Below are 121,055 nucleotides of genomic sequence, written 5' to 3'. Positions count from 1 at the left end.
TTTTTCCAGACTGGACTTGTAGAGGAAGCTGAAGTGACAGTAGAAACATAATCCTGCAAATAAGTGCATTTAGCTTCATGGATGACACGGCGGGCAACCGCTCTTATCTGCTTAAAATCAACAAGTCACTCTGTGGTCCAACTGTGATGACATCTGCTCAATGCAGCATGATTCAAATGTACCATGCAAGCACAAACAGAAGACCGCCGAGGCATGCATCTCTGAGGCCACCTGCCCAAGGTCTAGGGTATAGAATGTGAAGCCATGGTTAAACCTGAGCTCAAAAGTAGGTGTGACAACTCGTCAAAAGAGGATGAAGAAGGGTCCTCACTCAAAGCAGTCTGACTTGAGTACAGGTCCAAATTCACTTGGTCAAATTGCCAATGTGGGCTTCAAGGGGGTGAAGAATACAAATAGGAAGTGAGGACAATAGGAAAATGATCGTTGTCATGTAAATCTGACAGACCAGGTAAAGTCCACTGCAACTGATTAAGAGCAATCTGAGAGATCGATGCGAGAGACTGAGTGCAAGGGTTAAAATGGGTGGAGGTACCCATATTTAAAACATGGAGGGGAAGAGAAGTAAGGAGAGCCTCTAACAGTTAGAGGCTAGAGCATTCAGTTAGAGTCTAACTGAATGCTGCAAGTCACAGTGAGACTCCCCATAGGAAATGGCAAGCATTAAAATCACCTAATAACAGAAGTCGACCTGGAGGGTATTCCAGGGATCAACACCCCTGTGGCCCGGTCCATGACCAGGCCTCCCAGTGGATCAGGGCCTGATCAACAAGGCTGTTATTGCTGGCCACATGTAGTCCAATATATGAGCCACAGCCCAGCTGATCTGGTACTGGTAGTGGTAATGAAACCAGAAATTCAACATGCCCAAGAAGGAGAGAGATACAAAGAACAGAACTGATGGTATGGTATACCAGTGTGTGCAAGAAGTGCACTTTCATTAAAATCTCCATCAGGAAAAGGAGCTGATGAATATAATAAAACAGCCCAAGATGGGATGGATAAAAGTGGAGTGTAATTTGGGTTCTTGTAAACAAACACAAACAGGAGAAAACTGGGAAAGCAATACCTAAAGCTCACCTCGATTACCTCTGAGGACTTGGATATTCGACTGTAAATAAGCTGTGATTTGCAAAGAGGATACCGGAAATATGAAGCAATAGGTATCTACAGACTAATAGGGTTAGTAAAGTCTACATGTGGAGGCAGCAGAAAATGAGTAAGCAGCGAAGGACTGCAACGCTGCAAAGAAAAGATTTGCGTAGATGGAGTAGAAGAGTGAAGAGGAGCAACAGGAGGTGGATCAGTGTCCATCAATGGTTCAGTTTCCTCAATATACTTAGAGATAGCTTTAAGTGTTTCAGAGGATGAGGAAGTTGTACGTGGGATGACATCGGAGATAGATGGGGGAGGGTGAGTAAAGATCGGGGCGACTATGAAAGTTAGCAAAGAAAGGGGGGCGAGAGGTTAGAGTTAACCTGGGGAGAAGCCTGGGAGGGGATAGGAGAGGAAGAAACCTGGGAGGGGACAAGAGAGGAAGAAACCTGGGAGGGGACAGGAGAGGAGAGGACTGTACAAGGGGAAGGATGAACCTCTACACTCATTACAGAGCTAGTAAGAGGTAATAAACTAGGTACAGAGACTGAAAAGGAAAAACGACTGGGAAGCATAAGTGAAGAAGAGGTTAATGGAAATTTACACTTTCGGATTTTCTGGACTTTGGAGAAGTAGAGGGGCGAAGAGAAGCAGGTTCATGGATTTGGGACTCCATGGTTAGGTCTCTCTTTTCTTATTGTTTTCTAGGAGAAAAAAGAAAAAAAGAAAAAAGGAGAACATGGAGAGATAGCTACTAGAAGGAATGAAAAGGCTGTAAATAACCCTCTGTGCCCAAGAGGACCTCAGCGCAGTCAGTACTGCAGATGCAGCATGGAACCCATGCCATACCCTACCCTTTATGCCAGTAAACCAGCAATCTGGGATAGCAACCTCACATCTCCTGAGCCAACTCGGCGGACAAAAGAGAGGGTAGGCAGATACCTGCCATAAAGCAAACCACCTTCGGCGACCACCTCCTGGAATCCGACAAGCAGCCTCCCAAGATACACCTGTCATCTGAAAGACACCCGAAGCCTTACCCCAGTAGACCGGAGAGGGATCGGGATATCTAGATGATCCAGATTCCACGGCAAACTACACTACCACCTTGGATCTGAATAGAATGGGATGGACCATGGTACCCTTCCTGCCAACCCAGGAACTAGAATGCCTGAGGGACTAACCCCAAAGGCTGAAAACAGGAAAGGGAAAGGGAAGAAGAGATTATTATTATTATAATCAAAAAGAAGCGCTAAGCCACAAGGGCTATACAGCGCTGCAGGGCAGGAAGGAAGCGAGGGCATCAGGTGGCAAAAGGGAGATGGATGAGTAATAGGTTACAGATAACAGCAGGGCAGTGGAGGGTGAAAGGGTAAAGGGGAGCAAGAGACTGAACTAGAAAGGGCTGAGGGGAGTGCGAAAGGTATCATCATCAGAGTTTGTGGAGTAAATCAGTCGTTGTCAAGAAGTCAATGAGAGAGTCAGGATTAAAGGAGGGTCCATCAGCAAGAAGGGAAGGTAAAGAGAGAGTAGCAGAACGAAGACGACATTGGAGGTAAATTCTCCGTGCTCGTTGATAGAGAGGGCAGTCTAACAGAATGTGGCTAATCGATACTGGAACTTGACACTGCTCACAGAGAGGAACAGGGTGCCTCTCCATGAGATACCCATGAGTAAGACGAGTGTGGCCAATGCGAAGGCGGGAGAGAGTGGTCTCCCAACCTCGGCACTGATGACGAGAAGACGGCCAGTAACCTATGCTCGGTTTAATAGAATGAAGTTTGTTACCGAGCAGAGTTGACCAACGTTGTTGCCAACGGGTGTGAAGGTGGGTAGCTATTGCAGCAAAATAGTCCAGAAATGGAACACCTCTATAGGAAATTGGTAGGTCATGTACTGCTGACCGCGCAGCAGTGTCTGCCTGTTCATTGCCCTGTACATCGACATGACCAGGGACCCAACAAAATACAATATCTTTATGCTTGGTAGAGATACGGCGTAGCCAAAGTTGGATACGGAGAACTAGGGGTGAGATGTATCAAATTTTCGTACAGCCTGTAGAGCACTAAGGGAGTCTGAGACTACCACAAATGATGACACAGGCATAGATGAGATACGAATAAGTGCAGCAAGAATGGCATACAATTCAGCAGTAAAAATGCTAGCCGAAGATAGTAAATGCCCTCGCATGATGCTGCCCGGAAACACTGCCACGAATCCGACACCGTCTGAAGACTTAGAGCCATCTGTGTACACAGCGATGGCATGAGAATGAGAGTGGAAGTGATCAAGAAAAAGAGAGCGGGAAGCCACCGTAGGCAGTTGGGCTTTCGAGCAAGGGGAGAAGAGAAGGTATGGGAAAGGAGGGATCGGGAAGATGGGACAGAAAAGGGGAGAATTGGGGGATAATTAGGTTCGGTTAGAGAAAGAAGACCAATTCCTCAGATGAATAGCCTCTTTGCTGCAGCAAGGAGCCCCCCTTGAAGAGGCATAGCAGTTAAAAAATATTAAATTGTCATTGTTAAAGAGCTTTCCTAAAACTCCTGAGGACCCTACAGGTATCATAATATTTATAAAAGTGACAGGAAAAATGAAAAGGCTGAAGTTGTGGGCAAACATTTAAAATGTAGTTCATAGTTCCATGCCAAAAGTTACACAGTGAGGGATAAGAGTACCTGCAAGCAGGAAGCTATGGATCAACCCCATACTGGGTCCCTGGTATGGCTGGAAAACATTAGAACGTGTTTCAATATGACACCTGCTGTCAATGTTCACTCATCAGTAAAATGGGTACTTGGGTGTCAGTCGACTGATGTGGGTAACATCCTGGGACAAAACTGACCTAATTTGCTGGAAATGCTCTGCATAACAAGTGGCTTTCTATATAGTAGTACAGTAGGGGCCCCGCTTTACGCCATTCCGCTAATGCGGTCATTTCAAATTATGACCAAAACTCGCTATACAGCTCCCCCCACCTGACTTTCTAATACGGTCACCGCGCCCCACCCAGTTTGTTTACATTCTCTGTGGGATCCGTAAGCACTAAGTCTCTACATTATGTCCGGAAACTCCAAAATTTCAAGTGTTTTTAAAAGCTATTTCATATTTTATATAGACACTGATAATTATACTTATGTATACCTGTACCTAAATAAACTTACATACTGTGCTGGCATGCAGGTACACATTAAAATCACTAAGAGTGTCTTACGTCTTGAGACGCCATATTAGTAATGATAATAATAATAATAATAATCATCACCGAGTCTCATTAAATGTCATATATTACATTAATATACATATTTTCATTAATTCATCTATGATATTTTTTCAAAATTATATAATAAACACAATGCATAACATATAAAGATGATAAATACACGCCACAATAGAATAAATAAACATAAATATGAGATGTGGTAGCAGACGACTTGCACAAGTGACGCCATATTAGAAATTATAATAATAATAATAATAATAATAATAATAATAATAATAATAATTAATAATAATAATAATAATAATCACCGAGTCTCATTAAATGTCGTATATTACGTTAATATACACATTTTCATTAACCCATCCATGATATTTTTTTCAAAATTATATAATAAACATGATACATAACATATAGATGATAAATACACCCCACAATAGAATAAATAAACATAAATGAGATGTGGTAGCCAGATAACTTGTACAAGCGAGGGCAAGAATAACATTTTCTCTAGTCTAACATAAGAGAAAATGTGTTACTTGGGGTAACTGCAGAAAATTATTCCTTTCGTACATACGTAAGTTTATTCAGGTATACACAAATACAGTTACATAGAATATCATACATAACAGCATATGTGTAGAGAACCTAGGATAACCTAAAAAGTCAGACAGAGTGACTTATTTCCATTGCCTTCACTCAGAGCGTCATTTCTTCTAAAAATGGTGTTACAAGAGAATGGGAGTGTTCTTCTTTATTTATTCTACCGTATCAATGTAGAGACAACTTGTATACAATGTAACTTGTACACAAACCAGATGTGTACACTTTGTTTGTTTACAAAACTTACGTTCGCCTGGTTTGTTTACATAACTCTGCACCTGTCCTCCCTCATGTACTCACTCTCTCTCTCTCTCTCTCTCATTTATTTGTTTTATCTCGTTTACTCACTCCTGACCCTACATTAAGACTACAAATATTTTAAGGTAAGTAATGAGTGAACTGTATATGCATTTTATCGCTCTGGGATGCTTAAATATCATAGAATATATGTGTGGGTGGAATGGCCTGGTATGGTAGCCCGGCTGACTATCATACATACCACACTTGATTTCTTACAATAAATACAACGTGTCTCACCCTAGATTAAGACTATAAATATTTTAAGGTAAATAATGAGTGCACTATGTGTGTATTGTACTTTCTATTGTTTTTTGATGCCTAGTTCTATTGCTAACTTAATATATTTTAGTGTAAACTTGTTATCTAGTATTTTTATGCATTTATAAGGGGAAAAATGGGTGTTCCACTTTACGGCGGTAGCCTGGAACCTAACCTGCCATATAAGTGAGGCCCTACTGTATGTCACTGATGTCAGCTAGGCCTGTATACCTCGTACATGTACTTGTAGAAATAGATATTATTTTTATTATTAATGTAGGGGGTTGGGGTGAAGAATGTTTTTAGTAGTGAGTACTTCAACATCCAGCATGACTGTGTGACAATATCAGTTCAAAGGTGAAAGCAAGTGGTTTTTGGTATTTAATATGCTGATGGAGTGAGAGCAAGCTAACATTTATATTGACATTTAGGAAAAACTGCAAAGCCTGAATTGGATTCTGGAGGTGAGAAGTCCACACTATTGATAAGACAGGTATTGAACAAAGAACTATGAATCTTATTTTCTCCTTTGTGATATACAAAAATTATGGTGTTTTTCCACTATTCATTGCTAGATGTATCTTAAGAATGCCCCTTTACTAAGATTTTTAAATTTCAACATGCACAAACAGTCAAACAGAGTTAAACTTTTTAATAAAATTTGGCAGTATAATCCATTTATTTTGTGAACTAATTTTTATTCCATCACAAAATCTGATCTCTGTTTAACACTATAACAATGAATAAGTATAATTACTGTAACTAAACTTAATACATGCATCATAGTATTGTACCATATAATGTTCTGTATAGTCTCAGCTTATAACATGTCAAGGTTTTCTGCTAGACCAACAAAATTCCTTTATAACTGGCATTAGATTTGCTTCTGTCTAGGATTACCATCTCTGCAGCTGAAAATACATACAATACACAGTGAACAATGAACCAACCATTCTATATAAACCACAGAGACATAGTTCCTTGCATGAATATTCATATGCACTGCTGAGATTTGTGTGAATGTTTTTTCCACACATGGAATACTGAAACAACTTTAAAACACCTTACTAAATTAGACAATGTAATATCTTCTAATCACCTGGAACAATTGTGGCTGAAAACTGACATGACTTCTTCCCTGTTATTATTTCTGACCAGTATGAAATCTTGAGTGTTTTAATAAAACAGATTTGCTTGAAAAGTTCTTTAGACACTCTGAACACTGATATGGTTTCTCTCCTGTATGAATTTTTATGTGTTTTCTTAAATCAGATTTATTTGAAAAGTCTTTTAGACACTCTGAACACTGATATGGTTTTTCTCCAGTATGAATTCTTATATGTTTCAATAAATCAGATTTGTTTGAAAAATGTTTTAGACACTCAGAGCACTGATATGGTTTCTTCCCAGTATGGCTTCTCATGTGAATTGTCAAAGCAGATTTCCATGAAAAACCTTTTAGACACTCTGAACATTGATATGGTTTCTCTCCAGTATGATTTCTTATGTGTAATATTAAAGTAGATTTTCTTGAAAAACTTTTTAGACACATTGAACACTGATGCGGTTTCTCTCCAGTATGAATTCTCTTGTGTGATACTAAATGAGATTTTTGATTAAAGTTTTTGAGACACTCTGAACAGTGATATGGTTTCTCTCCAGTATGAATTCTCTTGTGTGATACTAAATGGGATTTTTGTGAAAAGTCTTTTATACACTCTGAACACTGATATGGTTTCTGTTGTGGGTGAGACATAATTTGTGCTGCTAGAACTGATGTATGTTAATTTTAGATATGCTGAGCACTAACTTAGAAGGCTTCTATAAAAAAGCTCCAATATTTAACAAAAGTAGATTTTTTAAGACCGAACAGTATTTTTAAAAGACAACATAATTTTAAAAGCTTGCACCTAGATTTTTTACAAGTTTTGAAATAATGTACATTGATACAAATTTAATTTTGTATAAACTCTTGTATCAAGATCTTATGCCCTCTCTACTGCACTAGCTACCTTTTTTACACTGTAATTAATTTAAGTATTGTTCCAGTCACTTTAATGTATATTTTGGTTCTTTCTTTAAAGTGAGTTTTTTTTTCAGATCATTTAAGGTCAAATTTTCTTTGACAGTGATCACTGAATGTAACCATGAATTAGGTTCTCATCAACAATATTAAGTTTTTCAAGAATTATAAAAAAATTTCAGATTAATAGTTTAACGAATTGCTTGATAAATTTAATAATCCTTTTAAAAATGGAGTTTTTAAAGAATGAAACACAGTATACAGGAATATTATGGAAAGAAAATTAAATAACTCCAAATTATTTTATTAAGGAAGAGTAAATTCTTGTGAAACATTGAGATACAACACGGAAGAAATAAGTGAGGTGAGGATATAAGACGGATGGAAATTATTTGATGTGGGGAGTTAATTTTACTGATGCTGCATAATGGTCAGGGAAATAGTACTGTCCAAAAAATACCAGTAATTCATTTAACACTTAGAATACTAATACACACTACATAATTATATAACATTAAAAATTTAATGGATTGCCTATTTTCTCAGAAGAGATTAACCTAAGAACTTTCATCATTCATTTTCGTGTATAATATAGTCATGATAAAGTTTCTATTACAAAAGGAAAAAATCCTCTGAACAAAATCTGAATGGGGAGAATGAATACATCAAGAAATTGTTAAGGAAGAGAACATAACAGCATTTATACCATTTATTTGAGTTTTATATGTCTAGTGTTGGCATTGTACATGAGTTTTATGACAGACTTGGTGCTGCAAATATAGTAACACTGTGGCTATTTTGTCCTGTTGCTATATATATAAATATGTAATTTCAGTATTTCTGCCACTTGAACTGTGACACTGAGTACTGGCACTGCAAATATAATTTCTTTGCTGCAAGGATGAGCTGCAAAAAAAAAAAAAAAAAAAAAGAGAATTGATATATTAAAATTATTTTACATAATTTTACTTACATTTTTACATTTACATTTTTATTTCAACTTTAAATATGGTAGAAAATGACACAAATGCAGTGTAATGAGATTCTTTATTTACAAAGTTTTGCCCATACAGTGAGCATTTACATGTCAAAAATAGAGAAACTTGGGTAACACCACATACGGTAGGGCCCCACTTTACGGCGATTTCAAATTATGACCAAAACTTTCTATACAGCGAGCGGTCTTTCAAATACGGCGCACGCCACCCAGTTTGTTTACATTCTCTGTGAGCACATCTATTATGTCTGGAAACTTTCCAAAATTTCCAGTTTTTTAAAGTTATTGCATATTTTGTGTGTGTTCTGATAATTATACTTATGTGTACCAGTACCTAGATATACTTACACACTGTCCTGGTGTGCAGGTACACATTAAAATCGCTAAGTCTCTCTCTACTCATGACTCCAGTACGTACTAATCATCACTCTTGGGCACATTAAATGTCTTATTTTACATTAATATAGACATTTTCATTAATCCATCTATGATATTTTCCTCAAAATTATATAAGAAACACGTTACATAGCATATAAACATGATGCATACGCTCACAGAATAAAAATTGACGTAAATATGAGATTTGTTTACAAAGCGGCTGTGTAGGTAGAGTCGGAAGAATTACGTTTTCTCTAGCCAAACATTGAAGGATAACTGTAGAAAAATATTCCTTTCATATGCCTTCACTCTATATATAGCAATTAACAAACCTTGTGGGTTTAGTGCTTTTTTATTATGATGATGATGATAATATCATCATCTTCATTCACTCTAAAAATGGTGTGTTGCATGAGAGTGGGAGTGCTGCTGTTTGTTTATTTATTTATTTATTATTAATTTGTACATGATACATAGAAGTACAGTAGGGCCCCACTTATACGGCGGGTTAGGTTCCAGGCTGTCGCTGGAAAGCAGACATCGCCGGAAGGCAGAACGCCATGACTCACGAAATCGTAATGACACGATTGCAAACAAACCATACCACGGCATTTGTGGTCACAGTGGTGCCTATGCTAACCTTCCTATGGTGTAGAAATATACCTAGTTGGACGAATCTTATTGTGGCTAGCTGGTCCAGTGGCTAACACGACAGTCTGGAGTTTTGAGACTCTCTGACCGCAGGTTCAATCCCGCCCGTGGTATGGTTTGCAGAACGCCATTTTTTTCAATTTATAAATGCATATAAATGCCAGACAACAAGTTTACACTAAATTATATTAAGTTAGTAATAGAACTAGGCATTAAAAACACACAAAGTAAAATACATTCACAGTAAATTCATTACATATCTTAAAGTATTTGTAATCTTAATTTAGGGAGAGAGGCGAGTAGTACTTATTTGTAGGAAGTCAGGTGCAGGTAGCCCAGGTGTAGGTAGCCCTGGCTCCCCATCTCATACTTAATATACGATATTTAAAACATCTCAGAGAGGTGATAAATTAGACACATGTGCAACTCTTGGGTATCTTTATTGATGAAACGTTTCGCCACACAGTGGCTTCATCAGTCCATACGTAGGAGAAACTTGAAGAACAGGAGAAGAATGAGGTAATCAGTCCCTCAACCTTGAGTCGATGTGTTCAGTCCATCAATCTTGAATAGAATACGGCATATCAGCGGAGAAGCAGCTTATAAACCATATGGCAGGAGAGGTGCAGCAGTCATAGGTCGTGTCACATTTGTTCAATGTGGAAATAGGTCGTGCCCAAGAATTAGGCAAGCGAAGAATTCCTGAGTATTAAGATCCCAAGAAGTTGCAGTGTCTGACAGATTTGTAGATGAATGGTTCAGAGAACCGACATGTTGATAAATTAGACACATGTGCAACTCTTGGGTATCTTTATTGAGGAAACGTTTCGCCACACAGTGGCTTCATCAGTCCATACGTAGGAGAAACTTGAAGAACAGGAGAAGAATGAGGTAATCAGTCCCTCAACCTTGAGTCGATGTGTTCAGTCCATCAATCTTGAATAGAATACGGCATATCAGCGGAGAAGCAGCTTATAAACCGTATGGCAGGAGAGGTGCAGCAGTCATAGGTCGTGTCACATTTGTTCAATCTTTCGTTAACTAGTTGGCTCTCACTGACGATGGCGTCTAAGCTTAGCTGTGATAAAAAGAGGAGTCGTAAGCCTCTTGCTTTAAGTGCCAAGTTAGAGGATGATGGTGTGCCATTCTGATTTTATTCAATAAACACCCTGCCACTTACCTCTCACATATTAATATTAATATTTTAAGGTAAGTAATAAGTGTACTCTGTGTGTATCTTACCTTTTATTGTGTTTTTAATGTCTATTTTTAATGTCTATTGCTATTGCATATTTTATATGTGCTCTGATAATAATGCTTGTGGACCTGTGTAGTAGCCGGGCGGAGGGACAACATTACGTTTTCTCTGGTCAGGCACCAGAGAATGTGCATGAATCTGCATCTGGCCCAGCCACTCCCCCACTCTGCTTTTGTTTACAATTTTTGGCATGAATTATTCATTATTTCTCCCTTCGTTTATGATGGCATCTAAAGGTAGTTGTTAGAAACGATTAAATTCAGTGAACAAGGGATGTCGATGCTAATAATATGGCTCTGGGCCACAGTGTAGGTAGCTGGTAGGTGTAGCCCAGGCAGGCTACACCTACCAGCTACCTACACTGACTTCCTACAAATAAATACTACTAACCTCTTTTCGTACATTAAGACTACACATATTTTAAGGTAAATAGTGAGTGTACTGTATGTGTATTTTAACTCTCCGGGATGTTTTAAATATCGTATATTATGTATTAGACCAGGAGCCAGGGCTACCTACACCTGACTTCATACAAATAAGTACTACTCACTTCTCGCCCTACATTAAGATTACAAATAGAGTGGACCACCGGTTAACGATATTTTTTCACTCCAGAAGTATGTTCAGGTGCCAGTACTGACCGAATCTGTTCCCATAAGGAATATTGTGAAGTAGATTAGTCCATTTCAGACCCCCAAACATACACGTACAAACGCACTTACATAAATACACTTACATAATTGGTCGCATTCGGAAGTGATCGTTATGCGGGGGTCCACTGTACATCAACTGGTGAGTCTAATATTCTTTCACAAGTGCACTGATATTATTTATAACATTTATACACCATTTCTACACTAATGCAGTAGTCTGCATAACAGTAAATCTTCTATTTTTTTGTGATAATAAAAATTCAAAGTGGAAAGCAAAAGAAATGTAAGAGGGGCCTGGAAACGTGACTAATGAACAGAGAAAAATGTTATTTTAGTGCCAGGAATGTCTGTCTTGTTTATTCTGGACCCTATTTGGGAATCACATAGACAACATCAACTTCATTATGTTTATTAGTGACTATACTCTATATGACCAAAGTGCTTTAGTTATATACTTGTCGAAACTTCCCACTACTACAGATATCAGTACTAGAGCTCAACACACAATTCAGGATATAAATAACCACAATTTAAACCTAGAAGATGAATGATCACGTGGACCCTGATCTAAACCTCCATAATCTAACACCCAATCAAAACCTACTGGGAAGTAACTGCCTTTATTACACAGCATCAAAAGCCAGCACTATCCTAAACAGTGCTAAAAGTTTATCAGTTCTTAACTACAACATCAGGTCCTTAAGCAAACACTATGATGACCTCCTGGCACTTCTTGAGTTGCTAAAGACACCCTTCTGCATTATTCTTACTGAGGCCTGGCTTAACCCTTTGAGGGTCGACAGGCCCTCTCCGAAACTCGTTCTCAGGGTCGGCCAAATTTAAAAAAAAAAAAAAATTATTTTCTCTTATGAAAAGATAGAGAATCTTTTACCTATCATAAAGACACCAAAAGTTTGAAATTTGATAGAAAACTTACGAAATTATGCTCTCGCAAAGTTAGCGGTCTCGGCGATGTTTACGCATCGGCGATTTTGCCCACTTTGAGCCCCATTTTCGGCCAATTTCGCTGTACTAGTCGACAAAAAACATGAATATTTCGCTAGAACTCCATTTTTTCTATCGAATGGGTGCAAGAAACCACCCATTTATGAAATTCAACTATCCAGTACAGTGGTCAGAATTTAGCAATTTTGCCAATTTCACACAAATTTCAAAAGATGCCAATTTCCGAATAGGGTCCAGAATAAACAAGAAAGACATTCCTGGCACTAAAATGACATTTCTTCTAGTCATTAGTCACGTCTCAAGGCCCCTCTTATATTCTTTTGCTTTCCATTTTGAATTTTTATTCTCACAAAAAATAAAAGATTTACTGTTATGCAGACTACTGCATTAGTGTAAAAAATGGTATAAATATTATTGGTGCACTTGTGAAAGAATATTAGACTCACCAGTTGACGTGTATTGCACGCTTGGCACGATTTGTTTACTTTTGAAGTTTGGTAAAAATCGAACATTTCTGCTACTTTGAGCTCAATTTCAAGGCACCTTTCATTGTAAAACCAGCCAAAATCATCTCAATTTCTGTAACATGTCTTCCATTCTATAAAATGAGACCAAGAAAACTAGAATACAACAATAAATACCATACGAAAATACACTGCAAAGTCGCTGATTTATTCCAAAAAAATGGTCAAAGTTTTTTTTTTCTCATTATGCACTGTGTGCTGCAGGATTTTTTTTAGACTGTGCACACTGACCACATAGACCCATTCTTTCATATGAAGGCCTACCATCTTTCTCCCACTAGATTTGAGGCCGCTAGAATTTATGCGTACTAGTACGTCAAAAACCCCTACGCGTAAGACTTACTAGTACGACGAAAACCCTCAAAGGGTTAAGCAGGACACAATAGATATCTACCCTCTACCAGGATACACAGCAATCCACAACTGCAGACCATACCAAGTTGGCGGTGGTATTGCAATCTATTACTCTAACCAACTATCTTGCATTAGCCCCACTTGCTTTAGCGATGAATATGGGGAATAAATTTTTGCTAATTTTACTGTAAAAAACCTTAAGATGCCTATAACAATCGGTGCCATTTACCGGATACCCTACACAAACATCCCAAATTTCAGTGAGAAATTAAAGGCACTAATAACAAACAGACAAATGAACAAGCACCACCTTCTCTTAGCTGGAGACTTCAACATCAACCTTGGCCTACTAGATGATCAGCCTGTAACTGATTTCATCAACAATATGAACAACGCACTTCTCATACCAACAATAACTAAACCAACCAGGCTGACTGAGACAAGTGCAACCATAATAGACCACATATGGACCCATATACTAGCCCCCTTAAATCAGGGATAATCACAGACAGCACTACAGACCACTACCCTACCTTCCTCTTAACAAACATTAGTAAACCACCACTGGAATTCATCAAAGTTTCATTTAGACTCCATGATGAGGCCTCAATAAGAAAGTTCACAGCAGACCTAGAGACTGTTGACTGGCCTACAGAATTCTCCAAGGCCAATGGTATTGATGATTGGGCAGACATTTTTCTTAACAAATTACTTAGACTATACAACAAACATTGTCCTATAAAAAACGAAACAGATCATGAATAAACGGCTTGGTTGCCCATGGCTAACCAGCAGCATTTTGAAATCCATTGATAAGAAACACCAATATGAAAAGCAATATAGACAGGGCTTAATACACAAAGATATTCTTAAGCACTATTCATCAGCTCTCACCAAAGTAATAAAAAAAGCCAAACAACTGTACTACTCCAGCAGATTCACTGACACAAGAGGAGATATAAAAAAGACCTGGAAAACACTCTCCCAGATTCTGGGCACCAACAAACTGAAAAAAAAAAAAGAATATTGTCCTAACTAAACCTAATGAAACACCACTGCATCCCACTGATACAGCTAACAAAATAAACAACTTCTTCTCAACCATAGGATCTAATCTTGCCAGTAAAATCCCACATACCAACGCCCATGCCGGGGACTACCTACATGAGAATTTCCAAAATTCCTTCTATCTTGTACCAAATGAGCCCACCGAAGTCACCGAGATTATAAAGTCACTTAAAAATAACTCAGGGAATCTGTCTCATGTCCCACCATTATTGTACAAGCTAGCGGCCCATGTCCTTTCGCATGCTATTTCATTACTTTTTAACAAGTCACTAGAAACTAGCACCTTCCTGAAACTACTCAAGACAGCAAGGATTACACCAATACATAAAGGTGGTGACCCTACAGATGTAAACAACTATAGGCCAATATCAAACTTACCACTGCTATCCAAAATCTTCGAGAAACTCATGCACAGGAGACTATATTCATTTATAACGGCACAAAACATACTCAACCCCTGCCAATTTGTATTCAGGAAAAATAAAAGCACTAATGATGCAATCATAAAAATGCTAAATCTGCTTTACACAGCACTGGAAAATAAGGAATATCCGCTAGGATTTTTTATTGACCTTAGAAAAACTTTTGACACAGTAGACCCCGGCATCCTACTCCACAAACTTGACCATTATGGTATAAGAGGCCATGTGCTTGGATATTTCAAATCCTACCTTACTAATAGGTATCAGTATGTCACCATTAAAGACACAGCATCACCAACACAGCAACTTGATACTGGAGTTCCGCAAGGAAGTGTCCTTGGACCCCTGCTCTTCCTCATTTACATCAATGATCTTCCAAACGTATCCCAACACTTGAAACCCATTCTCTTTGCTGACGACACGACTTATGTCATCTCTCACGATAATCTTGCCACCCTCAACACCATTGTTAACAAGGAGCTGCTCAAAATATTGACTTGGATGACAGCCAATAAACTTACACTTAACACTGACAAAACCTACTATATTATGTTTGGTAGCAGAGCAGGTGTTGCACAACTTAACATTAAGATCAACAACACTCTAATTGCCAGACATAATGAGGGCAAATTCCTAGGCCTATACCTCGACAACAACCTGAATTTCAGCACCCATATCCAACACATAGAAAAAGTATCCAAAACAGTTGGGATCCTCTCCAAGATACAATACTATGTGCCGCAAAATGCCCTTCTCACACTATACCATTCACTCATTTATCCATACCTCACCTATGCTATTTGTGATTGGGGATCAACTGCAGCAACACACCTAAAGCCAATAATAACCCAACAAAAAGCCACAGTAAGAATAATCACTAAATCCCATCCATGGCAACACCCCCCTCCCCACTCTTCATAGATCTAAACTTACTCCATGTTCAGAGCATCCACATTTACTACTGTGCAATCTACATCTACAGGACCTTAAATTCCAATATTAACCTTGACCTAAAACACTTTCTTGATAGTTGTGACAGGACCCACAGGCGTAACACCAGACACAAACATCTCTACGACATTCCTTGTATCCGATTAAACCTTTACAAAAATTCAATGTATGTCAAAGGCCCTAAAATCTGGAACACCCTACCTGAAAACTCTAGAACTGCAGACACATTTATCACCTTCAAAACTACCTTTAGAAAACATCTTATCTCCCTGATACACCACGTCAAGTAACTACATAAAAACCACCTGGTGGTTCACACTTACACTCACTCACTCACCCATTTGACTGTAAGCACAGAAATACGAATCTTAATCTTAAAATAATGATTCCTAACTAGTCATAAGTTTGCCTGTGATACTCCAATATAGAAACTATGCATTGTGCCAAAACAAAAGCATTCACATTGCTAAACTCGCAAACTAGTATTTAGTCACTTAGTATTTAGTCAACTTACTCCATAATTTGTAATAATTTAGGGTTAAGAATTAATCTAAGTTTGCCTGAAATGCCTAGCCATGCTAGGTGCCCTAGTGGCCCCCTCTGTAATTTAGTATTTTACTACATGTAAACCACACAATAACCAAAATCTGTAAATCCCGCATTGTAATCCTTATAGAGAATAAACTTGATTGATTGATTGATTGAATATGGAGTCACTCGTACAAGTTGTCTGGCTACCACATCTCATGTTTATGTTCATTTATTCTACTGTGGGGTGTATTTATCATCTTTATATGTTATGTATAGTGTTTATATAATTTTGAAAAAAATATCATAGATGGATTAATGAAAATGTGTATATTAACATAATATACAGTATCACTTTGTGATTATCATCACTATTATTATCATTATTAATATGGCATCTCGAGATATGACACTCTTACTGATTTTAATGTGTATCTGCACACCAGAACAGTGTGTAAGTTTATTTAGGTACAGGTATACATAAGTATAATTATCAGAGTACTGTATAAATAAAATATGAAATAACTTAAAAGCACTTGAAATTTTGGAGTTTCCAGACATAATGGAGAGACGTGGTGCTTACTGAGCTCACAGAGAATGTAAACAAGTCGGGTGGGATGTGGTGACCATATTAGAAAGCCAGGTGGGGGGAGCCATATAGCAAGTTTTGGTCACAATTTGAAATGTCTGTATTAGAGGAATGCCCTAAAGTGAAAAGTTGTAAAGCATGGCCCTACTGTATAATGTAATCTCTATAAAATGTATTTTTTTTTGTGAATAATTTTGGGTTTCTGGAACGGATTAATATTTCCATTATTTCTTATGGGAAATATTGGTTCGACTTCAAACATTTAGACTTTGGAACTAGCTCCTGGAAGAGATTAAGTTTGAAACTCAAGGATCCACTGTACCCAGATGTTGCACAGAATTCACCATGATTATTAAGTCGCTTAAAAATAAATCAGGAAATCCAGCTCAAATCCCACCATTATTGTGCAAGTGAGTGGCTCATGTTCTTTTGCCCACTATTTCATTATTTTTTTTATTATTAACACACTGGCTGATTCCCACCAAGGCAGAGTGGCCCGAAAAAGAAAAACCTTCACCATCATTCACTCCATCACTGTCTTGCCAGAAGGGTGTTTTACACTACAGTTTCTAACCCTTTGACTGTCGCGGCCGTATATATACGTCTTACGAGGTACCGTGTTTGACGTATATATACTCATAAATTCTAGCAGCTTTAAATCAAGCAGGAGAAAGCTGGTAGGCCCACATGTGAGAGAATGGGTCTGTGTGGTCAGTGTGCACCATATAAAAAAAATCCTGCAGCACACAGTGCATAATAAGAAAAAAAAAACTCCGACCGTTTTTTTTAATTAAAATGCCGAATTTGTGGTCTATTTTCGTATAATATTTATGGTTGTATTCTCGTTTTCTTGGTCTCATTTGATAGAATGGAAAATGTATTATAGAAATAGAGGTGATTTTGATTGATTTTACTATAAAAAGAACCTAGAAATGGAGCTCAAAGTAGGGGAAATGTTTGATTTTTGCCAATGTTCAAAAGTAAACAAATGATGCCATTGTCCAATAAATGTCCAACTAGCCATTCTAATATGCAGTCATGAATGGGTTGATGTTATTTATACAATTATTACAGTATTGCAGTAGTCTGCATAATAGTAAGTCTTCTATTTTTTGTTTGAATAAAAATTCAAAATAGAAAGCAAGAGTAATATCAGAGGGGCCTGGAGACATGACTGATGAGCAAAGAAAATGTTATTTTAGAGCCAGGAATGTCTGCATCGTTCATTCTGGACCTTATTTTGAAATTGTCATATTTTTTAGTTTTCGTGAAATTGGCCAAATTGCAAATTTCTGACCACATTATTAGGTAGTAGAAATCGGTAAATGGACAGTTTCTTGTACTCAATCGATCGAAAAAATGGAGTTCTAAAGAAATAGCTATGAGTTTGGGCGAATGGAACAATGAAATTAGCCGAAAATAGGGCTCAAAGTGAGCAAAATCGCCGATTTGTAAACAGCGCCGAGGTCGCACTTCGCGAGAGCATAATTCCGTCAGTTTTCCATCAAATTTCGTTTTTTTGGTGTCATTACAATCGGGAAAAGATTCTCTATGATTTCATAAGAAAAAATAATTTTTTTTTTTTAAATTTTGCGACACCAGGAGACACCTCAGGATTGGGGGTTGCGACAGTCAAAGGGTTAAACTGCAACATAAACACCCCTCCTTCAGAGTGCAGGCACTGCACCTCCCATCTCCAGGACTCAAGTCCGGCCTTCCGGTTTCCCTGAACCCCTTCATAAATGTTACTTTGCTCACACTCCAACTATTTCATTACTCTTTAACAAATCACTAGAAACCAGCACTTTCCCAGCACTACTCAAGTTAGCAAGGGTTGCAACAATACACAAAGTTGGTGACCCCACAGATATAAATAATTACAGGCCAATATCAAACTTACCATTGCTATCCAAAATCTTCGAGAAACTCATGCACAAGAGATTATAATCCTTTATAACAGCACAAAACATCTTCAATCCCTGTCAACTTGGCTTCAGAAAAAACAAAAGCACAAACAATGCCATTCTAAAAATGCTAGGCCTGCTTTACACAGCACTTGGAAAAAAAATGAATATCCTCTAGGACTCTTTATAGACCTAAGGAAACCTTTTGATACAGAAGACCACAGCATCCTACTCCACAAACTTGACCATTATGGTATAAGAGGCCATGCACTTACATATATCAAATCCTACATTACTATTATCATTATAATAAAAAAAGAAGTACTAAACCTACAAGTAAATAACAAAAAGGCACAATACCGTGACTGGAACGATACACAAATAACCCGCACATAAAAGACAGAAGCTTACGACGACGTTTCGGTCCGACTTGGACCATTGACAAAGTCACACTGTGACTTTGTCAATGGTCCAAGTCGGACCGAAACGTCGTCGTAAGCTTCTGTCTTTTATGTGCGGGTTATTTGTGTAAACCTACAAGGGTCGTACAGCACCACCGGGCTGGGAAGGATGCAGGAGTAATGGATAGCAAGAGGAAGAGGGACGATTGTTAGGACATGGAGTGCAGCAGAGCAGTGGATAGTGCAGGGGTAGAGGGCAGCAAGATATTGAGGTAAAAAGGGCCATAAGGAGTACTAGAAGCATCATCATTAGAGTTTGTGCAGTAAATCAGTTGCTGTCAAAAAGTCAGTGAGAGAGTCTGGGTTAAAAGAGGGTCCAGCTAGAAGGGAAGGTAAAGTAAGGGCAGTAGAGCGGTGACAATGTTGGAGGTAAATTTTGTGTGCTCGTTGATAGAGTGGGCAGTCCAACAGAATGTGGCTAGCAGAAACTGGAACCTGACAATTCTCACAGAGTGGAACAGGGCACCTCTCCATGAGACACCTATGAGTAAGACGAGTGTGGCCAATGCGAAGACGGGAGAGAGTAGTCTCCCAGCCTCAACACTGACGATACAAAGACGGCCAGAAACCTATACAGTGGACCCACGGTTAACGATATTTTTTCACTCCAGAAGTATGCTCAGGTGCCAGTACTGACCGAATTTGTTCCCATAAGGAATATTGTGAAGTAGATTAGTCCATTTCAGACCCCCAAACATACACGTACAAACGCACTTACATAAATACACTTACATAATTGGTCGCATTCGGAGGTGATCGTTATGCGGGGGTCCACTGTACAGTGGAACCTCTACTTGCAAGCGCATCCACATGCGAGTTTTTCCAAATACGAGCAGTCGATGGGTTGATTTTTTGCTTCCATACGTGAGCAAAATTTCCATAAGCGAGCAGACCTCAAGGGAGGTTCCTTGACGCTGGTGAGGGGCTCTTGCTCTTGATCTAGGGAACTGTATCTCACTTGTTTGTTGGACTATCTTATTGAAATTTGGGCAATGTATGATGGAATGATGCTTCTTAACGTACACCAAAAATGAAAGAAATCGGAGCATAACTAATGGAGTTCACTTCTCAGCAATCAGCCACCCTGTAGCGGTATTTTTGTATGGTTTTTATGGTTGTATTCTCGTTTTTTTTGGTCTAATTTGATAGAATGGAAGGTATATTACAGAAATAGATATGATTTTGATTGCTTTCACGATGTAAAGTACAGTGCTCCCTCGTTTATCGTCGTTAATCCATTCCTGGAAGTGCGACGATTATCAAAATAGACGATTTTTTAATCAATTTTCCCCATAAGAAATAATGTAAATACAATTAATCTGTTCCTGACACCCAGAAGTATTAAAACAAAAAAATTTTTTTACATGAAATATAGATGTAGTACATAAACAATACAATGGGACATGATGAATGAAACATTAACAGCATAACATTTACCTTTATTGGCAATTCTTCTTAGTGTATGGAAGACTGGAGGAGGAGAGAGACTGGATTAGTTACTGTTTGGAAGGGGAATCCCCTTCCATCAACACCTCAGGTACCAAGTCCTTTTCTGGGGTTACTTCTCTTCTCTGTTTCTTAATGCCACTAGGACCAGCTTGAGAGTCACTGGAGTCCTGTCTCACAAAAAAAGTGTCCAGAGAGCTCTGTTTCTGGCATCTCTTTAAAACTTCCCTAAAATGGGCCAAGACTCTGTCACTGTACAAGTTGCCGATATGGCTTGCAACATCCTTCTCAGGGTGATGTTTCTCCATAAATCTTTCCATCCTACCCCACATTTCAAAAATCTCCTTAATTTCTGAAGAAGGCACCTTCTTCCATCTCTCTTTCTCCTCCTCTGCAGCAAGATTCTGAGCTGCAATCTGTTCCTGTTGAAGCTCTTGCAGCTCCTCAGTGATTAGCTCTTTCTTGTGGCCCCCCACCAACTTTTCCACATCCTCCAAACTCACATCCAACCCCATAGAACTCCCCAATGCCACAGTAGAGTTCACAACTGACATAGGCTCATCAGGGTCAGCCCCAAACCCTTCAAAATCCCTCTTGTGAAAACAATCTGGCCACAATCCTGGTAGTCACTCCCTCCCAAGCCTTACCTATAAGGCTTATGCAATGGAGGATACTGAAGAGTTCTTTCCAAAAATCTCTTAGGGCCAAGTGAGTGTCTGAGGTCACATTAAGGCACCTTTGAAACATTGATTTAGTGTAGAGTTTTTTAAAGTTTGCAATGACCTGCTGGTCCATGGGCTGGAGGAGAGGAGTGGTATTCAGGGGCAAGAACTTTACTGTGATGAACCCAAACTCCTGCAGAATTAGGTCATCCAAGTTTGGAGGATGAGCAGGTGCACTGTCCATTACTAGGAGGCACTTAAGATCCAATTTCTCCTCCAGGAGGTAATTCTTCACATTAGGGCCAAACACTTCATTGAACCACTGACAAAAATTTCCCTCGTGACCCATGCCTTATTATTAGATCTCCAAAAACACACACAATTTACTCTTCATGCCATTGTTTTTCCTGAACACTCTGGGATTTTCAGAATGGTACACTAGTAACGGCTTCACTTTGAAATCCCCAATAGCATTACCACAGAACGTGAGTGTCAGCCTGTCTTTCATAGGCTTGTGTCCTGGCAGTCCCTTTTCCTCCTGAGTAATGCAGGTCCTCTTTGGCATTTTCTTCCAAAAGAGGCCTGTTTCGTCACAATTGAACACTTGTTCAGGTTTCAGTCCTTCAGCCTCTATGTACTCCTTGAATTCACTTACGAATTTTGTAGCTGCAATTTTGTCCAAACTGGCAGTCTCACCATGCCTTATTACACTGTGTATGCCACTACGCTTCTTAAACCTCTCAAACAACCTTTGCTGGCCTTAAATTCACAATTATCAGTACTCGCTGCAGGCAATTTCTTTACCAGATCGTCATGCAACTGCCTACCCTTTTCACAAATAATCGACATCATGAGAGTATCTCCTGCTAATTGTTTCTCGTTTACCCACACCAATAATAACTTCTCAACATTTTCGAGTACTGGTGATCTCATTGTCAGCATATTTACCCCCTTTGCAACAACAGCTTCCTTGATTTCCTTTTTCTTGGCCACGATGGAAGATATGGTTGTACGGGATTTGTTATACATCCTAGCCAGTTCGGCCACACGTACGCCACTTTCATATTGTTCAATGATGTTTTTCTTAAATTCAATCGTATTTCTCACCTTCTTTACAAAAGGCTTGGCACTAGGAGCTTTCTTTGTAGCCATGGTAGCTTATTTAGCACTTGCAAGCACTAAAATGAATGGAAAAATATGAAATATTTCGTATGAACAAGTGAGGGGACCATCGCTCACTGGTAAACAATGGCACACTGGCTGGGAAGGGAGGCTGAGGCAGCTCAGAGCGTGAGTACGCGTCCCGGACGAAGGGCGATTAGCTAGTCAACCGACCATTTGCGAGCCAATGTTTGGACGAAAATAACGCAACGATTTCCGAAAAGGACGACTATCGAGCCGGACGATTATCGAGGGACCACTGTACTACTTTGAAACTGAGCTCAACAAGGGAGAAATGCTCGTTTGCTTGACTATGTTCAAGAGTAAACAAATGACATCACTGTCCATTCCAATATGCAGTCGTGAATGGGTTGACATTATTTATACAATTATTGCAGTAAGGCATAACAGTAAATAAAAATGTGTGAATAAAAATTACAAATTATTTATATTGTAATAATAATAATAGTAATAACAATAATAATATTAATAATAATAATAATAATAATAATAATAATATGTATAATAATAATAGTATAATAATATAAAATAATAATAATAATAATAATACATATAATAATAATACATATATAATAATAATGTCCTACATAATAATAATTATAATAATAGACGGCTTCAAAAGGCCATCACTAGATGGCAGTGTTTACCACAACAAAGAGGGAGCGGTTGTGGCCACCTCCACCTGTTACATAATGACATATTTTATTCATTCTAGAGTATATATCAGGGTTCTATGTTATTTATATTGTTTGTTATGTCATATTAGATGAACTGTGATAGATAAATAAGCTGTAGAGTTGATGATAGCGAAATATTCAAGGAGTATTTTGTCCTGTCTCCAAACACTCATCGGCTGCTGCCACCGCCATATATATATAATGACATAACTTATTCATTCCAGAGTATATATCAGGTTTCTATGTTATTTATATTGTTTGTTATATCATATTAGATGAACTGTGATAGATAAATAAGCCGTATTAGCGAAATAATTCAAGAAGCATTTTGTCCTGTCTCCAGACAAACTGTCGTACACCACCAACACTGCCCATACCACTACAGGAATTACATATTTTATTCATTTTAGAGTATATATCAGGTTTCTATGTTATTTATATTATTTATTATGTCATATTAGATCAAATGAGATAGATAAATAAGCCGTAAAGTTGATATTAGCAAAATTATTGAAGTACAGAATTCCACTGGAACGGATTACGTGCATTTCAATTAATTTAAATGAGAACGGATTAAATTCGCAAGTAGAGGTTCCACTGTACTCGGTTTAAAAGAATGAAGCTTATTATAGAGCAGATCAGACCAATGTCGTTGCCAATGGGTGCGAAGGTGGGTAGCAATTACAGCATAATAGTTTGTGAATGGAACACAGCATAATAGTCTGTGAATGGACAGCATAATAGTATGTGAATGGAACAGGCAGACACTGCTGACCGCGCAGCAGTGTCTGCCTGTTCATTGCCCTGTACGTCAACATGACCGGGGACCCAACAAAAAAAATATCTTTGAGCTTGCTAGAGATACAGCATAGCCAAAGTTGGATATGAAGAACTAGGGGATGAGGTGCATCAAATTTTCGTATAGCCTGTAAAGCACTAAGGGAGTCTGAAACGACCACAAATGGTGACATAGGCATAGATGCAATACAGATAAGTGCTATGGGAATGGCATACAATTCAGCCGTAAAAAATGCTAGCCGGGGATAATAAATGACCTTGCACAACACTGTTCGGAAATACTGCTGTGAATCCGACACCATCAAAAGACTTGGAACTATTGGTGTACACTGCGATGCCATGAGAATGAGGTCAGAAATGGTTTAGAAAAAGAGAGCGAGAAGCCACCGTAGGCAGTTGGGCTTTCGCGCATGGCTGTGGTAAAGAACAGATACAAACCATCAGAACTTCCCAAGGAAGTAGGGAAAAATGAGATGCTACAGGAGCATAGAAAGGTGGTAACTGAAGAGAAGACAAGAGCATATGTAGGTGAAGAGAAAAGGGATGAAGTAAACAGGGGCAACGAACAAATAAAGAACGTCTACTAACATCAGGAAGGATTGCAGAGATCATGAGATCAAACATAATAGCAAAGGCAGTGAGCATCACAGCAATTGGACAAGGATGGAATATTCGCCTCTGCATAGAGGCTCTCAACTGGCAAAGAGTGAAAAGCACTGAAGCATAAACATAATCCCAGGTAATGGATGGGATTAAGGCTAGAATGAGTTGCAGGAGAGGCAGCCGAATATATCTGGTCACCATAATCGAGTTTTGATAAAATTAGGGCTGAATGTAGTTGAAGGAGAGTTCTACAATCAGCTCCCCGTGAAAGATGAGCAAGGGTTTTCAGGAGGTTCAGCTGGCTATGACAACTTGCCTTCAGAGAGGTAATGTGAGGTTTCCAGGATTACTATGGTCAAACACAAGGCCAACAAACCTGACTATCACATTCTGGGATCTGCAAGCCATATAGGTACAATGGATGATCAGAGACAACATAGCATTTAGTGAAAGTAATTTGGTGAGTTTTAGTACTAGAAAGTTTAAACCCATGAGTGGTGGCCCAATTGGAAACACAGTTGACCGCATGCTGGAGAGAAACCTGCACAAGCTATAGCAAAGTCATCAACATAGAGCGATGACCAAATATTGGACGGAAGAACAGAGGTCAGATCATTTATAGCAAGGAGAAAAAGTGTTTTGCTCAGAACACACCCCTGGGGGACACCTTCAGCTTGGACAAAGTCTTGGGAAAGCACATTAACCCGAACACAGAAATGTCTTTCAGTTACGAGGTTCTTAAGGAAAAATGATAGACTGCCTCAGAGGCCTAAGGAGTGGGACTGGGCCAAGATATTATACCTCCAAGTTGTGTCATACGCCTTCTCAAGGTCAAAAAAGATGAACATCAAAATGGTATACAATACCGACAGGTTGTTAGGTAAGACACATATGCAACAGTTAGACAACTTTATTCCGAAACATTTCGCCTACTGTGTAGGCGAAACGTTTCGGAATAAAGTTGTCTAACTGTTGCATATGTGTCTTACCTAACAACCTGTCGGTATTGTATACCATTTTGATGTTCATCTTGTCAGACACTGCAACACGTGACATCTTGGTACAGAAAACACCTTGGACAAGCTTTTCAAGTGAGAAGTGTTGGATCTGAGAGGGACATGACCTCTCAGTGGCCTCTCACTACTACTACTACTACTACTACTACTACCCCTACCCTGCACCTCTCCTTCCGACAGTATTTAAGTCTCCGCACTGTCGCTTGATCTTCAGATAGTTCCTGACTATGGAACTGAACTTCTCCAGGCCGAGGGACTGACAACCTCAAATTCTACGACTTTAAGGGTGATGGACTGATTACATCGTCTTCACATCTCTACTGTTCCTGCCTACTTTCTGTATTCGACTGAAGAAGCCTACTGTGTAGGCGAAACGTTTCGGAATAAAGTTGTCTAACTGTTGCATATGTGTCTTACCGTCAAAAAAGATGGCGATAGGTGAGAAGTTATTGGTAAAGACATTATGGACATACGCATCTAAGAGTAGTAAGGGATCAATGGAGAGACAGTTGTCTCTCTCTAAATACCACATCAAACATCTATTTACCAGACATTCCATCACCTTGCAAACTGCGCTGGTAAGAGCAATGGGATGATAGTGGGAGGCATCATGTCCCGCAGTACCAGTTTGCAGGAAGGGAGAACAATGGCAGATTTCCACAGCTGGGGAAGAACTAATTGTGACCAAATAAGATTAAAGAGTCATAAGTGGACTGCAAGGGCTGATTGATGTAAATGCTGTAGCATACGAATATGAATGCCGTCAGGCCCAGCTGCTGATGATCGGCAAGCTGAGAGTGTTGCCTCTAGTTCCATAATTGTAAAAGGCACATTATAGGATTCTTCTCTGATAGAAGAAAAGTTTAGGGGCTCTAACTCTCTGGTAGACTTAGAGGAACGAAACAAGGGGCATAGATGAAGCCCCTGAGAGATATGGACAAGATGATTACCAATTTCAATGGCAACGTCAAGAGGGTTTGCGATATCAACACCGCCAACCCAAAGAACAGGAGCTGGGTTGGGAGAGTATTTACTACTCAGTTTCCGTACCTTTTTCCAGACTGCACTCATAGAGGATGCAGAAGTGATGGTAGAAACATAATCCCACCAGCAAGTGCATTTAGCATCATGGATGACACATGACTGCTCTCTTCTGCTTAAAATCAAGGAGTCTCTCTGTGATTCTACTGAACTGGTACCTGCCCCATGCAGTGCACTTCAAATGAGCACAAGGAGGAGACCACCAAGGCAAGCACTTCTGAGAATGCCTGCCTGAGATATAGAATGTGAAGCTGAGGTTAAAACCGAGGTCGAAAAGATGTGTAAAAGCTCATCATTGGAGGACGAAGAAGGAACCTCACTAAAAGCTGTTAGATGCGAGTAAAGGTCCCAATTTGCTCGGTCAAATTGCCAGTGTGGGCTACAGGGTTAATATGAAGGAGAAGTAAGGATGACTGGAAAATTATCACTGTTGTGCAAGTCTAAGAGGACAGACCAGGTGAAGTCTAGTACAGTTGAGGAAGAGCAGACTGAGAGATCAATGCAAGAGAATGAGTACAAGGATCAAAATAGGTGGGAGTACTCGTATTTAAAATATGGAGGGGGGACAGAAGCGAGGAAAGCCTCCAACTGAATGCCACGGGAGTCACAGTGAGACCCTTCCAGAGGAAATGGTGAGCATTAAAATTGCCAAGTAACAGAAGTGGTGGTGGTAAGGAAGAAACCAGAAATGCAACATTTGGGATAGATAATGCCCGAGAAGGAGATACAAAGAACAGATTGTATACCACTTATTCAAGTGAATACGGGCTGCAGTGTAATACAGCGAAGTATGAACAAAGAGCTGACAGTATAAAGATCCATTGGGAAAACGATTGGATGAATATAATAAATCACAGCCCAAGATGGGATGGATAACAGCAGAGCATAATCTGGGTTCTTATAAACAAACACAAACAGGGGAAAACTGGAAGAGCAACACCTGAAGCTCACCCCAGTTACCTCTGAGGCCACGGATATTCCACTGTAAATAAGCCATGAATTTTGAAGAGAAAGATACAAGAAATCTGAAGGTAGGGGCATCTATGGAGTAGTAGGGTTAGAAAAGTCTACATGTGGAGGTAGCAGAAAATTTTTAAGCAGCAAAGGATTGGGATGCTGCGAAGAAAGGAAATGTGCAGACGGAGAAGAGTGAAGAGGAGGAACAGGTGGAGGATTGGTGTCCATCAATGGTCTAGTATCCTCAATATATTCTGAGATAACTTCAAGTGTTTCAGAGGACAAGGACATTGTATGTAGTACAATACTGGAGATAGAGGAGGGTGAGTAAAGATCAGGGTGACGATGGACTGTACCAAAGTAGAGGACGAAAAGGTAGAGGGAACTAGAGAAGCTTGGCAGGAGACAGGAGAGGAAGTGACCTGGGAGGGGGCAGAAGAGGAAGAAACTTGGAAGGGGACAGGAGAAGAAGGTACTGTGTGAGGAGGAGGATAAACCTCCACACGCATAACAGAGCCAGTTAGAGGTGAAGAACCAGGTACAGAGACTGGGAAGGAAAAATGTGCAGGTTGCAGAAGGGAAGGAGGTGTTAAAAGAGATTTTAACAATGGGGATGTTGTGGACTTCAGAGAAGGAGAAGGGTGATGGGGAGTAGGTGTTGTATGAGGTTTTGTAGACACAAACTTGTGAATGAGAGGAGGAAGAGGTGAGAACAGAATGAGGTGCTTAGGGAGGGACCTTTGAATCCAGGACAGCAAAAGAATTAGAGGCAGGTGTGACTGCGGAAGGGATGACCACAGAGGAGGCTGCAGGAGTTGGGACCCCAGAAAACGGGGGACGTTTAGTAACTCAAGAATAAGAAATACGGGGAAGTCTCCCTTGGAGGTGTAGATGAGAGACTGCCATAGCATATTGGAGGCCTTCTGCCTCTTTGAGGCAATGGATTTCATGCTCATTTAAGTAGACTAGGCAATGGTGAGAGTAAGATGGACGAGCCTCATGACAATTAAGGCAAGAGGGAGGTAGATTACAAGACGTATTGGTATGGTCGTCGGCACCAGACTGGGCATTCAGCCATGGACCTGTAATATTTTGCTGGATGACCAAAACATCAGCAATTTCTACACTGTTGAGGTGTAGGGATCACCTTTCGAATCTTTCGAATCTGTAAATGGTGTCCCGCAATATATACAGAAGATGGAAGCTCATGGCAGTCAAAAGTTAAATGAGCTACATTGCAAGGATATCGTCTCTGCCTGCGAGCAGGGAGAATAGTGTCTATTTTGAGGATTGGGAGGTCTTGGAGTTCAAGCCGCTCCAGAATGTCATCAGCACATGTCTGGAAATTCTGGACAATGGTATGGGGCAGAATGACAGCACCACTACAAGAATTAAGGGAATGATGTTTTTCAATACTTACAGGAATAGTATCAATAGTTGTAAGGAGAGAAATATTGCGAGCTTGGTTAGCATTCTGGACAGTGATGATGCATGTACCGCTCTTGAGAGCATGAAAGGATATAGCTCTACCAACATGGCATAGGAGCGCCTTGCCAATATTATGGTCAGAAAGATAGGCAGTAGAGGAAATTGGTCGTAGAGTAAAAAACTTAGTCCACCATGTATTTTGAAACACAGAGTGTGAAGGGAGTGTGTGATGTGCCAGTCTTTTCTGAGTAGAATGAGAAGGAAGTGAAGAAGTATCATCAGGTAATGGTCTTGGGCGTTTAGGTGTGGGACAGGAGTTGGTCCAATGTGGAACGGGCAGGCGATTTTGCAAATTGCTGCACCGTAGAGGAAGAAGCCAGAAGAATAGTCAAAGAAGAGCAGAGGTGAGATGTATCAAAGGAGTCAGTTGGAACCCCGGTACCTGAAGTGAGTGACGAAACGGCACCAGCAAGAGGTACAGGGTCATTAGAAATGTCCAAAGAGTGGTCAAATAGTGAGGCAGGGTCAGAACAGGATGCGGTATCAGTAAGGGGCCCGGGGGGAGCAGATTCATGGATTTGGGACTCCATAGTTATGTCCCTTCTTTCTTTTGTTTTGTAGAAAAAAAAGAGAAAAAAAAGGGGGGTGGGAACATGGAGGAATAGCTCCTAGGAGGCAAAAAAACAGGCCGTAAAACCCCCTCCACACCCAAGAGGACCCTAGAACCGCAAGTAGTGGAGATGTAGAATGGAACTCGTGCCATACCATACCTTCATGCCAGTAAACCAGCAATCCAGGAGGGCAATCTCACATCCACCGAGCCACCTCGGTAGACAAAAGAGAGGGCAGCCGGGTACCTGCCACAAAGCATACCACCTTCGGCCACCACCCCCTGGAATCCAACAGGCAGCCTCCGGGAGACTAGAGAGGGATTGGCACACCTCCAGGTGATCCAGAATCCATGGCAAACTACACCACCACCATGGAGCTCAATGGAATAGGATGGACCCTGGTACCCTTCCCCATACCTAGGAACTAGTGCCTGAGGGAAGAATCCCAAAGGCTGAAAATAGAAAGGGAATAGAAGGAGAAGGAGGAAAGGGAAAAAGGGGGATGAGGAGGATTGGATAGGGAAGGGGGATGAGGAAGATTGGATAGGGAAGGGGGATGAAGAGGATTGGATAGGGAAGGGGGATTGGGGGGTAATTAGGTTCAGTCTGATGAAGGAGACCAAAAGGTATAATTCCTCAGACCAAAAGCCTCTTCACTGCACCAAGAAGCCCCCCTTGAAGAGGCCTACATTTCTAGCAGACATCAATATGTCTCTATTAACCCTTTGACTGTTTCGGCCATATATATATGTCTTACGAGCCAGTGTTTTTGACGTATTAACCCTTAAACTGATCTACATTTGGAGCGCGCTTGCGTAGCGCTCCGAACGCAGATCTGTTTTTATCTCATGCTTTCTTATGGAGAAAATCAAGGTCGGAGTGCTACACACGAAAACATAGATCTATGTTTGGACTGTTTAAGGGTTAAATTGCCAAAATTCTAACAGCTTCAAATCAAGCGGGAGAAAGCTGGTAGGGCCACGTGTGAGAGAATGGGTCTGTGTGGTCAGTGTGCACAGTATAAACAAAATCCTGCAGCAAGTAGTGTTTTTGGATTAAAACGCCAAATTTGAGGTGTATTTTCGTATAGTATTTATGGTTGTATTCTCGTTTCTTGGTCTCATTTGATAGAATGGATGACTTATTACATAAATAGAGATGATTTTGATCGGTTTCACGATGAAAAGGACCTTGAAATTGAGCTCAAAGTAGCGGAAATGTTTGATTTTTGCCAATGTTCAAGAGTAAACAAATGATATCATTGTCCAATAAGTCTCCAATTAGCCATTCTAATACAGAGTCACGAATGGGCTGACATTATTTATACAAATATTACAATAATGCAGTCGTCTGCATAACAGTAAATCTTCTATTTTTTGTGTGAATAAAAATTCAAAATAGAATCAAGAGTAATAAAAGTGTTATTTTAGTGCCAGGAATGCCTGCATTGTCCATTCTGGGCCCTATTTTGAAATTGGCATCTTTTTTAATTTGCATGAAAGTGGCCAAATTGCCAATTTCTGGCCACTTTATTTGGTAGTTGAAATCGGTAAATGGATGGTTTATTTTGTACTCAATCAATAGAACAAATGAAGTTTTAAAGAAACAGCTATGAGTTTGGTCGACTGGAACAATGGAATTGGCTGAAAATAGGGCTCAATGTGGGTGAAATCGCCAATGCATAAATATCGCCAAGATCGTTAACTTCGCGAGAGCTTAATTCCATAAGTTTTCCATCAAATTTCGTACTCTTGGTGTCATTACCCTCTGGAAAAAAATCTCTATTATTTCTTAAGAAAAATAATTTTTTTTTTAAAAGTTTTGTGACACAGAGAGACACTTTAGGATTTGGGGTTGTGACAGTCAAAGGGTTAAGGACACAACCTCAACAGCAAGACCACTGGATACTGGAATACCACAGGGATGTGTCCTTGGTCCCCTGCTCTTCCTCTTATACATCAAAGATCTTCCAAATGTAAATAACTAAAAGGCACAATACCATGACTGGAACGATACACAAATAACCCGCACATAAAAGAGAGAAGCTTACGACGACGTTTCGGTCCGACTTGGACCACTGATGTCTTTCTTGATCTGATCCGCCTCTGTGTGGGCTCTAACTCCTTTTCCTTCCAAGGGAAATATTATTCTCAAACCTTCGGTGTCACTATGGGCTCTCCTCTCTCTCCTGTCCTTGCTAATCTTTACATGGAGTACTTCGAGACTGTTCTTCTTCCTACCCTCGATGTCCAACCTTCACTTTGGCTCCGCTATGTGGATGACATCTTTGCTCTGTGGCCTCATGACTCCAGTCTCTTCCAACCTTTTCTTGAAGCTCTTAATAATCTTGCCCCTTCCATTAAGTTTAAAGCTGAATGGGAATCTAATTCCTTGCTTCCTTACCTTGATGTCCATGTCCACCGCTCAGATACAGGTTATTCCTTTTCCGTTTACCGTAAACCTATGCACAGTGGCATGTACATTCACTACTTTTCCTATCATGCTTCCCCTGTCAAGAAAAGTGTTCTTATCTCCCTCTTTCTCTGTGCCCTCCGCATCTGTGATCCTCAGTTCCTTCCAGCAGAAATTTCCACTCTTCATAATTCGTTCTCCCGTCTTGGCTACCCTTCCCATTTCATAGACTCTGCCCTCTCACGTGCTAAACGCAATTTCTTCTCTCCCAAACTCTCTACTCATGGGAACTCTTCTATCCTCTGCCTTCCCTGCATTTCCGGTCTTTCTAATCTCAACAATTCTCTCTGTCCCTTAGACAACAAGCTTACCTTCCGCCAGACTAACACTCTTCGCACTAATCTCGTTCATACCTCTCCTCCCTCTACAGATGTTCCTGGTGTCTACTCTATTTCTTGCTCCTCCTGTCCTCTTCAATACTTCGGAGAAACTGGTCAATCTCTTTCTGACAGACTTAGGGAGCTCAAAAATAGTGTTAGGCTTGCCGACACTAACAATGCTCTTTTCTGTCACATCAGAGATCATAGCCATCCTACTGACTGGTCTTCTGCTAAAACTGTCTTCCCTATTTCCAACTCGAACAGTCGCCGTCTAGTTGAATCCTCTCTAATACACAACTTTCCTTGTATGAACCTTAGCCCTGGCTTCGTCTCTGTAGATGCCTTCCTCTCCCACTACATTGTAAAATGCTCCAAACTTCAGAACACCCGTGACTTAACCTGAATCCTCATTTTTTCTTTTTCTTTTTCTTCTTCCTCTTCCCCTTTTCTCTTTCCTTTTCTCCTCTGGGTTGTCTTTCTCTCTCCTGTCTCGTGTTTCTGTTCCTTCTTCATTTATTTCACCACTTCCCCTTTCACGCACCTCTGTGCGCTTGCTCTCCCTCTGTGGGCATCTAGCTCGCTTGCAGTGCTCCCCTTCCTTGTATTTGACTCGTCATCCTTATTTCCCACTTCTACCACTACCACTACTACTACCTCTTCTTCTACTACTACTACCTCTTCTTCTACTACTGCTACTACTACTACTACTGATGAAATTAAGACATGTGCGGCGTCTGGTTGTCTTTGTTGTGAACGTTTCGCCATCCAGTGGTTGGCTGGATGGCGAAACGTCTACGATGGGGATGCCCGGGTGTTGTGCATGTGTCTTGATTTCATCTTGTCGGTATTATATACAATTCTTGTACTACTACTACTACTACTACTACAACTACTACTACCACCACCTCTTCCTGCCTATATATAGCCGTCCTGCTCCACCTCTGGTTATTGTGACTTTGTCAATGGTCCAAGTCGGACCGAAACGTCGTCGTAAGCTTCTCTCTTTTATGTGCGAGTTATCTGTGTATCTTCCAAATGTATCACAACCATTGAGACCTATTCACTTTGCTGATGACTTAACTTATGTCATCTCTCACCTTAATCTTGCCTTACACAGCGTTATTATTAATGAAGAGCTAGTAAAAATATCGACCTGGATGACTGCGAATAAACTTACACTTAATATTGACAAAATCTTCCACATTATGTTTGGGAGCAGAACTGGTGATGCCCAACTGAACACTGTTTCACAACAATTATTGCTAAACATAATGAGGGCAAATTTCTGGGTCTGCACCTTGACAGCAACTTGAAATTCAACACCCATATCCAACACATGGTTTGGACATGAAGAGAGAATGGAGCAAAACAGAATGACTTCAAGAGTGTATCAGTCTGTAGTGGAAGGAAGGCGGGGTAGGGGTCGGCCTAGGAAAGGTTGGAGGGAGGGGGTAAAGGAGGTTTTGTGTGCGAGGGGCTTGGACTTCCAGCGAGCATGCGTGAGCGTGTTTGATAGGAGTGAATGGAGACAAATGGTTTTTAATACTTGACGTGCTGTTGGAGTGTGAGCAAAGTAACATTTATGAAGGGATTCAGGGAAACCGGCAGGCCGGACTTGAGTCCTGGAGATGGGAAGTACCGTGCCTGCACTCTGAAGGAGGGGTGTTAATGTTGCAGTTCAAAACTGTAGTGTAAAGCACTCTTCTGGCAAGACAGTGATGGAGTGAATGATGGTGAAAGTTTTTCTTTTTCGGGCCACCCTGCCTTGGTGGGAATCGGCCAGTGTGTTAATAAAAAAACAAAAAAAAACAAGTATCCAAAACAGTTGGGATCCTCTCAAAGATACATTATGTACCACAATCAGCCCTACTCACACTATACTATTCACTTGTTTATCCCTACCTCACCTATGCTATTTGTGCCTGGGGATCAACAGAAGCAACCCACCTAAAGCCAATAATAACTCAACAAAAAGCTGCAGTAAGAATAATCACACAATCCAATGCTAGATAACACCCCCCCCCTCTTCAAAGACCTAAACCTACTCTGCACAAAACATTCACACCTACTACTGTGCAACCTACATTTACAGAACCATAAATTCTAATATTAATCCTGAACTAAAACACTTTCTTCAACTTGCTGGTTTCCAAAACTATTTATCACTTCTTGCTAGTTGCAACAGGATCCAAAGACACAATACCAGACATAAAAATCTCTATGACATTCCTCATGTCAGGCTAAAGCTCTTCAAAAACTCAATGTACATAAAAGGGCCTAAAATCTGGAACTCCCAGCCCGAAATTTCTAGAACCACAGACTCAACCAGCATTTTCAAAACCACCATTGAAAAACATCATATCTCTGTAACACAACTCGTCATCAGCTATGTGAAAACCGCACATGCTATTTTCTGTATCATGAACACATCAAAAAAACAAACTAGATGTACAGTGGACCCTCAACCAACGATATTAATCCGTTCCTGAGAGCTCATCGTTAGTCGAGTTAATTTTCCCCATAAGAAATAATGGAAATCAAAATAATCCGTTCCCGACACACCAAAATATTGAAAAAAAAATTTTTTACCACATGAAATATTAATTTTAATACACACAAACTGAAGAAGACATGTACAATTACATGACACTTACCTTTACTGAAGATCTGGTGATGACTGATGGGATGGGAAGAGGGGAGTGTGTGGATGGTGTTAGTGTTTAGAAGGGGAATCCCCTTCCATTAGGACTTGAGGTGTCAAGTCCTTTTCTGGGGTTACTTCCCTCCTTCTTTTAATGCCACTAGGACCAGCTTGAGAGCCACTGGACCTCTGTTGCACAACATATCTGTCCGTAGAGCTCTGTACCTCCCGTTCCTTTAAGATTTGTCTAAAATGGGCCATAACATTGTCATTGTAATAGTTACCAGCAGGGCTTGCAATAGCTGTGTTAGGGTGATTTTCATCCATAAAAGTTTGCAGTTCAACCCACTCTGCACACATTTCCTTAATCTTTGAAGTAGGCACAATGGATTCCACAACTGGCATAGGCATCTCAGGGTTAGCCCCAAACCATTCAAAATCTTTCTTAATTTCCATACTAATTCTCACCCTTTTTATCACAAGGCTGGCACTAGAAGCTTTCTTGGGGCCCATGGTGACTTATTTTGCAGGTGCAATCACTAAAAACGCTGTGATAATATGAAATGTTCCGATTGTCTGTTTGTATGTTTGGATGCAACTGCGGTGGCTGGCTTCTAAACACTGGCACCCACGGGACAAGTGAGGCGTGCTCAGGCCACACGTGGACGCGTCTCGAACGGAACGAATCGCGTTGGTCGAGTTTTTTTAGCGCTAATCGAGGAAAAATTTTTGCGTTAAAATGTATCGCTAGTCGGATTTAACATTATACGATGCCATCGTTGGTCGAGGGTCCACTGTACTCTCATTATCTGTAATTCTCCCTATTTTACACTTACATTCACCCACAGTAAACTTAAAATTCCTAATAGTTATTGGCTAATTTATCTAAAGTTAGTCCTAAGTTTGTCTCAAGTACTCTGCCAATATAGGAACTCTTATGGAAACAGTGTATCATGCTAAGATAAAACCATTCCCATTACTAAATTTACTAATGGTAATACTGTTAAATATTTTGAACTACCTCACTATTAACACTCCTATTAATTATAAACTTTTTAACTACCTAACTGTTATATCAATATGCATTAATAAACATTAACCCTTTCAGGGCCCAGAGGCCAAATTTCAAAGTGCGCACCAGTGTCCAAGAATTTTAAAAAATAATTTTGTTAGTTTTTCTTATAAAATGGTAGAGAATCTTTTTCTGAAGGTAATAAAACAAAAAGTATGAAATTTGATGGAAAATTGACAAAATTATGCTCTCGCGAATTTTGATGTGCCAGCAATATTTACGCATAGGTGATTTTGCCGACTTTGACTCCCATTTTAGGCCAATTACATTACTCCAGTCGACCAAATTCTTAGCTATTTCACTAGTATTACTTCTATTCTATCAACTGAGCACAAGAAACTGCCAACTTGACTGTTTCAACTACAAAATAAAGTGACTGGAAATTGGTAATTTGGCCAATTTATTGCAAAGTTCAAAACATTCCAATTTCAAAATAGGGTCCAGAATAAACAATGCAGGCATTCCTGGCACTAAACTAACATTTCCTCTGTTCATTAGTTATGCTTTCAGGCTTTACAAATGAATTCCATTTTGATTTTTAATTCATATAATGAATTTTTATTCAAACCAAAAAATAGAAGATTTACTGTCATGCAATATTGTAATAATTGTATAAATAATATCAGCACATTTGTGAATGTATATTAGACCCACCATCTGGCGTGTATTAGACATGTGAGGTCATTTGCTTACTCTTGAACATCAGCAAAAATTTAACATTTCCACTACTTTGAGCTCAGTTTCAATCCATTTTCAGTGCTAAAACCAATCAAAATCATCTCTATTTCTGTAATATATCTTCCATTCTATCAAATGAGACCAAGAAATCGCAAATACAACTATAAAAAACATACAAGAAAACACTGCAAAGTTGCCGTTTTAATCGAAAATTATGGTCTCAATTTTTTTTTCTCTCATTATGCTCTGTGTGCTGCAGGATTTGTTTTATGTGGTGCACACATACCACATAGATGTATTCTCTCATATCTAGGCCCAAATTTACCGCTCACAGCTTACCAGAGTGAGCTGAGCTCATGTCGTAGATCTACGGTTTGGACCCTCAATGTAAAGCCGGAGATCAACGGCACAGACCCTGAAAGGGTTAAAATGAACTGTTCCATAACCTGTGTCAATACAGAGTAGTTAGTAAAAATTAGGATTAGTCCGGAGTTTACCTGGAGAGAGTTCCGGGGGTCAACGGCCCCGTGGCCCGGTCTGTGACCAGGTGGATCAGAGCCTGATCAACCAGGCTGTTACTGCTGGCTGCACGCAATCCAACGTACGAGCCACAGCCTGAAATGCCTAGGCATGCTAGTGGTTTTCTTTGCAATTAATATTTGTAATATGTAAACCATACATTGTAACCTTCACAAGGAAATAAACATTTTCATTTACACGTGTCTAATTTTCAACACTAGCCATGATACCAGCAGCAAATATTATACAGTAGGGCTCCACTTTATGGCGTTTTGCCTTACAGCATTCCGCTAATATGGAAATTTCAAATTATGACCAAAATTTGCTATACAGCGAGCAGTCTTTCAAATATGGCATGCCCCACCTGGTTTGTTTACATCCTCCATGAGCACACCTCTCTATTATGTCTGGAAATTTTCCAAAATTTTTTGTTTTAAAGTTACTGCGTATTTTATATATACAGTGGAACCTCCACTTGCGAGCGCATCCACGTGCAAGTTTTTCCAAATACGAGCAGTCGCTCAGTCAATTTTTTGCTTCCATACACGAGCGAAATTTCCATAAGTGAACGAGCCTCAAGGGAGGTTCCTTGACGCTCGTGAGGGGATTGGATCTCGTTTGTTTGTTGGAATATTTTATTGAAACTTAGGCAATGACAGAAAATGAAAGAAATCGGACCATAAATAATGGCGTTCACTTTACAGCCTTAGCCACCCCTTAGCAGTATTTTCCTAAGTTTTTTATGGTTTGTATTCTCATTTTTTTTGGTCTCATTTGTTAGAATGAAAGATGTATTACAGAAATAGATATGATTTTGATTGGTTTTATGATGAAAAGTACCTTGAAATTGAGCTCAAATTAGCAGAAATGTTCAATTCTTTGGCGATGTTCAAGAGTAAACAAATGACATCACTGTCCATTCCAATATGCAGCCATGAATGGGTTGACATTTTTTTTTTTTCAACAAGTCGGCCATCTCCCACTGAGGCAGGGTGACCCAAAAAGAAAGAAAATCCCCAAAAAGAAAAAAAATTCATCATCATTCAACACTTTCACCTCACTCACACAATCACTGTTTTTGCAGAGATGCCCAGAATACAACAGTTTAGAAGTATTTTTTTTTTAACACACTGGCTGATTCCCACCAAGGCAGGGTGGCCCGAAAAAGAAAAACTTTCACCATCATTCACTCCATCATTGTCTTGCTAGAAGGGTGTTTTACACTACAGTTTTTAAACTGCAACATTAACACTCCTCCTTCAGAGTGCAGGCACTGTACTTCCCATCTCCAGGACTCAAGTCCAGACTGCCGGTTTCCCTGAATCCCTTCATAAATGTTACTTTGCTCACACTACAACAGCACGTCAAGTATTAAAAACCATTTGGCTCCATTCACTCCTATGAAATATGCTCATGCACGCTTGCTGGGAAGTTCAAGCCCATTGCACACAAAACCTCCTTTACCTCCTCCCTCCAACCCTTCCTAATCCAACCCTTACCCTGCCTTCCCTCCACTACAGATTTATACACTCTCGAAGTCATTCTGTTTTGTTCCATTCTCTCTACATGTCTGACCCACCTCAACAACCCCTCCTCAGCCCTCTGGATAATAGTTTTGGTAATCCCACACTTCCTAATTTCCAAACTATGAATTCTCTGCATTATATTCACACCACACATTGCCCTCAGACATGACATCTCCACTGCCTCCAGCCTTCCCCTCGCTGCAACATTCATCAACAATGCTTCACACCCATACAAGAGTGTTGGTACAACTATACTCTCATACCTTCCCCTCTGCTTCCACTGACAAAGTTCTTTGTCTCCACAGACTCCTAAGTGCACCACTCACCCTTTCTCCCTCATCAATTCTGTGATTCACCTCACCCTTCATAGACCCTTCTGCTGACATGTCCACTCCTAAATATCTGAATACATTCACCTCCTCCACACTCTCTCCCTCCAATCTGATATCCAATCTTTCATCACCAAATCTTTTTATCCTCATAACCTTACTCTTTCCTATATTAACTTTTAATTTTCTTCTTTTACATACCCTACCAAATTCATCCACCAACCTCTGCAACTTCTCTTCAGAATCTCCCAAAAGCTCCATGTCATCAGCAAAGAGCACTGTGACAACTCCCACTTTGTGTTTGCTTCTTTATCTTTTAATTCCACACCTCTTGCCAAGACCCTAGCATTCACTTATCTTACAACCCTATCTATAAATATATTGAACAATGATGGTGACATCACACATCCTTGTCTAAGGCCTACTTTTACTGAGAAATAATCTCCCTCTCTCCTACATATGTACTCTAACCTGAGCCTCACTATCCTTGTAAAAACTCTTCACTGCTTTTAGTAACCAACTTTCTATACCATACACCTGCAACATCTGCCGCACTGCCCCCCTATCCACCCTGTCATACGCCTTTTCCAAATCCATAAATGCCACAAAAACCTCTTTACCCTTATCTAAATACTGTTCACCTATATGTTTCACTGTAAACACTTGGTCTACACACCCCCTACCTTTCCTAAAGCCTCCTTGTTCATCTGCTATCCTACTCTCTGTCTTACTCTTAATTCTTTCAATAATAACTTTACCATACACTTTATCAGGTATACTCAACAGACTTATTCCTCTATAATTTTTGCACTCTCTTTTATCCCCTTTGTCTTTATACAAAGGAACTATGCAAGCTCTCTGCCAATCCCTAGGTACCTTACCCTCTTCCATACATATATTAAATAATAGCACCAACCACTCCAAAACTATATCCCCTCCTGCTTTTAACATTTCTATCTTTATCCCATCAATCCCAGCTGCCTTAACCCCTTCCATTCTACCCACTGCCTCACGAACTTCCCCTATACTCACAACTGGTTCTTCCTTACTTCTACAAGATGTTATTCCTCCTTGCCCTATACACGAAATCACAGCTTCCCTATCTTCATCAACATTGAACAATTCCTCAAAATATTCCCTCCATCTTCCCGATACCTTTGATATACCTTTGAAGAATTTCGAGAGTATATCTACTCTCTGAGCCCGGCCATGGGCCAGGCTCGTCTGGTGCTCGCCTGGTCAACGAGGCTGTTGCTGCTGGAGGCCCGCTGCCCCACATATCCATCACAGCCTGGTTGATCTGGCACCTGGCGAAGATACTTGTCTAGTTTCCTCTTGAAGGCTTCAACACTTGTTCCAGCAGTGTTTCTGATATCTTCTGGCAAGATGTTGAAAAGTCTGTGACCCCGGATGTTGATACAGTGTTCCCTTATTGTCCCCACCGCACCCTTGCTCCTCACTGGGTTTATTTTACATTTCCTTCCATATCTCTCACTCCAGTATGTTGTTATGGCAGTGTGAAGATTTGGGACTAAGCCCTCGAGTACCTTCCAGGTATATATTATCATGTACCTCTCTCTCCTCCGCTCCAATGAGTACATGTTCAAGACTTGCAGGCGTTCCCAGTAGTTTAGGTGCTTTACTGGCTCAATGTAAGCCGTAAACGATCTCTGTATTTGTTCCAGCTCTGATATTTCTCCTGCCCTGAAAGGGGCCGTCAGCACTGAGCAATATTCTAAGTGAGAGAGCACTAGCGATTTGAAGAGTGTCACCATCGGCATTGTTTCCCTTGTTATGAAAGTTCTCAATACCCATCCCGTCATCTTCCTGGCTGTCGTGATCTTTGTCTTGTTATGGTCTTTAAAAGAAAGGTCCGCTGACATAATTATTCCTAGCTCTTTTACGTGGTCCTTACGTTCTATTTGGTGACCCTCTTGAGTTTTGTATATAGTGCTCCTTTTGAGTTCTTCATTCTTTCCATACCTAAGCAGCTGGAACTTATCACCATTGAACGTCATGTTGTTTTCCACTGCCCACTGGAAAACCCTGTTTATGTCTTCCTGTACTTTTTCAGTGTCCTCTACCGTACTGACTTTCATGCTTATTTTAGTGTCATCTGCAAATGATGATACAAAAGTGTGCTGGGTGTTTTTGTCTATGTCTGCTATGAGGATGAGGAACAGCAGAGGTGCCAGGACAGTGCCTTGGGGCACTGAGCTTTTGACCTCACTGATACTGGATCTTGCCCTGTTCACTACTACTTTTTGTGTTGTGTGTGTTAGGAAACTGAAAATCCATCTGCTTACCTTCCCCGTAATGCCCTTGGCCTTCATTTTGTGCGCTATCACTCCATGATCGCATTTGTCAAACGTCTTTGCAAAATCTGTGTAAATCACATCTGCGTTTTTGTCGTCTTCCAGTGCCTCAGTAATTCTGTCATAATGGTTCAGCAGCTGTGACAGACATGATCGTCCTGCTCTAAAACCATGCTGGTTCGGGTTATGTTGGTTGTGCTGGTCCATGAAATTTGTAACCTGCCGTCTCATCACTCTTTCGAAGATTTTTATGAAGTCTGTAATTTTTAGCTAGTGCTCTACTACCTCCCTTATGCAAAGGAGCTATGTCTGCACTCTTTAAGGCCTCCGGTATTTCACCTAGATCTAAGCTCTTTCTCCAAAGAATACTGACAGCTCGTGCTAGTGGTACTTTGCACTTCTTTGTAAATAGAGCATTCCATGAATCTGGCCCAGGTGCTGAGTGACTGGGCATGTTTTCCATTTCTTTTTCGAAATCTATGGGATTTGTACTAATGTCAGTTAGTTGGTCTGTGCGGCCTTCTTGTGGAGTGAAAAATATTTCTGCATTTTCTACCTTGCTGTCATTTAGTGGGTTCCTGAATATCGACTCATATTGTTCTTTTAGGATTTCACTCATTTCTTGTTCATCGTCAGTATACGAGTCTCCTCTCAGTAGTGGTCCAATTCTACAGGTAGTTCTTAGCTTGGATTTTGTGTAGCAATAGAAATATTTTGGGTTTCTTGCAATATCCTGTATGGCCTTTTGTTCCCTTTGTACTTCTTCTGTGAGGTATGACATCCTAATTCTCTAATTCTCCATTTAATAAATCTCCTCTCCTATTTTTAACTGTCAAATCCATTTGTTCCCTAGACTTCCTTAACTTGTTAATCTCATTCCAAAACTTTTTTTTATTTTCAACAAAATTTGTTGATAACATCTCACGCACTCTCTCATTTGCTCTCTTTTTACATTGCTTTACCACTCTCTTAACTTCTCTTTTTCTCTCCATATACTCTTCCCTCCTTGCATCACTTCTACTTTGTAAAAACCTCTCATACGCTAACTCTTTCTCCCTTACTACTCTCTGTACATCATCATTCCACCAATCGCTCTTCTTCCCTCCCGCACCCACTTTCCTGTAACCACAAAATAATACTATATAATAATAATAATAATACAATGTAATAAATATAATAATATAATACCTGGAGTTTACCTGGAGAGAGTTCCGGGAGTCAACGTCCCCACGGCCCGGTCTGTGACCAGGCCTCATGGTGGATCAGAGCCTGATCAACCAGGCTGTTACTGCTGGCTGCACGCAAACCAACGTACGAGCCACAGCCCGGCTGATCAGGTACCGACTTTAGGTGCTTGTCCAGTGCCATTTTGAAGACTGCCAGGGGTCTGTTGGTAATCCCCCTTATGTATGCTGGGAGGCAGTTGAACAGTCTCGGGCCCCTGACACTTATTGTATGGTCTCTTAACGTGCTAGTGACACCCCTACTTTTCATTGGGGGGATGTTGCATCGTCTGCCATGTCTTTTGCTTTCGTAGTGAGTGATTTTTGTGTGCAAGTTCGGTACTAGTCCCTCTAGGATTTTCCAGGTGTATGTAATCATGTATCTCTCCCGCCTGCGTTCCAGGGAATACAGTTTTAGGAACCTCAAGCGCTCCCAGTAATTGAGGTGTTTTATCTCCGTTGGACGAATCACATTATATTTTTTACATCGTAACATACGTGTAAATCACACAGGATATGCCGACAAATAAAAAAACGGTCAAAGATCGAGAGCAACATACCGTTCGGCAGTCTGGCGCTCAGCAGACAGAGGATCGAGCCTCCACAAAACCTTGTGTTAAGTGACCCATGTGGGTTTTGCCCCTAACAATAATAATTATAATAAAAAAGAAGTGCTAAACCTACTAACAATAATAAAATATTATTTTTATTATCACACTGGCCGATTCCCACCAAGGCAGGGTGGCCCGAAAAACAAAAACTTTCACCATCATTCACTCCATCACTGTCTTGCCAGAAGGGTGCTTTACACTACAGTTTTTAAACTGCAACATTAACACCCCTCCTTCAGAGTGCAGGCACTGTACTTCCCATCTCCAGGACTCAAGTCCGGCCTGCCGGTTTCCCTGAATCCCTTCATAAATGTTACTTTGCTCACACTCCAACAGCACGTCAAGTATTAAAAACCATTTGTCTCCATTCACTCCTATCAAACACGCTCACGCATGCCTGCTGGAAGTCCAAGCCCCTCGCACACAAAACCTCCTTTACCCCCTCCCTCCAACCCTTCCTAGGCCGACCCCTACCCCGCCTTCCTTCCACTACAGACTGATACACTCTTGAAGTTATTCTGTTTCGCTCCATTCTTTCTACATGTCCGAACCACCTCAACAACCCTTCCTCAGCCCTCTGGACAACAGTTTTGGTAATCCCGCACCTCCTCCTAACTTCCAAACTACGAATTCTCTGCATTATATTCACACCACACATTGCCCTCAGACATGACATCTCCACTGCCTCCAGCCTTCTCCTCGCTGCAACATTCATCACCCATGCTTCACACCCATATAAGAGCGTTGGTAAAACTATACTCTCATACATTCCCCTCTTTGCCTCCAAGGACAAAGTTCTCTGTCTCCACAGACTCCTAAGTGCACCACTCACTCTTTTTCCCTCATCAATTCTATGATTCACCTCATCTTTCATAGACCCATCCGCTGACACGTCCACTCCCAAATATCTGAATACGTTCACCTCCTCCATACTCTCTCCCTCCAATCTGATATTCAATCTTTCATCACCTAATCTTTTTGTTATCCTCATAACCTTACTCTTTCCTGTATTCACCTTTAATTTTCTTCTTTTGCACACCCTACCAAATTCATCCACCAATCTCTGCAGCTTCTCTTCAGAATCTCCCAAGAGCACAGTGTCATCAGCAAAGAGCAGCTGTGACAACTCCCACCCTGTGTGTGATTCTTTATCTTTTAACTCCACGCCTCTTGCCAAGACCCTCGCATTTACTTCTCTTACAACCCCATCTATAAATATATTAAACAACCACGGTGACATCACACATCCTTGCCTAAGGCCTACTTTTACTGGGAAAAAATTTCCCTCTTTTCTACATACTCTAACTTGAGCCTCACTATCCTCGTAAAAACTCTTCACTGCTTTCAGTAACCTACCTCCTACACCATACACTTGCAACATCTGCCACATTGCCCCCCTATCCACCCTGTCATACGCCTTTTCCAAATCCATAAATGCCACAAAGACCTCTTTAGCCTTATCTAAATACTGTTCACTTATATGTTTCACTGTAAACACCTGGTCCACACACCCCCTACCTTTCCTAAAGCCTCCTTGTTCATCTGCTATCCTATTCTCTGTCTTACTCTTAATTCTTTCAATTATAACTCTACCATACACTTTACCAGGTACACTCAACAGACTTATCCCCCTATAATTTTTGCACTCTCTTTTATCCCCTTTGCCTTTATACAAAGGAACTATGCATGCTCTCTGCCAATCCCTAGGTACCTTACCCTCTTCCATACATTTATTAAATAATTGCACCAACCACTCCAAAACTATATCCCCACCTGCTTTTAACATTTCTATCTTTATCCCATCAATCCCGGCTGCCTTACCCCCTTTCATTTTACCTACTGCCTCACGAACTTCCCCCACACTCACAACTGGCTCTTCCTCACTCCTACAAGATGTTATTCCTCCTTGCCCTATACACGAAATCACAGCTTCCCTATCTTCATCAACATTTAACAATTCCTCAAAATATTCCCTCCATCTTCCCAATACCTCTAACTCTCCATTTAATAACTCTCCTCTCCTATTTTTAACTGACAAATCCATTTGTTCTCTAGGCTTCCTTAACTTGTTAATCTCACTCCAAAACTTTTTCTTATTTTCAACAAAATTTGTTGATAACAGCTCACCCACTCTCTCATTTGCTCTCTTTTTACATTGCTTCACCACTCTCTTAACCTCTCTCTTTTTCTCCATATACTCTTCCCTCCTTGCATCACTTCTACTTTGTAAAAACTTCTCATATGCTAACTTTTTCTCCCTTACTACTCTCTTTACATCATCATTCCACCAATCGCTCCTCTTCCCTCCCGCACCCACTTTCCTGTAACCACAAACTTCTGCTGAACACTCTAACACTACATTTTTAAACCTACCCCATTCCTCTTCGACCCCATTGCCTATGCTCTCATTAGCCCATCTATCCTCCAATAGCTGTTTATATCTTACCCTAACTGCCTCCTCTTTTAGTTTATAAACCTTCACCTCTCTCTTCCCTGATGCTTCTATTCTCCTTGTATCCCATCTACCTTTTACTCTCAGTGTAGCTACAACTAGAAAGTGATCTGATATATCTGTGGCCCCTCAATATAATGGAAATTATAATCAAAACTAAGCGCTAAACCCACAAGGGTCATACAATGCTGACCTATCACTGCAGCACATGCAGTTTTTGCGATATCTGTACATTCTCCAGCGCTCTATGACCCTTGTGGGTCTAGCACTTAATTTTATATTATTTTTTATGGGGAAGCACTAAACCCAAAGGGGTTATCCAGTGAATGTACTGCATTGCCTAATTTAAGGGAAAAAAAAGAGGAAACTATAAAAAGAGAATCATCCCGGTAGCTTATTTATGAGAGGAAGATCATGACATATCTATGACAATACTAGAAAATCACGGAAATATTATGATAACTAAAATAGGCAAAAAAAGAGAGAAAACTGCGTTGGCAGGTGTCCCCCCCCCAGCTCTGCCCCCTGTCATGCCCCCTGCCATCACCTACCCTCCTCACCACCTCACTCAGCAGCACCTACTGACCTTCTCAGTGTATATGCTCACTAGTTCCTTCATGCGGGAGTGAGGAGCTGTGAAGACATCAATTTCATCTGGCACCCTGGGCGCCATCTTTGTTTACGCTGCTGCACCTCTACACTACCTGCCTAAAAAACCTCACTAACCTCTACACTACCTGCCTAAACCACCTCACTAACCTCTACACTACCTGCCTAAACCACCTCACTAACCTCTACACTACCTGCCTAAACCACCTCACTAACCTCTACACTACCTGCCTAAACCACCTCACTAACCTCTACCCTAGAACTCAACTTGTCTACCCAGCAGGACGCCGGTGTATCATCAACCTCCCTCACCGCCGCCACCCAGGGAACAACAATAATAGTACAATAATAATAATTATATTAATAATAGTATGTACGTACTGTGTATAATTTAGTTTGACAACGCCACCACAATGGTCACCAGTGCACATATTTATGTAGTTACCCTCATGTTGCAAGAAATTCTCGTGATTTCCTTACATCTTGTGCAGTTAATTCGCCAGATTTCTTTCTTCTAACCATGGGTCCTAAGAAAGCAAGTGCAAAGGACAGTGCCGAGAAGAAAAAGAGAATGATTTGCATGAAATTAACCCTTTGAGGGTCCGTGCCGTAGATCTACGGCTTTACGTTGAGGGTCCAAACTGTAGATCTACGTCCTGAGCTCAGCTCACTCTGATAAGCTGTGAGTGGTAAATTTTGGCCTAGATGTGAGAGAATACATTTATGTGGTATGTGTGCACCACATAAAACAAATTCTGCAGCACATAGTGCATGAGAGAAAAAAACTGAGACCGTAATTTTCGATTAAAACAGCGACTTTGCAGTGTTTTTTCCTATGTTTTTTTATAGTTGTACAGTGGACCCCCACCTTACGATGGCATCACGTTACGTTAAATCCACCATACAATACATTTTAACGCAAAAATTTTGCCTCGCCTTAAGCTAAAAAACTCACCTCACGTGATTTGTCCGAGCCGCGCCCAAGTGTGGCCTGAGTGCGTCTCAGCTGCCCCATGGGTGCCAGTGTTTACAAGCCAGCCAGTGTGGTCGCATCCATGCATACAATCGGTACATTTCACTATTATCATAGTGATTGTACCTGCAAAGTAAGTCACCATGGGCCCCAAGAAAGCTTCTAGTGCCAACCGTGCAGTAAAAAAGGTGAAAATTACTATGGAAATGAAGAAAGAGATAACTGCTAAGTACGAAAGTGGAGTGCGTGTCTCGGAGCTGGCCAGGTTGTATACCAAACCCCAATCAACCATCGCTACTATTGTGGCCAACAAAACGGCAATCAAGGAAGCTGTTCTTGCAAAAGGTGCAAGTTTGTTTTCGAAACAGAGATTGCAAGCACTCGAAGATGTTGAGAGACTGTTACTGGTGTGGATAAACGAAAAGCAGATAGCAGGAGATACCATCTCTCAAGCAATCATATGTAAAAAGGGTGGGAAATATGCACTATCGTACCACAGTCAGCTGCTGCTGCACCATGGTAAGCTGTTGCTGCACCACCATCAGCTGTTGCTGCACCACCATCAGCTGTTGCTGCACCACCGTCAGCCGTTGCTGCACCGTCAGCTGTTGCTGCACCACCGTCAGCTGTTGCTGCACCACCGTCAGCTGTTGCTGCACCACCATCAGCCGTTGCTGCACCGTCAGCTGTTGCTGCACCACGGTCAGCTGCTTCTGCACCACAGTCAGCTGTTGCTGAACCACGGTCAGCTGATGCTGCACCATGGTCAGCTGCTGCTGCACTACCATCAGCTGCTGCTGCTGCACCACGGTCAGCTCTTGCTGCACCACAGTCAGCTGTTGCTGCACCATGGTCAGCTGCTGCAGCACCACAGTCAGCTGTTGCTGAACTACGGTCAGCTGCTGCTGCACCACGGTCAGCTGCTGCTTCACCACCATCAGCTGTTTCTGACCAACATGACTCATCTCGAACTTGTCCATCCAGCCTGAGTGCCTCAGCTGCCCTGCTCTCATTGTTCATGAGCCAGGGTGGCCGGTTGCACGTATACATTCGATACATTTTGTATTATTCCATTGTTTATAGTGCTTGTAACTGCTAAATGAGTCACCATGGGCCCAAAGAAAGCTTCTAGTGCCAACCCTGTGGTAAAAAAAGGCGAGAAATATGTACTATCGTACCACGGTCAGCTGCTACTGCACCACGGTCAGTTGTTGCTGCACCAGTCAGCTGTTGCTGAACCACGGTCAGCTGCTGTTGTGCCACGGTCAGCTGCTGCTGCTGCACCATGGTCAGCTGCTGCTGCACCACGGTCAGCTGCTGCTGCACCACAGTCAGCTGCTGCTACACCACAGTCAACTGCTGCTACACCACAGTCAGCTGCTGCTGCACCATGGTCAGCTGTTGCTGCACCAGTCAGCTGTTGCTGAACCATGGTGAGCTGCTGTTGCACCACAGTCAGCTGTTGCTGCACCACGGTCAGCTGGTCCTAGTGGCATTAAAAGAAGAAGGGAAGTAACCCCAGAAAAGGATGCACTACCTAAAGTCCTAATGGAAGGGGATTCCCCTTCTAAACATTAACAACTTCCACACTCTTCCCCCCTCCCATCCCATCAATCACCACCAGATCTTCAATAAAGGTAAGTGTCAGTTTGTGTGTATTAAAATTAATATTTCACGTGGTAAATTTTTTTTTTTCATACTTTGTGGTGTCTTGCACGGAGTAATTTGATTTCCATTATTTCTTATGGGGAAAATTAATTCACCTTACGATAATTTCGGCATACGATGAGCTCTCAGGAATGGAATAATATCGTAAGGTGTGGGTCCACTGTATTTGCGATTTCTTGATCTCATTTGATAGAATGGAAGATATATTACAGAAATAGAGTTGATTTTGATTGGTTTTAGTACTGGAAATGGCTTGAAACTGAGCTCAGAACAGCGAAAATGTTAAATTTTTGATGTTGAAGAGTAAACAAATGACCTCACACATCTAATACACGTCTGCTGGTGGTTCTAATATACGTTCACAAATGTGGTGATATTATTTATACAATTATTACAATATTGCATAACAGTAAATCTTCTATTTTTTGGTTTGAATAAAAATTCATTATGTGCATAAAAAATCAAAATGAAATTCATTAGTAAGGCCTGAAAATGTAACTAATGAACAGAGGAAATATTAGTTTAGTGCCAGGAATGCCTGCATTGTTTATTCTGAACCCTATTTTGAAATTGGAGTATTTTGAACTTTGCATTAAATTGGCCAAATTACCAATTTCCGATCACTTTATTTTGTAGTTGAAACAGTTGAGTTGGCAAATTCTTGTGCTCAATCGATAGAATAGAAGTAATGTTAGTGAAATAGCTAAGAATCTGGTCGACTGGAATAATGTAATTGGCCTAAAATGGAAGTCAAAGTTGGCAAAATCGCTGATGCATAAATATAGCCGACATCAAAATTCCTGAGAGCATAATTTCGTCAATTTTCCATCAAATTTTGTACTTTTTGCTTTATTACCTTCAGAAAAAGAGTCTCTACCATTTCATAAGAAAAATAACAAAATTATTTTTTGAAAATTCTTGGACACTGGTGCACACTTTGAAATCTGGCCTCTGGACCCTGAAAGGGTTAAAGCAAGAAATCATTAATAAGCACAGACTATGTACGAGGGTTGAGTACAAGCGTAGCCCCTCTACAAAGGGCATTACAGTAATTTCAAAGCAGTGGGCCTCTGTCAATGAAAAGATGGAAAAGTTACTGTTGACATGACGGAGAAACAGCTCACAGGAGATACATTGTGTAGTGAGATAAACATAAAAATTGTACATAGCAGTTCTTAAGAAAAGTGTGAGCTCCTGACAGGATATGCCGCTCAGCGTTTCTTCTCCAAGGTATGTAAATGTCGTATGTACACCCAATCTAATTCAGTTATCCTCACAAACTCCGTTTTCCCTTATAATAACACCTATGACGTTTTCATAGCGAGAATGCATTAGTTAATTTAACCCTTTGCGGGTCAAGAGGCCCTCTCCTAAACTTGTTCTCAGGGTCAAAAATTTTTCAGAAAAAATAGTTATTTTTCTTATGAAAAGATAGAGAACCTTTTCCCGATCATAATAACACCAAAAGTGTGAAATCTGATGGAAAACTTACGGAATTATGTTCACAGAAAGATAGTGGTCTCAACGATGTTTATGCATCGGCGATTTCGCCCACTTTGAGCCCAATTTTCGGTCAATTCCAGTGTGCTAGTTGACAAAAATCATAACTATTTCGCTAGAACTCCATTTTTTCTATCGAGTGAGTACAAGAAACCACACATTTACCGACTTCAACTATCAAATAAAGTGGTCAGAAATCAGCAATTTTGCCAATATCACACAAATTTCAAAAGATACCAATTTCCAAATAGGATCCAGAATAAACAAGACAGACATTCCTGGCACTAAAATAACACTTTCTCTGTTCATTAGTCATGTTCCCGGGCCCCTTTTACATTTCTTTTGGTTTCCACTTCAAATTTTTATTCTCACAAAAAATAGAGAATTTACTGTTATGCAGACTACTGCATTAGTGTAGAAATGGTATAACTAATATCAGCGCACTTGTGAAAGAATATTAGACTCACCAGTTGACGTGTATTGGATGCATGGCATGATTTGTTTACTTTTGAACTTTGGCAAAAATCAAACATTTCTGCTACTTTGAGCTCAATTTCAAGGTACTTTTCATTGTGAAACCAATCAAAATTACTTCAATTTCTGTAATATGTCTTCCATTCTATAAAATGAGACCAGGAAAACTAGAATACAACCATAAATACCATATGAAAATACAGTGCAAAGTCGCTGTTTTAAACAAAAAATATGGTCAAAGTTTTTTTTTTCTCATTACGCACTGTGTGCTGCAGGATTTTTTTTATACTGTGCACACTGGCCACATAGACCCATTCTTTCATATGTAGGCCTACCAGCTTTCTCTCGCTAGATTTGAAAGCGCTAGAATTTAGGCGTACTAGTACGTCAATAACCCTGGTGCGTAAGTGATACTAGTACGTACGTCAGAAACCCTGAAAGGGTTAACATGTTTATTATGCACCCCATACCCATCCTGTGGGTGGCAGTCAAAAGATTACAGAGGTACATAATGGGTCCAGGGACTGGGACCCAAAGTTTGATAGCTGAGCAAGTTACATAGGTAATGAACTCCAGGTAGATATGGTCACAATCATGACAAGTTACAAAGGTATTTACAGATTAGAGAGGTACATAATGGGTCCAAGGACTGGGCCCCAAAGTTTTGATAGCTGAACAAGGTACAAAGGTAATGAATTCACAGGTTACAAAGGTAAGTAAGTAAATTCACTTATATGATTTGCGCGACCACTCTCACGTCCACAATCCCCCTCCCTCGCCGTCCACGTAATGACATATTTTATTCATTCTCGAGAGTATATCAGATTTCTGTGTTATTTATATTGTTTATTATGTCATATTAGATGAATTGTGACAGATAAATAAGCCGTAGAGTTGATATTAGGGTTACTTTGTCATGCCTCCTGAGAGCAGGAATTCAGCTGGAACGAATTAATTGCATTTCAATTAATTTAAATGAGGAAAATTGACCCAGCATACGAACAAATCAGGATATGAACAAGTCCACGGAACAGATTAAATTTGTAAGCCAAGGTTCCACTGTATTTACAAAATTTTTTTTTTTTTTACAATTACATATATAAGTACACCTACCATCCAACTTATGATCAAGCTTGGTCCTGACCAACCGGTCGTAAGTCAAAATGAATGCAAGTCTGACAACACAAACAGTTGTTTATTTGCATACAAAACATTTGTATGCATGAAAACATATGAAAACATTCATTTTTCTGAACAGAAAAGTACAAACTAACTTAAGCTAAGCTGTAAACAGTATGGTCATTAGTATGAGTGGTCGTATGTCAAGCAGGTTGTAAGTCGGATGGTAGGTGTATTACATACCTTTATTGAAGGCTAATGCTGGCTCCTGGAAGATAGGGAGGAGGAAAGAGGGAGGGGTTAGTGTTTGGATGGGAAATCCCCTTCCACTAAGACTTTAGGTAGCAAAGCCTTCTCCGGGGTTACTTCCCTTCTTTGTCTTTTAATGCCACTAGGACCAGCTTCAGAGTTACTGGACCCCTGTCGCACAACAAATCTGTCCATAGAGGTCTGTTTCTGGCATCTCTTTAAGATTTCCCTGAAGTGGGACATAGTTTTGTCACTAAACATGTTGCAGATATGGCTTGTTTCAGCTTGGTCAGGGTGGTGTTTCTCTACAAAAGCTTGCACCCTAGTCCACATTGCACACACCCCTTTAATCTCTGAAGAAGGCACCTCCTTCACTCCCTCTTCCTCCTCCTCTGAATCAAGCTTCTCAGCTGCAGTCTGTTGCTGTTCGAGTTGAAGGTCTTGCAGCTCTTCAGTGGTTAGCTCTTCCCTGTGGTCCTCCACCAACTCTTCCACATCCTCACCACCCACCTCCAACCCCAGGGACTTCCCCAGTGCCACAATAGAGTCCACAGGGTCGGCAAGGTCAGGGTCAGCCTCAAACCCTTCAAAATCCCTCTTGGACACGACCTGGCCACAATTTTCTCCAAGCAGAGTTCAAAGTCCTGGAAATCACTCCCTCCCAAGCCTTACCTATAAAACTTATGCAATTGAGGAGAGTGAAGTGATCTTTCCAGAACTCTCTTAGGGTCAACTGAGAGTCAGAGGTTACTTCAAAGCACTTTTGAAATACTGCTTTTGTGTTGAGTTTTTTGAAGTTAAAAACGACCTGCTGGTCCATGGGCTGGAGGAGAGGAGTGGTGTTAGGAGGCAAGAACTTCGCTGTGGTGAAATTGAAGTCCCTAAACACTTGGTCTTCCAAGTCTGGAGGATGTGCAGGAGCACTGTCCAGTACCAAGAGGCACTTGAGTGGCAATTTCTTTTCCAGGAGGTATTTTTTCACACTTGGGCCAAACACATCATTAACCCACTCTTTGAAAATTTGCCTTGTGACCCATGCCTTTTGATTAGCTTTCCACATCACACAATCTATTCTTGACAACACTGCTTTTCTTGAACACACTGGGATTTTCTGAGTGATACACCAGTAAAGGCTTCACTTTAAAATCCCCACTAGCATTAGCACACAACGAAAGAGAAAGCCTATCTTTCATAGGCTTGTGTCCTGGCAGTGCCTTTTCCTCCTGTGTGATGTAGGCCCTGTTTGGCATTTTCTTCCAAAAGAGGCCTGTTTTGTCACAAATGAACACTTGTTGGGGTTTTAACCCTTTCAGGGTCCAAGGCCCAAATCTGGAGTCACGCACCAGTGTCCAAGAATTTTCAAAAAAAAAATTTGTTATTTTTTCTTATGAAATCGTAGAGAATCTTTTTGTGAAGGTAATAAAGCAAAAAGTACGAAATTTGGTGGAAAATTGACGAAATTATGCTCTCGCGAATTTTGATGTGTCAGCGATATTTACGAATCGGCGATTTTGCCGAATTTGACTCCCATTTTAGGCCAATTACATTATTCCAATCAACCAAATTCTTAGCTATTTCACTAGTATTACTTCTATTCTATCGATTGAGCACAAGAAATTGCCAAGTCAACTGTTTCAACTACAAAATAAAGTGATCGGAAATTGTTAATTTGGCCAATTTAACACAAAGTTCAAAATATTCCAATTTCAAAATAGGGTCCAGAATGAACAATATAGGCATTCCTGGCACTAAACTAACATTTCCTCTGTTCATTAGTTATGTTTTGAGGCTTTACAAATAAATTCCATTTTGATTTTTTATTCACATAATGAATTTTTATTCACACCAAAAAATAGAAGATTTACTGTTATGCAATACTGTAATAATTGTATAAATATCATCACTATATTTGTGAATGTATATTAGACCCACCAGCTGACGTGTATTAGACGTGTGAGGTCGTTTGTTTACTCTTGAATATCGGCAAAAATTTAACATTTCTGCTACTTTGAGCTCAGTTTCAAGCCATTTCCAGTGCTAAAACCAATCAAAATCATCTCTATTTCTGTAATATGTCTTCCATTCTATCAAATGAGACCAAGAAATCGCAAATACAACTATAAAAAACATAAGAAAAAACACTGCAAAGTTGCTGTTTTAATCGAAAAATCATGATTTCATTTTTTTTCTCTCATTATACACAGTGTGCTGCAGGATCTGTTTTATGTGGTGCACACATACCACATAGATGTATTCTCTCATATCTAGGCCCAAATGTACCACTCACAGTTTATCAGAGTGAGCTGAGCTCATGACGTAGATCTACGGGACGGACCCTGAAAGGGTTAAATTCCATGGTATATCTCACTTTCTTTACCACAGGAACTTTACTAGAAACTTTCTTTGGAGCCATGGTTACTTATTTCACAGTTGCACTGCCAAAAAAAAAAAAAATGGAAAACAAGCAAAATGTTTGGATGTATGAGCAGAAGCTTCACACACAGCCAGACTGAAGCACAAGTGGCCCCAGCCGGCGGACGGACGCGTCCAAACAGCCGATCACCGATATAACGGCTGATCACCGGGAGCCGAAAAACTGGCCGATGACCGAGTTTGCCGATAACAGGAATGGCTGATATCCAAGGGTCCACTGTATACACAAATACAGCTACATAGATTATCATACATAGCAGCATATGTGTAGGGAACCTAGGATAACCCAAAAAAGTCAGAGAGAGAGAGAGACACACACACATTAAATGTAGTATCAAATGTTAATACATATACAGTGGACCCCCGGTTAACGATTTTAATCCGTGCAAGAGGGGTAATTGTTATGCGAAATAATCGTTATGTGAATGAATTTTCCCCATAAGAAATAATGGAAATAAAATTAATCCGTGCAAGACACCCAAAAGTATGAAAAAAAAAAATTTTTACCACATGAAATGTTAATTTTAATACACACAAACTGAAAAAGGCATGCACACTTACATGACACTTACTTTTATTGAAGATCTGGTGATGATTGATGGGATGGGAGGAGGGGAGAGCATTATCTTCTTACTGTTTAGAAGGGGAATCCCCTTCCATTAGGACTTGAGGTAGCAAGTCCTTTTCCGAGGTTACTTCCCTTCTTCTTTTAATGCCACTAGGACCAGCTTGAGAGTCACTGGACCTCTGTCGCACAACAAATCTGTCCATAGAGCTCTGTACCTCCCGTTCCTTTACGATTTGTCTAAAATGGGCCACAACATTGTCATTGAAATAGTCACCAGCACGGCTTGCAACAGCTGTGTCAGGGTGATTTTCATCCATAAAGGTTTGCAGTTCAACCCACTGTGCACACATTTCCTTAATCTTTGAAGTAGGCACAATGGATTCCACAACTGGCATAGGCTTCTCAGGGTTAGCCCCAAACCCTTCAAAATCTTTCTTAATTTCCATACTAATTCTCACCCTTTTTACCACAGGGTTGGCACTAGAAGCTTTCTTGGGGCCCATGGTCACTTATTTTCCAGAAACACCACCGAAAACACTGTAATAATATGAAATATTCCGAGTGTATGCTTGGATGTTAGCGCGGAGGCTGCCTGGTAAACAATGGCACGGGCGGCACATGTGAGGCTGGGTGAGGGCGCACATTGGACGCGTCTCGGACGAAAATCGGTGAGCGGGTTTTTAATCGGTATGCGCGGCAAAAATTTTGCGATTAAAGTAAGCGGTATGCGAAATAATCGCTATGTGATGCCATCGTTATGCGGGGGTCCACTGTATAGATATTTTGCTTACTCCATAGTATTTTTTTCAAAATTATATAATAAACACACTACATAACATACAAACATGATAACCCAAAAAAGATAACCCAAAAAAGTCAGAGAGAGAGAGAGAGACACATACACACATTAAATGTAGTATCAAACGTTAATACGTACATATATAGATATTTTGCTTAATCCATAGCATTTTTTTCAAAATTATACAATAAACACACTACATAACATACAAACATGATAAATATACCCACAGTAGAATAAATTAACATAAATATGAGATGTTTTTCTAGTCGGCTTACAGAATGAACTAAAACCATACATGTCCGGCTGGTTTGTTTACATAACTTGTACTGTCCTCTCTCATGTACTCATTCTCATTCTCTCTCCTCTCTCATTCTCTCTCTCTCTCTCTCTCTCCCTCATTCTTTCATTTTCTCTCTCTCTCATTCTCTCTCTTTCTCTCTCTCTATTTATTCGTTTAATCTCGTTTACTCACCTCTCACCCTACATTAAGACTACAAATATTTTAAGGTAAGTAATGAATATACTGTATATGCATTTTATTGCTCAAGGGTACTGTAAATGCCTAAGCATTTAATGTGTGGGTGGGGTGGCCAGATGGGGTTACGATACCTAAAACACTATTTGATACCTACCTACCCTATATTAAGACCATTAAGACTACAAATATTTTAAGGTAAGTAACGAGTGTAGACTAAATGCATTTTATCACTCTAGGGCTCTTTAACCCTTTCAGGGTCGACAGGCCCTTTCAGAGACTTGTTCTCAGGGTCGGCCAAATTTAACCCTTTCAGGGTCCGTTCCGTAGATCTACGGCTTTACGTTCAGGGTCCAAACCGTAGATCTACGCCACGAGCTCAGCTCACTCTGATAAACTGTGAGTGGTACATTTGGGCCTAGATATGAGAGAATACATCTATGTGGTATGTGTGCACCACATAAAACAGATCCTGCAGCACACTGTGTATAATGAGAGAAAAAAAATGAAATCATGATTTTTCGATTAAAACAGCAACTTTGCAGTGTTTTTTTGTATGTTTTTTATAGTTGTATTTGCGATTTCTTGGTCTCATTTGATAGAATGGAAGACATATTACAGAAATAGAGATGATTTTGATTGGTTTTAGCACTGGAAATGGCTTGAAACTGAGCTCAAAGTAGCAGAAATGTTAAATTTTTGCCGATATTCAAGAGAAAACAAACGACCTCACACGTCTAATACACGTCAGCTGGTGGGTCTAATATACATTCACAAATATGGTGATGATATTTATACAATTATTTCAGTATTGCATAACAGTAAATCTTCTATTTTTTGGTGTGAATAAAACTTCATTATGTGAATAAAAAATCAAAATGAAATTTATTTGTAAAGCCTCAAAACATAACTAATGAACAGAGGAAATGTTAGTTTAGTGCCAGGAATGCCTACATTGTTCATTCTGGACCCTATTTTGAAATTGGAATATTTTGAACTTTGTGTTAACCCTTTCAGGGTCCAAGGCCCAAATCTGGAGTCACGCACCAGTGTCCAAGAATTTTCAAAAAAAAAATTTGTTATTTTTTCTTATGAAATCGTAGAGAATCTTTTTGTGAAGGTAATAAAACAAAAAGTACGAAATTTGGTGGAAAATTGACGAAATTATGCTCTCGCGAATTTTGATGTGTCAGCGATATTTACGAATCGGCGATTTTGCCGACTTTGACTCCCATTTTAGGCCAATTACATTATTCCAATCAACCAAATTCTTAGCTATTTCACTAGTATTACTTCTATTCTATCGATTGAGCACAAGAAATCGCCAAGTCAACTGTTTCAACTACAAAATAAAGTGATCGGAAATTGTTAATTTGGCCAATTTAACACAAAGTTCAAAATATTCCAATTTCAAAATAGGGTCCAGAATGAACAATGTAGGCATTCCTGGCACTAAACTAACATTTCCTCTGTTCATTAGTTATGTTTTGAGGCTTTACAAATAAATTCCATTTTGATTTTTTATTCACATAATGAATTTTTATTCACACCAAAAAATAGAAGATTTACTGTTATGCAATACTGTAATAATTGTATAAATATCATCACCATATTTGTGAATGTATATTAGACCCACCAGCTGGCGTGTATTAGACGTGTGAGGTTGTTTGTTTACTCTTGAATATCGGCAAAAATTTAACATTTCTGCTACTTTGAGCTCAGTTTCAAGCCATTTCCAGTGCTAAAACCAATCAAAATCATCTCTATTTCTGTAATATGTTTTCCATTCTATCAAATGAGACCAAGAAATCGCAAATACAACTATAAAAAACATACGGAAAAACACTGCAAAGTTGCTGTTTTAATCGAAAAATCATGATTTCATTTTTTTTCTCTCATTATACACAGTGTGCTGCAGGATCTGTTTTATGGGGTGCACACATACCACATAGATGTATTCTCTCATATCTAGGCCCAAATGTACCACTCACAGTTTATCAGAGTGAGCTGAGCTCATGGCGTAGATCTACGGTTTGGACCCTGAACGTAAAGCCGTAGATCTACGGGACGGACCCTGAAAGGGTTAAATTGGCCAAATTAACAATTTCCGATCACTTTGTTTTGTAGTTGAAACAGTTGACTTGGCGATTTCTTGTGCTCAATCGATAGAATAGAAGTAATACTAGTGAAATAGCTAAGAATTTGGTTGATTGGAATAATGTAATTGGCCTAAAATGGGAGTCAAAGTCGGCAAAATCGCCGATTCGTAAATATCGCTGACACATCAAAATTCACGAGAGCATAATTTCGTCAATTTTCCACCAAATTTCGTACTTTTTGTTTTATTACCTTCACAAAAAGATTCTCTACGATTTCATAAGAAAAAATAACAATTTTTTTTTTTTTAAATTCTTGGACACTGGTGCGTGACTCCAGATTTGGGCCTTGGACCCTGAAAGGGTTAAAAAAAAAAAATTATTTTTTCTTAAAGAAAGATAGAGAATCTTTTCCCAATCATAATGACACCAAAAGTATGAAATTTGATGGAAAACTTACGGAATTATGCTCTCGCGAAGTTAGCGGTTTCGACAATGTTTACGCATCGGCAATTTTGCCCACTTTGTGCCCAATTTTCGGCCAATTCCAGTGTACTAGTCAACAAAAATCATATATATTTCATTAGAACTCCATTTTTTCTATCGAAAGAGTACAAGAAACCACCCATTTACCGATTTCAACTATCCAATACAGTGGTCAGAATTTAGCAATTTTACCAATTTCACACAAATTTCCAAAGATGCCAATTTCCAAATAGGGTCCAGAATAAACAAGAAAGACATTCTTGGCACTAAAATAACATTTCCTCTGTTCATTAGTCACGGCCCCATGCCCCTCTTACATTCTTTTGCTTTCCACTTTGAATTTTTATTCTCACAAAAAAATAGAAGATTTACTGTTATGCAGAGTACTGCATTAGTGTAGAAATGGTATAAATAATATCAGTGCACTTGTGAAAGAATATTAGACTCACCAGTTGACGTGTATTGGACGCATAGCATGATTTGTTTACTTTTGAACTTTGGTAAAAATCAAACATTTCTGCTGCTTTGAGCTCAATTTCAAGGTACTTTTCATTGTAAAACCAGTCCAAATCATCTCAATTTCTGTAATATGTCTTCCATTCTATAAAATGAGACCAGGAAAACTAGAATACAACAATAAATATCATACGAAAATACAGTGCAAAGTCGCTGCTTTAATCCAAAAACACGGTCAAAGTTTTTTTTTTCTCATTACGCACTGTGTGCTGCAGGATTTTTTTTATACCACGTACACTGACCACATAGACCCATTCTTTCGTATGTAGGCCTACCAGCTTTCTCTCATTAGATTTGAGGGCGCTAGAATTTAGGCGTGCTAGTATGTCAAAAACCCTGGTGCGTAAGCTGTACTAGTACGGCCAAAACCCTGAAAAGGTTAAATGTCGAAGTACATGTATATTACATGTGGCTGGAATGGGGTAGCCCAGCTGGCTACCAGTCCTACCACACCTAACTTCTTACAATAAATGCTACTCACTTCTCACCTTACATTAAGATTACAAATATTTTGAGGAAAGTAATTAGTGAACTGTGTGTGTATTTTACTTTCTCTTGTTTTTTAATTCTTATTCTATTGCTAATTTAATATATGTTAGTGTAAACTTATTATCTGACATTTACAAGTGGAAACAAATGGGATTCTGCTTTCCGGCAGTAGCCTGGAACCTAACCTGCCGTATAAGTGGGGCGCTGCTGTCTACTTATAGACCAACAGGGTTTAGAACTGACAGAAAGTACTTCATTTGTGTTAAATGCTTCACAATTTGCTGATAGTAATAGTGAAATTCAGCCAAATTGTCCAAACTGGCAATGAACTCGGCTCACACACTTGTGTCTGTGGTTCAATCCCCAGCACGGTGGAAGAGTTGGGCATATTTCCTTATACCTGCTGTCCCTATTCACCTAGCAGTAAATAGGTGCCTGGGTGTTAGTTGACTGGTGTGGGTTGCATCCTGGGAAATAAGTTTGCAAAACCCCAATGGAAATACGACAGAGTCCGCGATGGCACACTGATACCATGGCCTGGCTGGCAAAGCTCTCGCTTCACACACGGAGGGCCCAGATTCGATTCTTGGCGGGGAAGAAACATTTCAACGCTCTTCCTTACACCTGTTGTTCTGTTCACCTAGCAGCAAATAGTTACCTGGGTGTTAGTCGACTGGTGTGGGTCACATCCTGGGGGACAAGATTGAGGACCCCAATGGAAATAAGTTAGACAGTCCTCAATGATGCACTGACTTTCTTGGGTTATCCTGGGTGGTTAACCCTACAGGGTTAAAAATCCAATCAAAATCTTATCTTATCTTCCTTGGGCTATCCTGGGTAGCTAACCTTCTGGGTTAAAAATCTAAACAAATCTTATAACAAATGATTCCACTAAACTTCACTATTTTTGTTATTCTTCAATAACACACACATATAGATTAATGGTGTCCAAACAAACAACTATTACATATATCTGGTTGCCAACTCTTATGGATCACTGAAATCATCAAATCAGATCAATCAAATTAAAGTTTGTTCTCTATAAGGATTACAATGCGGGGTTTACAGATTTTGGTTATTGTGTGGTTTACATGTAATAAAATACTAATTACAGAGAGGGCCACTAGAACACCTAGCAAGGCTAGGCATTTCGGGCAAACTTAGATTAATTCTTAACCCTAAATTATTACAAATTGTGGAGTAAGTTGACTAAATACTAAGTGACTAATCACTAGTTTGTGAGTTTAGCAATGTGAATATTTTTGTTTTGGCACAATACATAGTTTCTATATTGGAGTATCACAGGCAAACTTGTGACTAGTTAGGAATCATTATTTTAAGATTAAGATACGTATTTCTGTGCTTATAGTCAAATGGGTGAGTGAGTGAGTGTAAGTGTGAACCACCAGGTGGCTTCAAAAGTTGAAGGACACATTTGTTGCAGAAGTGTATCTCTTCTTTGCAACATTAATGTTGATGCCACATGCCCATAGGAATAATACAGTGATCCCTTGAGTTACAATGGGCTTGAGTTATAATAATTTTGAGTTACTATTTATCCACATAGAGGAATTTAGTTTTGAATAGTGATAAAATATTTGAGATAGTAGGTAGTAGGTTGGTAGACAGCAACCACCCAGGGAAGTACTACCGTCCTGCCAGATGACTGTGAAACAGAAACCTGTAACTGTTTTGCATGATGGTAGGATTGCTGGTGTCTTTTTCTGTCTCATAAACACGCTAGATAACAGGGATATCTTGCTACTCCAACTTACACTTTGGTCACACTTCACAGACATGCACATGCATATATATATACATACATCTAGGTTTTTCTCCTTTTTCTACATAGCTCTTGTTCTTCTTTATTTCTTCTATTGTCCATGGGGAAGTGGAAAAGAATCTTTCCTCCGTAAGCCATGCGTGTCGTATGAGGCGACTAAAATGCTGGGAGCAATGGGCTAGTAACCCCTTCTCCTGTAGACATTTACTAAAAAAGAGAAGAAGGAAAACTTTATAAGACTGGGATGCTTGAGTGTGCGTGGATGAAGTGCAGATGACAAGAAACAGATGATTGCTGATGTTATGAATGAAAAGAAGTTGGATGTCCTGGTCCTAAGCGAAACAAAGCTGAAGGGGGTAGGGAAGTTTCGGTGGGGGGAAATAAATGGGATTAAATCCGGAGTATCTGAGAGAGTTAGAGCAAAGGAAGGGGTAGCAGTAATGTTGAATGATCAGTTATGGAAGGAGAAAAGAGAATATGAATGTGTAAATGCAAGAATTATGTGGATTAAAGTAAAGGTTGGATGCGAGAAGTGGGTCATAATAAGCGTGTATGCACCTGGAGAAGAGAGGAATGCAGAGGAGAGAGAGAGATTTTGGGAGATGTTAAGTGAATGTATAGGAGCCTTTGAACCAAGTGAGAGAGTAATTGTGGTGGGGGACCTGAATGCTAAAGTAGGAGAAACTTTTAGAGAGGGAGTGGTAGGTAAGTTTGGGGTGCCAGGTGTAAATGATAATGGAAGCCCTTTGATTGAACTTTGTATAGAAAGGGGTTTAGTTATAGGTAATACATATTTTAAGAAAAAGAGGATAAATAAGTATACAAGATATGATGTAGTGCGAAATGACAGTAGTTTGTTGGATTATGTATTGGTAGATAAAAGACTGTTGAGTAGACTTCAGGATGTACATGTTTATAGAGGGGCCACAGATATATCAGATCACTTTCTAGTTGTAGCTACACTGAGAGTAAAAGGTAGATGGGATACAAGGAGAACAGAAGCATCAGGGAAGAGAGAGGTGAAGGTTTATAAACTAAAAGAGGAGGCAGTTAGGGTAAGATATAAACAGCTATTGGAGGATAGATGGGCTAATGAGAGCATAGGCAATGGGGTCGAAGAGGTATGGGGTAGGTTTAAAAATGTAGTGTTAGAGTGTTCAGCAGAAGTTTGTGGTTACAGGAAAGTGGGTGCGGGAGGGAAGAGGAGCGATTAGTGGAATGATGATGTAAAGAGAGTAGTAAGGGAGAAAAAGTTAGCATATGAGAAGTTTTTACAAAGTAGAAGTGATGCAAGGAGGGAAGAGTATATGGAGAAAAAGAGAGAGGTTAAGAGAGTGGTGAAGCAATGTAAAAAGAGAGCAAATGAGAGAGTGGGTGAGATGTTATCAACAAATTTTGTTGAAAATAAGAAAAAGTTTTGGAGTGAGATTAACAAGTTAAGGAAGCCTAGAGAACAAATGGATTTGTCAGTTAAAAATAGGAGAGGAGAGTTATTAAATGGAGAGTTAGAGGTATTGGGAAGATGGAGGGAATATTTTGAGGAATTGTTAAATGTTGATGAAGATAGGGAAGCTGAGATTTCGTGTATAGGGCAAGGAGGAATAACATCTTGTAGGAGTGAGGAAGAGCCAGTTGTGAGTGTGGGGGAAGTTCGTGAGGCAGTAGGTAAAATGAAAGGGGGTAAGGCAGCCGGGATTGATGGGATAAAGATAGAAATGTTAAAAGCAGGTGGGGATATAGTTTTGGAGTGGTTGGTGCAATTATTTAATAAATGTATGGAAGAGGGTAAGGTACCTAGGGATTGGCAGAGAGCATGCATAGTTCCTTTGTATAAAGGCAAAGGGGACAAAAGAGAGTGCAAAAATTATCGGGGATAAGTCTGTTGAGTATACCTGGTAAAGTGTATGGTAGAGTTATTATTGAAAGAATTAAAAGTAAGACTGAGAATAGGATAGCAGATGAACAAGGAGGCTTTAGGAAAGGTAGGGGGTGTGTGGACCAGGTGTTTACAGTGAAACATATAAGTGAACAGTATTTAGATAAGGCTAAAGAGGTCTTTGTGGCATTTATGGATTTGGAAAAGGCGTATGACAGGGTGGATAGGGGAGCAATGTGGCAGATGTTGCAGGTGTATGGTGTAGGAGGTAGGTTACTGAAAGCAGTGAAGAGTTTTTACGAGGATAGCGAGGCTCAAGTTAGAGTACATAGGAAAGAGGGAAATTATTTCCCAGTAAAAGTAGGCCTTAGGCAAGGATGTGTGATGTCACCGTGGTTGTTTAATATATTTATAGATGGGGTTGTAAGAGAAGTAAATGCGAGGGTCTTGACAAGAGGCGTGGAGTTAAAAGATAAAGAATCACACATAAAGTGGGAGTTGTCACAGTTGCTCTTTGCTGATGACACTGTGCTCTTGGGAGATTCTGAAGAGAAGTTGCAGAGATTGGTGGATGAATTTGGTAGGGTGTGCAAAAGAAGAAAATTAAAAGTGAATACAGGAAAGAGTAAGGTTATGAGGATAACAAAAATATTAGGTGATGAAAGATTGGATATCAGATTGGAGGGAGAGAGTATGGAGGAGGTGAATGTATTCAGATATTTGGGAGTGGACGTGTCAGCGAATGGGTCTATGAAGGATGAGGTGAATCATAGAATTGATGAGGGGAAAAGGGTGAGTGGTGCACTTAGGAGTCTGTGGAGACAAAGAACTTTGTCCTTGGAGGCAAAGAGGGGAATGTATGAGAGTATAGTTTTACCAACACTCTTATATGGGTGTGAAGCATGGGTGATGAATGTTGCAGTGAGGAGAAGGCTGGAGGCAGTGGAGATGTCATGTCTGAGGGCAATGTGTGGTGTGAATATAATGCAGAGAATTCGTAGTTTGGAAGTTAGGAGGAGGTGCGGGATTACCAAAACCGTTGTCCAGAGGGCTGAGGAAGGGTTGTTGAGGTGGTTCGGACATGTAGAGAGAATGGAGCGAAACAGAATGACTTCAAGAGTGTATTAGTCTGTAGTGGAAGGAAGGCGGGGTAGGGGTCGGCCTAGGAAAGGTTGGAGGGAGGGGGTAAAGGTTTTGTGTGCGAGGGGCTTGGACTTCCAGCAGGCGTGTGTGAGCGTGTTTGATAGGAGTGAATGGAGACAAATGGTTTTTAATACTTGACGTGCTGTTGGAGTGTGAGCAAAGTAACATTTATGAAGGGGTTCAGGGAAACCGGCAGGCCGGACTTGAGTCCTGGAGATGGGAAGTACAGTGCCTGCACTCTGAAGGAGGGGTGTTAATGTTGCAGTTTAAAAACTGTAGTGTAAAGCACCCTTCTGGCAAGACAGTGATGGAGTGAATGATGGTGAAAGTTTTTCTTTTTCGGGCCACCCTGCCTTGGTGGGAATCGGCCAGAGTGATAATAAAAATAAATAAAATAATATTTTACGAAGGTGCAAGCACTCTTGGCTTGGGTGACAGCATCTTCAGCTCATATACTGAGGTCCAGGGATTGATCTTGGCATGGGTGAAATGTTGGCATTTTTCCTTATACCTTTTCCCCCTGTTCACCTTGCGGTAAGTAGATACATGGGTGCTGGATAGCTGTTGTGGGGTTGCATCCTGGAGAACAAGATTATCTCAAGTTGCCCAAAATACTCTGTATAACCAGAGGCTTTCTATATACAGTAGAATACCAATGATGTCAGCAATAGTTGTATCAAGAACTTATAGAAATAAAGATGAGTATTATTATTATGGTAGCACACATGGAGCCAAGCAACCAATGATGTGGTTGCTTGCCTCTTGAGTAGTATCTGAGCCAATGGGAGCATAAGTTCTTGTGTGGGTTGGCCTTAGCCAACTAGTGATGTAGAGCTTGCTCATGGATAGCATTTGAGTCAATAGAAGTTGGGGAGGTGTGAGGGTGGCTTAGCAGCCAATCAGCAACTGGGTTGAATGTGTCTATGGTAGCCTCTCAGCCAACAGCAGAGTTTGTACTACAATTTATTGTTTCCTCTGTGTTGTCTTCTGGATTATTTACCCTTCATAACTGAATTTGTGTTTTCATTACACCATTTCTTGTGTTACCAAGTCACCATCGCCCTTAAGTGGTGACGTGTACTTAGCTCTGTGAAGACCTGTTTGTGTGCTCTTGAGTGGTGACCTGTACTTTGAGTGCTGACCTATACTTAACTCTGTGAAGAAGTGTCTTGTTTGCTCCCTGGACTGAACCAAGATGCCCTCCATCGAGCAACTTTACCAGCAACTTAAGGAAGAATTGAGGGCAGCGAAGATGGAGATACGGCGATTGACCGAGGAAAACAAGAGGATTCGTAGTAGTCCTCCTGTTTCGAGTCCTCAGGTCAAGAAGGGATCGTGGTCAGTGGCTGGACAGCAGGGGACGACGAAGTTGACGATCAAGAAGACGAATGGAAAGCCAGAAACGATGAAGAAGAAAGAGACTGCTGTGGAAACTCCCGTGGAAACCTCCAATGCATTCTCGGTGCTACCCGACGAATGTGAGTCTACTACTGGGATCGTCACGACGAACGACAAGAAGGAAGGTAAGAATATTGTTGTTGTTGGGGATAGCCAGGTTAGATACATGGATAGGGCATTCTGCTTGAAGGACAGGAGTAGGAGACAAAGGGTATGCTTTCCTTGGGCTGGGATGGAGGACATTGTTAGCCGGCTTGACAACATCATGAACGGTAATGGGATCAATCCTATTATTTGCCTCAGTGCTGGAGGCAATGATGTAGGCAAGCGTAGAAGTGAGGATTTAGTTAGAAAGTTCAGGACAGCTATAGACATGATTAGGAAGAAGGGGGGGCACCCTGTTATATGTGGCATTTTGCCAAGAAGAGGTGTTGGTAATGAATGGTTGTCCAGAGCAATTGGTATTAATTGTTGGCTGGATAAACACTGTAAGGATAATGCAGTACCATTCATTGACAACTGGGACAACTTCTATGGCCGAAATGACATGTATGCCAGGGATGGGGTTCACTTATCCAGGGCAGGTGTGGGTTTTCTTGCAAACTCAGTTGAGGGGGTTGTTAGGACTTTAAACTAGGATTAGTTAGAGGTATGGGTTTTGAAATGATTAATAATGAGTATGGATATATTGACTTATGCTCTGATATTAAGAATCTTAATAGTAACTGTCATGGAGTAACTCTGGGTAATGAAAATTTCAGAAATTGTGTAAAAACAAAGATGAATAGGAAAAATGTGCAGAAGAAAAAACATATGATGGTATTTTATGCTAACAGTCGAAGTGCAAGAAATAAAATTAATGAACTACGTTTGGTAGCATGTGCTGGGAACTTTGATATCATTGCATTAACTGAAACGTGGTATGATTTAAAGAGTCGGGATATGACTGCTGAGTGTAATATTCAGGGATTTAAGTTATTCAATGTGGATAGATGTAATGGGAAGGGGGGAGGAGTTGCATTGTATGTTCGAGAAAATATTAATTGTTGCATAAAAACAGGTATAAAAATAGATGGAGCAGTAACAGAGTCTGTTTGGGTAGAGTTCGTGGAGGGTCAAGAAAAACTAATTCTAGGTGTAATATACCGACCTCCAGGCTTGGATCACGATAGAGGGAGACTTCTTTGGGACGAAATTGTTAGGGCTTCTGGACACAGTAACGTAGTCATAGTAGGGGACTTTAACTTTAGCCAAATTGACTGGAATTCTTTGACAGGTAATCTAGAGTCCAGTGACTTCATGGAAACAGTTCAGGACTGTTTTCTGAAACAGAGTGTAACTGAACCTACCAGGGGTAATAATTTGCTAGACCTAGTCTTGTCAAATAAGGAAACACTCGTGAATAATCTGGAGATCACTGAAGAGCTTGGCGCAAGTGATCACAAATCCATCACCTTTAGCATTAATTGGGAATGCAAGAATAATGATAATACAGTAAAAATCCCCGATTTTCGTTCTGCCGATTATAATGGACTTAGGGAACATCTGTCTAATCTTGATTGGGGTTATCTAGCTAATGATTTTATTGACGATAATCATACTTATGAATATGAAGGGATCTGCTTTTATGATTGTTTTCTTAATAATGTACACAGTGCCCAGAGTATATACATTCCCCAGAGAGAAATTAGGTCTAATAACGATCCCAAATGGGTTAACAGGAGGCTAAAGCATCTATTAGGGGAGAAAAGGGGAATTTATAGCTTAAAAGAGAAGTAAAAAAGGCGATTAGAAAGGCTAAACGTGACTATGAAATTAGAGTTGCTAATGAATCAAAGACTAATCCAAAGGGGTTCTTTCAAGTGTATAGGACGAAGGTGAAGGAAAAAGTAGGACCTCTGAAATCTGGGAATGGACAGCTGACGGATAATGAACTGGAAATGTGTTCCTTATTTAATGACTATTTTTTGTCAGTTTTTACACAGGAAGATGTAAATGAGATTCCAGTAATTAACAATTATTTAGTTCCTGATGAATTTAAGTTAACTAATATTACTGTCACGAGGGACATGGTTATTAAACAGATAGACAAACTGAAACAAAATAAGTCCCCGGGACCCGATGAGTTGTTTTCAAGGGTACTTAAGGAATGCAAGATGGAGCTTAGTCAGCCATTAACGAGTGTATTCAATGCGTCCATCCATACCAGTGTAGTGCCAGAGATGTGGAAGATGGCTAATGTGGTTCCTATATTCAAATCAGGGGATAAGTCCACTCCTTCAAATTACCGTCCAAAAAGCCTGACATCTATAGTGGGCAAGTTATTAGAATCAATTATAGCTGACATTATCAGAAGTCACCTTGAAGAGCATAACTTGATAAATGAATCTCAGCATGGATTCACAAGAGGTCGTTCCTGCCTGACAAACTTACTGACGTTCTTCAATAGAACATTTGAGGCAGTTGACAGTGATAAGGAATATGATATTGTTTATTTGGATTTTAGTAAAGCCTTCGACAGAGTACCTCACAAGAGACTCTTAAGAAAAGTGGCAGCTCATGGTATAGGAGGTAAAGTTCTAGCATGGATTGAGGCATGGCTTACCAATAGAAAGCAGAGAGTTACCATTAATGGAGTGAAATCTGAATGGGGATTAGTCACTAGTGGCGTTCCACAAGGATCAGTTTTAGGCCCTCTCTTGTTCATAATTTACATTAATGACCTTGATGAAGGGATTACTAGTGACATGAGTAAGTTTGCTGATGATACAAAGATAGGCTGTATAATTCACTCTGAGGAGGATATCAATGAACTCCAGGATGATTTGAACAAATTAACGTCTTGGTCTGAGAAATGGCAGATGAAGTTTAATGTGGATAAGTGTAAGGTACTTGCCCTTGGTAATGAAAATAACCCTCGAAGCTATAATCTAGGTGAAGTAGAGCTTGATCATACAGAATGTGAAAAAGACTTGGGAGTCATGGTAAGCAGAAATCTAAAGCCAAGACAGCAGTGCCTCAGTGTGCGCAACAAGGCCAACAGATTACTTGGATTTATCTCAAGAAGTATAAGTAACAGAAGTCCAAAAGTTATTTTACAGCTCTATACATCACTAGTGAGGCCTCATTTAGATTATGCTGCTCAGTTTTGGTCCCCTTACTACAGGATGGACATAGACTCATTAGAGAACATACAGAGAAGAATGACTAAAATGATTTACTGTGTAAGGAACCTCCCGTATGAAGATAGACTTAAAGCCTTAAATCTCCACTCTCTGGAGAGGCGTAGAATGAGGGGAGATATCATTGAAGTGTATAAGTGGATGACGGGCATAAACAAGGGAGACATTAATAAAGTACTGAGGGTGTCGAACCAGGTAAGAACCAGGAATAATGGATTTAAGTTGGATAAATTTAGATTTAGAAAGGACATAGGTAAGTACTGGTTTTCTAACAGAGTTGTAGATGCGTGGAACAGTCTTCCCAGTGGGGTGATAGAGGTTAGGACCTTGGGTAGCTTTAAGAAGAGACTGGACAAATATATGAGTGGGAGGGGCTGGGTTTGATTGGTGTCAAGGGGTACGGGAGTTATTTCTTGAGTAGCTTTAGGTAGATGTCGTTTTGATAAGGACCTGCCTCGTATGGGCCAGTAGGCCTTCTGCAGTGTTCCTACATTCTTATGTTCTTATGTTCTTAAGTGCACAGTAAACAGGCAATTTCTCTGAAGATCAAGCAAGAAAAACATGATGGAGTTAGAATTAGTGCACTGGTGCGTAAGTAAGGTTTTCCACAATCAAGCAAAATGAAACAATAAAGACTTTTAAAGTGGCTGATAAATCTAAGCTAGTGAAAAAAAGGTTGAAATTATCATAGAGATGGGAAGACTGTTGTTGTTGTGGATAGGAGAGAAGCAGATAAAGGAAAACAGTGCTTGCAAGTTATATCTGTGAGTGTGCAAGCCCAATGTACAGGCATTCCTCACTTAACGACTTATCTGTTTAATGACCACTCGGACTTACGACCAGCTCTCCAAGCAGTTGGTATAATACTGTATACAGTATAGTTGGTGTACTGTATACAGTACAGTATACAATACACTACTGTATATACATGTAAAAATATATTAAAATGTTATAAATGGTGAAATGATGACCATAAAATAATATCTAAAGATGGCTGATATAAACCCACTATCAATACAGTATACAATACAATACAATACAATACAATTTTTATTTCTTTGCAAGTTTACATTGAGATTCTGTAGTTACAGTAATAAGTTGCAGCGCAAAGAGAGCCACTATCATGCCACAGCATTATGGGCAGACTAAATTAATGGCTTACAGACTACTTAATACTAGCTTGTTTAAGTTGCACATCTGTTTTTATTTAATTTAAAGTAGACAGTAAGTTAACTCAAGTTACAATCTGGGGATATTACATTAGGACAATTTGAAGGTATTTTGTAGGTTGTGTATATAAATGGTAAACATTTACCTTATATTACTGGAATATATAACATTGAGCATTGGTGAAAGTAGTTTACAGTATGAGAATGCTACAATATGGTGTAAGGCAGTATAGTTTTGTGCAGGTATTTATACTACACCTAGGTAGTAGGTTGGTAGACAGCAACCGCCCAGGGAGGTACTACCGTCCTGCCAAGTGAGTGTAAAACGGAATCCAGTAATTGTTTTACATGATGGTAGGATTGCTGGTGTCTTTTTTTCTGTCTCATAAACATGCAAGATTTGAGGTACATCTTGCTACTTCTACTTACACTTAGGTCACACTACACATACATGTACAAGCTTATATATATACATACCCCTCTGGGTTTTCTTCTGTTTTCTTTCTAGTTCTTGTTCTTATTTATTTCCTCTTATCTCCATGGGAAAGTGGAACAGAATTCTTCCTCCGTAAGCCATGCGTGTTGTAAGAGGCGACTAAAATGCCGGGAGCAAGGGGCTAGTAACCCCTTCTGTATATATTACTAAATGTAAAAGGAGAAACTGTCGTTTTTCCTTTTGGGCCAACCCGCCTAGGTGGGATACGGCCGGTGTGTTGAAAGAAAGAAAGATTTATGCTACAATGTAGTATTAAGTTATGTATGAACTTTGGATATTTAAATTTTGAAGAGTTAAGATTTAGGTAATTGGGAGATCTTAATTTAAGTACACCTACCATAGGACCTTAAACTCCAATATCAACCTTGACCTAAAATGCTTTCTTGATAGTTGTGACAGAACCCACAGGCATAACACCAGACACAAACATCTCTACGACATTCCCCATGTCCGACTAAACCTTTACAAAAATTCAATGTATGTCAAAGGCCCTAAAATCTGGAACACCCTACCTGAGAACTCTAGAACTGCAGACACATTCATCACCTTCAAAACTACCATTAGAAAACATCTTATCTCCCTGATAAACCCCATCAACTAACTACACGAATACCACCTGGTGGTTCACACTTACACTCACTCACCCATTTGACCATAAAGAGAATTATTAATCTCAATCTTAAAATAATGAATCCTATGATACTCCAATACTGAAACTATGTACTGTGCCAAAACAAAAGCATTCACATTGCTAAACTCACAAACTAGTATTTAGTCACTTAGCCATAATATCAACTTACCTCATAATTTGTAATACAGTTTTAAAATAAAGAATTAAACTAAGTCTGCCCGAAATGCCTAGCCATGCTAGGCATTCTAGTGGTACACTCTGTAATCATTATTTAACTACATGTAAACCACACAACAACCAAATTCTGTAAATTCAACATTGTAATCTTTATAGAGAATAAACTTTGAATTGACTTACAACCGAGTTCGGTTCCGAGAAACCGGTCGTAAGTCGAACTTTACTACTGAATATCAACAAAACATTTTTGTAATGACTTTATTTTATTGTTTTATTTTGGTATTTCATGTTTTACTTTACTTTTTATGTTGTTAGTACTGTATTTTATGCTGTAAGGTTTAGGATAAATAGTGTACAACACAAATACAGTGGACCCTCAACCAGCGATATTAATCTGTTCCTGAGAGCTCATCGTTAATCGAAATAATCGTTAGTCAAGTTATTTTCCCCATAAGAAATAATGGAAATCAAATTAATCCGTGCAAGACACCCCAAAGTATTGAAAAAAAAAAATTTACCACATGAAATGTTAATTTTAATACACACAAACTGAAGTAGACATGCACAGTTACATGACACTTACCTTTATTGAAGATCTGGTGATGACTGATGGGATGGGAGGAGGGGAGACCCCTTCCATTAGCACTTTAGGTAGCAAGTCTTTTTCTGGGGTTACTTCCCTTGTTCTTTTAATGCCACTAGGACCAGCTTCAGAGTCACTGGACTTCTGTCGCACAACATATCTGTCCATAGATACCTGTACCTCTCGTTCCTTTATGACTTTCCTAAAGTGGTTCACAACATTGTCAGTGTACAGGTTGCCAAAACGGCTTGCAGTAGCTGTGTCAGGGTGATTTTCATCAAAAAAGGTTTGCACTTCAAGCCACTTTGCACACATTTCCTTAATCTTAGAAGTAGGCAACTTCTTCAATTTCTCTATCCCCTCCTCCGAAGCAGTTTCCTCAGGTCTGCCCTCTTGCTGTTCAAGATGATCTAGCAGCTCATCAGTGGTTAGTTCTTCATTATCCTCCTCCACCAGCTCTTCCACATCCTCCCCACTAACCTCCAACCCCAAGGACTTCCCCAATGCCACAATGGATTCCTCAACTGGCATAGGATTCTCAGGGTTAGCCTCAAACCCTTCAAAATCCCTTTTGTCTACACATTCTGGCCACAGTTTTTTCCAAGCAGAGTTCAAGGTCCTCTTAGTCACTTCCTCCCAAGCCTTACCTATAATATTTACACAATTGAGGATGGTAAAATGATCTTTCCAAAACTCTCTTAGAGTCAGTTGAGTTTCTGAGGTCACTACAAAGCACCTTTCAAACATAGCTTTTGTGTACAGTTTCTTGAAGTTGGAAATGGCCTGCTGGTCCATGGGCTGAAGGAGAGGAGTGGTATTAGGAGGCAAAAACTTCACCTTAATGAAGCTCATGTCCCTAGAAAGTCGCTCTGCCAAGTCTGAAGGATGACCAGGAGCACTGTCTAATACCAGGAGCCACTTAAGGTCTAATTTCTTTTCAATTAGGTAATTTTTCACATTGGGGGCAAATGCATGGTGTAACCAGTCATAGAAAATGTCCCTAGTGACCCATGCCTTACTGTTTGCCCTCCACAGCACACACAAATTAGCCTTGACGACATTGTTTTTCCTGAACACTCTGCGAGTTTCAGAGTGATACACCAATAAAGGCTTCACTCTGCAATCACCACTAGCATTGGCACACATCAACAGAGTAAGCCTGTCTTTCATAGGCTTATGTCCTGGGAGTGCCTTTTCCTCCTGAGTAATGTACGTCCTGCTTGGCATTTTCTTCCAAAACAGGCCTGTTTCTTCACAATTAAACACTTTTTCAGGTTTCAGTCCTTCACTGTCTATGTACTCCTTGAATTCCTGCACACATTTTTCAGCTCTTTGTGGTCCGAACTGGCAGCCTCACCATGCCTTATCACACTATGAATGCCACTACACTTCTTAAATCTCTCAAACCAACCTTTGCTGGCCTTAAATTCACTCACATCACTAGTTGCTGGCATTTTTCTAATTAAATCCTCATGCAACTTCCTAGCCTTTTCACATATGATCGCTTGAGAGATGCTATCTCCTATCTGTTTTTCATTTATCCACATCAATAACAGTCTCTCAACATCTTCTATCACTTGCGATCTCTGTTTCAAAAACAAAGTTGCACATTTGGCAAGAACAGCTTCCTTGATTGCCGTTTTCTTGGCCACAATAGTAGCGATGGTTGATTGGGGTTTTGTGTACAACCTGGCCAGCTCAGAGACACGCACTCCACTTTCATACTTAGCAATGATCTCTTTCTTCATATCCATAGTAATTCTCACCCTTTCTGCTGTAGAGTTGGCACTAGAAGCTTTCTTGGGGCCTATGGTGACTTATTTTGCAGGTGTAATCACTAAAAAGGCTATGATAATATGAAATGTTCCAATTGTATTCTTGGAAGCGACCGTGGTGGCTGGCTTGTAAACACTGACACCCACGGGATAAGTGAGGTGCGCTCAGGCCAAAGTGGACGCATCTCGTATGGAACGAATAGCGCTGGTTGGGTTTTTAAGCGCTAGTCGAGGCAAAATTTTTGCGTTAAAATGTATCGCTAGTCAGATTTATCATTAATTGATGCCATCGCTGGTTGAGGGTCCACTATACAGTGGACCCCCGGTTTACGATCAGCTCCCAATGCGACCAATTATGTAAGTGTATTTATGTAAGTGCGTTTGTATGTGTATGTTTGGGGGTCTGAAATGGACTAATCTAATTCATAATATTCTTTATGGGAACAAATTCGGTCAGTACTGGCACCTGAACATACTTCTGGAATGAAATAATATCGTAAACCGGGGGTCCACTGTAGTTGTTTATTTCCCAGAAATTTGGCATAAAAAACACGGTCGTAAGTCGAGTGGTCGTAAGTCGAGCAGGTCCTAAGTCGGATGGTAGGTGTATTGAGTATTGAATATTTAGTTTAGGGTGAGTAAATGGTTTTTGAGAAAAGTCTTAAATTGATGTTCAGACCGGGTTACTTTATTATTTACTGGTAATGAGTTCTAAATTTTGGGGCCCTTTATGTGCATTAAGTTCTTACACAGTGTGGTGTGGACACGGGGTATGTACATCAAAAAGTTATCTGTGTCTTGTGTTATGGTCGTGCATCCTATTAAGGTTGGTGAGGAGAAGTTTGAGTGAAGGGTTTATGTTTGAGTGTAGTGTTCTACGTATGTAGTAGGCACATGAATAAGTATGGATGTTCTTTATGGTGAGCAGTTTAAGACTTTTGAATATTGGTGGAGTATGCTGTCTGGAGGAGGAATTTATCATTCTGACTGCAGCCTTCTGCTGGGTTATTAGTGGTCTTAGGTGATTTAATGTTGTTGATCCCCATGCACAAATTTCATATGTGAGATAAGGGTAGATGAGTGAGTGATACTGTGCAAGGACAGCTGATTGTGAAACAGAGTACCGTTTCTTTGATAGTATGCTTACTGTCTTAGAGATTTTCTTGGAAATTTGTTGTACATGGGTCTGGAATTTAAGGCTACTGTCAAGGTGGATTCCTAGGAATTTTCCCTCTGTGCGTCTTGTGATGGGTGATCCGTTTAGCACTATGTTAAGTGGAACATTTGTGGCTCTGTTTCCAAACTGAATGAAATAGGTTTTGTCAGTATTGAGTGTAAGCTTGTTAGTCATTATCCAGGTAGATATTTTCTGCAATTCAGCACTAACAGTGATAGCCAGTATGACAGTAAGTATTTTATATTTTATTAAAATGTACCAAATATGTGCTGCTTAACCTTGCCTACAGAATATTAACCATTGCAGTTTGACCTATTTATGAAATATAAGGGGGTTTAATTAATCTTATGCAATGCTATAATAAAGTACAGTGGAACCTCAAATATCAAATTTTCTTTGGTCCAGAAGGCTGTTCAAGTGCCTTTACCGAATGAACTTATTCCCATGAGGAATAATGTAAATTAGGTTAGTCCATTTCAGACCCTCAAAAATACACTTATAAAAGCACTTACAAAAATACACTTACATAATTGGTTGTGTTGGGAGCAGTTCGATTTTTGAGGTTCCACTGTACTGTAATTAAATTTAACAAGAGATGGAATACTGCAGTAATTATACCAGTCAACTAAAAATTAATATTTAATGTTGTAGTTAGATAATACCCTGTAGTATTATCTAACTACAACATGTACATGTTTATAGAGGGGCCACAGATATATCAGATCACTTTCTAGTTGTAGCTACACTGAGAGTAAAAGGTAGATGGGATACAAGGAGAATAGAAGCATCAGGGAAGAGAGAGGTGAAGGTTTATAAACTAAAAGAGGAGGCAGTTAGGGTAAGATATAAACAGCTATTGGAGGATAGATGGGCTAATGAGAGCATAGGCAATGGGGTCGAAGAGGTATGGGGTAGGTTTAAAAATGTAGTGTTAGAGTGTTCAGCAGAAGTTTGTGGTTACAGGAAAGTGGGTGCAGGAGGGAAGAGGAGCGATTGGTGGAATGATGATGTAAAGAGAGTAGTAAGGGAGAAAAAGTTAGCATATGAGAAGTTTTTACAAAGTAGAAGTGATGCAAGGAGGGAAGAGTATATGGAGAAAAAGAGAGAAGTTAAGAGAGTGGTGAAGCAATGTAAAAAGAGAGCAAATGAGAGAGTGGGTGAGATGTTATCAACAAATTTTGTTGAAAATAAGAAAAAGTTTTGGAGTGAGATTAACAAGTTAAGAAAGCCTAGAGAACAAATGGATTTGTCAGTTAAAAATAGGAGAGGAGAGTTATTAAATGGAGAGTTAGAGGTCCACACACCCCCCTTTCCTAAAGCCTCCTTGTTCATCTGCTATCCTATTCTCCGTCTTACTCTTAATTCTTTCAATTATAACTCTACCATACACTTTACCAGGTACACTCAACAGACTTATCCCCCTATAATTTTTGCACTCTCTTTTATCCCCTTTGCCTTTATACAAAGGAACTATGCATGCTCTCTGCCAATCCCTAGGTACCTTACCCTCTTCCATACATTTATTAAATAATTGCACCAACCACTCCAAAACTATATCCCCACCTGCTTTTAACATTTCTATCTTTATCCCATCAATCCCGGCTGCCTTACCCCCTTTCATTTTACCTACTGCCTCACGAACTTCCCCCACACTCACAACTGGCTCTTCCTCACTCCTACAAGATGTTATTCCTCCTTGCCCTATACACGAAATCACAGCTTCCCTATCTTCATCAACATTTAACAATTCCTCAAAATATTCCTTCCATCTTCCCAATACCTCTAACTCTCCATTTAATAACTCTCCTCTCCTATTTTTAACTGACAAATCCATTTGTTCTCTAGGCTTTCTTAACTTGTTAATCTCACTCCAAAACTTTTTCTTATTTTCAACAAAATTTGTTGATAACATCTCACCCACTCTCTCATTTGCTCTCTTTTTACATTGCTTCACCACTCTCTTAACTTCTCTCTTTTTCTCCATATACTCTTCCCTCCTTGCATCACTTCTACTTTGTAAAAACTTCTCATATGCTAACTTTTTCTCCCTTACTACTCTCTTTACATCATCATTCCACCAATCGCTCCTCTTCCCTCCTGCACCCACTTTCCTGTAACCACAAACTTCTGCTGAACACTCTAACACTACATTTTTAAACCTACCCCATACCTCTTCGACCCCATTGCCTATGCTCTCATTAGCCCATCTATCCTCCAATAGCTGTTTATATCTTACCCTAACTGCCTCCTCTTTTAGTTTATAAACCTTTACCTCTCTCTTCCCTGATGCTTCTATTCTCCTTGTATCCCATCTACCTTTTACTCTCAGTGTAGCTACAACTAGAAAGTGATCTGATATATCTGTGGCCCCTCTATAAACATGTACATCCTGAAGTCTACTCAACAGTCTTTTATCTACCAATACATAATCCAACAAACTACTGTCATTTCGCCCTACATCATATCGTGTATACTTATTTATCCTCTTTTTCTTAAAATATGTATTACCTATAACTAAACCCCTTTCTATACAAAGTTCAATCAAAGGGCTCCCATTATCATTTACACCTGGCACCCCAAACTTACCTACCACACCCTCTCTAAAAGTTTCTCCTACTTTAGCATTCAAGTCCCCTACCACAATTACTCTCTCACTTGGTTCAAAGGCTCCTATACATTCACTTAACATCTCCCAAAATCTCTCTCTCTCCTCTGCATTCCTCTCTTCTCCAGGTGCATACACGCTTATTATGACCCACTTCTCGCAGGTGTTTACAGTGAAACATATAAGTGAACAGTATTTAGATAAGGCTAAAGAGGTCTTTGTGGCATTTATGGATTTGGAAAAGGCGTATGACAGGGTGGATAGGGGGGCAATGTGGCAGATGTTGCAAGTGTATGGTGTAGGAGGTAGGTTACTGAAAGCAGTGAAGAGTTTTTACGAGGATAGTGAGGCTCAAGTTAGAGTATGTAGGAAAGAGGGAATTTTTTTCCCAGTAAAAGTAGGCCTTAGACAAGGATGTGTGATGTCACCGTGGTTGTTTAATATATTTATAGATGGGGTTGTAAGAGAAGTAAATGCGAGGGTCTTGGCAAGAGGCGTGGAGTTAAAAGATAAAGAATCACACACAAAGTGGGAGTTGTCACAGCTGCTCTTTGCTGATGACACTGTGCTCTTGGGAGATTCTGAAGAGAAGTTGCAGAGATTGGTGGATGAATTTGGTAGGGTGTGCAAAAGAAGAAAATTAAAGGTGAATACAGGAAAGAGTAAGGTTATGAGGATAACAAAAAGATTAGGTGATGAAAGATTGAATATCAGATTGGAGGGAGAGAGTATGGAGGAGGTGAACGTATTCAGATATTTGGGAGTGGACGTGTCAGCGGATGGGTCTATGAAAGATGAGGTGAATCATAGAATTGATGAGGGAAAAAGAGTGAGTGGTGCACTTAGGAGTCTGTGGAGACAAAGAACTTTGTCCTTGGAGGCAAAGAGGGGAATGTATGAGAGTATAGTTTTACCAACGCTCTTATATGGGTGTGAAGCGTGGGTGATGAATGTTGCAGCGAGGAGAAGGCTGGAGGCAGTGGAGATGTCATGTCTGAGGGCAATGTGTGGTGTGAATATAATGCAGAGAATTCGTAGTTTGGAAGTTAGGAGGAGGTGCGGGATTACCAAAACTGTTGTCCAGAGGGCTGAGGAAGGGTTGTTGAGGTGGTTCGGACATGTAGAGAGAATGGAGCGAAACAGAATGACTTCAAGAGTGTATCAGTCTGTAGTGGAAGGAAGGCGGGGTAGGGGTCGGCCTAGGAAGGGTTGGAGGGAGGGGGTAAAGGAGGTTTTGTGTGCGAGGGGCTTGGACTTCCAGCAGGCATGCGTGAGCGTGTTTGATAGGAGTGAATGGAGACAAATGGTTTTTAATACTTGACGTGCTGTTGGAGTGTGAGCAAAGTAACATTTATGAAGGGGTTCAGGGAAACCGGCAGGCCGGACTTGAGTCCTGGAGATGGGAGGTACAGTGCCTGCACTCTGAAGGAGGGGTGATAATGTTGCAGTTTAAAAACTGTAGTGCAAAGCACCCTTCTGGCAAGACAGTGATGGAGTGAATGATGGTGAAAGTTTTTCTTTTTCGGGCCACCCTGCTTTGGTGGGAATGGGCCAGTGTGATAATAATAAAAATAATAATAGTTAGAGGTATTGGGAAGATGGAAGGAATATTTTGAGGAATTGTTAAATGTTTATGAAGATAGGGAAACTGTGATTTCGTGTATAGGGCAAGGAGGAATAACATCTTGTAGGAGTGAGGAAGAGCCAGTTGTGAGTGTTGGGGAAGTTCGTGAGGCAGTAGGTAAAATGAAAGGGGGTAAGGCAGCCGGGATTGATGGGATAAAGATAGAAATGTTAAAAGCAGGTGGGGATATAGTTTTGGAGTGGTTGGTGCAATTATTTAATAAATGTATGGAAGAGGGTAAGGTACCTAGGGATTGGCAGAGAGCATGCATAGTTCCTTTGTATAAAGGCAAAGGGGATAAAAGAGAGTGCAAAAACTATAGGGGGATAAGTCTGTTGAGTGTACCTGGTAAAGTGTATGGTAGAGTTATAATTGAAAGAATTAAGAGTAAGACGGAGAATAGGATAGCAGATGAACAAGGAGGCTTTAGGAAAGGTAGGGGGTGTGTGGACCAGGTGTTTACAGTGAAACATATAAGTGAACAGTATTTAGATAAGGCTAAAGAGGTCTTTGTGGCATTTATGGATTTGGAAAAGGCGTATGACAGGGTGGATAGGGGGGCAATGTGGCAGATGTTGCAAGTGTATGGTGTAGGAGGTAGGTTACTGAAAGCAGTGAAGAGTTTTTACGAGGATAGTGAGGCTCAAGTTAGAGTATGTAGGAAAGAGGGAAATTTTTTCCCAGTAAAAGTAGGCCTTAGACAAGGATGTGTGATGTCACCGTGGTTGTTTAATATATTTATAGATGGGGTTGTAAGAGAAGTAAATGCGAGGGTCTTGGCAAGAGGCGTGGAGTTAAAAGATAAAGAATCACACACAAAGTGGGAGTTGTCACAGCTGCTCTTTGCTGATGACACTGTGCTCTTGGGAGATTCTGAAGAGAAGTTGCAGAGATTGGTGGATGAATTTGGTAGGGTGTGCAAAAGAAGAAAATTAAAGGTGAATACAGGAAAGAGTAAGGTTATGAGGATAACAAAAAGATTAGGTGATGAAAGATTGAATATCAGATTGGAGGGAGAGAGTATGGAGGAGGTGAACGTATTCAGATATTTGGGAGTGGACGTGTCAGCGGATGGGTCTATGAAAGATGAGGTGAATCATAGAATTGATGAGGGAAAAAGAGTGAGTGGTGCACTTAGGAGTCTGTGGAGACAAAGAACTTTGTCCTTGGAGGCAAAGAGGGGAATGTATGAGAGTATAGTTTTACCAATGCTCTTATATGGGTGTGAAGCGTGGGTGATGAATGTTGCAGCGAGGAGAAGGCTGGAGGCAGTGGAGATGTCATGTCTGAGGGCAATGTGTGGTGTGAATATAATGCAGAGAATTCGTAGTTTGGAAGTTAGGAGGAGGTGCGGGATTACCAAAACTGTTGTCCAGAGGGCTGAGGAAGGGTTGTTGAGGTGGTTCGGACATGTAGAGAGAATGGAGCGAAACAGAATGACTTCAAGAGTGTATCAGTCTGTAGTGGAAGGAAGGCGGGGTAGGGGTCGGCCTAGGAAGGGTTGGAGGGAGGGGGTAAAGGAGGTTTTGTGTGCGAGGGGCTTGGACTTCCAGCAGGCATGCGTGAGCGTGTTTGATAGGAGTGAATGGAGACAAATGGTTTTTAATACTTGACGTGCTGTTGGAGTGTGAGCAAAGTAACATTTATGAAGGGATTCAGGGAAACCGGCAGGCCGGACTTGAGTCCTGGAGATGGGAAGTACAGTGCCTGCACTCTGAAGGAGGGGTGTTAATGTTGCAGTTTAAAAACTGTAGTGTAAAGCACCCTTCTGGCAAGACAGTGATGGAGTGAATGATGGTGAAAGTTTTTCTTTTTCGGGCCACCCTGCCTTGGTGGGAATCGGCCGGTGTGATAATAAAAATAATAAAAAAAACAAAGGTTACTGCCAGTAAATGTGAAATGCAGTGGGCAACTGGATGACACTCCTTGTCATCATGCTGCTCATGACTCAATGTTCTCTCTTATCTCCAAGTTTTGAATCAAACTTAATTGGTTTCCTTGCTTAATCTTCGTTAAGCTTTCAATATGATGCCATTTCTTGGGCCACTTTCCTAACACAAAGGTACTTGACTTAATAACAGCTGCTCCTGTTATCATCAAGCACTTTTTTATTTCTCTGTAGAACATTAAACAGCTGCATTTGAGTGAAACGCAGTCTAATAAGCAGTTATTTTCACTGTATTATGACAATAACCCCAGCTGCTACCTTTACAGCCAACATGATACAGTAATAACAATCCATGAAATAATAGAGGGACTAGTACTTAACCTGTGAAGAGCAGTGGTGACCATATGCAAGTGATGGATAGCAACCCAGTGGACGCCACCCACTACCACGATGGTGTCCGAGCTGTTACGTAGTGGGCCAGTCCTGCAACAGCATTGACTAAAGTCTTTACATTATGTTGATTAGACTGGTTACATGCAAGCCATGAATTTTCCTTGCTGGAAGCTCAACATACCCCTCAGACACCATCGTTGAAAGACTTGTACACGCTTAACAATTTTCTATAAATATGAAATTACTCATCAGATAGGTTTTAGTTTTCCTGACCTTAAGTGCAAACTATTTACTTTGAAATTGTTTCTTCTGTGTAATCATCATCATCTTTCAACACACTGGCCATGTCCCACCGAGGTGGGGTGGCCCAAAAAGAAAAACGAAAGTTTCTCCTTTTACATTTAGTAATATATACAGGAGAAGGGGTTACTAGCCCCTTGCTCCTGGCATTTTAGTCGCCTCTTACAACACGCATGGCTTACGGAGGAAGAATTCTGTTCCACTTCCCCATGGAGGTAAGAGGAAATAAACAAGAACAAGAACTAGTAAGAAAATAGAAGAAAACCCAGAGGCGTGTGTATATATATGCTTGTACATGTATGTGTAGTGTGACCTTTGTGTAAGTAGAAGTAGCAAGACATACCTGAAACCTTGCATGTTTATGAGACAGAAAAATGGACACCAACAATCCTACCATCATGTAAAACAATTACAGGTTTTCGTTTTACACTCACTTGGCAGGACGGTAGTACCTCCCTGGGCAGTTGCTGTCTACCAACCTACTACCTAGATCTTTTGTGTAATATATGTCTTAATTCTGTGAGCTGGTTGTCTTAGACTGGCGACAGTACAACAGATATCCTAGTCTTGTGTGCTATATATACTGATCAATTTTGTAGGCAATTTATTTTTTACTTATTGCTCATTACTAACTGCATGTGCTAGTCTATTTATATTAGTCCTGAATGCTAGCAGCTTTACTAACAAATACTACTACATGTATTTTATACCCTTATCACTCTTAACTTTCACCATAAGTCAGTTTTTTAGAAGTATGAGCAAATGTCATTCATTTATTATGCTTCAAAAGCACAGTCAATGGCTGGTTTAACATGTTCCATTTTAGGTCATAAACTGTAAATGGAGACTAGAAGACGGTTTGATCCATCCAAGAAATATTAAGCTGCAAATGAGAATGATGGGGAAAAATCCAGAAGACTTGATAATGAACCATGATTGAACAAAATGCTGTCTAGTTTTCATTTACAAATTCTGGGCTAATTATGCTGAACTTTTATGGCTAAATTAATGTGCAACCCAAAACTGACTGTAGAACAAATGGTCATAGTGGCACTTATATCATGTACGTATAATATAACTCATCCCTACCTATGCAGGATCTGGTAGAGTGTTTGGTCAAAGACCAAAGACAAAATTTGGGATAGTAGGCAAAGGCAAAGGTGGTGTGGCCATGGTTGGCCCTGCAAATGACCCTCAAATCATGAGTCTTGTCTCAGGAGGTGAGGCTGCCATCGAGTCGCTGAAGGAGCGAGTATAACTTCCCTCTGTTGGTGCTGTTGCCCAAGAACACCAGCTGCAACACATCCTTACCATTTCAGTATTTAAATAAAAGATACAAAAGACTGATGGATTAAATCAAAGTACAATGACTAAAAACTCATGTTAACTGTTGTTATCTTTCTCTTGAAAATTTTAAGAATTTTGAATTCAATGTGAAAACAAACTTAATTTCACTGCAAGCTAAAAATATATAGTGCAGTATATTTATACATACAGTACACAAATAACCCGCACATAAAAGAGAGAAGCTTACGACGACGTTTTGGTCCGACTTGGACCATTGACAAAGTCACACTAACCAGAAGTGGAGCAGGACGGCTATATATAGGCAGGAAGAGGTGGTGGTGGTAGTAGTAGTAGTAGTACAAGAATGGTATATAATACCGACAAGATGAAATTAAGACACATGTGCAACACCCGGGCATCCCTATCGTAGACGTTTCGCCATCCAGCCAGCCGCTGGATGGCGAAACATCCACAACAAAGACAACCAGACTCCACACATGTGTCTTAATTTCATCAGTAGTAGTAGTAGTAGAAGAGGTAGTAGTAGTGGTAGTGGTAGAAGTGGGAAATAAGGAGGACGAGCCACTACCACTACTACTACCTCTTCTACTACTACTACTACTACTACAACTACTGATGAAATTAAGACACATGTGCGGAGTCTGGTTGACTTTGTTGTGGACGTTTCGCCATCCAGCGGCTGGCTGGATGGCGAAACATCTACGATAGGGATGCCCGGGTGTTGCGCATGCGTCTTAATTTCATCTTGTCGGTATTATATACCATTCTTGTACTACTACTACTACTACCACCACCTTTTCCTGCCTATATATAGCCGTCCTGCTCCACTTCTGGTTAGTGTGACTTTGTCAATGGTCCAAGTCGGACCGAAACGTCGTCGTAAGCTTCTCTCTTTTATGTGCGGGTTATTTGTGTATCGCTCCAGTCACGGTATTGTGCCTTTTTTTGTTATTTATATACATACAGTACTATACTTTAAGGGTGAAAAATTTATTACCCCAATAGTCATGTAACAAACAATATCATTAAATTATCATAAAAGGAAAGCTATTAGTGTATACTGCAATAGAAAATATGGTTTGCTCATACTGTCTTGCCGTATAGGCACTGGCGAAGGTGATGAATAGGAAAGGTGGTGTGGATGCATGTGAATGGCTACCACAGTGCATGGGACCAGTCACATGAATCTCAAAGTTCACATGAACTGCATGGTAGCAGCCACCGACTTGATGGAGAAAAACACATTTACAAACAGACTGCCCTCCAAATTTGCAGATTTAAATTATTTAACATTTTTACTGAAGGGTCTTCCACAAGTAATTTTAAATATTTGTGATGCCTATTTTGTTTTTACTAGACACACGACCTCAAAGGTGAAAACCAACCTTAGTATAATATTTCGTTGAAAATGTGCTCATGCCCAAATCCCCTTTCTTTTTAACATTTTTTTTTATAATAATAGTGTATAGTAATAATAATATAGGTAGTAGGTTGGTAGACAGCAACTGCCCAGGGAGGTACTACCGTCCTGCCAAGTGAGTGTAAAACGAAAGCCTGTAATTGTTTTACATGATGGTAGGATTGCTGGTGTCCTTTTTTCTGTCTCATGAACATGCAAGATTTCAGATATGTCTTGCTACTTCTACTTACACTTAGGTCACACTACACATACATGTACAAGCACATATATACACACCTCTCTGGGTTTTCTTCTATTTTCTTTCTAGTTCTTATTCTTGTTTATTTCCTCTTATCTCCATGGGGAAGTGGAACAGAATTCTTCCTCCGTAAGCCATGCGTGTTGTAAGAGGCGACTAAAATGCCGGGAGCAAGGGGCTAGTAACCTCTTCTCCTGTATATACAGTGGACCCCCGGTTAACGATATTTTTTCACTCCAGAAGTATGTTCAGGTGCCAGTACTGACCGAATTTGTTCCCATAAGGAATATTGTGAAGTAGATTAGTCCATTTCAGACCCCCAAACATACACGTACAAACGCACTTACATAAATACACTTACATAATTGGTCGCATTCGGAGGTGATCGTTATGCGGGGGTCCACTGTATTACTAAATGTAAAAGGAGAAACTTTCGTTTTTCCTTTTGGGCCACCCCGCCTCGGTGGGATACGGCCGGTGTGTTGAAAAAAAGAAGAAGTAATAATAATAATTATTATATAGACAACATAGGAAAGTGTAGCAGAATCCTTCCTCCATAAGCCATGCATGTCATAAGAGGTGACTAAATTGCCAGGAGCAAGGGGCTAGTAACTCCTGTACAAATTACTAAATGTAAGAAGAAAAGCTTCATGAATGCGTTTCTTCTTTTTTGGGTCACTTGCCTTGGTGGGAGATGGCCGGTGTGTGAAAAAAAAATAGACAACACATAGTGGTATGCTCAGTGTCTGGATTGCTGGGACCTCCAACACTGCAGCAACCTTGAATTTAGTGCTGACTACACAAACCCTCTTATGTAAATTGATAAAAGCCCACTCCACTACCAGATATTACACGCACCTAGAGATACACTCAATCATGTATTAATTGATGTAGAGAAACATTCAACTATATTAACCCTTTTACTGTCACAAGCCCCTTTCTGAAACTCATTCTATGTTGCAAAATTTATAGAAAAAAAAAAATTCTTATGAAATGACAGGGAATCTTTTTCCAATGGTAATGACACCAAAAGTATGAAATTTGGTAGAAAACTCACAGAATTATGCTCCCGCGAAGTTAATGGTCTTGGCGACATATATGGATCAGCAATTTTGCCGACTCTGAGCCCTGTTTTTGGCCAATTCCATTGTTCCAGTTGACCAAACTCATAGCTATTTCTTTAGAAGTCCATTTTTTCTACCAATTGAGTACAATGTAACCTCAAAAATCGAACTTAATCCGTTCCAGGAGCTAGTTCTAAATTCGAAAAGTCTGAAATTCGAAGCAATACTTCCCATAAGAAATAATGGAAATACAATTAATCCGCTCCAGAAACCCAAAAATATTCACACAAAAAATACATTTTATAGAGATTAATTACAGTTTTACATACAACAAATACAGTGGTCCCTCGCTTTTCGTAGTTCTCGGCAATCGTAAATTTCGCCAATCATAGGGGTATTTTCATATAAACATGGACTCGCTTTTCATAGGTTGACTCACGAGTCGTAGTTCGTCCAGGACGCGTACCCATGGCATGAGCCGTGGCGGCAGCCAGTCTGGCATTGTTTACCAGAGAGCGAAGGTCCCCTCACATGCTCCAGCGAAATGTTTCATAATACTATTCCATTTATTTTAGTGCTTGCAAGTACTAAATAAGCTACCATGGCTCCAAAGAAAGCTCCTAGTGCCAAGCCTGTGGTAAAGAAGGTGAGAAATATGATTGAATTTAAGAAAACCATCATTGAACAATATGAAAGTGGTACAAGTGTGGCCGAACTGTCCAGGATGTATAAGAAACCCTACACAACCTTATGTTCCATAGTGGCCAAGAAAACGGAAATCAAGGATGCTGTTGTTGCAAAGGGAGTAACTATGCTGACAAAAATGAGATCACCAGTACTGGAAGAGGTTGAGAAGTTATTATTGGTGTGGATAAATGAGAAACAATTAGCAGGAGATACTCTTATGACTTCGATTATTTGTGAAAAGGCTAGGCAGTTGCATGAAGATTTGGTAAAGAAAATGCCTGCAAATAGTGATGATGTTAGTGAATTTAAGGCCAGCAAAGGCTGGTTTGAGAGATTTAAGAACCGTACTGGCATACACAGCGTGGTAAGGCATGGTGAGGCTGCCAGTTCGGACCACAAGGCGGCTGAAAAATATGTGCATGAATTCCAGGAGTACATAGAGGCTGAAGGACTGAAACCTGAACAAGTGTTCAATTGTGACGAAACAGGCCTCTTTTGGTAAAAAATGCCAAAGAGGACCTTCATTACACAAGAGGAAAAGGCAATGCCAGGACACAAGCCTATGAAAGACAGGCTAACGCTAATGTTCTGTGCTAATGCTAGTGGGGATTTCAAAGTGAACCCATTACTAGTGTACCATTCAGAAAATCCCAGAGTGTTCAGGAAAAACAATGTTATGAAGAGTAAATTGTGTGTGTTTTGGAAATCTAATAGTAAGGCATGGGTCACGAGGGAAATTTTCGTCTAGTGGTTCAATGAGGTGTTTGGCCCTAGTGTGAAGGAGTATCTCCTGGAAAAGAAATTGGATCTCAAGTGCCTGCTAGTAATGGACAATGCACCTGCTCATCCTCCAAACTTGGATGATCTAATTTTTGAGGAGTTTGGGTTCATCACAGTAAAGTTCTTGCCCCCGAATACCACTCCTCTCCTCCAGCCCATGGACCAGCAGGTCATTGCAAACTTTAAAAAACTCTACACAAAAGCAACGTTTCACAGGTGCTTGACTGTGACCACAGACACTCACTTGACCCTAAGGGAATTCTGGAGAGAACACTTCAGCATCCTCCATTGCATAACCCTTATAGGTATGGCTTGGGAGGTGAGGGAGTGACTACCAGGACTTTGAACTCTGCCTAGAGAAAATTGTGGCCAGATTGTGTCGACAAGAGGGATTTTGAAGGGTTTGGGACTGACCCTGATGAGCCTATGTCTTTTGTAAAATCAACTGTGGCACTGGGGAGTTCCATGGGGTTGGATGTGAGTTTGGAGGATGTGGAAGAATTGGTGGAAGACCACAACAAAAAGCTCACCACTAAGGAGATGCAAGAGCTTCAGCAGGAAGAGCAACACATCGCAGCTCAGAATCTTGCTGCAGAGGAGGAGGAAGAGAGATGGAAGAAGTTGCCTTCTTCAGAAATTAAAGAGATTTTTACTATGTGGGGTAAGATGGAAAGCTTTATGGAGAAACATCACCCTAACAAGGTTGTTGCAAGCCATATTGGTAACATGTACAGTGACAAAGTCTTGGGCCATTTTAGGGAAGTGTTAAAGAGACGCCAGAAACAGAGCTCTCTCCACAGTTATTTTGCGAGACAGGACTCCATTGACTCTCAAGGTGGTCCTAGTGGCATTAAGAAACAGAGAAGACAAGCAACCCCAGAAAAGCAATTGGTACCTGAGGTGTTGATGGAAGGGGATTCCCCTTCCAAACTATAAACAATCCACTCTCTCTCCTCCTCCAGTCTCCCATACACTAAGAAAAATCTCCAGTAAAGGTAAGTGTTATGCTATTAATGTTTCATTCATCATTTCCCATTGTATTGTTTATGTACTACATGTATATTTCATGTAAAAATTTTTTTGTTTTAATACTTCTGGGTGTCAGGAACGGATTAATTGTATTTACATTATTTCTTATGGGGAAAATTGATTCGTAAATCATAAATTTCATTTATAGTAACGGCTCAAGGAACGGATTAATTACGAGAAACGAGGGACCGCTGTACTATAGTTTTTAATTATGTATAGTAACACATATAAAATAACATTTTTACTTACCATTATTGAAGATTGGTGATGGCATCTGGAAGATAGGGAGGAGGAGAGAGGGAGTTGGGGTTAGCATTTGGAAGGAGAATCCCCCTCCATGAGGACTTTAGGTAAAGCCCTCTCTGGGGTTACTTCCCTTCTCTGTCTTTTAATGCCACTAGGACCAGGTTGAGAGTCACTGGACCCCTGTCTCACAAAATAACTGTCCACAGTCCTCTGTTTCTGGCACCTCTTTAACATTTCCCTAAAATGGGACATGGTTCTGTCACTGAACTTGTTGCAAAGATGGCTTGTTTCAGCTTGCTCAGGGTGGTACTTCTGCACAAACATTTGGACATCATTCCACTTGGCACAAATCTCCTTAATCTTTGAAGAAGGCACCCCATCCACTCCCTATATTAACACCTTTCGCAACATCAGCTTCCTTGATTTGTTCTTTCTTTGACAGGATAGAACCGATGGTCAACTTGTTTTTCCCATACATCCAGGCAAGCTCAACAAGTCTCACACCACTCTCATACTTCTGTATTATTTCCTTCTTCACATCTATGGTGTTTCTCACTTTCTTTACCACAAGGGTACCACTAGCAAGTTTCTTTGGGCCCATGGCAGCTTATTTCACAGTCCCACGAGCACTAAACACAACGAAATAATCGTAAAATGCGTGAATGAGAGCGCAGGTTAGTGTTCACTCAAGCACAAACAAAGCTAGACTGCTCACGGCGAAAAGCGAGGACACGGACAGAGCGGGCTGGCAGACAGGTCCCGTACCCGGCGGTCCAAAAATAGGGGCGCGTTCGTAATAGGGACACAGTTTGTCCGAAAAAATGGTCCTATTTTCGAAACGTTCGATATGTGATACATTCAATTTTTGAGGTTCCACTGTACAAGAAAAAGCCCATTTACCAATTTGAACTACCCAATAAAGTGGTCAGAAATTGGCAATTTGGCCAATTTCATGCAAATTAAAAAAGATGCCAATTTCAAAATAGGGTCCAGAATAAACAATGTAGACATTCTTGGCACTAAAATAACATATCCTCTGTTCATTAGTTACGTCTCTAGGCCCCTCTTATACAGTGGACCCCCGCATACCGCACGCATCGCATACCGTACAATCTGCATACCGCTCGCTTTTTTCGCAAAAATTTTGCCTCGCATACCGCCCAAAAACCCGCTCACCGCTCTTCGTCCGAGATGCGTCCAATGTGCAGCCTGAGCCACGCTCACATGTTCCGCCGGTGGCATTGTTTACCAGCCAGCCTCCGCGGTAACATCCAAGCATACAATCGGAACATTTCGTATTACAGTGTTTTTGGTGATTTTTTTCTGGAAAATAAGTGACCATGGGCCCCAAGAAAGCTTCTAGTGCCAACCCTACAGCAATAAGGGTGAGAATTACTATAGAGATGAAGAAAAAGATCATTGATAAGTATGAAAGTGGAGTGCGTGTCTCCGAGCTGGCCAGGTTGTATAATAAACCCCAATCAACCATCGCTACTATTGGTGGTACAGCTGCTGATGCTGCTGTACTACCGTCAGCTGCTGCTGCACTGTCAGCTGCTGCTGCACTGTCAGCTGCTGCTGCACTGTCAGCTGCTGCTGCTGTTGTACCACCATCAGCTGCTGCTGCTGCTGTAGTACCGTCTGCTGCTGCTGCTGTAGCATCGTCTGCTGCTGCTGTAGCATCGTCTGCTGCTGCTGTAGCATCGTCTGTTGCTGCTGTAGCATCGTCTGCTGCTGCTGTAGCATCGTCTGTTGCTGCTGTAGCATCGTCTGTTGCTGTTGTACCACCGTCAGCTGCTGCTGCTGCTGTAGCACCGTTGTTGGTGTGGCTTATTGAGAATACCAAGAAACAATTAACCCCAGAGGATTTGCCACCCAGGATAACCCAAAAAAGTCAGTGTCATCGAAGACTGTCTAACTTATTTCCATTGGGGTCCTTAATCTTGTCTCCCAGGGGGCAACCCACACCAGTCGCCTAACACCCAGGTGAACAGGGAAAAATGCCTGGAACTAGTGCTCATATTGGTGAATTTAAAGCCAGCAAAGGTTGGTTTGAGAGATTTAAGAATCGTAGTGGCATACACAGTGTGATAAGGCCTGTTCTGGAAGAAAATGCCAAACAGGACCTACAGTACTCAGGAGGAAAAGGCACTCCCAGGACACAGTGTCTCATCAGTCATTGCTGCATCTTCAATAAAGGTAAGTGTCATTTATTCTTCATTTAGTAGAGTAGTACATGCACAATATATATTGTGCATGTACTACTCTACTATTGTGCATGTACTACTCTACTATTGTGCATGTATCCTTCTCTTTGTGTGTATGAAAATGTATATTTCATGTGGTAAAAATTTTTTTTCATACTTTTGGGTGTCTTGCATGGATTAATTTGATTTCCATTATTTCTTATGGGGAAAATTCATTCGCATACCGAACATTTCGCATAACAACCAGCACTCTTGCACGGATTAAAGTCACTATGCGGGGGTCCACTGTATTACTATTGCTTTCTATTTTGATTTTTATTCATACACAAAATACAAAATTTACTGTTATGCAGACTACTGCATTATTGTAAAAATGGTATAAATAATATCAGTGCACTAGTGAAAGAATATTAGACTTCCCAGTTGACGTGTATTGGACATGTGGTGTGATTTGCTTACTCTTGAACATTGGTAAAAATCGAACATTTCCGTTACTTTGAGCAGAATTTCAAGGTTGTTTTCATCGTGAAACTAATCAAAATCATCTCTTTCTGCAATATGTTTTCCATTTTATCAAGCAAGACCATGAAAACAAAAATACAACGATAAATACTATATGAAAACACACCTCAAAGTTAGCATTTTAATCCAAAAAAACAGTCAGAGTTTCTTTTTCTCATTATGCACTGCGTGCTGCAGGACTTTTTTAATGTGGTGCACACTGTCCACACAGACCTATTCTCTCACATGTGGGCCTACCAGCTTTCTCCTGCTTGTTTTGAAGCCACTAGAATTATTGAGTATACAGTGGACCCTCAGCTAACGATATTAATCCGTTCCTGAAAGCTCATCGTATGCTGAAATTATCGTTAGCTGAATTAATTTTCCCCATAAGAAATAATAGAAATCAAATTAATTCGTGCAAGACACCCCAAAGTATGAAAAAAATTTTTTTTTTACATGAAATATTAATTTTAATACACACAAACTAACACTTACCTTTACTGAAGATCTGGTGATGATTGATGGGATGGGAGGAGGGGAGAGTGTGGAAGTTGTTAATGTTTAGAAGGGGAATCCCCTTCCATTAGGACTTGAGGTATCAAGTCCTTTTCCGGGGTTACTTCCGCCTTTTAATGCCACTAGGACCAGCTTGAGAGTCATTGGACCTCTGTCGCACAACATATCTGTCCATAGAGGCCTTTATGATTTGTCTAAAGTGGTTCACAACATTGTCATTGTAATAGTCACCAGCACGGCTTGCAATAGCTGTGTGAGGGTGATTTTCATCCATAAAGGTTTGCACTTCAAGCCACTTTGCACACATTTCCTTAATCTCTTTCCTCATATCCATAGTAATTCTCACCCTTTTTTCTGCAGGGTTGGCACTAGAAGCTTTCTTGGGGCCCATGGCGACTTATTTTGCAGGTACAATCACTAAAAACGCTGTGATAATATGAAATGTTCCGATTGTATGTGTGGATGCGACTGCACTGGCTGGCTTGTAAACACTGGCACCCACGGGACAACTGAGGCACACTCAGGCCACACGTGGACGCATCTCGAACAAATCGCATAGGGCGAGTTTTTTAGCGTTAACCGAGGCAAAATTTTTGCGTTAAATTGTATCATATGATGGATTTAACATAAGGTGATGCCATCATTAGCTGAGGGTCCACTGTATATACGTCTGAAACACTGGCTCGTAAAACGTATATATACAACCAAAATAGTCAAAGGGTTAACCCTCTCAGGGTTTTCGATGTACAGTGGACCCCCGCCTTACGATGGCATCACGTTACGTTAAATCCGCCATACGATACATTTTAACGCAAAATTTTTGCTTCGTCTCACGCTAAAAATCTCGCCTTACATGATTCGTCCAGGACGCGTCCCACGTGTGGCCTCAGCGCCAGTGTTTACAAGCCAGCCAGTGCGGTCACATCTATGCATACATTCGGTACATTTCACATTATCCCAGTGTTTTTAGTGCTTGTAACTGCAAAATAAGTCACCATGGACCCCAAGAAAGCTTCTAGTGCCATCCCTGTGGTAAAAAGGGTGAGAATTAGTATGGAATTGAAAAAAGAGATTAAGGAAATGTGTGCAAAGCGGGTTGAACTGCAAACCTTCACGAATGAAAATCACCCTGACACAGCTACTGCAAGCTGTGTTGGCAACCTGTACAATGACAATGTTATGGCCCATTTTAGGAAAGTCTTAAAGGAACGGGGGGTACAGAGCTCTATGGACAGATTTGTTGTGTGACAGAGGTCCAGTGACTCTGGAGTTGGTCCTAGTGGCATTAAAAGAAGAAGGGAAGTAACCCCAGAAAAGGACTTGCTACCTCAAGTCCTAATGGAAGAGGATTAACCTTCTAAACAATAACTTCCACACTCTCCCCTCCTCCCATCCCATCAATCATCACCAGATCTTCAATAAAGGTGTCATTTATTCTATTCTTAGTAGAGTATTAACTGTGCATGTCTTCTTCAGTTTGTGTGTATTGAAATTAATATTTCATGTGGTAAAATTTTTTTTTTTTTCATACTTTGGGGTGTCAGGAACGGATTAATTTGATTTCCATTATTTCTTATGGGGAAAATTAATTCGTCTTACGATAATTTTGGCGTACAATGAGCTCTCAGGAACAAATTAATATCGTAAGGCGGGGGTCCACTGTACTAGTACGGCTTGCACACCAGGGTTATTGATGTAATAGAAAGCCTAAATTCTAGCGCCTTCAAATCTAGCGAGAGAAAGCTGGTAGGCCTACATATTAAAGAATGGGTCTATGTGGTCAGTGTGCGCAGTATAAAAAAAATCCTGGAAATAAATGGTATAAAATACCGACACAATGGCAATATAAACACAAATGCAGTATAATGTGATCCTTTATTGACTACGTTTCGCCCACTGTGTGGGCGAAACGTAGTCAATAAAGGATCACATTATACTGCATTTGTGTTTATATTGCCATAAAAAAAATCCTGCAGCACACAGTGCGTAATGAGAGAAAAAAAACTTTGACCGTGTTTTTGGATTAAAACAGCGACTTTGCACTATATTTTCCTATGGTATTTATGGTTGTATTCTAGTTTTCCTGGTCTCATTTTATGGAATGGAAGACATATTACAGAAATTGAGATGATTTTGATTGGTTTCACAATGAAAAGTATCTTGAAATTGAGCTCAAAGTAGCAGAAATGTTCAATTTTTACCAAAGTTCAAAAGTAAACAAATCATGCCAAGCATCCAATACACATCAACTGGTGAGTCTAATATTCTTTCACAGGTGCGCTGATATTATTTATACCATTTTTACACTAATGCAGTAGTCTGCATAATACTAAATCTTCTATTTTTTGTAAGAATGAAAATTCAAAGTGGAAAGCAATAGAAATATAAGAGGGGCCTGAGGACGTGACTAATGAACAGAGAACTTGTTATTTTAGTGCCAGGAATGTCTGTCTTGTTTATTCTGGACCCTATTTGGAAATTGGCATCTTCTGAAATTTGTGTGAAATTGGCAAAATTGCCAATTTCTAACCACTTTACTGGATAGTTGAAATTGGTAATTGGGTGGTTTCTTGTCCTCATTCGATAGAAAAAATGGAGTTCTAGCAAAATATATATGATTTTTGTTGACTAGTACACAGGAATTGGCCAAAAGTAGGGCTCAAATTGGGCGAAATCGCTGATGCGTAAACATCGGCGAGACCGCTAACTTCGTAAGTTTTCCATCAAATTTCATACTTTTAGTGCCATTATGATCGGGAAAAGATTCTCTATCATTTCATAAGGAAAAGCATTTTTTTTTTCCGAAAAATTTTCGACCCTGAGAACAAGCTTAGGAGAGGGCCTCTCAACCCTGAAAGGCTGTTAAATGCAAAAACCATCATACTGTACAGTTATTCACACCCCGTCAAAAAAAAAAAAAAAAATAATTTTGTGTATTATGATTAATATCTATTATATACCCCATACCCATCCTTCATACACTACATTTTCCATATTTCTTTTTTTTTCTTCCCGTATCTCATTCTCTGTTAAGGATGTATGTACCTGCATTTACTCAGCAAAGTTTTCAGGGTTCCAGATCCTATGATTAGAAACTTACCATGAACATCACCTTGTGAGCAGGCAGGAAGACCATGGCTGTGGGTGAGGAAGTCTCTCCAAGAATTAAAAGAGGACTCAGTGCTCAGGCCACATGGCTCTGAGGGTGCAATCCTCAGCTCACATTCCTGCAAGACACCCATGTATCTATTAGTCATCAAAGTAGCCATGTTTCTTTTTAGTTTTTGACACTTGCACCAAAACATACATTCCCACTTAACTATATAATGTTTTAACAATAACATAACCTTTGGACAATGCTGAAAAACTGATAAAAAAAATTCATTCATTTAACATACTAGTGCTTTGCCCCCTTCCTCCAGTGACCCCAAAAAAACATAGAAACATTCATCATTCAACTGCTGTCTTGCCAAAAATATGCAGACAATTCTAATGACCTTCCAAACTACAAAATCCTCACCCCTCAGCACTCTTTAAAATAAATAAAGTTTTTTATTTTTATCAATTACAGTGGTACCTTGAGTTATGAACTTAATTCATTCCAGAAGGCTGGTTGAGTGCCGTTACTAAACAAATTTGTTTCGATAAGGAATAATGTAAATTAGATTAGTCAGTTTCAGACCCCCAAAAACACACTTACAAAAGAACTTACAAAACTACACTTACATAATTGTTCAAGTTGAGAGAAGTTCAAAACTCAAAGTACTACTGCATTTATTTAAAGTGGACCTCCAAATTTCATGATTAATCCGTTCCAGAGAGTCTGCCAAGTCAAAATTCACGAATTTCAAAACCATTTACCCTAAAAGAAATAACGTAAATCCAATTAATCTGTTCCCGACACCCAAAAGTATTAACAAAAAACATTTTTTTTCTAAATTAAATATCGATTTACATACAGAAAAGAATGAGAAATCAAATATAAAACAATAACAGCATCAAGTAAGAAGGAGGTGAAAGTGTATAAACTAAGGGAGGAGGAAGTTCGGGTGAGATATAAGCGACTATTGGCAGAAAGGTGGGCTAGTGCAAAGATGAGTAGTGGGGGGGGTTGAAGAGGGTTGGAATAGTTTTAAAAATGCAGTATTAGAATGTGGGGCAGAAGTTTGTGGTTATAGGAGGGTGGGGGCAGGAGGAAAGAGGAGTGATTGGTGGAATGATGAAGTAAAGGGTGTGATAAAAGAGAAAAAGGTAGCTTATGAGAGGTTTTTACAAAGCAGAAGTGTTATAAGAAGAGCAGAGTATATGGAGAGTAAAAGAAAGGTAAAGAGAGTGGTGAGAGAGTGCAAAAGGAGAGCAGATGAAAGAGTGGGAGAGGCACTGTCAAGAAATTTTAATGAAAATAAGAAAAATTTTTGGAGTGAGTTAAACAAGTTAAGAAAGCCTAGGGAAAGTATTGATTTGTCAGTTAAAAACAGAGTAGGGGAGTTAGTAGATGGGGAGATGGAGGTATTAGGTAGATGGCGAGAATATTTTGAGGAACTTTTAAATGTTAAGGAAGAAAGAGAGACAGTAATTTCATGCACTGGTCAGGGAGGTATACCATCATTTAGGAGTGAAGAAGAGCAGAATGTAAGTGTGGGGGAGGTACGTGAGGCATTACATAGAATGAAAGGGGGTAAAGCAGCTGGAACTGATGAGATCATGACAGAAATGTTAAAAGCAGGGGGGGGATATAGTGTTGGAGTGGTTGGTACTTTTGTTTAATAAATGTATGAAAGAGGGGAAGGTACCTAGGGATTGGCAGAGAGCATGTATAGTCCCTTTATATAAAGGGAAAGGGGACAAAAGAGACTGTAAAAATTATAGAGGAATAAGTTTACTGAGTATACCAGGAAAAGTGTACGGTAGGGTTATAACTGAAAGAGCTAGAGGTAAGACAGAATGTAGGATTGCGGATGAGCAAGGAGGTTTCAGAGTGGGTAGGGGATGTGTAGATCAAGTGTTTACATTGAAGCATATATGTGAACAGTATTTAGATAAAGGTAGGGAAGTTTTTATTGCATTTATGGATTTAGAAAAGGCATATGATAGAGTGGATAGAGGAGCAATGTGGCAGATGTTGCAAGTACAGTGGACCCCCGCTTAACGATCACCTCCCAATGCGACCAATTATGTAAGTGTATTTATGTAAGTGCGTTTGTACGTGTATGTTTGGGGGTCTGAAATGGACTAATCTACTTCACAATATTCCTTATGGGAACAAATTCGGTCAGTACTGGCACCTGAACATACTTCTGGAATGAAAAAATATCGTTAACCGGGGGTCCACTGTACAGTGGACCCCCGCATAACGATGGCATCACATAGCGATTATTTCGCATACCGCTTACTTTAATCGCAAAATTTTTGCCGCGCATACCGATTAAAAACCCGCTCACCGATTTTCGTCCGAGACGCGTCCAATGTGCGCCCTCACCCAGCCTCACATGTGCCGCCCGTGCCATTGTTTACCAGGCAGCCTCCGCGCTAACATCCAAGCATACACTCGGAATATTTCGTATTATTACAGTGTTTTCGGTGGTGTTTCTGGAAAATAAGTGACCATGGGCCCCAAGAAAGCTTCTAGTGCCAACCCTGTGGTAAAAAGGGTGAGAATTAGTATGGAAATTAAGAAAGATTTTGAAGGGTTTGGGGCTAACCCTGAGAAGCCTATGCCAGTTGTGGAATCCATTGTGCCTACTTCAAAGATTAAGGAAATGTGTGCACAGTGGGTTGAACTGCAAACCTTTATGGATGAAAATCACCCTGACACAGCTGTTGCAAGCCGTGCTGGTGACTATTTCAGTGACAATGTTGTGGCCCATTTTAGACAAATCGTAAAGGAACGGGAGGTACAGAGCTCTATGGACAGATTTGTTGTGCGACAGAGGTCCAGTGACTCTCAAGCTGGTCCTAGTGGCATTAAAAGAAGAAGGGAAGTAACCCCGGAAAAGGACTTGCTACCTCAAGTCCTAATGGAAGGGGATTCCCCTTCTAAACAGTAAGAAGATAATGCTCTCCCCTCCTCCCATCCCATCAATCATCACCAGATCTTCAATAAAAGTAAGTGTCATGTAAGTGTGCATGCCTTTTTCAGTTTGTGTGTATTAAAATTAACATTTCATGTGGTAAAAATTTTTTTTTTTCATACTTTTGGGTGTCTTGCACGGATTAATTTTATTTCCATTATTTCTTATGGGGAAAATTCATTCACATAACGATTATTTCGCATAACAATTACCCCTCTTGCACGGATTAAAATCGTTAACCGGGGGTCCACTGTATATGGAATAGGTGGTAAGTTATTAAATGCTGTAAAGAATTTTTATGAGGATAGTGAGGCTCAGGTTAGGGTGTGTAGAAGAGAGGGAGACTACTTCCCAGTAAAAGTAGGTCTTAGACAGGGATGTGTAATGTCACCATGGTTGTTTAATATATTTATAGATGGGGTTGTAAAGGAAGTAAATGCTAGGGTGTTCGGGAGAGGGGAGGGATTAAATTTTGGGGAATCAAATTCAAAATGGGAATTGACACAGTTACTTTTTGTTGATGATACTGTGCTTATGGGAGATTCTAAAGAAAAATTGCAAAGATTAGTGGATGAGTTTGGGAATGTGTGTAAAGGTAGAAAGTTGAAAGTGAACATAGAAAAGAGTAAGGTGAAGAGGGTATCAAATGATTTAGATAAAGAAAAACTTAAATATCAAATTGGGGAGGAGGAGTATGGAAGAAGTGAATGTTTTCAGATACTTGGGAGTTGACGTGTCGGCGGATGGATTTATGAAGGATGAGGTTAATCATAGAATTGATGAGGGAAAAAAGGTAAGTGGTGCGTTGAGGTATATGTGGAGTCAAAAAAACGTTATCTATGGAGGCAAAGAAGGGAATGTAAGAAAGTATAGTAGTACCAACACTCTTATATGGGTGTGAAGCTTGGGTGGTAAATGCAGCAGCGAGGAGACGGTTGGAGGCAGTGGAGATGTCCTGTTTAACCCTTTCAGGGTCCATCCCGTAGATCTACGGCTTTACGTTCAGGGTCCAAACCGTAGATCTACGCCATGAGCTCAGCTCACTCTGATAAACTGTGAGTGGTACATTTGGGCCTAGATATGAGAGAATACATCTATGTGGTATGTGTGCACCACATAAAACAGATCCTGCAGCACACTGTGTATAATGAGAGAAAAAACTTAAATCATGATTTTTCGATTAAAACAGCAACTTTGCAGTGTTTTTTCGTATGTTTTTTATAGTTGTATTTGCGATTTCTTGGTCACATTTGATAGAATGGAAGACATATTACAGAAATAGAGATGATTTTGATTGGTTTTAGCACTGGAAATGGCTTGAAACTGAGCTCAAAGTAGCGGAAATGTTAAATTTTTGCCAATATTCAAGAGTAAACAAACGACTTCACACGTCTAATACACGTCAGCTGGTGGGTCTAATATACATTCACAAATATGGTGATGATATTTATACAATTATTACAGTATTGCATAACAGTAAATCTTCTATTTTTTGGTGTGAATAAAAATTCATTATGTGAATAAAAAATCAAAATGGAATTTATTTGTAAAGCCTCAAAACATAACTAATGAACAGAGGAAACGTTAGTTTAGTGCCAGGAATGCCTACATTGTTTATTCTGGACCCTATTTTGAAATTGGAATATTTTGAACTTTGTGTTAAATTGGCCAAATTAACAATTTCCAATCACTTTATTTTGTAGTTGAAACAGTTGACTTGGCGATTTCTTGTGCTCAATCGATAGAATAGAAGTAATACTAGTGAAATAGCTAAGAATTTGGTTGATTGGAATAATGTAATTGGCCTAAAATGGGAGTCAAAGTCGGCAAAATCGCTGATTCGTAAATGTCGCTGACACATCAAAATTCACGAGAGCATAATTTCGTCAATTTTCCACCAAATTTCGTACTTTTTGTTTTATTACCTTCACAAAAAGATTCTCTACGATTTCATAAGAAAAAATAACAAATTTTTTTTTTGAAAATTCTTGGACACTGGTGCGTGACTCCAGATTTGGGCCTTGGACCCTGAAAGGGTTAAGGGCAATGTGTGGTGTAAATATTATGCAGAAAATTCGGAGTGTGGAAATTAGGAAAAGGTGTGGAGTTAATAAAAGTATTAGTCAGAGGGCAGAAGAGAGGTTGTTGAGGTGGTTTGGTCATTTAGAGAGAATGGATCAAAGTAGAATGACATGGAAAGCATATAAATCTACAGGGGAAGGAAGGCGGGGTAGGGGTCATCCTCGAAAGGGTTGGAGAGAGGGGGTAAAGGAGGTTTTGTGGGCAAGGGGCTTGGACTTCCAGCAAGCGTGCGTGAGCGTGTTAGATAGGAGTGAATGGAGACGAATGGTACTTGGGACCTGACGATCTGTTGGAGAGTGAGCAGGGTAATATTTAGTGAAGGGATTCAGGGAAACCGGTTATTTTCATATAGTCGGACTTGAGTCCTGGAAATGGGAAGTACAGTGCCTGCACTTTAAAGGAGGGGTTTGGGATATTGGCAGTTTGGAGGGATATGTTGTGTATCTTTATATGTGTATGCTTCTAAACTGTTGTATTCTGAGCACCTCTGAAAAAACAGTGATAATGTGTGAGTGTGGTGAAAGTGTTGAATGATGATGAAAGTATTTTCTTTTTGGGGATTTTCTTTCTTTTTTGAGTCACCCTGCCTCGGTGGGAGACAGCTGACTTGTTAAAAAAAAAAAAAAAACAGCATCACACTTACCTTTATTGCAGACTCTTGTTGGTGTATGTTACGCAGATAAGTGGGATACCTGGGGACTAGAGCCTTGTCTAAGGGCAAAGGTAAAAGTTACACACATCTCAGGCATAAACAGGCCACCCAGGGCTATCCCAGTCAAAACAGAAAGCGCTAAACCAGCATTTGTTACTTCAATGGGTTGGTTAACAGAGGGTTAGGGAAAAATCCTAGTTAGGAAAATATATCTATTTATTCAACATAACACTATATACACACTCTAGAAACACCCTCATTCTAAACGCCCAAATGACGGTACACAAGAAACAGCTGGTTGGCAGTCCAGTAACCATAACACTCGTCCTAGCCAGCACCAGGCCGACTCTACTCCAATACCAACCCCATTTCTTATTTCTTCACTCATGCCACCGCACCCTGACCATGTCAGAGCCTGGGTGGGCATACAGGTAAGCCATAGAAGAGCCTATGGCTTGGGTTAGCTAAACAAAAGGAGTACACAACTACAAACTTATTTATATATTTATTTATTTATTTATTAACAATTTGAGCATACATACACAGGTACAAAAAAATACAGATAAGAGCAGCATGCCAAAGCCACTTATACTATGCATAGCATTTCGGGCTGGCTTAAAATTAACTAAGCAATGATGAAATCAGTGATAATACATTATTGTAAACAGATAACTATAAAGCACAAATGAGTATTACAAAGACAGGTCATATGGTTGCATGCATTGTTGTACATTCAGTCGTATGGAGTATTCTGTTAGGTAGTGTATTTAAAAAATAATAAAGTTAGATGGGGTTTTAGGTTTAACATTTATGTGATATAATTGTGAGAAACATTTAAGATATACAATTTTTAAGGTTCAGTTATTCAGTATTTATTTGGTTTTGAGTGAGTAAGTGATCTTTGAGAAGAGACTTGAATTTATAAACAGGTAGTGTTTCTTTTATATTTACAGGTAATGAATTCCAGATTTTAGGGCCTTTTATGTGCATTGAGTTTTTGCATAGTGTGAGATGGACACGAGGAACATCAAAGAGTGATCTGTGCCTTGTGTTATGGTCATGTGTTCTGTTGAGGTTGGCAAGGAGATGTTTGAGGGGAGGGTTAACATCAGAGTTAAGTGTTCTATGTATGTAATAGGTGCAGTAATAAGTATGGATGTTTTGTATGGTGAGTAGGTTTAGTGTATTGAATATTGGTGGAGTGTGCTGCCTGTAGTGAGAATTTGTTATCATTCTAACTGCAGCCTTTTGTTGGGTAATTAGTGGTCTGAGATGGTTAATTGTTGTTGAGCCCCATGCACAAATTCCATAGGTGAGATAGGGGTAAATAAGAGAGTGATATAAGGCCAGGAGGGCTGACTGTGGAACATAGTACCGTATCTTCGATAGTATGCCTACAGTCTTGGAAATTTTCTTAGAAATTTGTTGTATATGTGTATGAAATTTGAGTCTATTATCAAGGTGGATTCCTAAGAATTTTCCCTCTGTTAGCTTTGTGATAGGTGATCCGTTCATCATTATGTTAAGAGGGACATCTGTAGCTCTGTTACCAAACTGAATGAAGTAGGTTTTGTCAATGTTTAGTGTAAGTTTGTTAGTCCTCATCCAGGTAGATATTTTCTGTAATTCGGTATTTACAGTATTGGCTAGCGTGACTGGGCTCGGGTGAGAGAAGACGTATGTCGTGTCATCTGCAAAAAGAGTGGGTTTGAGTAATTGCGAAGCATTTGGAAGGTCATTTATGTATAGGAGAAAGAGAAGAGGGCCAAGGACACTTCCCTGTGGGACACCAACTGTAATTGGTTGCGCAGAAGAGTTTGCCCCATTTGCGTACACATATTGGCTTCTGTTGCTGAGGTATGACTTGAGGTAGTTGAGGGATTGCCCTCTTATACCATAGTTTGACAATTTCACGTGGAGCAAGTCATGGTCAACTGTATCAAAAGCTTTACGTAAGTCAATGAAGATCCCCAGTGGGACTTCTTTTTTCTCTATTGCAGTGTATATATGTTCTAGCATGTGTATAATAGCATCATTAGTATTTTTATTAGGCCTGAATCCAAATTGGCAGGGGTTGAGTATGTTTTGGGAGATAAGGTAGGAGTAGATTCGTTTATGAATTAATTTTTCGAAGATTTTTGAGAGAGGGTGTAAGTTGGATATTGGCCTATAGTTATTCAACTCTGTTTGGTCTCCTCCTTTGTGGATCGGGGTGACCCTTGCTATTTTGAGTACTGTAGGGAAGGTGGAGGATTCTATGGATTTGTTAAAGAGTGTTGCAATGATTGGTGATAGCACTTGTGACAGTTTTTTGTATATAAAGGGTGGTAAGGTATTTAAATCTCCTGCCTTGTTTTTTAGTGCGTTGATAATAAGGGAGACTTCGTATGGGTTAGTCGGAGCTAGAAACAGTGTGTTCGGGTAGTTGTCGGTGAGGTAGTCATTTGGTGGGGTATCTGAGCTTGGGATTTTATTGGCAAGGTTTTGTCCTATAGTGGAGAAGAAATCATTGAGTCTGTTTGCTGTTTCTGTTGGTGGGAGTTGGGGTTCATCTGATTTTGCTAATTTTATTTCGCTATTTCGTGATATCTTTTTTGTTCCCAGAATTTCTGATAGGATTTTCCAGGTCTTTTTTATATCACCTCGTAAGTTGGATAATCTGTTCTCATAATACAATTTTTTTGCCCTTCTTATCAGGCTGGTTAGGATTGACGAGTAACGTTTTGTTTGGTCTCTGGTTATGTGACCCATTCTGTACTGTTTTTCATATTGGTGTTTTGTATTTATGGATTTGAGAATGCTGGGTGTTAGCCAGGGACTGTTCAGTCTCATAGCTGTCATCTGTTTAGTTTTTTTAGGGCAGTGCTTGTTATAGAGGTATTGGGTCTTTTTTAGAAAATTATTAATACATTCGTCAATATCTGTATAGATTTCTAGCTCAGTGTGCCAATCAATGTTTGCTACTGCTGTTGTGAAGTTATTAATGGCTGCCTCATTGTGAAGTCTGAAGGTGACTTTAGTAGTGTCTTGGGGTAGTTTACCAAGAGTTGTTATGAGGAAAGTAGGGTAGTGGTCTGTGGTATTATCTGTAATTATGCCTGATTTTAAAGGGGATATGGTGTTGGTCCAGATGTGGTCAAGTAGGGAAACACTAGTCTCTGTAACTCTTGTAGGTTTTGTTACTGTTGGAAGTAACATACAGTTACTCATTGTATTTGTGAATTCAGTAACGTGTTGGTCCTGGTCTTGCAGGAGATTTATATTGAAGTCACCTGAAAGTAGTAAGTGATCTTTGTTCATGCGTGCATCAGTTATCATACTTCCTAGGTTTTGACTAAATTGGCTAATGTTTGACTGTGGAACTCTGTAGATGTTTATCAATGTGAGAGGTTTTTGTAGGTATTTGGATTTGAATTTAGCTATTATATATTCCCCATGTTCATCCCTTGTGCAAGTATTAGTGATACATTCTAGTTGGTCTGAGTAGTATATGGCTGTGCCACCCCCTTGTTGGTCTGGCCTACAGTTGTGTATGGCTGTGTAACCAGGAATGGCATAGACATCTGTACTATCAGGCTTTAGCCAGGTTTCAGTTAGTGTAATGATGGACATATTGGCATGTAAGGAATTTAGTAATGCTGTGAGGTCATCGTAATGCTTGCTTAAAGATCTGATATTGTAGTTAAAGATAGTTATGTTGTTGTTGGCTCTGAGAAGTGCCTTTGATTGTTCTGCAGTGTAGTAATTACAGTAACTGTTTGATTCATTTAAGTCATTAAATAAGAGGTTGGTATCAGGATCAATGCTTGTAATCATAAGATTTGTAGTGAATCTATAGTTAGAATTAAGTATAAAACAAAGTAAATAGTCTTAAGCTAAAAAATAGCACCCGAATTATTTAACAAATGTAAAATAATGAGCTAAGGTAGTTTTTTTTTTTAAGCTAAAATAAAGGAGACAATATAAAAGGGACTAATACAAATAAAGTGATGATCAAATAATGGAGCTTGGGAATATGATAGTAGGTAGTACTATAAAGGTAATTTTTTAAAGTTAGAATTATAGTATAAAATTATAATATAAAAGAGACTAATATAGGTTGTGGTGAACAATAAAGTGGTAATCAAATAAATGAGCTTTGGAATATAATGGCAAAATTGTGAACTTATTCTACTTTAGCACCTGAGAATAGCACCTTGATTATTTTAACAATTGTGGATATATAAACTAGGGTAGTTATATAAAGCTAAAATAAAGGAGAAAATATGTAAGGGACTAAAATTAAGTAATGGTAAACAAAGTTAAATGGACAGATGTTAGGAATTATAATATAAACTTATAATATAAAAATACAATTTGAAATGGTACTTGCAATTGCACTAGAGTCTGGTATAGGTTGTTGACAAGATCAAGATTATAACTAGATTTAAATTGACAAAATAAAATTCACAATTAAAGTACCAAAAGAATAATAGTAAAAAATAACAATGGTAATGTCTTGGTTATAATATGATAGTAAGATGGTAGACAGGTACCCAGGTACACAGGTACACAGGTACAAAGGATAATATAAAGGTTGGGGTTGAATATACAAACTTGAAAATTTGGCAACAAAATGTTATGGGAAGTATAAGATAATGTTTAATGTACAAAAGTAAAATTGACTGGTAGTAAATATGGTGTTTAATAAAATTTTAGTAAGTAATAATGATTACAAAAAAGTGAAAAAGTAATGTTTATTTCATTCAATATTGCACTGGTAGTTATACTTGGTTATATGGCAGTACAAGGTAATTAAGAGTAATCTAAGATAGTAAATGTGGTATTAAAACAGGTAAAGGTAATTAGACAAGTAATGGTTATTAAATGTCAAAAATGTTAAGAGTAAATTGAAATTTTAGTAAAAATGATAATTATTAATTTTAGTAAGTAATATCAATTGATAGTATTTAAAAAAATATGAGGTAGTAATATGGACAGAGAAAGTATCAATTCAGCTAATGTTTAAGCGAACAATAGTAAATAACAAAATCACATAAGGTGACTTATGCTTACTAGTAAAATCACAAAATGAGGTAGTTGATTATTTAATTACTAAGAGATTGCACAATGAAATTTGAACAATAATGGAGCAAAACATACACTACACTACATAGGCTTTTAAGTTGGACATTGTTTAGTTATTCTCTGTAAGATTAGTATCCCTGAGAAATCGTGATAGATCATTCTCGTTCGTGATTGTGTACAGTTGACCTACATTTGTTTTCCTAACAAGAATTTTCCCATCCCGTGTGAAGCATTGGTGTATTGTGTCGTTATTCTCCCGCTTAAGTTTTCTGACTCTATACAGGAGGTTCTGACGTTTTTTGGTAAGACACTCGTTTATGTATACCTCTTTCTTTACTTTAATAGATGCAATAATTAAGTCTTTTTTCCTGTAATGTGAGTGGAATCTAAGCATAACACTTTTTCTACCATGGGATCCTAGTAACCTGGCTTCTTTTATTTCAGACTCTGGTACAATAACACTTGTTTGGTCCTTTATGATCTGCAGAGTAATTTCTTTACTGTTTGTTTGGTTCATATCACTGGGAAAAAGTGGACTGTTAACTATTACTGCGTCCGATAGTTTATCTTGCTCAGTTTTATCTTCTTGGAGAGCAAAGTAGTCACTGAACTGGTTATCTAAGTTGTTCTTCCATTCTTTTACTGCTTCTTCAACCTTTGTATTAAGAGATATTATTTGTTGGGTATGGCTATCTATGACTGCTTGGATGGTCTTGTCACAGTTAGTCATTCCTGGTGTTGTTAACTTTTGTTCAAGACTGAGGATTTTGTTCTCGAGTTGTGTCATCCTGGTGTCTTGTTTTGTTAGCGTCTCTCGAAGATTCATATTTTCAATAGCTAAGTTGGAGATGCATGTCTTTAGGGTATCTGGATCGTTGGTCATACCTGAGAGACTACTTGGTAGGTTGAATCCGGGGAAGAGAGGGGAGGATGGGCTGGTGGCAGCCATGTTTGTTGTTATTGTTGTGGTGTCGCCTTGAGTGGTGGTGAGTGGGGTGGTTGCTGAGCCGGCGTCCTCCTGGCTACACTTGTTGAATAGTTGATTTTTCGGTGTTTTCTTGCTGGCCTTGGTGCTGTTTCCTCTTAGATTGCGACTCATAATACTACAGGAATTGTTGTAGTTAAGAAGAAGTTGTAGTATACAAAGCTTAGGGTTACGTTGTTCGGCTGGCAGCGGGGTGTTGCTTTCGGTTTGTGTGCAGTCTTCCTTTGATCTCTATTATTTTCGATTTGTAGGTTTCACTGCTGGTAATCTTTGGTCATTCTGGGTGCTACGTTGGGTAGTGCAGTTTTGCTTGTAACTAGGTCATCATAGGAGCATTGGTAGCTCTGGTAGTTGGAGAAAAGTACGGAGCTTGGAAGTCGCTGCTGCCGCTGCCGCCGCTTACACCGCTTAAATACACAGCATCTCCGACACCAGCCTCCACACCATGCTGACTCCACGTGACTGCCCCAAGCCACGCTTACCCCGCGTACCCAAACACAGTTGGAAAATAAATCCCTAGCAGGATTTCTTTATAATTATAGTTTAACCTATTTTACATTACCCCCAAAAGCACATTATGAATTATAAAATTATGCTTTACAATTATAACATTCATACTATTATGACACCCTTCTCTACTGTATATACATTACAATGTCATGCAGAACCCTGCATAACAGTGTATGAAAGACGGGAGGAGGGGAGAAGATGGAGAAGTTACACTATTGTTTGGAAGGGAAATCCCCTTCCATAAAGACTTTAGGTACTAAGTCCTTATCTGGGGTTACTTCCTTTCTTTGTTTTTTAATGCCACTAGGACCAGCCTGAGAGTCACTGATCCCCTGTCGCTCAAAAAATAGTTCCAGAGAGCTCCATTTCTGGCATCTTTAAGATTTGCCTAAAATGGGACAAGGTATTGTCATTGAACATGTAGCAGACACTGCCTGCAACAGCTTTGTTAGGGCGATGTTCCTCCACAAATGTTTGCACCTCACTCCACTTTGCACAAATGTCCTTAATCTTTGAAGAAGGCACCTTCTTCCCTCTCTCTTCCTCCTCCAGTGAAGCAATTTCCTCACTGTGCTCTGTTGCTGTTGCAGCTCTTCAAGGGGTTAGCTCCTCAATGTGGACCTTCACCAACTCTTCCACATCCTGGCCACTCACATCCAACCCCATGGACACACCCAAAGCCACAATAGATTCCACAACAGGCATAGGGTTGTCAGGTGTGTGTGGGGAAGTACCCAGGTTGGTGTGTAGGGAAGTGTCCTGGCTGGTGTGTAGGGAAGTGTCCTGGCTGGTGTGTGTGGGGAAGTGCCCTGGCTGGTGTGTGTGGGGGAGTACCCTGGCTGGTGTGTCTGTGTGGGGAGTACTTTGGCTGGTTTGTGTGGGGGAGTACTCTGGCTGGTGTGTTCTTTCTTGAATTCTATCGTTTTTCTCGCCTTTTTACCAAAGGGCTGGCACTAGGAGCTTTCTTTGGGCCCATGGTGGCTTATTTAGCAGTTGCAGGCACAAAAAGAATGGATTATTATGAAATGTATCGTATGAATGCATGGGGTGATGGTCACTCACTGAAACAATGCCACACTGGCTCTAAATGGTGTGTGGGAGCCTTTGTGTGTGCATGGCCACTGGGAGGCCGCTCAGACGCATTCTGTATGACCGCCGAATTTTGAGGCTATATTTTGACGAAAAAAGTTGCTGATAATCGAAATTCACGAAACTTGAGACTCACGAAATTCGGGGGTCTACTGTACTTTCATTTTTGTTATGTGATGAAGCTAAAGGGAGCATACATACCATTTGTGACTACAATGAAAGATACAAAAACAAAAGTACTATCTGACGTTTGTTAGATTATATAACTGTATGCATATTCAGTATTCTAATAATACTGTGCTTTACATAGCCAATATAAAAAATTAAAACACAAATTTGTCAAAAACCCATGTACATTTAGCCTGAATATACTAATAGTCAGTCTTCAGTATTTCAGTATTTCTCAGTAGTCCTCGCTCTTCTCTTACCTTTGGCCTCCCTCACCTGCTTGAGGGCGCAGACCTGATGGGCATGGATAGCGAGATCTGGTGTTGGCACAGATGGAGGTTGTCTGGTTAAGTGGAGTGTGTAGGTGTTGAGGGTCCAGGGCTCTGAGTGGCCAATGTCCACCGCTGCCAGGACAAGACAGTTCTCACCCAACCTTAGTGTGTAGTTCACAAGTCTGCTGAACACCTCTCATTTATATTATTATTATTAACAAATAGTACATTGTTTTTTAACACCAGTTGTATACTCCAGGTCTCCCACTGAGGCAGCATGACTGGAAAAAGAAGAAAACCTTATAAAGCTTTTCTTATTTTTACATTTAGTAATTTATACAGAAGAGGTTGCTAGCAACTTCCTCTCAAAAATATTAAAAACAAAGAAGGCCTCTAGCAGGCAGACTAATCCTAATTCTTACTCTAGATTGACATAGGTTATAGAGCAGTACATTTTAATATTCATTATTGCATACTGTTATAAAAGTTAGGTAACTGAAGTGATTAATTAGATTTATAATAATGTGGTAGTACAAAACATACGACAATGTTACATTCAGTAAATTCAGTAATGATTACAGTGGAACCTCAGTTTTCGTGATTAATCCTTTCCAGAAGGTCTGACGAAAACCAAATCGTACAAAAACTAAAGCAATATTTCCCATAAGAATTAATGTAAATCCAATTAATCTGTTCAGACACCCTAAAATATCAACAAAAAATACATTTTAGAGAGAATAACTATAGTTTCACACACAGAAAACAATGACAAATAAATATAAAACACTAATAAAATGGATAAATGAACATTTAACATAACTTTTACCTTTAATGAAGATTCTTGTTGGCATATGGAAGACGTCGAGGAGGGGAGAGAGAGGAGAGGTTATTGTTTGTAAGGGGAATCCCCCTCCATTAGGACTTCAGGTATCAAAGCCCTGATCAACCGATCATTGATGAGGGCTTCCTGTATATTCCGGCAAGCTCAGCCACATGTAAGCCACTTTCATACTTTGCTACAATTTATTTCTTGTGTTTCTTGCCTTCCTTATCAAAAGGCTGGCACTAGGAATTTTCTTTGGCCCCATGGTGGCTTATTTAGCAGTCGCACTCAATAAACAAGCACAAAAAACAATGGATTATTTAGAAATGTTTCGGATGAACGCTCGGAGTAATGCTCACTGAATGAGTAGCAAAGGCAGACTGAGCCACGAACGTACGAGTGGCCACATCCGGCGGGCAGGCAGATGCATCTGGCACAGAGAAAAACCAAGTGGATGAATGAAAACTAAGACAAAATTTTGCCAAAAAGAGTCATCGAAAATCAAATTTCACAAAAACTGGGGCAAACGAAAACCAAGGTTTCACTGTAATTAGACTTATAATAATGAAGTAGTACAAAACATATGACAATGTTACAATCAGTAAATTTAGTAATGGGGAATGGTTAAGTCTTGGCATGATGCACTGTTTCTATTAAAGCTCCTATACTGGGAGAGTATCTTAGGCAAACTTAGGGAGAACTTAAGCTTTATTAGCCAATAGCAATATGTATTAGGAATTTTATGTTTACAGTCATTTAGGTAAGTTTAAGTGTAAATTAGGGAGAATTACAGATAATGAGAATAAATCTACAGAGTGTCCCATAAGTCTGGACCCATGGAGGCATCTCAGGAAATTTCTGTGACCGTGATTCAGAGAGTGCTGTTGCAGTGGAGATCTTCAATTATGTGTGCGACACAATGGTGGACACTTTGAACATATTATGTGCTAAATTTTCAAACTATTTTGTAATTTTATTGTTCTTTCCCTATGGGTCCAGACTTGTGAGACACCCTGTATTTTGTTTCGTATGTGTGCATGACACAAAAAGAGAATAGGTGGTTTTCCTATAGTTAGCTGATGGTGGGATGTGCTAGGGATATAAGATTTTTTTTAATGGTAGTTTTGAAAATGGTGGTTGAATCTGCAGTCCTAGAGTTTTCAGGCAGGGAGTTCCAGACTTTAGGCTCTTTTATGTACATCATATTTTTGTAGAGATTTAGCCAGACACGGGGAATGTCGTAGAGATTTTTGTTTCTGGTATTGTGTCTATGAGTCTGGTTGGTTCTGTAAATGTAGGTTGCACAGTAGTAGGTGTGAATGTTTTGCACAGTAAGCTTAGGTCTTTGAAGAGTAGGGGGGTGTTGCCTAGCATTGAATTGTGTGATTATTCTTACTGCAGCTTTTTGTTGGGTTATTATTGGTGGGTTGTTGCTGTTGATCCCCAGGCACAAAGAGCATAGGTGAGGTAGGGATAGATGAGTGAATAGTATAGTGCGAGTAGGGCTGATTGTGGCATGAAGTAACGTATCTTGGAGAGGGTCCCAACCATTTTGGATACTTTTTTTTTGTTATGTGTTGGATGTGGGTGTTGAATTTCAGGTTGCTGTCAAGGTGCAGGCCCGGTGGCCTGGTGGCTAAAGCTCCCGCTTCACACACGGTGGGCCCGGGTTCGATTCCCGGCGGGTGGAAACATTCGACACGTTTCCTTACACCTGTTGTCCTGTTCACCTAGCAGCAAATAGGTACCTGGGTGTTAGTCGACTGGTGTGGGTCGCATCCTGGGGGATAAGATTAAGGACCACAATGGAAATAAGTTAGACAGTCCTCGATGACGCACTGACTTTCTTGGGTTATCCTGGGTGGCTAACCCTCCGGGGTTAAAAATCCGAACGAAATCTTATCTTATCTTATCTTATTTGCCCTCATCATGTTTAGCAGTAAGAGTGTTGTCAATCATAATGTTCAGCTGGGCTACACCTGCTCTGCTAAAATGACATGCAATTTAAATGCTGTACATATCAGGTATTTTACAAGATAAGAATAACAAATATTAATGAGTACCATTATTTAGTGAATTGTAATGTTTTGGCTTGTAATTTTCCATTAATTTTTCAGGGTCTGTTAGATCAGATAGACAAAACCTCGGAAGGCCACCCACCCTAATCAATAAAAACTAAAAATAAGTACAGTGGAACCCCGAGTTTTGGCCGCCCCAATTATTATTATAATCAAGGGGGAAGCGCTAAACCCGGAGGATTATACAGCGCCTGGGGGGGGATGTGGAAGGCATTCAGGCTTAATTCGGGGAACTGGAGCACAGATCCAATTCCCTAAATCAAGAGCCCCTCACCAACATCAAGGAACCTTCCTTGAGGGGTTGGCCGCCCCAAGTATCGGCCGCTTTTTTCAGCTAAATTTGTCCAGAGTTTCAGCCTGTGTGCCCCGTGTTTCGGCCATCGTACCAGACCTGTCCGCCTGCCTGCGCAGGGTGAGCCAGTCTAGCTTTATCCTTGGGTGAACATTACCCTTTGTGCTCATCCAAACATTTCACAATAATTCCTTGTGTCTGGTGCTTGTTTATTGATTGTGACTGTGAAACAAGCCACCATGGGCCCAAAGAAACTTCATAGTGGCAGCCATTTGGTAAAGAAAGTGAGAAACACAATAGAACTGAAGAAAGAAATTGTAGCAAAGTAACAAAGTGGAGGAAGAGAGAGGCGAGAATGTGCCTTCTTCAGTGATTTTACGATATGTACGATACTAAAGCAGCACTTTATCGCCAGTCAGCGAGAAAATGTAGCACTAACAGTGCAGCAAGCAAATTAAGAGATTAATCGATAGAAAAAGGACAGCACGAAACTGACTCCTCATATGTTGTTGGAGTTATATAGGGCGACTGACAACACTGCCGTCTCTGTTGCCGCCATCACCACCACTATGTTCAACTTATCTTTCAGTGACCCTTATTCATTCAACAACAAACACAGCAACACTTGTCGGTTAGGGAGACATACTGTATAACGTATTTTATTCATTATAGAGTATTATATCATGTTTCCATGTTATTAATATTGTTTATTATCTCATATTAGATAAATTGTGTTAGATAAATAAGCCGTAGAGTTGATATTAGTGTCATATTGAAGGACTATCTTGTCCTGCTTCCAAACAAACTCCCCTGCCTCTTTCATATGCCAACAAGAGTCTTCAATAAAGCTAAAACTGATTTGAAATGTTCATTTATCCATTAAAATTAGTGCTTTATATTTATTTCTCATTGTTTTCTGTATGTAAAACTATAGTATTTATTCTTTAAGAAAATTATTTTTTTGTGAATATTTTTGGGTGGAACAGATTAATTGGATTCACATTATTTCTTATGGGAAATACTGCTTCGACTTTAGGCCATTTCGAATTTAGGCATAACTCCTGGAATGGATTATGGCCGAAGCTCGGGGTTCCACTGTATCTTAATTAAAATTCTGAATCTAATTTTATTTTAAATAACGAAATTAAAACAATATACAGTTCTCAGATGAGTCCCTTTCTCTTACCTTTCTTCCCACTTTCTCTACCTTTCCCATTCCCTCTTTCCCATTCACTCCCACCTTCTCTCACATTGTATCTGACGCAACACTATATATACTCACCATCCCCTCATTATTGTGGCTGAGTGTGCATTGTGGAATGATTGTGGTGAGAGAAGTTTAGGCACAGACAACAGCAAGGCAGCTTCTCAGGAAGAATTTAAAAGTCATAAAGGAAATCGAAAAAAAAAATCCAAAATACTTCTTCTCTTATGCCAAATCTAAGGGTCCAGTACTGGACCCCTGCTTAGGCAAGATTCAAATTCAAATTCAAATTCAAACTTTATTCTCTATAAGTATTACAACGCTGAGTTTACAGAATTTGGTTATTTTTTTTTTATATTTTATTTAAACCCACAATAGACAATAGACAAAAGGAAAAACCCTAAAGATGACAATATATGAACAAATAACTGAAAAAACGTTACATTAGATATTGAAACATTAACGAATAACATTACAATATAACAAATATGACCACTATTACCTACATATAAAATCAGATACCGAAGCTTAAAATTGTCCTATACTAGATACATGTGGATAAGTTAACTTTCCCAAAAACATGCAAACCTATATTAACTCTTCCTCAAATTAATCATCCTTGCTCTTAATTTACACTAGAATAATAAAATACAAGTATAATAAAGAGCAGTTTGAATCAAAGAACATTCCACAATTATCATAAATTTACCCTAACCTAAGCCTAGTATTTCATCTGTATTATAAATGTCTAATCAACACGAAAATTTTACCACATTCCCCTAACCATATTTGTTGGTGTACATGATACAACCTTGTATTACCATAAAGAAATAAAGAACAATAAAAAAGGAAAACCCACTCTTCACCTTTAAAATCAGACTTCAATTTACCATTCATGTACATACATATAAATAAGTATATAAAGTATATTGTCTAATTGAACACAATCACTTACAACGTCAGTTATAATATTACGTCAACTCAACCATGAATAACTTCATCCATTCTTACAACTTCAAGGGTTCGTAAAACTCTTAAACTACATACATAGTATTGCCACCATCTAGACAAATTAAAAAGAAAAACAATACTCAAATATATCAAAACAAACTATGCTTCTATTGGCACCAAATCAATTGTGCTTACAAAAATACATTGTAAATTAAACTGAAACATAAAAAGCCATTTTGACATTTACACATTGTATCAAAATCATAAATGCGCATAGAAAATATGTATTGAATATCATTGAAAATGTTCATGAGAAAAACCATTAAAGGTATATACAAGAAAGTAAACATACATACAATACATACATATATATATATGTATATATATACATACACATATATATACATACATACACATACATACATATATACACAAATACACACACACATACAACACATGCATATATATACACACATACACATACATAGTTATAAGTCGATAATTCCAAATATAACTGTATTGTACTTGAAACACTCGGAACAAATAATGTTAAAATTGCACCCCGGACATACCTCATATAACATTCATCAAACTCATCATGCTACCGCCCATTCTAGGAAACCAGCCCATTTCATCCCCCTTACCTGCCTTTCAACTCCCGTAAATCCCGTAAAGTGAAATTCCTATAACCCTCACTTAAATCCCTCTCCCATCTCCCCCCATACACCTCCTTATTTCTACACTTTGTCCTATAAAAAGTTGCTGTTAACGCATTAATTCTTTCACACACGTTCGCTCCTCTCATAGCCCAAGACATAAATATAATCCGTAATTTTATACCCTACCGCGTTCTCTACCATCTGATTCACCCCACCTATGTCTAAGCTTAAAACCCTCAACACCTGCAAACCCCCCCCCTCCCACTAACCTTAATACCTTACCCAACCAAACCCCTATTAGTTCAATACATTTGCAAAAATACACCATATGGAAAACAGTCTCCAATCCACCACAAGCCTTGCATATCCCATCATCCCTTATTCTCTTATGGAATAAAACCATTCCAGACGGCAAGATTCCATGTAAAAATCTATACATAGCTTCTCGTACTTTAGGTTTTAAACGTAATTTGTTCAAACGCCCCCAGATATTACGCCAATCATACATCGGATAAACCCCTTCTACCACTGCTACCACTGCCTTACCTTCCACCCCATCAAGGTTTCCCAATTTAATATGTGAAGGATCGCTCATGTTTATGATGACCCGTAACATTGCCTCACCGATTATGAACTCCCTACCCACCCACCACCGTTGCATATCCTGACGTATCTTGTGAAGTCCACCTTCCCTCGCCCCCCCCTCCCGCTTATAACTATGTTTCAAATACACACTCATAATCCTCTTTTCAACAGCTATAAGACCCAGCCCTCCTCGGCCAACCGGGAGTGTGACAACCGCTCTACCTAACCATTCACTTCCAGTACCCCAAATGAATCTAAAAACGCGCTTTTGTAACCTTTGTATCTCACTACGAAGTATCGGATATATTGCTGCTACATGCCAAAGTTTACTATATAATAGGACATTCGTTGTAATCACTCTTTGACGCAAAGTTAAGTGTGCAGCTCGTAAACCACTAAGGCGCTTCAGTACACCATCTACAATACGCACTGAATTTATTTGTTGTGCTAACTTGATATCACTTACATAAACGATCCCACATATCAGTAATTGGTCCACCTTTTTCCACCTTTCAACTACTTCACATTCCTCACTTAACCCATCCCCAAGATCCATATACTTCGTTTTCTCCTTATTAATTGACATGCCAGAAGCCTTTTCAAAAACGTTTACTAACTTTTCCACCCGAGGCAAATCCCTGTTACCACTTACTAAAATCGTAGTGTCATCAACATATACAACAATGCCAGCCCCCCCCACCCCTTTCGTCACAAACCCCATTTGCTGCCAATAAGACCCTAATTCCTCTATAAAAGGGATCCTGTAAACACGCAAAAAATATTTGTGAAAGGGGACAACCTTGACGTAGACCCCTTCTCATCTGAATTTGTTCTCCTAACCTTCCATTTACCTGCACCCGCAAGGATGCATCTTGATACATTAATTTGGCCCATGATATAGTTTCCTCTCCAAACCCCTGCCATCTCATAATCTTCCATAACGCTTCCCTTTCTACACTATCATATGCCGCCTCCCAATCTATAGCCTACACCCTCCCCCTCCCAATTTTACTCTTTCTTCAATAAAACTTCTAATCAACCCATGCCCGTCATACATAGATCTTCCTAGCACCCCATATTGTCCCTTATCAATCACTTTACCCAGGACCTTTTTTATTCTGTTAGCTAAAATTCTTGCAAAAATCTTATAATCACCACACAATAACGAAATAGCACGATAGTTTTTGACTGTTAATGGCTCACCTTTAGGCACTAGAACGACCACAGCCATCCATTGCTGTGCCCCTAAAACCCGATCCCGCTTAAGGATATTGAATAATCTTACCAAAAACCCTTTTAAAACGCTCCAATTTTGAAGATAAAAGTCACTGGGCAACCCATCAATTCCTGGTGCCTTACCTAATTGCGCCCCGGATAAAGCTTCCCATGTCTCACACCCCGTTATCGGCCCTTCCAAAACGAATCGATCATGCTCTGTCAACTCACACTGCACAAACCTTCCAATTGACTGTAATGCTATTTCGCTTATTCCCACACTTTGCGTTTTCAACTTAACCCAAGCATCAATATACCCACTCATACCCTCAGTCGTCGTCAACACCTGATCCACTTTATACCCTTGCATACCTACCTGAACATTCAACCCCATTAACTCCATTGCCTTGCGACGTCTGTGTTGACTCCGCAACACACACGCCGACGGCCGATCTCCCCACAAAACCTCCTCAATCCCGCCCTTAAGTCTTTCCCCATCAAACCTCTCATTTTGTAAATTCCGGATATTTTCCTTCAAACTTTCAATTTCAATAACAGGATAATTAGCATTAATTTGTGCATAACATTCGCGCAACTGCCCCTCTAAATATTTTTGAAAACCGTATTGTATCTGATTATATCTCGTCCCTCGATTAATATAATATTCCTTAATACGTTTTTTAGTTATCGTTTCCCACCAATTAACCATGGCAACATCCCCTGGTGCTTCTACCACTAAACGATTCCACATATGTCCAAAAGACAAAAGACTATTCTCTTCCTTTAATAACTTTACATTCAATTTCCAAAATGATGGACCCCTCCAAGGTACACCCTCAATATCCACATCTATTACCACTCCTCTATGATCCGAAAAAACCACATCTATCACATTCACCCTCCGCACAGTAACCGCACAAGGAACGTACATTCGGTCCAACCTCGCCGCATAACCTCGTTTAATAAAGGTATGCTCTACCATCCCTCCCCCCCACACACATCCTTTAACCCCACCCCGGTCAATATATCCCCCAATATACCCAAACAACACCCCGCACCTCTAGGCTCCACATCTTTACGACGTATCACGCAATTCCAATCTCCGCCTATTATTGCAACATTCGATAAACTAGCCACTTCGGTGGCAAAATCTAAATCAGTAAACCACGTAAAAAATAGACCAGTACGTCCTTAACAAATTTAGTTTTAATACTCACGTCACCCTCAGCCGGGCCATATACACATACTAAACTAATGGGAACCCTACCCCAGGTTCCATCCACTCTAATTACCCTCCCCTCCCCCCCTTCACTATGCCTTATTATAAACGGGCTAGTTTCCTTTACCAAAATGGCAGCCCCACCTTTCAAACGTGTCGCATGTTCCATGTACACATTATTGGTGTACTATTAGAAGGTTATATCGAGTATGCTGTGCTGAAGTTTCAATCATATCGGCCAAAAAGGAAATGAAATATGCAAAATTTACGAAAAATTGCATTTGGCAGGGCACAGTTTGTCAGTGGTACTCGGACAAGTGGTTTTGACACTTGCTGCTGCTAGAACAACTCTAATTCCATCACTTGTCATTGACAATTCTAAAATAAACCTTATCTTCTTGCTAAAAAAAAATAAAGTTTCATAACTTTTTTGATATATTGGAAGATGTCGGTCTTGTTGCCCACATAAATCTAAAAATATTTGGGATAGTTCAGAAAGGTACACACTACCTTGTAAAGCAATCATTCTCCTATGTTTGTTGTGAAAATCAAGTCAATTCATTCATAAATAAGGATGGAGTCCCCCTAAATAGGTAAATAAGTTACTTTCGAGATATAGGCCGCAGCGCGCGGCACCCCCGCTGCCCGGGAAAAAAAATTTTCCCCGAAAAATTCGCTTTATTTTACACTTTTTCCGCGGCCTACGAGTGTTTATTACAGATAACCATTGTAAATCCGTTTTCTCTCATCACTGATGAGAGAGGGCGGACCTTCTCTTCACCTTCAGGGGAAATATCGATAGAAATTTATTCCTCGGGGCGTCATATTATGCTATATATTTTTTTTTGAGGTGTACTTTTTATGTTTATATGCTATTATTATATTGCATTATATCATAATAGATCAATTGTGATAGATAAATAAGCCTTATAATTGATATTAGCGTGGGTATGGAATATTTTGTTGGCTGGAGGTGTCGGCCATTTTATGCACTATTCCCAGGGGTTCCCGATTGGTTCCTTGATCACATTAGCTCCACCCACTCTGCAATGATCTCAGATGGTGAATTTGTATTATATTAGACATAAAAAGATGTACGAAAACGATAAAATAACACGGGGAAAAACGTAACGAAAACGTCAACAAAGCTGAGTCAGCGCTTCGTACGCACTATGTCGCGTCAGCGCTGTCACCATGCCTGTTATAAATGGCTGTAATTCCTTTTAGAAACATCGTACAAGGATAATAATTATACCAGCGTGTAGCCAGAAAGTTCAGCTATTTTTTGGTAACAATAACTCAGTTTTCATATATTTTCGAATTTTTTTTTGCTCCGCGCGCGGGAAACCTCAATCTCCCCTGAAGCACCGTCCTGATGCACCTCCACCTCTACTGCATGCACCTTCAATCCTTTAGACTCTCGTCGACAAACCGTCATCTTCTGCCATACCATCATTCACAGCCTTCCCCAGAACTAAGCCTGGGTCTTCCACCTGATCTAGGACCGATTCCTCTAACAAGTCATCCAACGCCTTTACCAAAGACGCCGCCACTTCTTCACCCATATTAGGTAGTCTCTCCTCAAAAACCTTATGTATGTCCAATGACTGAGATTCTCCTTGAAGCGTTACAATTGGCGATTCGAGCTCCTTTTCTTTGTCCACCTCCTCACTCCATGACAACCGTTGTTGGGGCGGTGTAGCAAGAGACTTCTCGCTCATCGCCAACCTCGTCCACTGGCTGCTGTTGCTGCTGTTGCCGTTGCTGTTGTGCCGGGTACCCACTTCGTTTCCCACACTGCGCCGCGATGTGGTCATATGACCCACATAGCCGACACGTACGTTGTTGCCCCGCATACGTTACATAGACTTGAGTCCTTAATTCTTTCAACACAATATATGAAGGAATAGGGTGTCGAAGAGTCATTTTAACTGTATACGCGCCTTCCAGCGCACCTGCATACGGTCCAGTTGCCCATCTCCCTGCTGTGGCTACGTGAACCGTCCCATAAGTACGCAGTTCACTGGTAATATCAAAATCAGTCGCCTCAAAAGGCACATTCCTTATTTTCACCCAGGTGTAATGTCGAGATACATCATGAAGTCTCACCGACACAGCTGTATTAACCGGTATGATGGTCTCCTGATACTTGTCGACCACTGCCTCGTAGACTTGTGCAGACGTCATTTTAACGAAGATTCTTGTCATTCCATTTAATGCGACACCACATATCTCCTCATTTGCTATACCATAGGTATCGCGAATGATCGCTGGTAATAATAAATCCATGTTGGATCCTGTGACAGCACCACGGATCATCTCAATGCAGACAGTGTTGATTCTTCTTCTGCTATTCAGCGCCATGTTGGAGAAAATAAAGTTTCCACCAACCAACGCTAGGGGCAGCTCAATCAGGTAAACTGCGCAAAACAAACTCAAACAGGAGCGTCTGCGCAGCTCGTCCACACGGCTCGGAGGCGATGAGGACAATGAATTTGGTTATTGTGTGGTTTACATGTAGTAAAATAATAATTACAGAGTGTACCACTAGAACGCCTAGCATGGCTAGGCATTTCGGGCAGACTTATATTAAATCTTAGGTTTAAAATGTTACAAAATTATGAGATAAGTTGGTATTATGGCTAAGTGACTAAATACTAGTTGTGAGTTTAGCAATGTG

At 39.9% G+C, this 121,055-nt stretch overlaps 1 protein-coding gene across 8 annotated transcripts; it reads right to left on the bottom strand.

Annotated features, from left to right (window-relative positions):
- Positions 1-4,741: 4,741 nt before the first annotated feature.
- Positions 4,742-113,135, bottom strand: LOC128692428 (zinc finger protein 436). Of its 8 annotated transcripts, none has more exons than XM_070080758.1 (6): positions 113,039-113,135; positions 109,338-109,630; positions 95,554-95,680; positions 83,544-83,748; positions 82,143-82,244; positions 4,742-8,420 (listed from the first exon to the last, which is right to left on the bottom strand). In XM_070080758.1, exon 6 carries the CDS (start codon positions 7,245-7,247, stop codon positions 6,636-6,638), a length of 612 nt encoding a protein of 203 aa, XP_069936859.1. In that variant the 5' UTR covers positions 7,248-8,420; positions 82,143-82,244; positions 83,544-83,748; positions 95,554-95,680; positions 109,338-109,630; positions 113,039-113,135; the 3' UTR covers positions 4,742-6,635. The 8 variants fall into 8 exon arrangements, 6 of the variants coding, with proteins under 6 accessions (XP_069936859.1, XP_069936856.1, XP_069936858.1 ...); XM_070080755.1 differs by having other exon boundaries at positions 109,354-109,630; XR_011391269.1 differs by lacking the exon at positions 4,742-8,420 and adding an exon at positions 10,337-10,618 and having other exon boundaries at positions 109,354-109,630.
- Between the last annotated feature and the right edge of the window lie 7,920 nt (positions 113,136-121,055).

This window comes from Cherax quadricarinatus, unplaced genomic scaffold (genome assembly GCF_038502225.1).
Source record: "Cherax quadricarinatus isolate ZL_2023a unplaced genomic scaffold, ASM3850222v1 Contig916, whole genome shotgun sequence".
In the NCBI taxonomy this organism is placed as follows: Eukaryota; Metazoa; Arthropoda; class Malacostraca; order Decapoda; family Parastacidae; genus Cherax; species Cherax quadricarinatus.
The sequence above is the reverse complement of the archived record's forward strand: the minus strand, read 5'-3'. Positions and strand labels throughout refer to the sequence as shown.

What these genes read in the sequence shown, in the direction of transcription:
- LOC128692428 (XM_070080758.1), bottom strand. Translation starts at nt 7,247, where the DNA reads ATGTCTCACCCACAACAGAAACCATATCAGTGTTCAGAGTGTATAAAA.